We start from the raw sequence: 106559 nt of genomic DNA, 5'->3' as shown, positions 1-106559 counted from the left end.
TAGGGAAAAGAAGCATTCACCATAGTGTCAGGTGGCACCCACCCCCCAAAAAAGTAGGGCAAAGGGCAGGGGGTATAGAAGGAAGGTGTTTGGGGCAAGAAAAACTCTCCAAGTGATCAGGTTGGATCAAAGACTAAAGGAGGTAAAGGAGTGAGTCATATTTGGGGGAGGGACAGTGATCGCAGACATCAAGGTGGGAACAAGCTTGGCTTGTGCTGAGAATGGTCAAGGAACCGTGGCCGGTGTGAAGTGGGTGTGAGGCAGGGTGGAAGAAGGCCAGGTCAGGGAGGCTCATGGAGCCAGGGCATATGTGCCTTATGGGCCACTGTGGGACTTGGAAATTTACTCAGCGACATGAAGCAATTGAAGAATTTTAGCAGAGGCATGATGTGATCTGATTTCATTTTATAAAAACAGGTCCGGTTGATTTTGTGGAGAGTGGATGTGAGAGTTGAAATGCATGGAAGCAGAGGGACCAGTGCTCCTTTCTGTTTCCAAGTTATGCTAAGGGCCAGCGCAAGGCATGATGGTAGTTTGCTCATCTGTGAGGGTCGTGGGAGCAAAAACTGCAAAGTGCTGTCCTGAGAATTAAATGCTATGTTATGTGTCAGTGACTTGATACAGTGCCTGGTACAGAATAAGGGCTCCATGTGAGCACTGTTACTGCTCATGGTTTTGAGGGGATTCTTCTACCCAACTGTAGCTGCTTTTCTAAGCTTTTGGCACTTCTACTGCTTGGGGGAATTCCAATACTCTTTCCTCCCCACTATAGGTTTCCTCAAGAGTCCCAGAGCAGCCTTGCATGCAGAAAGGTTGTGTTTTGTTAAAAATGTTCAAAATGCTGTTTTAGTCATTGTGGTTGAAAATCAGCCATTTATGACCCAGAGGCATCATGGTGGAGAATACTGATAGCAGCACTGCCTCCAGGGGCAGCTGACCATGGGGGCCATTTCTGGATGTCACATAATAGGAGTACTTCTGGTACTTAGTGGGTGAGATCTGGGGATGCTGAATGAGATGGTCCTGCACTACAAATAATTTTGACACCCAAACTTCCCATGCTGCCCCTTAGGGAAACTTATGTGGCAGGAAAGTCTCCATGCAGGTTATACCTGGCCCAATCCAGGGGGTTGTGCAGCCTGGGGGAACCTGACGGAAGAGCATTGAGTTGAGGATTAGGTCCCAGCCTCAAACCTAACAAGCACAAATCTTGAGAACTGAGATAATTTTGTTTATTGTACCAAATCTTAGCTTCCTCATGCATAAAATGGGGCCATTTCCCCTTACTATCTTCCTGGAAGGTTAAGGAAATTCAATAAGATAAGATGTGCATATACACTTATGCAAGTATAAATCATCATAAGAATTAACATACAAGTCTGCACATATAAGCTGCTAATGAGACAGAAAATACAGTATCTTCCCTAGAGAATTTATAATTCAATCATCAGTAATAAAGAGCTATAAGTCCTTGTTAGAGAAGAAAGTAGGAAATTTACTTTCAAGATGATAGGCCTGGTTTTCACAAACCAAACATCTTATATTTAATTAAACTTTGCAAATACCAAATCTTTTTCTGCTCAAGAAGGATATTTTCCCAAGAATATTCATATTCTACTGAAATATATTAAGTCAAAATTACTCAAAATATCATTTAGACTTTCAAAAACAAAATTACAAGTGACATTGTTTATAACATTTATCTTCTTTTAAAAATGATAAAGGAAACAGCCCAATGGCACAAATTAAGGCTTTTTCTTTTGTTGTTGTTGTTTTAATTATGGTTGTCTCCTTTATGGCAAAATAATCTCACTAACAAAAATCTGATCTGCTAGAATAAGTTTGAGCTGATTCTTTACAAAATTTCATTTTTGTAGTCACAAAATGGCTATTTTATATATTCACTTATTATTTAATCACTAATAGATATTAACTATTACTACTATGCCCTAGTTTTACACCAACTCACAGTTATTCTAAAGGACACCCCTAGCCTAAATAAGCAACAAAATGGAAATAAGAAGCATAGGAGCAACACACAGTAAAGGACTTTGTGTAATTCTTTTAAGGGGAGAAATGTTCCTTAGTCAATGAAATAAATTATTAAAATGAATTAACAAAAATAAAGAATGATGTTAAAATGTGCTGAGGTTAAAAAATGTGGCTGACTAAATGCTTTAGATAAGATTAATTACTGTGGGCTGGGAGTAGTAGCATACACCTGTAATCCCAGCAACTAAGGAGGCTGAGGCAGAGGATCCAAGGCCAGGCTCAGCAGTTTAGTGAGGTCCTATCTCAAAACAAAAAAACAAAAAATGCTGGGTATGTTGCTCAGTGGTAGAGCACCACAGGCTTCAATCCCTAGTACCAAAAGGAAGGAGAAATGACTTAACTTCCGTAGACAATGATTGATATTTATCCAGTTTTCAGTCTCCTTTTTTTTTGCATGCAAATACCAATTAGTTCAATAACAGAAAGAGATCCTTCTATTTCAATGCAGTTGGATTCCCCCTCCAATTCCAGTATAGGGTAATGAAGAGATCCAGTGTAGCCAATGATATATAAATAGACATCTACTGCACAGGTCTCTAAGACAGCTTTTGATGCATTGTACCAAAAAGGCAGCTTTGCTTAGGGGTATATATTGTAAAATCTAGAATAACCACTAAAATAATAAGAAAAAGAGGTATAACTAAAAGTTCAGCAGATACATTAAAATGAAATATTAAGAAAATTGTTTAAAAAGCAGTAAGGTGCAGGCCTGGTGCAGTGCCACATACCTGTAATCCCAGCAACTTGGGAAGTAGAGGAAGAAGGATCTCAATTTTGAGGTTAGCCTCAGCAACTCAGTGAAGCCCCTTCTCAAAATAAAATTTTCATTTAAAAGATATCTGGGATGTAGTTCAGTGGTAAAGTGTCCTTGGCTTCAACCCCCAGTACCCCCCCAAACACACACACACACACACACACACACACAAAAAGCGCAATAAGGTCAAAAAAAGGAAACAGAAGAACAAAAACCTGGAGGAGATAGATGATAAAATGATGAAATGATAGTTCTAAACCCAAGTATATCAATAATTACATTAAATGTTAGTGATCAAAATATATCATTAAAAAGGTAAAGACTATCAGAGTGGATGAGAAGCAAGACCTAACTATATATTCTCTATAAAAGATGTACTTTAAATAAGAAGACCCAAATAGGTTTGAAAGTATATGGAATAAAAAAGATATACAGTGAATTTTTAAAAATGAGTAAGCAACCCTGAAGAAGACAGAAAAATAAAAGAAAAAAAACCAGAAAATAAACGAAACAGGGCACTAGAAGAAAACAAAAATACAATAAAAGACTTAAGTCTCAATTTTTCCATAATTGCATTAAATGTAAATGCTGTAAACCCACTAATTAGAAGACAAATTCTAAAAACATGACCTAACTATATGTTGTCTACAGAAATTCATTTCAAATATGAATCACAGGAGCATTGCTATAGACTGAATGTTTGTGTTACCAAAACTCCCAAAACTCATGTTGAATACCTAACCACCAAAGAGGCATTTTGAAAAATCAGTAAGCCCAAGAAGGTTGGAAAGGCTATATTAGCAGATTAATAAAGACAAAAAAAAAATACTACTAGAGATAGAAGGGAACAAGTCCTAAGGACAAAGGGGGCTATTCATCTGAAAGATATAGCAATTACAAATGTGTATGAACATAATAACAGAATCTTCAAAATACATAAAGAATAAAATTACAAAAAGAATAAAATTATGACATTTGCAGGTAATGGATGGAGTTGGAGGATATCATGCTAAGTAAGCAAAGAAAGCCAATCCAAAAACCAGACTGAATGTTTTCTTTGGTAAGTGGATGCTGATCCATAATGGGGGTGAGGGGGGCATGGGATGAATGAAGAAACTTTTGATTGGGCAAAGGGGGGGAGGGGAGGAGACTTCAAGGTAGGAAAGATGGTGGAATGAGACAGACATTATTACCCTAGGTACATGCATAATTGCCCAAATGGTGTGACTTTACTTTGTGTACAACCAGAGAAGTGAAAAATTGTGCTCCATTTGTGTACAGTGAATTGGGGGGGGGCATTCTGCTATCATGATTAGAACAAAAGAAAAAAAGAAAGAAATACAGGGAAAAAAGATTTTGACAGAATGAAAGACCTCATTTCACTATTGTAGTAAGAGATTTTAATATACTTTTTAAAAAAGCAATCGACAGAGTAACTAGACAAAAAAATCAGGAATGAGTAATTCTATAAACTATCTTGATATAATCAAAATTTATATAATATTACCCTCCATCAACTGCAGGATAGATATCCTCTTCAAGTACACATTCACCAAATAGACCACATGCTGAACTATAATACAAATCTCAATGAATTGATAGCATACAGAATACATTATCTGACCCAAGTAGAATTAAATTAAAAATAAATAAAAATAAGATATTTACAAAAGCGCAAATATTTGAAAATAAGTAACACATTTCTAAACAAGTCACATGCAAAGAAGCAATTGGGAGGGAATTTAGAAATTATTTTGAAATGAATGGCAAAAATCTGAGACATAAAAATATATGGGAAGCAGGTCAAGTGGGGCTTAGAGAAAAATGTATAGCTTTAATTGCTTGTACTGGAAAAGAATTTTTGAAGTTCTAAAGCAATGGTCAAACATTCTACTTTAAGTTGAAAAAAAACCAGTAAAGTAAGCAGGATGTAGGAAATAAAATCAATTAGAACAGAAGTCAGAAAAAAAAGGCAATGAGACACATAATACAGAAAAATCAATAAAACCCAAAGTTAGTTCTTTGAAAATATCAAGAACAAAAAAATGACTGAAGTAAAAAATTTAAAGACTGCTGAGGTTGAGAATCGTGAGCTTCAGTTTAGTATTGGCAACAACAACAAAAATAGATATATAGATCAATAGAACGGAATAGATAATCCAGAAAGAGACCATTTATATGGTCAATTAATTTCTTTAATTGCTAAGGAAACTGAATGGGAGGAAGAAATTTTTTTTAATAAATGGTGATTGAATAATTTGGATATCTCTGTGAGGGAAAATGAATACTGACCCTTTTTTTCAAATCATGCACAAAAATGAAATCAACTATATACAAGATAACTGTAAAACCTGTAACTCTAAAACTTCTTGAAGAAACCATGGAAGAAAATCTTTGTGACCTTGGGATAAACAAAGTATCTTAAAGAAGAATGAACCATAAGTGAAAAAAAAAATAATAAACTGGATTTCAATAGTCAAAGAAAATATACAAATGGCCAATAAGCAAATTCAAAGATATTAAATATCATTGGTCAGTAGGGAAATGCAAACCAAAGTACAGTAAGATACTGTAGGCACAGTAGGATAGTTAGCGTGAAAGACAGTGTCGACAAGTGCTAAGAAGCAGATAAGAATTGTAGCCCCTTACCCTGTTGGAGGAAATGCAAAATGGCACCATCACTGTGGAAAACAGTTCAGTGAGTCCTGAAAGGGTGAGCACAGTGTTACCATATCACTTAGGAAGTTCACTCCTAGGGATATACTGAAGACAAATGAAAATATATGTCCACATAAAAGCTGGCATACAAATGTCACAGCAGCTTTATTTTCATTGCTCCAAACTGGAAACAACTCAAAATTGACAAATTCCTGGTAGAGTGATCAAGGAAAAGTTGAGAGAACCCAAATAAACTATATGGAGAATAAAAGAGAGATATGAATTATTACTATAGATACAACATAAATTAAAATGGCCATAGGAGAATATATGAAAAACTTCATGACAACAAATTTGACAATCTAAGTGACATGAACAAAGTCCTAGAAAAACATAGCTTACCAAAATTGACCCAAGAAGCAACAGAAAATCTGAGTAGCCATAGTTTTTCTGTTAACGGAGAAATTGAATTTGTTATCAGTGACTTTCCCACAAAGTACACTCCAAGCTACTTGTTTTCACTGGTAAATTTTATCAAACAACTCAAGAAGGAATAACTTTGATCTCATGTGAAATAAAGCAGTAGGAAACACAAACCACTCATAAGACTACTTACTATCAAACTCTTATTAAAAAAATTACAAAAAGACATATCAAAACAGACATATCAATATCCCTTAAACAGTAGTTTCTAATTTTGCCCTCCTAGAGAATATCTTATAAAATAAGCTTTTGCCATATTTTTTATTAGTACTTTATAATTGTACATAATGATGGGCTTCCTTGTACGGTATTCATACATACACATAATACAATTGTATAATTTGGCCAATATCATGCCCTAGTGTTTTACCTGAGAGACAATTTTTAATAGCATGACTTTGATGAGAGAAAGCCAAAGGATAAAGGAAGAACTACTACAAGTTCACATTTCCATAATGTTTGAAAATTTTTATTACAAAAAGTTAAGGGATTATAATTTTCTTATATCCTAAAGCTTTTTTTTTCTACCTAGGAGTAGGCATTTATACAAGTGCTTAAATACAATATTAAAGCTGCTAAAACAAAAGAAAATAAATAATATGGTAAGATTAATAAAATATAAAATGTAATAGTTATCAAATCCTACAAAAAACTTAGTATTTAAGACTATACTGCATGACCAATATAATTCTGTAACTTGTACACTCAGAAAAATGAGAAATTATATCCCATCTGATTCAAATGTATGATATGTCAAGGTCATTGTACTTTCATGTGTAACTAATTAAAACAAATTAAAAACAAAACAAAACAAAAAAGACTGTATTTTTTGGCCTTTGAGGTCCCTAGTCCTAATTCTGGAAAGGAAGGTAAAAAAGAGCACAAAGCATTGTGTTTTCAAGAGGAAAAGGGTATAAGTCACATGTTAAAAAAAAATTTTCTAAAAATCACCAAAATACTTTCTTTCTTCTCTTAAGAATTTGATAATATAATTAAAGAAACTGTCCCAGAAAGGAGAAAAGTACTATAATCTCATAGATCTTTATTTGAATATAATTCTTTTCTATTTTTCCTCAGATGCAGATGCATTTTTATGTGGCATTGTACATTCTGTTTTTTAAAATATTTTATGCCTGTATAAATGGTTTAATAAAATTAATTTTAGAGGATTTCTTTAACATGATTGATAATTTCACAATATTTTTTTTTCTTTTGTATCAAGGATTGAATCCAGGGACACTCAACTATTGGGCCACATCCCCAACCTTTTTTATTTTTTATTTTGAAAAACTGTCTTGCTAAGTTGCTCAGGGCCTCACTAAGTTCCTGAGGCTGGCTTTGAACTTATGATCCTCTTGCCTTAACCCCCTCAGCCACTGGGATTATAGGCATGGGCCACTTTCCCAGGCTAATTTCACAATTTAATAGAAGATATTTATTTACAGGAAAATGCAAAATTCTAATAGAAGAATAAAATAAATTCACGAAGACATATGCGTTGTTCTTGTGGAAGAAACTTAAGGAAAATATTAACATGTTCACTATTAGAGCATATTAAATACGAGTTGCAGTCTCCAGCCCACCTCTTGACAAATTTATAGTGTAGTTAAATCAGTAAGCAAGACTACCACACAATAATGATGATGACGGTTAGAGTAATAATAGTAGCATCTTAATGCTGGCACCACCCCCCCCCATCCCATGGACTTGGTTGGTACTCCCTGGCCCCACATCAATAAATGTTTCAGCCTCACCAACTCCTTATCCAAGAAGAGGAAAATTCACATCCAGATGTAAACAAAGAAGTAGTGGGAGGCAGGAATAATTCAAGAGGAAGGATGAGAGATATTTTAATAATTAAAATCTGGTGGATTAGATTTGCTAGTAATTCCAAAAAGTTAACTTTAAAAACTATTCTAAAAACTAGGAAAAAATGGACTGGCATATATTTACCTCAGTCATGGAGGAATGATGCATGATAAACTGTAGTCCATGTTTAAATATTTTTTTTGAGAGAGAGAGAGAGAGAGAGAGAGAGAATTTTTTAACATTTATTTTTTAGTTTTCGGCAGACACAACATCTTGTTTGAATGTGGTGCTGAGGATTGAACCCAGGCCGCACGCATGCCAGGCGAGCGCGCTACCGCTTGAGCCACATCCCCAGCCCTTAAATATTTTGACTTGTTTAAAATATTAAAGGAAAAGCAATTAAAGGGACAGAAACATGTAATGAGCTATTGATAAATAAGAATTTCAAGTGCATAAGGTTAGTGTCTGGTTCTACTTGCTTTATAGTCTATGTGGACAAACACTTTACACGTGTAGACTTACAGAAATCAAATTATCAAAACGAAAAATTAATAAACTTCTTCAGTTTCTAGCACGGTTCAGTGGCATACATCTGTAATCCTAATGACTCAGGAATCTGAGGCAGGAAGATTGCATGTTTGAAGCCAGTGGCAACAACTTAGCAAGACCCTGTCTCAAAATGAAAAATAAAAAGACTAGAGATATAGCTCGGTGGTAAATGCCCCAGTACCAGAAAAAAAGATAAAGAAAAGACAATCTAGGGCACAATTACACATTTATTAAATTTAAAATTGAAAACAAATTAAGCTTAAGATTAGAAGCACAACTTGGTAGGAGTTGGAGGGTGGGGGAGGTAACAGATGCAGGCTTACAGCCACAAATTCATTCTATCATTCAGAAAATTTATCTATCGATGAAACCTATATAAACAATGCCCTTTAACTTGATCATTCCTGTTAGGGATTTTAGTCAGTGTGTCAGAAGAATTAACACAACCCTGGACATGTTATTTAACTGCTCTTGGATTTGTTGCTCCAACTCTACGTAATGGGTTGGGCTAAAGATAAGTTTCTCACTTTTAGTGTGTAAGTCAAACAAATGGCCCAGGCCAGTCCAGACTCTCACCAAAGAATGGGGGTGTCCAGGAGAGGTATGGAAACTTTGCTTTTCTCCTTGCTTAGAGCAGCTAAGACATGTCAGTATTTTTAAAAGTAAACTTGGATTACAAAACAAAGGTAGAAATAAAGCAAAGAAGTATTGGCACCTGGTGACATCTAGCCAGAGGCTGTGTGAGGCTGACACTTTACTTAACTCTCCAGGTGACTTCAACACAGAATCCTTCAGCCCCTCCAGCTAGACCTTTGACTCTAGGTGCTCTATTAGGATAGCAAAATCAACAACTATACAAAAAAAAAAAAAAAAAAAAAAAAACCTACTGAGAGCTTTCTGGGTATCAGACACTTCAATAAACCTAGTGTTTTCCTGGGGTTTATCTAAAGAAACTATCCCAAGTGTGCAAAATATTTTGAAGGACTGATAGATAGATCAGGATGTGCCTATTAAAAGGCAGATTCCTACATTCCACTCTCTCCTTTCTCTTTTTTGGTGGGGGGATGGGGGCAGTGGGCATACTGAGGATGAAACCCTTAGACGGCCTAAGTTGCCCAGGCTAGCCTTGAACTTGTGAAGATCCTGCTTCAGCTTCCTGAGTAAGTGGGATTACAGGTATGTGCCACTGTGCCCAGCTCTGAAAGCTATCCTTAAACAAAAAGCAGACCTCCAGGAGCTCTAAGATCTCTCTTGACTCCCCAATTTTCTGAATCTATAATTTATTTTTGATAACCTAAAACTTAAAAAATAGCTTACATGATAAAAAAAAATTGAGAAATGCATAAGGAAGTCATTTTCATACTAAGGAGTGGTAGAAAGGTCTATTTGACAAACTTCTTTTGCAGAGACTTTAGTGCTCTTCCATTCATTAGATAATAAGAGTCCTGAAGTCCAGGGTTCCCATTTTGCTCTCACATCTATTATTCACTCAATTTAGGAAGCTCGCCTTTGACTTATGTCTTTTGTTAGTGAGATTCACCTCTCCTCCATCTGTCACATCAGTGATTCCCCACCTGGCCTGATCACCTTTCAAGTCCCTAACACTGCAGTCAGAATGGACTCCTTAAACCTTGTATGGTAAAGAATTTATCTTACCCAAAGAGAAGCCTGGTCTTGGCCCCCAGCTCATGGAAGGTGATCTCTGAGCCCTTGGAATATCTTGCCTGTTAATGTGATTTATGGTGGGGCCTTTGGACCATGAAGTATCAGTAACCACCATAGGGGCTGGAGAATGAAAGCCAGCCATATGGACAGTGAACCATATCTATGTGCCTGACCTCAATAAACACCCTGCGCGCTAAAGTTGGGGTGAGCTTTCCTGGTAAGACAATACTCCATGCATACTGTCTCACATCATTGCTGGAAGAAGTTAGCTCCGTCCATGACTCCACTGAGAGGGGACAATGGAAGATGTCACACACGGGCTCTTCCCAGATTTTGCCTCAAACATCTTTTTCACTAGCTGATTTTAATCTGTATCCTTGAACCATAACATGAGTGTAACACCTTCCCGTGAGCTCTGGGGATCTTCTAGCAAATTACTGAAACTAGAGGTTTTCTTGGGACCTACCTAACTGCATTCTTGTAATGTTCTGAACATCTCAACGTCTTTCATTCTTCTAGGGCTTTCCTCAGCTTGATATTCCTGTCCCCATGACCCTCCTCTCCCCGAGTGCCCTGGAAAACTCCTGTTCTTATATTTAAGATGGTTTAAGACCACCTCCTTTGTGATTTCTCACTACATCTCTCTTTTAGTCAAAATTAGTCATTCCCATACTACCCCCATGATGCTTCTAGAGTTCTGTCAGGTCACCCTGCAAAATCATGTTCTTCCCAGTACCTAACAGGGGCCTTCCTGTGGAGTAAGTCTTTAATACATGTAGGGATTGAATGAATTAGCTATGGAAATGAGTATTTAAAATAAAGAAAAAACCAGATTAGAAAATATGCACAAATGAAGAGCAACCCAATGACAAAAATGTAAGGCTATTAATAAGCATCCACAAGGAATGCCAAGAAATGTCTATTTAACATTTATTATTAACTATCACTTATAACTTAAAAAAGCCAGGTTTATTTTAATATGAAAAATGAGGGTAGACAGCTACAATAAAAATAATTCACCAAAGAAACAAGGTTAGGGAAGCTAAAATATAATGTGTAAAGTGTTACTGAAATAGGTAAATTTAACATTTTAACTCATAAGCAGATTTATTTTTAGCAATCCAATTACTTTTGGCAATAAAATATATCATTACATTTCCCCTCCTTTTTTCTGGCCAACTAAATTTAGTTGACTTCTTCTTTAATTGCTGTTAGAAAGTATTTTGAAAATATTCTCTTTTAAGTACATTCACTCAAAAAAAAAAGAATGTGCAGAAGTTCACAGAAATTATGTTGCTATTATTATTGCATGTTAATGTTTATGTTTTATTATGTTAAAGTAGCTGCTTGATTATGGCTTATCTTTTTGGACTTCCACATTTTGAGAACTTGGTTTAATCTAAATGAAGTATACAGCTGATAACATTTCAAGACAAGGCTAAAGTAATAACTATATAAAGTGTTTGTTTTGATTTCAGGAGCAGGAAGGATGGCTGTTATGACCTTTTGCTTCGGTATAAAAGCATTTGAAAATAATTACTGAAACTGGATATTAGTGATTACCATAAATTTGATGGCTGCTCAGAGGCCCTTAATCTTAGAATGGTTAGGAAAACAGGACTTTGTAAATGAGTGATATTGTGCAGGTTGGTTTTGTTTTGACTCATTTGTTTATTGTTAATGAGAAGCAATTGTCCTGGTACTAAATTATCATTTTGTTTTTCCATTTGATAATCAGTTTTTTAATGTTTATTTAATTTAATTAACTAATTTATTTATTTATTTATTTATTTATTTTTGAAACAGTGTCTTGCTAAGTTGCTCAGGCTGGCCTTGAATTTCCCATCCACCTGTCTCAGGCTCCCCAGTAACTGGGATTACAGGTGTGCACCTCCACACCCAGCTTAATCTTTATATTTTGGAAGTAAACGTTAGCAATGTCTTTGGCAGCAAGATAATTCACCCCTACAACTGTCTGAGATACCATAATTTATTCTCATATCTACACTCAAATCAAACTTCCTTGAAATGTTTTTAATCCCAGTACTATACTGGTGAAGTGCACTGGAACTAAATGTTTCTGGTTATGCAGCCTCAGCTTAGCAAAATAACATCGCCATCCTTTTTTCAAAAAAGAAGAATCAGTGAGGTAGAAGAAACAATTATATTTGAAGATTGGCTCGTGATATTTATCATAACAGTACATTCACTGGGTTCACAGGAGGCCCCTGGACATTTTCAAGGCCAATGTTGATGGCAGTTTATCTTTTAAATTTTAGTTACTACTTCTGGGATGACAGTCTGAGGAGCTCTGAGGACCCACTCCCCAGCTTATGAGCTTAGTTTAAATGTTTTTTTTTTTTTTTAATTTTAAAGTCTTTGAAAATTGTCCTAACCATACCAAAACTCAGAACAATAAGAGTATGTGGGAGTTGAGTCATGTCCCTCTTTTTTCTTTATACCCTGCAGCTCAGCTAATCTAGGTGGATATGGCCAAGAAGGTGGAGCTCCTTTCCCCCTACTATTTTTTTTAAAGAGAGAGAGAGAGAGAGAGAGAGAGAGAGAGAGAGAGAGAGAGAGAGAGAGAGAGAGAATTTTTTAATATTTATTTTTTAGTTTTCGGCGGACACAGCATCTTTTGTTTGTATGTGGTGCTGAGGATCAAACCCAGGCCACACGCATGCCAGGCTTGAGCCACATCCCCGGCCCTCCCCCTACTATTTCTCACACCTTTCAACTCCAAGTGCAAAAGGAAAAGTTCCTGAACAGTGCAACCAAAAGTCTGGGAACTCCACCCAGCACTCACTTGAAGGATGGAGGCTCTGCCTCAGGAGCAGCAGGCCAAGAACACTGGGACCCAAATTATTCTCACTTTAGTTTATTCAAAGAGTAGAGCTTCCATGGATAGAGAGGGCAGCCAAGAAGAGGAGAAGCTATTGCCCCACCCACAGTGCTTCAGAGATGTTTCCCAGGAGAAGAGGTAGTTCATAAGAAAAGAATGTTTCATAATTTCTCCAAAGTAACTGATTTTATTTGAACCAGAGCATGGGAAAGTTCAAGCTTAAAGATACTTTAGAAAATAACAGCTCCTTTTAATGAAGGGCAACCGCTAAACCATAGGTCAGGCAGCCCACCAAGGAGAACCAGCTACACTGACAACTAAAAGTACCCTCCTGGGGTCAGAACAAACCTCAAGACTGAACTCCAAAACTACTCCTGCCAGAATTTAATTGGGTCAGACTTCAGAGCAATTTATGCCCTAGGTTATTGTTGAAAACAATAGGGATAGGCTGGTAATTCACGAAGCCCAGCAGTTGGTTGTGCTACCAAATCAGGCAATTTAGACTAGGGGAAAAGATAGTCAAAGAAAACTCTGCTAAAATCCCAATGGGACTCTGTGTAAGCTCAAGGCAGTGCCTTCCACATATGAGAGAAAATAGTCTTTAGTAAAATGGTATAAAAAAATGCAAGCAAAGAACAACAAAAAGGCTCCTGAGAGAAAGAAAATGAATATCCATAGCCACAATAACATATTGTTAAATTTTTAACAAAAATTGTAAGATAAACAAAGAAACAGGGAAGTCTGAGTCATATGTGGGAACAAAAGAAATTACCAGATGCCAGATTTAACAAAAACTTCAAAGTAGCCATTACATATGTGTAAAAGGACCCAAGGAAATGATGCATAAAGGCATAATGGAAGGCCAGGTGTGGTGGCACATGCCTATATTCCCAGTGACCCAGGAGGCTGAGGCAGTAGGAACACCAATTCAAGGTCAATCTCATCAACTTAGTAAGCCCCTATCTCAAAAAACAAAAACAAAAACAAAAAACTAAAAGGGCTGGTATGTAGCAGCTCAGTGATAGAGCACCCCTGGGTTAAAACTCTGATACTACAAAAAATTAAATTAAATTAAACAAGGGAAGTTATGATGAAAATGTCCCATCAAATAGGGAATTATAATAATGAACCAAATGGAAATTCTGGAGCTGAAAAGTAGAATAACTGAAATGAAAATTTATTAGAGGGGCTTAACTAGATTTGAAGTGGCAGAAGAAAGAATCTGCAAACTTAAAGGTGAATTGACAGAGATTATGAGATCAAAACAGAGAGAAAAACAGAATAAAAAAATAAGAAGTCTCAGAGAAATATGGAACACCTTCAGGTGTGCTAATATATACATAATGGGGGGATGAAGAAATAATTGATCACATTTCTTAAATATATTGAGAAAATGTTAATTTACACATTCAAGAAATTTGATGAAACCCAAGGAGGACAGATGAAAAGAGATATAATTCGATAGTAAAAATGCTAACACACAGGATGAAAAAGAAAATCTTAAAAGCAGCAAGAGAAAAACATCATATAAAAGGAAACCCCAATAAGATTGATAGGTTAGGGCTGGGGTTGTAGCTCAGTGGTAGAGCGCTTGCCTTGTACGTGTGAGGCCCTGGGTTCAATCCTCAGCACCACATAAAAATAAATAAAAATAAAGATATTGTGTCCATCTACAACTTAAAAAATATTAAAAAAAGATTGTTAGGTCACTTTTCAGCAGAAAAAGTGACAGCCAGAGGCAATGGGATGACATATTAAAAATGCAACCAAGGATTTTATATCAAGTACAATTATCTTTCAAAACTGGAAATGGAAATAAAAATATTCCTCAAATAAACAAAACTTGTAAGAATTCATAGCTTTGCAGGCATACATTACAAGAAATACTAAAGGAATTCAGGTGCAGTGGAGCATACCTAGAGTTCCAGCTACACTCGGAGGCTGAGGCAAGAGGATTTCTTGAGCTCATGAGTTCAAGATCAGCCTGGGCAACATAGTGAGACCCTGTCTCTTAAAACAAAAAAAAACAAAATGAAATATCACAGGAAGTTCTTCAAGCTAAAAGAAAGTAAACCTAAAGGGAAGTTTGAATCCACATAGTGACACAAAAATTATGGGTAAAGAGGTAGAAATAGACTGAAGTATAAGCACTTATTTCTTCTTTCATTTTTGTTCATTTAGCTGATTTACGAAGTAAACATATGAAGCTACCCATGTGTATATGGCCACGTGTGTACATTATTGTGTCTATACCAAATAGAAATACAGTATGCTGGGCAATGATAGCAAGAGAAGATGGCCCGGAGTAAAGTATAGGATTAAGGAAATGACACCAACTAGTGACCCAAACCCACAAGAACAAATGAAAAGTAACAAAATGGTAATAAGAAACAAGATCCAACTATATGATGTTTACAGAATACACATTTTAGATTCAAAGACCAAAAAAATAAATATAGGTTGAAAAAGGAAGTACTGGTAAAGATATGTTATGCAAACAGAGAACATGAGAAAGCTGCAACGGCTATGTTCAAGCAGACAAAACAGACTTTACAACAAAAAAATTATTAAAATAAAGAGTGACATTTTATAATGATAAAGGATCAACCCATTGGAAGACATAACCATTGTAAACAAACAAATAAAGTCTTATTTAAGAAACCCACATAAAGACTGTATCAGGTTGAATAATAAATCCCCCCGCCACCCCACTGGCCCTGAAAAAATTTAATGTCCACCTGGAACCTCAGAATGTCCTTTTATTTGGAAGTAGGGTCTTTGCAGATGTAGTTGATCAAGCTGGAGCCATCCTGGGTTAGAGTGGATGCTAAATCCTTGGCTGGGGTTCGTGTAAGGGCATGTAAGGACATTAGGGAGGAAAGCCATTGATGACAGAAGCAGAAATTGCAGTGATGTGGCGACAAGCCAAAACCTGCAGACAACACTAGAGGTTAGGAAGAAGCATGGAAGGATTTAAGAGCCTTCAGAAGTTGCATGGTCCTGCTGCCACCATAATTTCAGACAGCCTCAAAAAATGTGAGAAAATTAGTTCTGTTGTTTTGTGTTCATTTGTTAACAACAGCTCTAGGAAACTAATACCCCAACCCTGAGTTACTGGAATACATTTTTGTTTATCTCCCACCTACTTAATATTGTAAGTAGGGCGAAGAACTCTATTATCATTGAGTTGTTTATTTGTTCTGTCAATTTTTCTTTAAGTATTTTGAGGCTAGTAACAATTTTTTTATTTGGAAGTATAACGATCTGATATTAGTATAGCCACACTGAGTCCCTTTGGGTTGCTGTTTGCATTTTTTTTTTTTTTTGTGTGTGTGTGTGTGTGTGTATAGTATGGTGCTGGGATTTGAACCTAGGTCTTCACCTGTGCTAGGCATGCATTCCACTACTGAGCTATACACCTAGGCCTTCTTTTTGGATATATATTTTTTTATTTTCAACCTGTGTCTGTGTCTTTAAATCTGAAGCATATCTCCTGCAGTCATCATATAGTTTGTTTTTTTTTTAACCCGGTTTAACAATCTCTCTTACTTGTATTTTATTCCTTTTCCAAACTACTTAAATGATTATTGAGTTCTTAATTTTAGGTCTTGCATTTTTCAATTCTAGAATTTCTAGTTGATTTTTTAAAAACTAGATTCAGGCTCTTATGAAATTCTCCATCTTGACTTATTAATCATTTTTAAGTCTATCTCTGATAGTTCTAGTAACTGTATCATCCATGGATCTGGAAGTTTTATTTATTTGTTAGTTTATCTCTTTTTCTTTTAGCATTCTTGGGAAATTTTTTTTTATGCTAGAAATTGTATATGACACTTTGTAGAGTCTTTGAATGATATCTTCCTTCAGAGAGGGATCACCCTATTTCCTAGTAGCAGGTAGATCACATTAGTTCAATCAATAATTCAGCTGACTTGAACCAGGTTGCTATTTTAATAAGGTTTAATTTACTCTGATTCTCCTGTGTTTCTAGGTTATAGCTCTCCAGAGTTCTGGGTTATATTTTTGTTTTTGATTTGTGGTGCTGGGAATTGAAACCAGGACCTTGTATATGTTAAGCAAGCATTCTACCACTGAGCTACACTCCAGCCCCTCTCCAGATTTCATAATTGAGATTCCTGAATGTGTCCAAGGGCCTTTCTCTCGAGGGGTCCCCAGAGACAATTTTTGCCTGATTAATACCATGATGCAATTAATACAAGCTTCCAAAACCTATGCTATGGCTTTCATAAGGTTTTTGTCTTCCTTTTCTTTCTTTTTGATTGTTGCTGGTTTTGTTTTGTTTTGTTGTTTTAATCTTTCTGATTTGAGCAATCCAAGGATTCAGCAAATACTCAAGCAGGGAATAGGCAGAGTGTTACAGAATCACTTCTCTGGGCCTCTGGCCTAATTGGGATCCTTGCTCTCCCAGTGCTAGTATCCTTAGTGGCTCTTAACTTTCACCTCTCCAATCCAGTGCGTCATTGCCATAATTTATTTCCTTCTCTGATTCTTAGCAGTAACTAAAATATTTTTTGTGCCCAAATTTGTGCTCCAAACTGGCCAATTCTGTAAAGGAAAAAGTAGCCATTGGCTATCTGCTCATTTCTCCTGTTATCTTCTGTATTGAGAGTCCTTAAGACCTCACTTCCACCCCAGGCTCAACAGACAATTGTATTCATGGCTATCATTTATTACAGAAAAACAATACACAGTAAAACCAGCAAAGGTGCATGGGGTGAAATCCAGAGGAAACTAGGCACAAGCTTCCAATCGTCCTTTTCCCATGCAATCATGCAGCATGAGACTAATTCCTCCAATACTATATTGTGGTATGGTTAACATTTTGTCTGCTAGGGATGTTCATTAGAGACTTATTGCCCAAACTGAATATTGAGATCTGGGCATACACACCCCCCGCCCCCGCACCTGCCCCCTGCCTCTTGCCACCTAGCACATATCATGATTCCAGACTCCCAGAAGGAAACTAAGTATTCAGCACAGACCATGTTGTTTGTATGAACAGTTTATACAGCAAAAACCACCTTATTACTTGGGGAATGGTGTGACCATTCCTGTAATTCAACTTCCCAGACATAAACCAAAGCCCAACCTTCTAAGAAGAGCTAAGGATAGTGTCTCAGCTACCACATTAACTCTTTTGGCATGTTTTCTGAGATTTTGGCTCCTAGAGTTCTGTTTGGCTGAAAGTTCTTCAATGGTTTTAAACAGATATTAAGTAATTTTACCTAACGTTGCTAGTTGATACTGAGTGTCACTCTGCTAAGGAAGCATCTGGCTATATTTTATTCTCTGCTGAACATTATATTTGAGAAATTGTAGAACTTGGGGCTTAAGATGATGGGACTTTTCCCCCTCCATAGAATATTTATTAACAGGCACCTAGAGGATTACTTTCACACAGCTTCAGGAATTGGGATGATTTAAGGCTGTGCTGAATTCCTTGTCCACGTATCTGTGAGAGAGTTGTACTTTCAGTTCACTTTTATTCCCATGGTGGCACATCGTAAGGCCAAAGCATAACAGTTTTCCAGTCCTCTCCCTGACTGGCTGGCATGGACATCCAGCTTTGTCCTCTTCCAAAGCATTCTTTATCTCCTTAAGTACTGCTTCTCCAGGAAATAAGTTGTGCCAGTGCTGGTCTTGTCTCTTTAGATTTTCATGTTTAGAAAAAGAATTGTTCAGATTTTCCAATTGCCAATGGAAAAATAACATTTCTGGAAGTGGATTTCTGCCTCTACTTGACTTCTTATGCTTGAAGGTTTTCAGATGGTGATAGGGCTCTTAGTATAACCCTTAGAAGCCTGTCACCCTGGGATTTACGGGGATCAATTCCAAGAAGACAAACAGCTGCTTCTCCAAGAAGAGGAGATTTGATCAAATCAATCTTTCATTAAGCAGCTGTCTGGTCACCTTGGGGCTCATCTTACGATTGGTCAGTACTCCTGGAAAATTGGGCTCATGGCCATGGTGGTAATCAAAGTAGCCTTGGTGAATGGAGGTTGATCTTGTTGAAATCTGTGTAGAGCCAAGATCCTTGCAATATAGACACTTGAATATAGACTAGTTGAACAAGGATAGGATACCAAAGAGCTCTACTGACATCCTCAGAGTCACCCTAGCCACCTGGTTATCTAGTGCCTCCTTCACAATAGGACCTTTGCTTAGTGTTTATGTGGAAAACAATCATTGTTATGATCAAAATCCATTTTAAGAAGTCTATCCATATTTTTTTTAATTTTTCCTTCCTTCTTTTTTAATGGTACTGGGGGTTGAATCTAGGGGTGCTCTACACTAAGTTACACCCTCGCCCTTTTTATTTTTTATTTTCGAGAGGGGGTCTCACTAATTTGTCCAGTCTGGCATTGACCTTACAATCCTATTTCCTCAGCCTCCTGAGTCTCTGGGATTATAGGCATATGTCACCACTTCTGGCTCCAACCATATATTTAGCACCCAAATTTTATCACTCACCCTCCAATCCTAATAATTCCATGTCCCCAGCCACCTGGGTGGGTGTAAATGGCATATTCTTGTGATATCTTCCCTTCCATGAAAAGCAGCAAGAAATACTGCTCAGATTTATTCCCACTGGAAATAATTATTTTCCTTGCTGTCCTCAAGAATTATTTGATGGGATTGTAATACCACAGTCTACTTCTAGCTAGTAACAGTGTACAGTGTAGTTCTGCTGTATGTATAAGCAGGCTTAATTTTTTTTCTCTTCAGTGAACTGGCAAGTTTACTATTCCTAATACACATATAATTCATAGCTTTTGTTGCTTGCATTTTTCCTCCTTTCAGGCATATCGCTGCTTCATCAAATTTAACTTGGTTAATGTAAATGAATTAAAAGACTTGAAAGAATAAACATTCAGCTGGGGAGCAGTGTCTGTAATACCAGCAGCTCAGGAGGCTGAGGCAGGAGGATGACAAGTTCAAATCTAGGCACAGCAACTGAGCAAGGCCCTAAGCAACTCAGTGAGGCCCTTGTCTCTAACAAAATATAAAAAGGGGCTGGGGATGTGGCTTAGTGATTAAGCACCCCTGGTTTCAATCCCTGGGACAAAAAAAAAAAAAAGGAATAAACCCTTGAACACGATTTTGAACTACTATGGAATTAGAAGAGAAAGTGGTACCATGTTATTTTGGTGAGGGCTTGTCTCAGAGAAGAAAATGTTAGCAGAAAATAATGGACAAGACTAAAGTGGAAACCCGTGGCTGACTGAGGAACTTTACAAATTCTAAGGTAAATGTACTGTAGGCCTTCATGAGTAGGTGTATGCCTACAATACAACCATCAAATAAACTTGTAGTTTCTACAAAAGGAAGCAAGTGAGATAAAAGGGAGAATTCATAGCATTGAAGTGAGGTCTTGCCTACTTTGTTGTTGGATGAGTCTAGACATCATTCATATGCACCACAGAGTACACAGGAGGGAATAATATGGCAGAAAAGTAAGAAAAAGTAAATGTCATAGACGAGCCCAGTGCCGCAGTCCGGCTGCAGCCCAGGAAAACTTCATCTATTTCTCTAAGTAAAAAGAAATATGATGTATTATAATGTATACTCTTCAAAAAATTTTTATGCAGGCACATTTAAAATAATCAAAGTAGTCAAATTTTACAACCTTCATCTCCAGGAAGATGTACATTGGAGTGTCAGAGGAGTTTTGCAAATTTCTCTCAAACAGTCTCTCATACACTACCACCACTTTCCTGGATTAGATTCACAGTCTGTTTAGTAAAACAAGTCTTTATTCATTAGCATGCACTAGGTATCACATTAAAGTCCCACAGAGTTATGGTCCAGTGAGGGAGACAGACATATAATAAGATAATCATAATACGATATGATCAATATTTGTATCGGAGCACAGAAGAAGTGTGACCCAGTGCTGTAGGGGCCAAGAAGCTTCAGAAGAAATCTACAAAATCTTCAGTACAACTCTGAAGAGTCACTACAGACATATCTATATGCTATACATTTGACTTACTGTCTTTGAATAGGGAGAGATGAAAAAGAGAACTGAACCCATCAGTGTCACCCTGGCTTAGACTGCAGCCCACCTATGTCCATGAAATTTAGTTGCTTATACCAGAAAATCTGTGCCCAGGACAGAGAATATTGTAAACAAACAAAAACAAGAATGAGCTCTAAATTTTTGTTTGTATAAGGGGATTCTGACAGGTTGGAAACAATAATTGGTTCTTAAACATGTTGATATATTAAGACTTTTGAAGAGCCTCGCTTACTGTGACCACTATTCCTAAACTTCCCTTTCTAGACAGAGATGCCTTAAACCATCTGTGCACAGATCCCAGAGTCCTACAAATATCTCACTTCCCAGATCCGAAACACAGCTAAGCATATCAAGGTGGCACATTGTATTTTTTCAGCAGAGTTTTATTCTTTGGTTTTTCTTTAATATCAAATTATCTAATAATATTTTGGGAAGTTAGACAATAACAGTTTTTTTTTTTAAAGAATTGCTCATGTTAATTTGTACATACTCTTGTACAGAAAAACCAGGTTTCTATGCCAGGTCAATTCATCTTTCACTAACTAGTCTATGTTGATGTTAATCAGTGTTAGTTGGCTTTATATTAGGGAAGCCCCATTTAAAAGACAAGACCCTTTCGATAAGTCCTTTCTAGCTAAAATCCATTATCAGATAACCAAATCATTGCTGTCAACTACTATACCAAGTCTGAGTTCATGAGTATCAAACTGAGAAACTTGTTGGGAATATAGGTTTACAAGTTTCATGCACAGTGATTCTGATTCAGGGGAATTAGCACAAGACCTAAGAATCTACATATTTTAAAAAAACTGTTTTTCACAAATGTAAACTGCATTTATACCTCCCTTTGAGAAATAAATGCTCTCCTCCCCATATACCTGTAAACACATGTATGTTACGCATATATACACACCCACCTTAACTATTCCACTCACTTACAATGAAAGTGGGGTCATACTACATACATATATATTTATATATATTTAAAATATATGCAACATTTTATAATACATTTTCCAGAACATATTATTTTGTCTAAATCATCACATATAGATTTGCATTTTTAAATGGCTATATCATATTCATATATATACACACACACACATTATGATTTATCCATTTCTCAATTAATGAGGCTTAGATTGCTGTGGGGGATGTATGTTGTAGATGGGCACAATACCTTTATTTATTTTTTTATGTGGTGCTGAAGATCAAACCCAGTGCCTCGCATGGGCTAGGCAAATGCTCTGCCACTGAGCTACAGCCCCAGCCTTGCTGTGGGTGGTTTTTTTGTTTTGTTATTCTTTTCTCTCTTTCTCTCTTTTTTCTATTACAAGCAATGCACAATGACTACCTTGCATGCTTATGTTTATATATTAAGCTACATTTTATACAGAATATGGAAAACGGAATAAACATAGGAGAGTAGGACTGCTAGGTCAGAGGGTATGTGATGCATTTTAAAGATTGATAGATCCTGCCTGTTGAATTGCCCAGTAATTCAGTTTGTACCAATTTGCAGTCCTAATTGTCTCAAAGTAATGACTTCTTCCATACTTATACTAGTATCAGCCTTTTTCATCTTTATCAATCTAACAGATTAAAAAAAGCATATTTAAATTTGATTTTACCATATCTTTAATATCAGAATAACCAGAATTCGGTTTACTATGGAAATAATTATCTCAAGTTTTACAAAACATCATAATTTCATTTTAGGAACTTTTACTTTATTTTATTTTAAAACTTAGCCCTATAAAAAAGACTAGATAAATGAATATCACTAGGTAGCACTTACTTAGCATTTTCTTTTACAAAGTGATATAAAAGAGTTCTAAGACCTGTGTTCGAAGTCTGGCTTTACCATTCATCAATGAGATGTTCTTGGGCAAGTCACCTATCCATTCTTTTTTTAATATTTACATCTTTTTAGTTGTAGATGGACAAAATGCCTTTATTTTATTTATTTTTTTGTGGTGCTAAGGATCAAATGCAGTGCCTCACACATGCTAAGCAAGCGCTCTACCCCTGAGCTATATAATCGCAGCCACCCCGCCTACCCTTTTGAGAGCTTCAGTTTCCTCTTTTGTGAAATGGGGCTTCCACTCATAAAATGATTGTTTTGAGTAAGAAATGAGGTAATCATCTTAGTTACAAATATTAGCTGTTACTACTGCCACATTAATAATGCAAGGGAAATTATCAAATAACTAAAATTACAATCTTTCTTTGTAATTATGTTGATGTTAACAAGTCAGATTCTATTAGGTGAGTCAGCTGTTTAGTCATATATCATAGGCTACCACACTGTCCATGAAATTGGATTCTGGCTCTGGTTCTCTACAAGTCCTCCCCTAAAAGCAGCTCAGGAAATCTTTCCTAAAGTACTTAGTTCCTTATATGAAATGGAATTATCCAAAAACACAGTTAATTATACACCAGAATTTTTTGCAAGTTTCTAAGAGGGTTTTTTTGTGAAGTACATACTTCATGTAATGCCTTTGAGATTTCCTAAAGCCAAAGAATGAAATTCTAAAATTTTACCCTAAAATAATACACTAAAGCTGGCATCAACCCAACTCAATCAGTGTCTAAAGTGTCTAGCATAATTCCCTACATAATCTCTGTATTCAAAAGGTAAACTCATATTCAAGTTACAAAAAAGAATAACCTAAACTTGCTTGTGCTTCTGGTATAACAAATAATCAACCATTGCCACGTGACCCATGAAGCACTTATTCTTTGGATAGATACTAATGGACTTCTGCACTCCTCATCCCTAGGCCATGTCAAGTACAAAAGCAGGAATGAGATATCATTGTCCTCTGGCTTACCCCTACAGCTCTCAATGGCTCAACTCACCTAAGTCTTCCTCTTTTACTTTTTCCATATCATGATGTTTGCAAATTTATATAATATTTTTTTAATGAATAAAATGATCTGGAAAAATATTTTTTCAGTTTTTATTTCAATAAAACAAGAGGCAACACTTGCTGTATAAAGTACTACATATGGAGAACATTTACACAAACATACAAAACTTAAAAAAAACTAAACTCCAGTTTATTTCCATAGCCTTAAAAAGGTATAGAGCACATAAAAATATCCAAAATCATGTTTGTTCTTTAGGAATGTAAACTCCAGGAATACAATTAGAAACAATTATGCTTGCTAGGAAGAGATTAGTATCACTACATGATTTGAAGTAAAGATGAAAAATATACTCTCAGGTCCTGATGACAAAAGCAACAAACTGTGAAATAGGATCTTGTGTTTTCCAGTAAAAGCTTCATATGCAGACACAGGTACTCTAGAATTCTACTATCAAAACACTAAAACATCAACAAAAGTGTTCACTGCCAGTCTCTTCAGACATTCACAAGTTATAAAGTACAGAAGACAACATATTTATACTCTCTGATGAAGAAGTTAACAATATTAAATATAAGTCTGAATGAATCAAAGTATCAAGTACAATTCCACTAGAAACAAATCTAAAAGTACACTTTCATGCTAATTAAAGGACTACAGAGTTTTAAGTTTTCATTCAAAGATTGGGAAAACATTATTATACATTATTTTTTATCTACAATGTTTAATTTAAGTATCCATCCAATCATTTGTCTTTCTAAATGGGTTTTTAAAAATATATCCTCTAATTACATTATTCACTGTATGTATTTCCTTGATGTGCTTTCCTTTAATATAGATTTGTTGTGCCTATAGACTCAAACATTAAACTGCCTTATTTTAAGCACTTGTTTAAAATTAGGTGAGTGCCTTTTTTCCCTCCATAACTTAACAGTTTAAACTTTTTTTGTTTTATTTTTCCAAAATAGGCAAAAATCCCTTTAAACTGGGATTATATTGATCTATTTTGGTTTAAAATATACATTTCCCCTTAAGTCAACTTTTTTTAAAAAAATGAGCAATATTTGCTAAACAGCTGCTTCACAATTGAAAAGAGCAATGAAATATATTGCTTTTTCAAAACAAACTTTAGTCATCATTGAAGGACTAAGAATTTCCACTTTTCAAGTCTGCAAAACTTGTCTTAAAAGAGTTCCACAGTGATATACAAAAGACTCCAGGGTGCTTTCCTGTGGCTTCAGGAAGAAAAAGAAAGACACCTGCCCTGGGTACTCTGGGATATTCCCTTGAAAAGTGTACTTTTTTTTCTCTCCTGCTTAGATTCCAAGAGGCTAGTGCTGGGTCCAGTGTAGCCAGACCACTGCACCAGCTGGGTTTCAAGAGTGAGAGACTGAGTGATGTCAAGAATCTCTGGAGTTTTAAAATGTGCAGTGAAGCTGCATATTTTGCTTAGATCCTCTGAACTGAGTGTGAGACCCCAGTTCTGTGTGGAATCCTTTTGGTTATTATTCTGGATACACAAGAGGTCTGTTAGCATCTTTATAGGAAAGTAACCTACCAAAGCTACCACCTTTCAAATTTGAAAGGTGAGTAGAAAAAGAGTAGTAAGCATAATAACAATTGTTGCCACAGTTAATATTATTCAATTTTCATAATTATTAGAAAAGCTTTCAGGGTATATCCTTATTTGGAAATAGTATCAAAGGTATTACCAAAAAAAATTTTATTAACATGATTCCACACTGCAGAAAATCAGCTGGTATAAATCACTTGGAGCAGAAATTCAGAATCACTCATTCAATGAGTAAGCTTTCAGAAAAAAAAAATTTTAAAAGTATATACACATGCAAATTTATTGTGCATTGTTTAAAAGGATACTCTTTTGTACTTGAACTTGGAAGCATCTATAGCTGATTTCATTTGTGGTTAACAATAAAAATACTAAAAGTTACATTTGTATCACAAAAATTAATGAGAATCATTAGGAATTTAGAATTAGAAGACTTAAGAAGTCATGCATCAATGTTATTAAAAAGTTAATTAGTTGTCAAAACAATGACAATTATAATGATCTACTATCTAGTATGTTTTATCTACGGTTGTGAGGCCAACATATTCGACAACTAATTTGTCTGAACTCTGATACTCTCTTTTCAAATACTAATGTGAATAAAAGTCACTTGGGGATCCTGTTAAAATGATGATTTGATTCACTAGGTCTGGACCTGAAATTCTGCATTTTTAACAAGATGCCAGGTGACACCAATCCTACTTACTAGTCTTTGAACCACTTGAGTAGCAAAAGCCAAGAATAAAACCAAATGAGGTTTCTTTACAGTACTACAACTTCAAGATTTGATCTTGCATTTGTGACAGATAATGTTTCTGCAAACTTATTCTGTTTTCTAAGCACCTCAAATTGCTTAAAAGGCCAGTCTTTAAAATTAGTTCTTAATGTTTTCAATACTGTTAGTAACTATGCCTAGGGGAAATTTTTTTGTTAAGGAGTTACAAAAAGACAATAGTAAGTTCACAGTGACATTTTACAAATATTTTACATTGTACACAGAATTACTATTAAATTTAATACAATGTCAACTTTCACTGTCTGGTTTCCCTACAGTTTTTGAATATACTTCATGACAATCAATATTATTCCATTTTATTGCTGGAAGTAAAAATATCAAATACAGTTATGTTAAACTACACTGTACTCAAGGATAATGGGTAAAAACTAATTCATGCCTTTTGAAGAATTAGGTTTAAACTGATAGGCAAAGAAGTTATAGTCAAGCTGTATTCGGAGTGTAAATGCTTTAGCACATTTCAACACACAAGTTTTTCATGTGTTTGAGTTGTACAGAAGCAGGAAGAAGAGGAAAGAATTAGCATGTTCTTTTTGTGAGAAGAGACCACAGTTAGGGACCATGAGGAAGGACACCACTGCATACAACAAGTAAAGCAGCTCAAGAGGTGGACAGCTTCCCAGGCCCTCTTCCCCAGTCACCTTCTTTAATCTGCAGCCCGTCTTCCTTTCTCTCACTTTAAATTAGTTCTTAGATATACACTTGCTTTACAGGGAACCTCAACCAGAGCTGAACTGACCACCACTAGAAAACAACAAAAATTTTTTATGTCCACCCAGAGGTCACCTAGTTCCCAATTGCTACCTAAAAATTTGTTCAGCTTCTACCTTTGTTGCCGTTCTTATTTATGTTTTTTGATTGGGAGCAACTGAATTGACTCTTGTTTCTATATCATAACAAGAACATTGAAAACAGGCCTGTTCACAAACAAGAAACACATTTCACTCTTCATATTTTAAATTTAAGAATACAACCATAAGCAAACCTAAATTAGTTTACATGTAAATGCCCTTTGTTCATATTTCACTATCTTTATTTTTTTCATGTCATTTTACAGATGAAAAAATGTATCTAATTTCCTTCATTTGCAATTCAATATCACAGCGTCGATGCTGGTTTCTTGAGAATTGTGTTGCAAAATTTACAGTGATTTCCAGGATGTCTTCAGTGATGTGTGCTCTAAGTTAAAGGGATCCACACTAACTAGGATGTCCAAAGTCCAGAAGCAGGGTCAATCAGCTTTATGGCCTATCACACCTTCAAATTGACAAGAGATTTTTTCACCTGCCAAGTTCAGATCAAACACTTCAAACAACATTTTCTACCAGCAGTCTGAGTTTTGACATAAAAATGTTCCAAACATACCAAGAGAAATGCCCCTACCCATCTCTGGAATCACATAATTATCTCAAAGTACTGAGTTGTCAGGCATTTTCCAGTGCTTTGAACAAACTGTTCTAATCTTCAAGATGATCTGGCGACAAATATTTTTTATCAGGCACTTTTCATACTCATCCCTTTTGTTTTCTCACATGCCTGCTTGTCAGCGTGGCTTGCTGAAAGACCAGCTGTGCAAATCGTGGACTTGCTCCTCTGCCCCATTCTTTATGACACAGTTCCCTTACATGAGACCCCCTTTGACTCTGAAGGGCAAACACAGTTATGAAAACAGGAGGCATTAAAAACCAACTCACAACCTCACATGAGATGTAACCAACTTGATCAGACAACCTGCCGAAATTTACTGTTACACTGACAATCTCAGGGCAACAGTAACAAATAAGATTAAAACAAAACAGAATCAAAGGAAAACAGGAATGGGCAGCGAGGTGGGGTGCGGGGAGAGACCAAATAGCAAGAAATAACAAAATCGTATTTCAACTTACTGCAACCTACACATTGTCTCCTTCATATAGTCAAGGGAGCCTTCAGAATTTAAGACATGGGGCTCCCATCAGGAATAGACCTGGGCATTTTCATAAAGAAGCAAAGTCGTATTTTAGGTGCACTGGTTGTAGGAGAAAAACGTTACAGATTAATCTGTGGACAGAGTAATGCTAATACTAGGAGGTCTCTGTGGACCTGCTTGATACTTCAGCGGAAGGTCAGTCCTTTCTGAAATGTAAGCGAGCCTTTCATCTTGGAGACTACAAGCAGAAAACCTATTGGCATCTGTCCCAGTCCCGAGACCTACGACAGAGGGTGGGTTATGCGGAACTGTGACCCCACTGACTTGTTCAAAGGATTTACTAAAAACAGTTGAAGCAGTCTTAGCCAAACTATGGCTACTAGGCTTAGGCAGGGACTGGCTGGTGGTTAAAGTTAGTCTCTTCAAAGAGAGAAGCTCAAGATTCTCACTTTGGGCTCTCTGAGTTTGTTTTCGAGCAAAGTGATCTTTGCAAGATTCCCCTGGAGTTTCTTTTTCTTTTCCTCCAGTTTTGCTTCCTCCTGACCGTCTCTGGTTCTTTCCTACACTTGTCTTGTTACTACAATTTTGACTACTGTTTGATAAACCCGACTGGCTGGTACTAGACGCAGCCCTGGAATAAAATCCCTCGTCAACTTCAGATATCTCCATCAGTTCTTCTTGACCTGTTAATTCTGTATTTCCTAAACAAAGAAATGACAAAGATTAATTAACATTAAGTATCTCAAGCAATTCTTTTAAAAAGATTAATACCAAATCAATTGATCATACTGAAATCAATTAAACTTTATCATAATTTCACAGAGCAACAGATTATAGAAAAAAATCAAAGGATAAATCAAAACAGCTATTCTATAAAAATGACAAAAATAGTTTATTGGAATTAAATGACAGCTATTTAGAATGTATTAAACAAAAAGCATGCCATAACCACAACCCACTATGTTTTTAGAGAGAGTTCTCCTATTATGCATGCAAAAGATCAGAAACAATTAGAAAATTTACCACACATTAAAAGTAGGGGTAAATTCTCCCCAGTAACAAAACAGTATAAAAGCAAAGCTCTTACACCAAGAAACATTAAAAAAATAGTATTAGAATGTTTTAAAGTGCTTTTTTTAGAAGGCTAAATTCTCCATTCCAGATTGTTTTACCAAATTAAAAAAATGACTATAAATATCACAAGCTCAAAACTTCTTAATATTCTATGTACATTGTCCTTCATATCAAATATGACAAAAATACAAAAATGGATAACTAATTTTAGATACCAAAACACAACCAGAAAATTACTTTGGAAGCAATTTTCTGTCTCAGCTTTCATAACAGTTTTCTCAAGAGACAACATAGGTATTACCATTCCAAAGAGCATTAAGAGTCATTGAGAGAGTGTGATGCATAGGTCATGCACTTTGATTATTAGATGACATGCAAAAATTTTGTGACTGTGCAGCTGTTGTTTAACATGCATCAGTGTCCCTTTGCCTTGAGATACCTTGGAGTGCAGCTATAAAGTGCTCTGCTAAAACTGCACTCTGCCAGGTGAGTTTATTCCATCCTCCATCATTTTTCTTACAGATTTTTGTCTCCTGATCTCTGGCAAGCCTTTGCTCTCAGTTCTAGGATCTGTGGCTGTTTCCTGCACACCCTGCATATGCTGAGCATCAATCTCTCCTAGTGTTCTGCCTTTTTCCCCATTTCCGGTTCTCTCTCCGGACACATTTGTGACACTAATCTCAGGAATGACAAGGATGCCCAATTCAGTAGTATCATTATTGTTGTCAGGTTGCTCTAGAATTGAAGATGATAAGACAAAATAATGGCTGAAAACAAAACAAAATAAAAATGCAAAACAAGAAAAACAAAAGACCCAAAACAAAAATTGGACAACTGAATGTTATGAATTAAGCCAAATATTTACACCATAGAAATTTTCATAGTTTACAATACTCTGACAGTACTGGAGACAACAGGATCATTTTCTTTAATTTTACGATGACAAAAAAATTCACAGAGCATCAGTTCATGTTCTGCATTTTTCACACAAATATTTTACATGGAATATGAAACAAATTGTTTGTAAATCAAAACAGAATTTCTATTATTTTTAAGATAATACTGTGACCACATGAACTTATGTCAAGCCTTAGGCAAATGCTCAAGAATGTACACCCTAGCTCTTAACATCAGGAATGAAGCCACTTCGAAATTCCATTCTGTACCCTTAAAATTCTATTTTTTTATTAGACTATACTGAGACTGATTTAATAAGCCATGATATTTTGGAAAGTGATTTTTCATTTATGATACCATGGTTAGCAATGCCACAGGTATAGTTTTTGTCTCACACACCCACCATAAACATGAATTTGGCTGTGAGAGAATTAAGTAGTCAATTTCATCAGACTCATACTGATTCCATAAATTTAGGCCAGCTTGTCACACTTCACTACTATCCTGGAGAAAAATAAAAATTGATTTGAACAAAACAATTGGCTGTCAGTTCTTTCTTCTGAAAATAGCCATTATAATAGAAACAAAGGAACAAAACCCCTAACTAGTTAATATCTGTAGATGTGATTTTATTCTGTGTCTTAAATCACAAAGTCACAATTCTATTAAAAGCTGTTAAGTAACTATCTGTAGCAAATGGAGGGGAAAATAACATAAAGAGATCTAGTTCAAAACAACACAAGACTACATGAAACAGTATATACTCATTAAAATTGTAGGCACAAATCTGCCTGAGGAGCATTACCTTCTATTTTCAACTATTTGAAAATATACTAATGGTGCAAAAGGCTGAGAAACAGTATCAGGAAGTAAAGAACTTAGACTAGAGCCACACAGTTTCATTGCCTAAGTTTGCTGCATAGTGGTATCACTGGGGCATCTGTAAAAACTATGGATGCCTGCCTCCTCCTACCCCTAAACATTCTGATTCACCATTAGTGTGAGGACCTGATATTAGGGGTCTTAAAAGCTACCAGGTGACTAATATGAAGAAGTTTGGGAAGCACTGCTCTGTTCTGATTCTTTCAAATTGGGAAAACTTAGAAGTTGATGTGGGGGTCCTGCACACTCTGCCCCGCAGCAGTACGCACTCCTGGAAGTGTGCACGACCCCCAGACTGGCCCTGAGCCTGTGAGCCAATGTGCTGCTTTGAGTAGTTCCCCTTAACTTAAGTGCCTCACACACTTTCAACCAAAGAATCCGTAAATGAAATTTCAAGTTCCTAGATAGGCTAAAGACTAGGTAAAGCAGTAGTGACCAGCTGCTCCTGGATGCCCTGTACTAAAGGTTTAATGAGACTAAAAAATCTAACCAAACCCATTTCCCATTGCTAACAGCTGACTTCAAAGTCTTACTGAGGTAAATACCAGAGGTCACTGGAGCTGAGAGGAAAGTCACCATGGTGCTGTTGGGCAACAGCCAAGACTTGTCCATTTACTTTGTAGAAGCCATTTCACAAAAGACTATTAAAGGGACCTTCAGTCCCAAAAGAAAATCATAAATGGTTGAAATTATACAGACAAAAAAAATAGCTTACAAATATTAAAATGTAACAAAATTAAAAGATACACACAGGCAGCCTAATACAATAGAGAACACTGAATGGCACTAAATAGGTTTTTATTTTTGAGTATTCATATAGATTATTCAATGATATTCTCAAAACAATATGTTGGTGAGCCTCTGAGGTAGGCCGCTTGATTCCCATTTACAGAAAAGGAAACTGAAGTTCACATAGAGCTACACAACTATTCAGTGGGGAAGCTAAATTGTGAAATATTTTGACTTCAAATGTCCATTTTAATATACTAGAAATTCTAACTCCTTAATTCATTAGAGTCAATTTGGGTTAAATATCCTCTGACATCTCCAAATTATGTTTAAGTTATTTGCTTAGATTCCTGGTCATTTCATAGACAGCAAATTATTTTACTTTGGCTGAACACAGGGCTAGACCAAATAAATTCTGAAAGAAAGTCACAACTCCCAAAGTTAGGTTTTTTGTTGTTTTGTTTTTTAGTTATATATGAAAGTTAATAATGTAAATATGCTTCAATGGTGAAAATTTGCAAGAAAAACTAGAAAATAAAAAAAAATATTATATAAAGCAGCACTGGGCAATTGAATTATTAATCACATTTATCAGGTTAGTGGTAAAGATCTTCAGTCTGGGGAGAAATTATACTTATATAGTTATAAATTATATACTTATAAATAATTATAATTTTTTAGAAACATGAAATTAAATGGCATAGAGAAAAACGAGATCATATGTTTTTCTATAAGAACAAATCTTTGACTAACTGATGTATGCTAACAGTAAAAAATGGTGATAATGGGAGATTTTCTAAAACTACTTATTAAAGTCATAAAAAGAAAAGCATGTAATTCTATACAGAACAAGAAATAACAGAAACATAATTCTCAGGAAAATTACACACTAAGAAAGGTAATTATGTAACACAAACAAACACTTGTTACTTGATCTTGCTCCTTAACTAATCTGGTGATTTCTTCCTGTATCCAACTCTGTGACCTGATCCCCCATCAGCCTCCACTTTCTTACTGGTCTCTTGGCTATCCTCCAGGCGGAGAGTGCTATCCCCTGAGTGGCTCCTGAATACCTCAGGTCTTTTCCCAGAACACTTTTCAGTGAAGCTTCCCTGGTCAACTCCACAAAAGTTTCAATATTATATTTGAAATGCCCTCTTTACCTATTTTGCTTCTTAGTATTTATCACTTTCTAATGTACAATTACTTATTGTTCTTGTTTACTAGATAGATTCTTTTCTTCTGGTCACCACTGCATACCTAATATTTGGAAAAGAAGCTTCTATATACTAGGCATTCAATGAATGTTTGATGAATTGAAAGAATCTCCTGTTATGAGTGAAATTACTTTTGGAGTAAATCAAGGTGGAAAAACATGCAGAAGACCCAAGAAGTGTAACCTAGGAATGTATTTTTTTTCCTTTTATCCAGTCAAGTAATATACAGATTATGCTAATGAGAATGTTTAGATGGCAAAAATCAGCAAAGGCTCTTTGTTTTGGAAAAGTGAAGCAGCTATTTCTAAATATAAATTCTAGTAAAATGCATAGTAACATCAAAAAGATCTTTTAAAAAGTGTACAGTTGCTTTTAATGCTTTCCAAAACATAACATACATAACTAATAAGAGTAATTAATCATTTAAAAAAATATATAAATGACGTTTTAGGAGAAGATAAATATTAAAAAATAGAATTTGGTTTTCCCAGAACTTAAAAAAAGAATTTGGTTTTCCCAGAACTTAAAAAAATCTATACAAAAGGAGTCAGGGTTAATTCATATCTATAACATGTTAATACTTAGATTTGATTTCCAATAATTTGAAAAGTTCAAAAAAGATCTAAAGAGAAATTTCTTAGAGAACTTTTATTTATGTAAATTCTATGAGTGTAAATTCTCTCTGAATTTGGAAAAGAATACTTTTAATAGACATTTCTAAATTGGTTCTCAAAAGCACTAAAAAATTTCTCCCTAAATGATTTCTTCTTCACTTTGAAAAAAAAAAAAAAAGTACAGCAGATGGGCAGAGTGGCACACACCTGTAATCCCAGTGATTTGGAGGCTGAGGCAGAAGATCTCAAGTTTGAGGTCAGCCTAAGCAACTTAGGGAGACTGTGTCTCAAAAATAAGGTAAAAATGACTGGAGATGTAGCGTTAGTGTTACAACACCCCTGGGCTCAATCTCCAGTACTGAAATAAATAAATAAATATCAAAATTAAAGTTTAAAAAGGGGATGTAACATAATGTAGAGTTTTTGCCTACCATGCACAAGACCTGGGACTTAATTACTGGCATTGCAAACAAACAGAAACAAAAATTGCAAATATCATTAAAATTGTTCATAAAATTTATGATTTCTCTTAAGTATTGAATTTTATAATCTCAAGTATCTATTCCATATGTCACTTGTGAAACAACCCCAATTTTTGCTATTATAATTTATTGTATGGCTACCCTGTTTTATTAAAGATGACAATATTAATAAAGAAACACTTTGCATATTTATAGAATTTACACATCTTTGTGAGTCTAAAGAGACTGACTACCATATGAGTCACTTACAAACTTACTTATGAAAATAATAAAATAAGCCAAAGCTTTTATTATACTTATAATGTTTGTGTAATACAACTTTTGACATAATTATGAAAAGTATTTCAGAATAAACTCCAAAAGAAAGTCATACGCATACCTTTACAACTTTTTACATAGACATTTTAAATGGCATAAGATGCCTGAACAAATTCATACTCTTCAACCCGGTCATTTTATAATTACAATTTATTCCATCCAATGGAAGAAAAATATCTACATTTAAATCTATAACACTGTTCCTTGCAGTGTTATTTGTAGATGTAAAAAATAGAAACAAATTATTTAATATATTAGGGACATGGATAAGTAATTGACAGAATATCAACTCAATGTGATATTATTTAGTCGTGAAAATAACTAAATTCACTAAGAAAACTTGAGGAAATGCTTGACAATATTAACTGAACAAAAGAAAAATACTAAAAATATTTAAATAGGGTGCAATTATGAAAAATTCATACACATATGGAAAAAAAACTCTAAGCACTGGAATAAATGAATAACTCCTTACCCAGTTTACTATCATTTTATTATACTATATTTCAATAAGAAGGAACAAGTTACTTTTACCCTGTCATAAAATTTTTTTATCATGCATTCACACAGCCATGCATTCAACTACAATTTATTGAACATCTAGATTGTGTCAGATATTGTTTTAGGTACTGTGGATACAATAGCCAATAAGACAGACAAAGACTTTGCCCTTGCTGCAATATAAGAACTAAGTAAACAAGAGAATTGAGACAGAAAGTACAATGAAGAAAGTAACCAGGATGGTGAGGAAGAAAGACTTTAGATGAGCTGTCTGGGAAAAACTCTCTGTCAAAGGGATATTGAAGCTGAGATTTGAATGATGTAATGCTGGCTACATAATGATCTGCAGGAAAGTGCAATTTGACACAATTTCATAATCCAAATTTTAGCTCAAATATCCCAAATAACTAGATCAAGCACTTAAGAGAGAAATGATTTAGTATGTTAAAGGGATAGAAGAAAAGAGTCTAGTGGACCAGGGTGAAGTAGTCTTAAACAAGGTCAGAGTAGTAGGTCATAAATGTCATAATATAAAGGCTGGATTTCATTCTGAGTGAAATGGGCAATCATTGACAGGCACAAATATAAACGATTTGCACTTTTTATGAATAGAAATAACACTGTGTAACACAAAATATTGAGCATAAAATATACCCAAAGTTAGAAGAGATACATTGTAGCAATGTTCAACCTCAGCCAGTAATTTGCAAAGCAGATTAGAGAAAATGTAAACTGCCACAGAAAGAATTAGTATCAAGAAGATAAAGGGCTGCCCTCTGAGCAAGGATGGAAACAAGGACTTGGATACAGAAATCCTGCTCTTTAGGTAAGAAAAGATCAGCCTAGGGCACACAGAGAAAGTCTGGACCAGAATAATTTATTTAGACTCATTGGAGCTATTCCAGTTTTCTCAAGTAAAAAACAGTCAAATATTTCACTTTTGTTGTGCACATAGAAAATGATAGAATTCTCCTTATTGAAGTGAATTCAAACACCCTCAATTACTTCTTTTGTCATCTTTATTAAGCCTCAAGTTAAAACACACACACACACACACACACACACACACTTTGAGATTTGCAGCATACAAACACTGCTGGCCCAGGTGAATGCTTTATGATTATTAAAGATCCTTGTGACTTGAGAGATCAACAACAGATAAGCAATACCTATTACAAAGCTATCTATAAAGTCTAATTTCTTCCTTGGTATGCAAATGCTCATAAAAAAGTGAAGGGGCACAATATTCATTAATAAACAATAATTTCCTTAACTATAGCAAGAATTATATAAGGCCTCCTTAGTAAAAACATAGAACACAGTAATTTACAAACCAGTGCTTTTGACTCATAAGACCAATAATTCTGAGCTGTCTTGCTGCTATGCAGATTTTTTTTAACTTTATTATATCTGGAAATAGAGTAAGATTTTTTGTTCTCTTAAAAAACCGGATAAGACAGAATTCTCTACAGTCTTTTCTCTCTTAAGCCTAATGTTCACATGTGTCAAATGTACCAACATAACATTTTAGCTCTTTAGCTACTATGTCCTTTTTTGTTGAATCATCTAACATTTCCTAATATTTTTCTTTGCTCTCCATGAATATAAAGTTTTCTATCAAAAATGCCGGTTCAGTCAGAAGGAAATTTTTGGCCCAAATGTTTTATCATCTATATTGGGAAAGGAAAATTTGTTCCTCAAATAGCATCTGAGAATGAAGAAAAAGAGCTTCTCAAAAAACTGTCTTTATAAAACTGCCATAAATTGTTTTATTTTTTAATTTTCCTTAAGTATAAATAATTTCTAAAATAAAGCATGTATATTATAAACTTCTAATTGAAGCTAAAGAAGTGATTCCAATAGCCACTTCCTAAAAGTTTGCACTTTGGAGCAAAAGTAGGTTTTGCTACTTTTAATTTTAAGACTAATTTAAAATAATTTAAAAAATTTTAAAATCATTACCATTTCTTTGTTTTCCAATGCTTTTGTTAACTCTAAGGAATTTTATTTCTCCTCAGTTTAAGACTTTTCTCATAAAGTCATGATTCACAAAATAAATATTCCATCTGAGGATTTATGACAGTCTGTTTTCTGCAGTATCTAGAAAGATGATCTTAATATTTTGAATATTTATAAACATTTATTTAAAAATATTTTAATGAAATATGTTTATAATTTTTCACACTTGTTTAATAGTTATAAATTAGTTTCATGCCTCAAAAATGTTATTATATTAAAAATTCATTAACATTTTCTATATCACTAACCAAATTTAAATAAATTATTTTCAAACATGAATTATACTTTTTATTATTGCTTATTTCCCCCTCATGTAACAAATTAGTACTAAACCACTGAGAAAATAATAACACAAATTTCTTTCTTTTATAATCACAAATCTCTAACTTAGTTACAATAATTTAACTTTATTTAAATGCTATGGCATTCATTAAATAGAAACAGTTAAACAAACCAAAAATGTAATAAAATTGTTGTAACAAGATGAAACTGCACTTTGTTTGGATTCAATATATGTAAACTGTATTTAGTTTGGGTTTTCATTTAAACATTTCATATGATTATATATTCTAAAATTCTCAGGATATTTATTTTATATCAATAATTAGAAGATTTAAAAGAGATAAGAGTTCTTGCCAGGTATGGTGGCACACACCTTAATCCCAGTGGCACAGGAGAATCACAAGTTCAAGGCTAGCCTCAGCAATTTAGGGAGAGCCTGAGCAAGTTAGAAGACCCTGTCTGAAAATAAAAACAGGGTAGAGATGTGGCTCAATGGGTAAGTGCCCCTGTTTTCAATCCCCAGTACCAAAGAAAGAGGGGTGAGGGATCGATCTTATTTTCAATTTATATTAAATACGTTTTCTAGTAGATGGACACAATGCCTTTATTTTATTTATATGTGGTTCCTAGGATCAAACCCAGTGCCTCACATGTGCTAGGCGAGCACTCTGCCAACTGAGCCACAACCCCAGCCCTCAATTCTTTTTCACTACTTAAAATTTTACACTCTTAGATTTTTCAAGTCAAAATAATTTAAATACAATGTTATTAAAATAAACTACTTAACATATCTGAGGACCAAATATAGGACAAAATTCAAAGTATCTAGTTTGTAAGTATTATTTTTATTATTGCAACCTACCTGTTTGCAAAAGTGTAACTATACATAAATGAGAAACACAAGTTCAATCTAATTCTATTTTGACATTAACTTGAGATTAGGTGAAGATAATAGGTATTAAAATAACATTTTTTAAATTCTGACTGCAATAGTGACTTAAGTGTTAAATAATATAATTCTATATTTCAGGACTACAAAATCATTAAGATGATTTTTACGATTTCATAACATATGTATACTTCTGTGCTTTATAGTACTCTTAAACTATACAAGTTTATCTCAAAGTATCCAATTTATTAAAGGGCTAATCTATCACAGAACTATTTGAACAGCAAAGTATTTAACAAAAATCACAGATACAATTACTGTGTAGGTAATAAAACTCATTATAGTTCTTAATTAACAATTGCCTTTATGTGGTGCTTTAAAGTATACTAAATACTTTCCACTTACTTGTCGAATCATCTCACAAATACACAAGTGGAAAGAATGGTAGATAGTAAAAAAGATGGGGATTTTACTGGTTAAGCCTTTTTAAAAATATTAGTTGGCAAAAATTATAAGCACTCACTATTTGCAACCATAAATAAACCAGGGGACTTTTATAGAATGAATGAGTGATATTTCAATAATTATTTTAAAAGAAAGAAAAAATGCTTATGTTGGAAGAACAACAAGTATAGATAATTTTTTAAAAAAGTAGAATAATGAGTCATATGGTGGGGGGACTCGGGAAGCAAACAAAAAATAGCAAGAAAATTTGCTCTGGAAGAGGGGCAGCAATGGAAATAAATAGAAATATATTGTACACTAGAATCAATGCTAGAGACCCACTCAGGTTCAAGAAAAGGGGCTCTTACAGTTACAGGGGTAGACGATGAAGATAGCTTTAGAAACAATATTTAAGAAAAACTATAAAAATAAAGCTTAGTTATAAAGAAATCCTTTGTTTCCATTTTAGCTATTGTGTTTATTTTTAAAGGAAATATTTAAGCAAAATTGCCCTTTTTGATTAACTTTTTAAAAAATTACAAAAAATTAACATATTACTTCACTAAATTTTAGCTTATTTTTCTTAATGGAATTTTCATTTTGATTCTTGTTATTGTGATCATCATCTATTCATTTTTCTCTTCCTTTATTTAATACTTTTTGAAGTTTACTCTATTTTTATCTTCCTGGAATTGTATTTTCCTTTCCAATAATGACTTCTAGATAGCCCACAATTTGTAGGTAGCTTGAAAAATCTAGGTTTGAAAAATAAACCTTTGCCTTGAATTATCTACCATCTAGACTGAATGAAAACTACCACTATGCAAATAAAGCTATTATTTATGAAGTTATATTCTTTAAAAGTCAAAAGCAATAACAGTTTCCAAACATATGCATTGACATGGATTCATAAAAATCAATATAATTTTTCAAAGAATTAAATACAAGGTTTAAAAATTTTGAAACACAAAATTTTAAGTTAAGCCATGTCAGTACAATGTTAAAATAATCAAAGTGAAAAGTGGTGATAATCAGGTAAACATGCTATTAAATGTCAAATAATTCTCCAAAATAATACCTCTATTGAAACCAATCTTTAAAAAATTCCATTAAAATAAGGATGTACTGTCTGATCAAAATTTGAATTATAGGACCTTATGAATGCACTCTAGTGTGGGATGTTGGTAGTGGAGAAGACTACATGTGTTGAGGGCCAGAGTAGAGATGAGGATGCTCTGTACTTCCTACTCAGTTTTGCTGTGAACCTACAACTGCTCTTAAAAAAAAAAAAAAATGAAGTCTATTAATGATAAAATAAAATACAGGGTCAAGCAAATAATAGAATGGGTCAGAATACAATTCTGAAACTTTGGGTTATTATTTAACAACAACAATAAAACTGCAGCAAGGGATGTATAGTCTGAAATGTGTGAAAATGTTAAGACTAAAGTAATTTTTTACCTTTCATTAGGATACTTTGCACTAAAACATAAACAGTGGATGGATGCGTGGAGCTTCAGAGAATCCTGAAATACATTCTAGAATAGTTTAAAAAATCTTTTAAGATATAGTAATTAAAAATAACTTTTAAAACACCAGAGTGTAATTTTTGGCTGTAAAGATAATTAAAATTTGTTTTCTGTTACTAAAAATAGAAAAGAATAAATGTGGCTTATTGTTACAATTAACGTATTTGTTGCTGAATAATAATTTCTGATGTCTCAGATATGCAAACACATTTGTTCACTAATTTAATTGTGTATAATGATAAAAGGAAATGGAAAGGAAACAAGTAAATAAAGTCCTGCTTAGCTGCTTCAGTGGCAGAGCCTCACTTTTTCCCTCTTCTACCCAGATACAAAGGAAAGAGGGGTAAGCAGAGAGATATGGGTGGAATGGGAAACATATTTATGGCTCCATAAATAAAAGAATCCTAAATATGTTTTCAAACGGTCACAAATTGAATTTACATTTTATAGTACTATATTCTTCAGAAATATTGTGGTATAAAAAGGCCCTTGTGGGTTATCCTGGAATCTGGAAGTCTTTTAACACTGTTTAAAGAAATGTACTAATTACATTTTGTTATTATATATATATAATTTACTTACAAATATAATTTTATGTATAAATAAAACTAAATTTAAAGATTTATAATCTGAGAACTATCTATATATTTAAGAGATATATAAAAGATATTTATCTTCTCCACAGGAATTCCATGCTGGCCAGAGAGCTCAGAATAATAATATACCCTAGAGGAAGAAAGACCATGAGGATTGAAAATTTTTTAAAAAGCCTTTAAATCAGCAAAACATGGTAACTTCATGAGAAATACTGCTTTAGGAAAGTGTCATGGCTTAAGTGTGTTTCCCAAAGGTCCATGTGCTGTAAGCTTAGTTCCAGTGTGATACTATGAGAAAGGCAGAACCATTCAGAGGTAAGACCTAGTGGCAGGTATCTGGGTTACTGAGGATGCTACCCTTGGAATTAATTGATATAGGACCCTGATAAAGTGGGTTGCTATAAAGTAAGACCACCCACAATGGTTAGCCTCTTCTGTGTGCAGCTACTTCTCTTTCATTGACCACGTTGTGAACCAGCCAAGGGGGGCCTTGCCAGATGAGGGTGCACCAAACAGATGATGCTGCCTGATTTTGTTTGGACTTTTAATCTCTAAATCTGTGAGCTGAAAAAAATTTCCTTTCTTTTTAAGTTCTCAGCTTCAGGTATTTTGTAATAGAAACACAGCAGGAAAGCTAAGACAACCTTATAAAAGGAGAATGCAACCTATCTGTAGAGACAGAAGGACCTTTGACTAGGAATACCATATAGTCCACCAGATGAAGAGAATTCACACTACAGAAGGTGGCAAACAAGGCTCAACTGTATTCTGTATCTGCTCATGCACATGACCTGCTTTTCATAGTTGACTCTCTTCTATGACCTTTTTTGCTATCATAAGCAGTAGTTGCTCAAGAAGTCTGAATAGTATAGGGGGGAAAGGCTACTTTAGTGAGGCTGCAGCCTTGAAACAGTGCACAACCCCTCAACTGGCAGCCAAAATTGAACCTAGAGGATATGTAAAAACTTAATAGACAATATATTTAAATAGTCTTTTCTCTTGTTTTGGTAATTTTTTCCTTACAAAATATTTCTGGAAAACAGCTTCCATTTTATCCAGTGTAATACCTCCTTCTGTTAAACACACACTTAGACATGCACACACTCTCACACATACATGCACAAGAGAGCTTCGATACTTTTCACATTTTTAACTATAGGACCTACATTTTCCCCCCTAATTCCCCAAATGACAACCTAAACAGCAAGAAGGGAAAGTAAAAGAGAAATTAAAATTCATTCTTGCATTTTCTGTAGCAGTATTTTGGGTCCAAGTATGGCCATAGTGTCCTATAGGGTCTAGTTGGTTGCTTCTGTGCCTATTTTCATACATTAATGCCATCACAGAAAATTTGACCATTGGAGGACTCCCATATCTAACTAAATTACTTTCTACCTATAATATAGTTTCATTCAACAGCATAATTTTTATTGAAAAAACTGAAGTATGTTTAGATTTTGTTGTTTTAAATAGTACCATAATTTGATAATTACAAACATCGCCACCTTTTTTATGCCTTCCTATTGGACTTTAAGAAATTGTCACACTGACTTAAAAACAGAAAATGAGCAAACATAATCACTAGTTAAATGAGATCATTTCATCCTCATTTTTTTTGCACACAATCCCCCAGAGTGTTTAAGGGAGAAAATGGCAAATATTCTCATCACTTTCTACTCCACCATATATAACCTCTTCCTTCTCACTTTCCCTTTTCTCTATAGAGACCATAGAGCAGCTGAACTCAATACAGTATACCAAAAGAGCTACAATTTTCACCTCAGTTTATAGTAGAAAAACAGAGACAGGAATTTGTTTTATCCCCAATACACATTTTGCTTGGGGCAAAAAAGTAGCTGCCTGCCTCTCATCCAAAGGTCACCTTCTGAGGAAGGTAATAATAATCCTCTTCATGCACTGATTCTTGCCACTACAATGAATTCTAGGTAGGAGGAAAGTTATAAAAAGAATAAGCAATTAAATAAGGAAAAAAATAAAAGACAAAGGAGGAAAATGGGAAAGTATTAAGACCATGAATAAAATTAACTTCCAGTAAAACTTTAAAATAATAAAATTAAGCAGACAAGAAGAAAGATTAACACAAACAATCTTGAAAGAAAATTAATATAAAAAATTGGAAATGCCTAGGGTTGCATCAATACATCTTTACCAGGAAGTCCAGACAAGATGTTTAAAGTCCTTGTTAGTTGTTCTGCTTTTATACGCAAATTTACCTGCTAAGGGTTCATTGAAAAACAAGAAGCATTTATTAAGAGAATATCTGAAAGTAAGAATAGAAAACCAAATTGCATGAATAATTGAAAATGCATTTTTCTAACTTTCCTAATCTATTGAAATTCAACTTAAAAACTAGTACAACTTTTAAATAAATTTTCATTCATATGTGTACCATAGGGACTCCATTTTCCTTGTCTATTGCCGCTGGATGATAAATTAGGAATTAAAGTGACTCAGTAGTCCCTTCTTCCAGGATACTATTTACTAAAGTTATAAGTTCCAGCACCATACGTGCAGAGCAGAATGTAAAGAGCCATGGATGCTCTAATTGGAAGAGTTATGTATTTCTTACCATGTCTTTTCCACCTATGACCTCTTATTGACATGCTGGTTACTGCATTTCTTGATATTCTAGAGGAAGTTGGTGTGATTTCAACTTGAATACACCGTGTACCTTCCTTACTAGATTTCATGGCACCATGAGGCAATGAAGCCTTTATTGCATTAGCAACCTAGGAAGGAATAATACAGTTTGAGATTGACATTAACAGACGTATTATTTTGCCCTGAGATAAAACAGGATAGGACTTTTTAAAAAAACTCTAAAATATTCCATAAGACAATACATAAATCCTCTAGAATAAGGAGTAAGAGGCTCAAAAGGAAATTTACAGTTAAAAACAATACGTATGTGGGGCTGGGGATGTGGCTCAAGCGGTAGCGCGCTCGCCTGGCATGCATGCGACCTGGGTTCGATCCTCAGCACCACATACCAACAAAGATGTTGTGTCCGCCGAGAACTAAAAAATAAATATTAAAAATTCTCTCTCCCTCTCTCTCTCTCCTCTCTCTCTCCTCTCTCACTCTCTTTTTAAAAAACAAAACAAAACAAAACAAAACAATACATACGAGATGATTTCAAAACATTAAATCAAGCTTCCTAATATCTACATTAATTAACAAATGTACCTTAAGGAAAACATTATGTTAAGTTCCTAAACATAAATGCTAAGGAAAAATTCTCATAAGTTAAAAAGACTCACATATCTAAGAAGTTCATGTAACGAAATTTTAAAATTGTAAACATACCCCTTTAAGTGTAAAACTTCCTATATATAACAAGAACAGAATCACTGAGTAGTAATGACATATCAATGCACTATGAATGACTTCTTCTTAATTTATAATTCTAAACTGAAAAAGCATAAATTTTAAAATATATATAAATAAGCGAGGCACCTACCAGCAATGGCTCTGGATATAATTCTAGCTGGGCTCTGTATGTAATATCATCCAATGCTTTTTGAGCTAGATCCCATTCTCCATTATATCTACAAAATTAAGCAAATTAAATAAAGTGTTATTATTTTTAGTTAATTTTATATTATTGAACAAAATGTAATGAAGAACTATTTACTGAGGAAAATAACAGATCACATTAGCACATTGCTTAACGTTCTATTCTCCTTAAAAATGAATTTTCAAATCTTTTGAGTTTCTTTCAATTGTATCTGAAATCTTATTAATAACAAAGAAAATTTTATAGATGTACATTTCATCTCTAAAGAACATGACTATTTATAGAACAAAATCAAAAAAGCTAAGGCAGTTTCAAAGCATTTTATATTTTTAAAGCAAACCAGAACATAATAAATTATATACCTTAGAATAATGTTCAGAACACTTTATGTATCTCCTGTGGCTTTTAATGAGAACCAACCACTACTCAGTGTTCTGGGTACTTATTTCTTAGTGCACATGATGTATGAAATATGAGGGGGAAAAGTGTGTGTATGTTGGGGTATGTAATACATAAGGATAATTTTCAAAGGTGTACCAAACCCTTCCTAACCATCAGCTAAATAATAGAGATAAACAGAGATATAATGACTTGGTCATCTGTCAACAAAACAGAGAGTCATGAATGATATCTAAACAACTGGAAAGAGAATTAGTTGCATCCTAAAAAACAAGATAGATCCAGGTAGTCTTTAAAATCATTACTTTTCATGAATCCATCAAAGAGCTAAGGTCCTAGACAACCAAACAGCCAGAACCCTAAGATGTGGGCCCTAATATAAGTGCATTTTGCATCGAATTCATTTAAACCTCTTAATAAATTCCTTAGAGCCAAAGTGCCAAATGGATGAGTCACTGGCTAGTGGGAGAGTAGAATGTCTGGGGAGCACATACAAGGTAATCCTTTATCCTCTCAGGCTCTTCTCCACACACTTCTCATAGGAGCTCATGTAGAAGCTCACAAGAAATACTGGAAACAGGGCAGGAGACCAGTGAAAGCTGCCCTGGAGTAGTACAGGGATGAAGGACCTGAGTGGCCACTCATATGGGAAAGGCTCGAAGATCTAGCCAGACCCTTTTCTCATGTGGAAAAAAATTTTTCAAAGCTTTAGGGGAAAGAGCAGCAAACCTTTTCATTCTAGGGCATAGGTAAAGACTGTGGTTCTGAGGAAATCAAAAGAAAGTTTAAAACCTCATTCTATGTGAGATCACTAGGGGTCATTTACCTAGAGAGGAGCAGAGTCACTGAGAATTCAGGGGCAATAAGCCTGCTTAGAGCTGAGGCTGGACCAGGACAATAGAAGACACTGTTTGCTACCACACCCCCATACCAAAACCTGCAGGCTGCTGCACACCTAAAAACAATCAGCAACACTCTACTGCTGGAGGAGGGGAAGAACACAGAGAGAGACCCTCTGTGAGGTACAGGTACTCAGGAAAGCTGACAGTGGAGCAGGAATATGGAAGAAAACCCTCCAGCAACCCAGCTCCCACCCTAATACCAGGTAGAACTAGAGGAAAGGGAAGTAAGTAGTACCCTGGTGGTAACCATAGCAACAGCAAAACCCAACTCCCTGCTACACACACACACACACACACTCCTGCCCATAATAACTCCACCAGCAGCCTAAAAGAAAAGAACCATGCCCATTTCAGGCATAAATATTTACCTCAGTCTCCACTGTCCTATCTCTGAACAACATCATAAACAATCAAAAATTACAAGGCATTCAAAAAGCAAGATTAAAAATAATCCGGTCAATAAATAAATCCATTAGTAGACCCAAATTCAGAGATGATCTAGATATTGAAGTTGTCAGGAAAATTAACAACATGCACAAACAGATGGAGATTTCAGCAGAGATGGGAACTATTAAGAGTTGAGTGAAAAAACTAGAAATAAAACAGAAACAGAGATGAAGAACACCTTCAGTGTCCTCACAGTAGGTTATGTCAAGTCTACAAATTGATAAAAGAATAAGCTAATGTGAAGATAGATCAACAGAAATTACTCAAAATGAATCAGAGCATCAGAGAACTCTGGGACAATATGAATGATGTAACACTGGGAACAAAAAACTTTTTAAAGGACCAAACAAATATTTCAGGCTTATGGGCCATATAGTCCTTCTCACAACTACTCATCAACTCTGCCAGTGCAGCAATAAAGCAGCCATGGTGATACGTAAACAAATGAGAAAGACTGTTTCAGTAAAACTTTGCAAAAACTAGTTGCAGGTCAGATTTGATCCAAAGATCAATAATTCTGCCTTCAGCCAAGAAGCATACAATCAATGGGGGAAAATTAAAGTGTCAAATGAATATAATCCAAAGTATAGTATGATATGTATGATAGGAGAATTACAAAGAAAAAATTATGGTTCAAAGAAATAACTAGTCCCTACCTAAGTCTTTAGGTAAGACTGTACCAATATAAGAAATTAATAGTAAATTAGTAGCAAACTATTTCCAAAGTGGTTCTAAAATGCTTTGGAAGAGTTAAAATTTCTGGAAACAGTAAGACATTCATTGGGGGAAAAACCAATTTGGAATTTATTGCAAAAAAAGAGTAATGAAGAAAGGAATGATGGATATATTATGGTATTCATTTTCATTCTGTCCTTTAATTAAAGAAAAATGATGTGTTCATAATCCCAGATACTCCAGAGGCTGAGATGGAAGAATCACTGGAGACCAGGAGTTAAAGTCCAGCCTGAGCAACATAATGAGAACTCCCCCACCCCCACACACAAAGTTAAGTCAGGCGTGGTGGGATATGCCTGTAATCCCAGAAACTCTAGAGGCTGAAGATAGAGGATCATAAATTCTAGGCCAGCTTGTGCAACATAGAAAGACCTCATCTCAAAAGGAAAGGAAATGAAAGGGAAGGGAAGGGAAGAGAAAGGAAGGGAAAAAAAGGCAAAGAAAGAAAGAAAAATGACAAAATATTTTAGGTGGTTTAAAATTCTTCAGAGCTTTAAAAGATATGCTTTAAATAATAAAACTATTATTAAGATATTGATTCTTATTCTTTCATAAAAATATGCTGATTGAGACTATAATATAGTAAGAAATAATAATAATATAGTATAATATGCTATATTATAATAATATAGTAAAAATATGCTATTGAGATTATAATATAGTAAAAATAAATTAACAATATAAAATTTTCCAAAGATCAAAGGTTTGCTTTGTATATGAGTTAAACTTACAAGGCAAAATAAATTCCTGTTAACATTTGCACCATGAATCCTGAAGAAACTGGTATCCTGCTACTTACACCCTTGTATTTTCTTACATGTTGTCGAGGATATCCACAAACACAGATTCTAGAAAGACAAAAACAAATACATTTGTAAAATTCATAAAAGTTTAAGTAATTTATTTTTAAACATTTTAAGACAACAATAAATTAGGTATATTCTTATAACAAATCTCGTGGTATCTATAAAGTCAGAAATCAGAACATTTGTTTGCAACTTTTTCCTGAATAAGTTAGATTGGAAAAAAATTTATAAAGTTAGAGGAATGCTGATATATAGTAAGTGAACCAGATTCAGTACTGGTTGGTCTAATAAATTTGGTCAATTCAATTATTAGTGATTTTTGACAACAACAAAACACATTACACAGAATTTGTCATCAATAGATCCACAGTATGACTGTCAATTCCTGACAAAGTTCTTGATACAAACTTCAGGATCAAAAAATTACTATAAATTTGATTCAAAACTCATGCAATATACCATAATAAATTTCAGATATATTATTCAGAATATGTTATGATACAGTTAAACTTGATAATTTGAAAGTCTAAATGACAGGAAAAAGCTGTATAAAATGACACATCTGAATGATCACCAAAGAAGTGTCTAGTATGTTTTAAAACTAACATATACACAGTCACAGTTATCTCTAATCTGTGGGATTATAGATCTATTTTCTAATTTGTCTATATGTATTTTCTGAATTTTCTACAATATACATGAGCTTCTTTTAGGATTATGCATTTCTATTTTTAATAAATTTACTAGAAAATAGCTGCTTTCTCATAATGTGTTATGTTTGATATAGCACTAATTAATATAGTACTAGCCAGTAGACTGTAATCAGTTACCCACTTTCTCCTCTGCTCACTGCCTAGAACTTAGTACTTAGCCCTCTATTCAATAAATCTATACCTTCATTTCAAAATGCCTAAATATCACAGATCATTTCAAAAATATCTCCCTGGGAATGTTTTTCAACCAAAGCAACTTTATAGAATAAATACATACACATTTGATATTAAGAGGATCTCAGAGTTATTTGGAACTAAGAATAAAAAGTAAGAGAGAGACTGACATGGTGCCAAATAAAATATTAAAAAAGTCTGGGGATATGGCTCAATGTTTAAGCGCCCCTGAGTTCAGTCCCCAGTACCCCCACTCCCCCACCAAAATAAATAAATAAATAAATAAATAAATAAATAAATAAATAAATAAATAAAAGTGGGAAAATAGAAACTTAGCTTCATGTGAAATAAATAAACAAACTAATTTTGTTTGAAGTTACAAAAAAAATTATACCCAAACTAGAGTAAAGAGTCATCTTACTCTTGTTATCTAAAGAAGCAAATTTAGTTTTACTTTCTTACTTTACCACAGAGTGGTAGCAAATAACAGAGAACTAATGTATGAAAGGATAGGATTTTTCAATTAATCCATTTATCTATTCAGTAAATGCTTATTAGAAATTGATATTGTGTGGGCTGGGGATGTGGCTCAAGCGGTAGCGCGCTCTCCTGGCATGCGTGCGGCCCGGGTTCGATCCTCAGCACCACATACCAACAAAGATGTTGTGTCCGCCGAGAACTAAAAAAAAATAAATATTAAAAAAAATTCTCTCTCTCTCTCTCCTCTCTCACTCTCTCTTAAAAAAAAATTGATATTGTGCCAGATACTAATAATTCAGATGAAAGATGTAGTTCCCACAGAGATCCACAATTGAATGATGGAGAATGTGCAGTAGGCAAATATCTGCAATGAACAAGTTCCAGAGTTGGCAAGAGAAAAGAATGGACCTCAGGTGAAAGAAGTAGATGATCAGAAAAGGCTTCTCAGAGAAGGGTACCCTTTGACCTGAGTCTTGAGAAAAAAAGTGATATTTTCCATTTGGAGAACAGGAAAGGGCAATGGCAGAGGAGAAATAAACAGCATGACATTGAGGAGCCCGGGTAAATTCTAGTCAGATGATTGCTGGGACACTAGCTCAGAAATAACAGAAACTAGTTAGCAAGGTCAGATCCTGAGGTGTTTTATAATGAGTAAGGTTTTATTACATAGAAAATGGAAAGCAAATAAAGGTGTTTGTTTTAAGCAAGGAAGTAACATGATCAGATATATTTTCTCTTTCTTCTCTTTTTTTCTTTTCTTTATGGTGCTGAGTATTGATTCCAGGTCCTCATGCATACTAAAGCAAGTGTTGTACCACTGAGCTACATCCCTAGTCCTTTATATTTTTTTATTTTGAGACACAGTCTCATTAAGTTGCTGAGGCTGGCCTCCCAAGTAGCTGAGATTATAGGCATGCTCCACTATGCCCAGAGAAGTTGGTTTTTTTGTTGTTGTTGTTAATATTACTGTAGAGTGGGAAAAGTAGTACTTTAGAAAAGATGGTCCTGGAAGGACTTTCCAAGGAAGCAACATTGAGCTGAGACCAGAAATCTAGCTGTATCTTAACTAATAGCAGGATCTCTTTTCTCCATTTCTTTTAGTACTTGAGAATTCTTTGAATCACTCTTGCATTATCTGATCTCTCTATCCAAAGATATTCATTTTCATATACCCTTCACTGTATTTAAATAAAATGCAAAAACAAAACTAAAACTGATACAGAAATACTGATGTTTCAGTTCACCAGGGCTTTTTCCTGAAGTCCTGATTTTCCTATAAAATCCAAAACACAAAAGTCCAACCTTGACAAAGGGTAACTAAGTGGTATCATCTCTATTCTGTGTTCAGTTTACTCTGTGGTTATAGATGTCTGTCAAATTCTTAAACTATGTTAAAATAAAATCTCTTTTGGTAAGTATTGTGCCAATATATTTGTGGGAGAAGATCTGAGAATCAATTTGTAAGTGAGGAAAACCTGGATGTGACTCTCATTCTCCATTGAGAGACACTTGTCTCATTCTTAGGGTAAAGTAAACTTTTGAGATTGCTGTTAATAAACTTCTGCATCATAAGTTCTAAGGCAATCAGAAGCCCCATTCCAGTGAGGTTATTTAGGGAGCTCATGTATTCATGAATATACCAGAACCTAAAGTGGAAAAGAAAGGCCAACTACTATGATCAGATCTCCAGATCACCAGACCAGTGGAGAAGTCTGCCTTAAGAAGGAAGCAATTGTTTTTCTAATTTTTAGTTTGAAAAATATTTAAAATTTGGTCCAGTTGCACTTCATAGCCATATGGAGAAAAGATATGGAAGTGATATTAACCAATATCAAAGCTGCTTTCCTTTCTGTTCTGCTTTTTAAGAAGTAGGGAGAAGAACAAAAGCCTAGGAAAGCAGAAGAAGGATAATTTAGGGAGAAAAGAGAAAATGAAGAAATTGCCTAATTAGTAATGAGTGCTTTTCCCCCCACCCCTTGGCCTTTTGTTCTCCTAAATTAGGAGATTAATAAAGACTGCATCTTCTGTTACTTCCCATAAGTGAAAGCCACACACTAAAACTATGATCAAATAGTTGGAGGAAAGGTTATTTTGATTGGACTAGGAAGGATGGACAAGATTTAGATAGGTTAGAAAAAGGTTTCCAAATAAAATAACAAGCAATGGAAAAATAAGCCTTAGATTCTTTCAACAAGGAATCTAAAACAACCATCACATGGCCAAAGGACTAGATTTTCCCCACAACCAAGGGATCACTTTAACCTCTGGGAAACCCTATACCATCCCCAGCAGCATCATGAAGCTCATAACTACTGTCATCATTCCTAACTTACTGAAGTTTTGTCAACAACTTTCTTTCCATAGATATGAATCAGGCTTAGTTTGACTAAATACAAGTGTTTCTAATTATTTCTGATTCATCTTCAAAACCTACAAAGTTTCTAAATTAGAATGTATTATAATTGATTCAGGGAGCCAGAAGTTAATGAATAACTAGATGTCACCATTGAGAATAGAACAATAGGGAACCGAAAATAGAAATTAAAAACCTAAACAACTAAAAAAAAAATAGGAATGACAGTTTGATGGAGTTCCTCTTAAATAATGGCTTAAGAGTTAGTGTAATTTAAATCTTTTGAAGTACTCAGATTTCTTCCCCCACCCACATTTCCTTTACAGCTGGTGAACATAGAAATAATTTCTCTTGGGGTATAAATTCATCTAATACATTCCTACTAAAATCTTCCTTGGCCAAAACCCTACAGCTAGAGAAACATAGGCCAATCTATGTTTCTCTGCTTTCAAAACAGACTTTTACTTGCATTCTTCATTGAAGTGTTACTCAGTTCCCTGATTAGGTAAAACTGTCAACTATCTACCCATAATTATCAATTGTCTACCTATAATGTAAAAGTAATTCTATTAGAAGGCAGTGCATTAGAGTTACAGAGGACAAAACAAGCCACACATATTCTTTCCTAACTTTTCCATCAGTGGTTTTGGGGAAACATCTACAATGGTTCTTATTAGGGCAGTATTCGAACATCTATGGAGCTTCAAATTTACATATTACACGTAAACAAACACATGTTCACACACACACACACACACACACACACATACACACACATATACAAACGTGTGTGCACATAACATATTCTTGGGTCCTATCATCTGACACATTGCTTCAAAGTTTCAGATCAAGACCTGGATGGTGTAGTGTGTTTCAAATTCTACAAGCAAAAACTGCTGTATCAAGTTTCTACTTAAACTAGTATTTCTGAAGTGTTGGTCCTTATACACATTTTAGTACATAACAAAGTATTTACTGGACCACAGTGAAATCAGAAACAAGGAAAGCTAAACTTAACCCACTTTTCATTTATGAATTGTTGTTCTTCCCTTCCAATTTTTTCCCTTTTTGATTTTAAAAATAGTCTCCCTTGGGGCTGGAGATATAGCTCAAGGCCCTAGGTTTCATCCTCAGTGTGTGTGCACACGCACACACACACACACACACACACACAAGTCTCCCTTTTGATAAATCATAAATAATGTTGATGTTAGATACTTACAAAAACTTAGCAAAATAAAAAGTTGGTAACACCACGTAGATAACCTACATGCTCCACCTCTTTGAAATGTTTGTAGATCTGTGGAACTCAAGCCAGGCACCTCTGTCTTTAGAAGGTTTAAAGCAAGGAATATATCAGAAAGGTTCCATAAGTGAAAGAGATGGCACTGGCATTATCTTTCAAGTTTGCTATAATTCAGAAATTATCTGAAAGACTCTTTTCACTTCTCTAACAAGCCCCTTGTCTTTTTAACTCCTTCCTCAGCTGATCTTGCATGACCAACCAAGTTCTGCTTTTTTTGTTTATTTTATTTTAATTGATTTTATTTGTAAGTATTGCTCAATAGACTCTCCTTCTGGCTAAGTTTTATGTTCTCAATAATTTCCCCAAATACAAATTGTTTTCTACAATTTCCTTAAGTTTATTTGGGCTATCAAAAGCAATAATTTCTCTTTTTTGTTTCATTTTTACTTTATTTTATTTAAAGGTAACATGTTCATCACAGAGAAGTAGAGAATCATGGAAAAATTACAGAGGAGATAATAGAGGGCAGCTATAGGTGAGCTATTATGTTATAGAACAGACTTATGTTATATAAGCTTATCAGTAACAATAAAAAGGAAAAGGAAAAAAGACTTTCCAAACCTTCAAATAAATCATAATTCCACAAATGAGAGACAACCATTGTTAATGTCCTTGTCATATTCCACAGGTACAAAAATAATAATATACCTTATAGTATATATGGTTGCCATCATATTATATATGCTATTAAATATTTGAATACTATTAAATACTTGTTGATAAGGGAAGGAGTTTTTAATGTTTGCATAATATACCCAAAAATATTTATTTAACCCACATTTTCACTCAATTTTTCTTTGAAAGAAAAAAACTTAAAAACATGTATCTCCTACTTATTTCTTGGTACCAAATTAAAGGATGGTAAACATAAATAAATAATAGCAAACAACACAACAAAAAGCCCAACCACGTTCCAAAAATGGTAAGGTCTCAGGCATTCTACCCTTTTCAGACATGCAGCATAATCCCTTTTTGATTAAATATTTCATTTAAATGTGATCTAGCTTGACAGTCTCCATTATGCTTTTTGTGGCTATCACTTAGAGGGAGCTTTCTATGTATTCCGTAGACTGAGCTCCATAGGACCTTACTTAACAATTTAAACAGTTACATAAAAACAAAAATAACTGAGGTATGTAACAAACTAATAATCCTAGATTAAGATATTCCAATATTAAAACATTTAAATTTCAATTTACCTTGAACAAATTTGACACAGTGATTGAAGAGAAACACTGGGCATATAGGTTAAGGCAGCGTTGTAACACAGCAAAAGGAATGTCAACACTTCAAACCTAAGGAGGAGACAAAGGAATGCTAACACATCTTTAGAATTCTAAAAAGTCAACCATAACAGGGAAGAGGGCACCTTAGGTGAGCTATTATGTTAGAGAACAGATTTATACAACATAAGCATATCAGTAACAATAAGAGCTAAAAGGAAAAAGGACTTTCCAAGGGATAACAGCCATACACAACATTTTAAAAACTCAATGTTCCAGATGACATTTGAAGCAGGGTGCAATGACAAATCTAGATGTTTTTCTATTCTACAAAATGACTCAATATTCAAATAAGTTACTACATATAACTTCATTAAACAGTATTCAAAAATTTACTGAAACCATTTTTTGAAAAATTATTGTGGTAGGATAAGAAGTTTTGGCTCCACAGCATACCTATTCTGTGCTGTCAGCATCTCCCTTTGAGGATGAGGTCCACTGTACACGACTTTTGATAAACCATGTTGGGAGAGCGCACTCTCGGTCAGAGCCATGGACCCAATACTGGAAGGCTAAAAAAAAGACATTTGAACAAAGGAGAAAACAGCTATTCTGTTGAAAATGTGATGTTTAGAATATATACCATACCAAGAATGGCTACTAGAAACATAAATCTTAACAATATTCATTCAAACTGCCTATCAAATTTTCTGCTCAAAGATTTAATAAAAATTAAAAACCAAATCACAAATGACAAGTAAAAAATAGCATAAATTCCAAATATTCTACCATGAAAATATACAATTACCATGTACAAAAAATTTTAGACTAGTCTTACCTATAAAAAATAGCAAGTATTTCAAAAATAATACTTTCAATAGATCTCTGAGTATCTGATTTTAGATCAATGCTTAATGATTTTGATTTTCCATTTCATCTTGGAAATAGTAACACTTTGGTGCTTTATAATTTTTTAGACATTAAAATTTATCAATATTTTTGCATATGAAATTATAATCTAGTTTCTGACCATATCAAAGCTTAGGACCCAATAAGCTTACTTTGATAAAATGTCACTTACTTCATGATATACAGATGGTTTGGATAAAGATGGAATCGTAAAACTCAATACTTTGCTATGTCCCTGTTTGTCAACTATTTCCTACAAAAGTGAAAGAAAAATGCCTTAAAATATTTGCTTTTATACACACGAATCTTAAAACTAAATTTATATTGTTAGGCTAAACTATTTTTTAAAAAACTGAGTAGAAAATTTTAAATTCTTCAAACTCTTAGACAATGACAATCCATTATCAATTATTCATAAATAACAGTCATTTAAAAGTACATTCTTCTACATTTAAAGTAAAAACTAGGGCTGGGATATAGCTCAGTGAATGTTTGCCTCTCATGTATAAAGCCTTGGGTTTAATTCCCAGCCCTGGAAAAAAAAATTCTAAAATAAAGGTAATACATACTTTCTAGGATAACTGAGATATAGATATACTATCTTAATAATCATTGATCTTTTTCATGCAACAAGCTACAGTTTCTAAATTAATTAATGATTTAAACATAAAATATGTCAAGAAAAGAATCTTAAAATTGCTTTCCATACAAAATGTACAAGCCATTAAGTTTATCATCATAATTAACACACAAACTACTAATAATGCAAAATACATGTAAAACAAAGATGTAAACTCTGGAGATAGCACAGATTTTATAGAACTATGACTGGTGAATATTAGACTAAATCTTTTCTAAATTTTTTGAGAAGCAGCCTATAAAAGTTTAAATTATTTTTATTTAAAATTTTATATAATATTAATATTTTGCAGATACCACTATAAAAATTTTGAAATCATATGCTTTTCAGCTTTCAAACAATTCATAAAGGTATATTTAAATAATTATATGTGTGACTGTAGAGTTCCCAATTTCCATAAAAAGTTATTTTGGGGAGAATACATAAAAATAGTACTAGCTTTATTAAAACAAAAAGTAGTTGCAAAATTATGTATTTGATTTTGCCAAAAAAGCATTTGTTAATACATTAAATACAAACCAAATTGTAAACCCCTAGAAGAAGAGCTTCAATACATCCACTGCTATGCACATTTCTGCTGGCTGAGACTGCAAGGTAGCACCAAATCAGTTCTGGGAGAAACTGTAGTGTAAATCGAAGCAACTGTTCCTCTCCACTTCGATAGAATTCAAAGAGCTGGTGGCAGACAGGTTCTAGCAACTGGAAGAAAGAAGAAATGTTAATTCAAGAACTGAACTCTGTTTGAATGACACTATCATATAAAATTGATAACTACAGAAATATACAAATGTTTTAACTTTTTAAGCAAAGTATTCACTGCTAAGCTATTAATAAACCTTTTGAATTCTGGTAGAAGGACAAAAATGCAATGCAAGTATTATGGACACATGTTATCTTTGACATATTCTGTAACTCTGAGGTAATATTGTTATTTAAAACATGTCTTTGAATGTCTTATAATAGCTAAGTTATAGGAAGTTTCTTCCTTAACGCCTTTCTTCTTAATAAATTACTTGTGTGTGTGTGGATAGATAGATAGATAGATAGATAGATAGATAGATAGATAGATAGATAGATAGATAGATAGATATAGGGTAGAAGAAATTGAAATGGAAATCCTGGGCAGTTACTGTCACACATCACCCCTGAGCTTATAATTAGGCAGCACGTGACAGCAATGACTGAAGTAGAGAGGCTAAATAGTTACAGAGTGCCTAAATCTAGATTCTTATTGCAACCATGGTTAATTGTCCCTGGATAATCTAAACATTGCTGTAATTTTGTTTTAGACATAGTTCATAGTCATTTATAACATTTTCCTTTCCCTCGTGCTACCAATTTTATCAAGTTAGTAGAATTGACTGCATCTTTATCATACTCTTTTTAAAAAAAACAGCCAAAAGGCAAGATAAAAGAACCACTTAGGTAAGTGTTGTCTTAAAGCCTAAACAATGATCACACACAAATCATAATCAAATATGCAAAGAGATTAACAAAGGTACTCATTTTTCAAGGAAACTATCAGTTTATTGTATTTTTCAATAAATTATATTTCACTGACAGTGAACAGATTTGAATCAATTTACTAAACAAATTTTCCATTACCAATAATTTTAGTGAGCAGAAACCAACTTACAGTAGACATTTTTATTTCATATAAGTCAAGTATATAAATAATATAAAATCAAATATTATTTGTACAAGTTTAATAAACACTGACTATATCAATAAAGTCTGTCCTAAAAAATTATCTAACTTCTAACAATTATTCTTCCATAAAGAATAGTTTTTCCAATCTCTAATGGCCTTTGGAGGACAACTGATATCCATTCTATCCATGGAAGATAACAGGAAATTTAAAGGCAGGAGGCAAAGTACTCCATCCATATATGGCAAGAAAAGGTTTCAGGGTAGGAAATTGGAAGAATGGGATTAGAGGTGCCAGGAAAAAAGACTTTTAGAGGAAGGTCTAGCTTTTGGAAGAGTTTTTAAAAATTTTCTTTGTAGACCAGCCAAAATAATCTTATAATATCCCTAATTTCTAAATCCCTGGGCAAACTTTGATTAAATCATTTCATAAAACTTGATAAGTCTAATAAGTGTTTGCAAATTGGAAAATTTATTCAAGACAATCTACTTGAACATAAAATCAATTTTAATCAAAACATACTCAAAGGCTTTATAAACAGTTCCAAATCCCAAATTAAATGGGTTTTTGCTTAATGAAAGCAGAACAAAATGAAGGTGGATTCAAAGGGAGGTAGAATTTATGTTGCAAAAAGATTAAAAGAAATTACCTATTTGAAACCATTATAGATAAATATCAACATCTGTTCAATATTTTACAGCTTGCAAACAACTTCCCACATATGCATCTGGTCAACTTCCACATCACTACAGGTAGAATAGCACTATCTACACTTTCCACATAATGAAATTGACACAAAGAGGCTATCCATCATGAACAATATCACACAGCTTATAAGGGCCAGAAAGGAGTTAGGTCTTTTGACTCCTTTACAACCACACCTTTAATATGTCATAAAAGAATAAAATAAAATACAATGTGGGAAATACAGGCAGTGTTTGACACACCTAACTTGAATATATTTGAGGCAAGCCATGGAGCATTAGAACATGCTGTGCTCTTAGTGTCTGGGTTGAATTCTTTAATGTATTTTCTCATGGAAAATTGCCATATATGGCAATTGGGGTTTTAAGTACTAGTAAGAAAGAACCGTACCTCAAGTATGTTTTCATGAGTTAGGTGGGCTTTTATGAGTCTAACAAGAACCCAATCACTATTATTCTCTCCATTTTAACATACTTCCTAAGTTCTAAACTAAGCTCAAATGAACTTCTACAACAATCCATTCATCAATTATAAGTCTGTATCCTAAGAGAAATTTCTAAAGGTAAAATTCGACACAAAAATGTCCCCTAATCACTAACCTAGGAAAAGGCTCTTAACTAAGCAAACAAAGAATAAAGTTTGAAGAAAATTTTAATTGAATAATTACTGATGAATATGAGTAGGAAAAAGATACAGAGAAGTTGTGAAGGCACTGTTCTGGTACCAGTAGTCAATAGAACCTGACCTCCTTCACGCTGGGTTTCCTACTCCTAGAACATAGGAGACTCTATGTCGCTCTTTAAAAAAAAAAGAAAAAGAAAAAACAAAAACAGTTGATTTCATACAACACTTAAGCTTTGTTATCCTCTAATTTCATATTTATCTTAAAATTACAGTTAATGAAAAAGCACCATCCAAACAAACTGCAGGTATGCCTATACAAACTGTCTCTTTGTACTTTTCTTGATTACAACACACATACCTTAGGGCCCCATGCCCACTGTTCCCCTCCTGGAAATCTCTTGCCCTCCCTTTTTTTCTCTAACTGATTCAAATGTTGACTTGACCATCACCTTCTCAGTCCTGATATACATGTCCCCTGCTCCATTTTATTTAGCTTCTTCACTTTGTCATAGCATTTATTACAATATACATTTAGGTGTTTGTTTAATGTCTATTCCACCTACTAGAACACAAGTTCTACATATAAGATGAAGAATATAGTCTATTTTATCCTCTGCTATATTCCTCTGCTATGGTTCCTGACATGTATTCAATAAATATTGATTAAATGAATAAAACTGAATAATAGAAAAATACTATTAGTAAAATACAAATACCAAATTTCCCAAACTTCAACTAACACCAAAATCAATGTTCCAAATTTCAAAAATGCCAAGAGACAGTCATATGAACTCTGCAGGAATATTTCCAAATTCAGACACAAAGTATTCTAAAGAACAAAAGGGAGGCAACAAAGTTAAAGTAGAGCACATTATTACATTTTAGAAGACTGGGGAAAAGCCTTGAAAGGCTGAGTTGTCTTTTAAGAATACACAGTACACACTGTCTCACCACATTAATCAGAATGAAAACATAAGACAAAACATTTATAAAACTTCCGAAACCAGTGCTTCTCCAAGTGTGGCCCTTAGACCATCCAAACTGTCACCAGTCCCCAACAACAAAAACACAGAAATTGAGAGGAAACATTTAAACACTCTTAAAGCAATTTTATACTGTTGTAGTAACCAAGTGGTGATCACCAGACTTACCAGAGTTTAGGTCAGTTAGGGATAACCAAATATGTGTGTTGCCTCACATCTGATGTGAGTTGTGCCTCACATTATGCATAATACTAGTCTGTGACAAATTGGAAACAATTTTTAAAAATTATTGTAGTGAAAGACTACAATAATTTAAGAAATATTGCTCTAAATCAGTAGAGCTGTAGTCACTAAATTTATCTTAATAAAAGAAATGCTCTAATTAACATACCCAATCAGAAATTTATCCTATGAACTCTTTCCAAAGTAGAAAAGAGGAATAAGCCTTCCAAAGTAGTAAATAGTACCTGACAAGCAAGTTTAATTTGTTCAAAAAAAAAAAAAAAAACCAAAACCAAAACATAGCTATACTTACTTTATTAGGTCAAGTAATTCTGAAACAAACATGGGAAACAAAAACAGTTTCAAAAAATGGTTTTGCTTTTAAAGCAAACCTTTCAAGAAAACAGGATAGCTGGGTACAGCAGCATGCACTCATAATCCCAGCTTCTTAGGAGGCTGAGGCATTTCTTTCTATGTCATGCTGAGGATGGAACCCAATGCCTCATAAGTGCAAGACAAGCACTTCACCACTGAGCTACAACCCCAGCCCCAGGAGGATCACTTGAGTCCAGGAGTTCATGACCAGCCTGGGCAACATAATGGTACCCCATCTTAACAAACCAAATAAATAAATAAATAAGAAGAAGCAGGCTATCCACACATTCTATACAAATTAAGAAGCTCTGCTTTGGAGAAGAGGAGGAAATAAATCCAATGTGATTGTTAGTTGTTAGTCCAGTTAAAGTTTGTTGGCTTGTCAATATAATCCCTGTAGCATTTAAAATGTATAATGATTGTATTTTATAGTACAATAAATAGAAGCTGGGCTATTCTACACTACCACCAAAAGAGATTAACTATTCAAATAACAAAAATCCTGGGTTGGGTAGTTTCACTCTAAGGATATATGGATCCACTTAAGACTAGACTTAAGCCTATGTCTCTTTACCACTGAATAATGAGATTAGTGGTATTAGAGACTATCACCTCATTTGCCAAACTTAAGAACAAAAGAAATTGTGCAGATCTCTCTCCTGTACCCCACTTCTCTCCACTACCACCCAGCCCTATCCAGGTTCAGGTTCTTAATAGCTCCCTGCTAGGCCATTGTTTGTTATAGACAGCCCCCTGTCTTCCTGCTTATACTTTTCCCATTCTCCAATCTACCCACCAGTGAGTGGGGGAAGTCTAAACTACTTAAGATAGAAGTCCAGGCTCATCCTGGTTAAGCCCTATGGCTATCCTTTCAGCTTCAGTTCTACCAGTTGGACCCTCTTCTTGTCAACTATTGCATTAACCTATTTGCCTTTTACCAAGTGCCATGCCTTTTTATTTTTCATGCCATTTTCAATCCTTTTCTATTTCTCCTGTGAGTAGCAGGATTTATAAACATCAGAATCTGTAGTATAGATTATCATCTTCAAATAAACTGGCTTCCTGACAAAAAGAAAAAGAGGAGAAAGGGAAAAGGCTCCAGTCTATCCAAACTACTTGTCCTTACAACACCTTGTACATTCTCAGGCCTCTCTTGGAATGTAATTTGCTTTGCCTCCTGGAAAACCTATCCTTATCCACACTCTTAGTCTATCTTGTGTTGCTGCTATAACAGAACATTACAGGCTGGATAATTTATAATAAATAGAAAGTAATTCCCTCATAGTTCTCTGGGCTAGGAAATCCAAGCTTAAGGGGCTTCTTGCTGCATCATCCAACAGCAGAAGGCAGAAGAGCAAGAGGGTGCCCAATTGGCCCTTTTATAACAGCACCAGTCCCACCCATAAGGATGGAGCCCTCATGGCCTAATCACCCCTTCAAGGTCCCAACACTTAAGACTTGTTACAGTGGCATTTAGATTTGGAGGGGACAAACAAGCAAACCATAGACCCACTTAAGCATTGCCTTAAAAACACATTTACTTATCTCCTCCTCATTTTCCCTGTTAGGATAAAGATCATGTGTTATTGATCTTGTGATTCTCTATTGAATAGCAGAGCAGACAGCTTATGATGGGCACAGATATTTTCTAAATGAATAAAATGTATGTAGCTACCTAGAGTTTTCAAAAGTACAGAGATACTTCACAGTAAAAAATCAGCAATCGATCAACAGAATGGTACTAGCATAATAAACCATAAGAGTACTTACCTCACTTTGTGGCTCCTGGATGACTTTATAGAGTGATGAAACTAAAGAACTCTTGTCTTTCAAATTTGTGGCATAATTTGGTAAAGATGTTTCTGGCAGTGTCTAAACAAATTTAAAAAAAAATTATTTTATTTTTATGAAATTCAAAAATAAGCAAAAAAAAAAAATAGATTAGCTGTTGCCAGAAACTGGAGCAGTTGGTGGGGGCGGTGACTGGAAGTCACTAATAGGCACTGAGTTTCTTTGGGGGATGGGAATGTCCTGAATTAGATGCTGGTGTTGGTTGCAACATTGTGGATGTACTAAAAACTATTGTATTCACCTTAAAATAGTGAATTTTATATGGTGTGGATTATATCTCAAAAAATAAAATAAAATGTATTTTATTCTCTTATCAACAGAAACATAAATTAATACCAAACCTTCATCTTTAATTATAGTTTGGGGTTAGAAATGAGAAAACAAACTGGGTTTAAAGCTATAGATATATTTTTGTAGCATTGTATAAATTATAGTTTCATTAACTATGTTGATCCTGCTTCATATTATACAAGGATTCGATAACATTTCCACCTAAAAGCCACAGATCACCTGATCCAAGTAACTACTGAGTTACATGTTGAGATTATTGAGCTGATCTATTTTCTGGATTTGGGCAGAAAATTTAAGACTTTTCAGAACTGGAGAAAAACATATCCATAACCCTAGCAAACTAAAATGTCATTAAAAGTGTGGACAACCAATCACAGCTTGCCAGACCTACCCACCCACTCAGGACACTAAGACCAGAGAGGAATGGAAAGAGACAAAATTCAGTAAGAAGTCATAAAACTTTGGGTAAAATAGCAATAAGGAAAAGGAAAGAAAGAGAGAAAGAAAGGGAGGGGAAACAACTCATTATAACAATAACAAAAACATATGCTTCTAGAGCATACCCCCTTCTGTAGCATTGTTATTTTTCCTCTACCAAATGACTTTTCTTCTTCAATCAATGCTAATTCAGTGGATACCATGTCTCAAGATATTCCTATCTGTCACTCCAAGATATACACTATTTCTTACATATCTCATAACCTTGCATTTCATGATTTAACATGGATTGTGGTATGTGATATAGGTATTTGTGTGCATAAACAGGGGTAGAAAATTAAACCACCGACATTCTCATAATTAGGATACTTGATTCATTTCTACTTTATTGTGAGCTCCTTGAGGGAAAGAACACTCTTATCATGTTTCCCATTCATGTCACTCAGCACAAAGCCCCATACTCAAATTTTTGCTGAGGGAACATATTACAAAGAAACAGAATAAGAAATAGAAGCTGTCACTGTTTACCCTTCAGAGGGTTCTTTCAAAAGAAGTCATATTTCACCTTAGGATACAAAAGTGGATAGTTTTGTTTTAATATAATGAGAGAATTTTGTTTACCAGAATGGTAAGTTAATGTGAACTATTTGGGAACCTTCCACCATTTTCCAGAGGAAGAAAATACTTTCAGTGTACTGCTTACATAAAGAAGAGATTAGGGCATTCTTCAATATTTCAAAAGCAAGTAACAAAAGATATCCAGGTAACATTTCATTTCCGTAATTTGATTAAGAGTAACCTCACACTGGGGAAATTTATATAAAAGGGAGCAATGGTCAAATACACAGCAGATTTCTAATCCCTGAATAGAAACCTACAAGCCTAAATTATAAGTATAAAATAGATATAGATAGATATAGTCTAAATGAAAACATTATATAAATGCCTAATATACATACCTAGTTACATATATTTCTAGTATAATTATATCTATAAAGTTTAAGAATAAATGAATTAAAAATACAAATATTTTTAAATTGCTATTGAATAGAAAATTATAATATTATCTATACTATCTAGGCTAAAATTGGAACAGTCACTAAAAACACAAATTATAATCCTCAGTGTATGTATCAATTTAGCTTCACAGAGTACAATCTTTTCTGTGAAACAGTCAAAGGAAGAAAAAAACAACTTTTTTTTTCTGAAAAGTCAAGGTCTGGGAAATACCTTGAATTGGGGCTACTACAGTTGAATGAGAGAAAGGCTATCTTAAAATTTAGTGCAAAATTATTATATATTATTCACAATTCTGTCATTATTTCATTTTATGAATGTCTGTAAAAGCAGTGGGATATAACTGCTATGTTTACAAGGGATGCTTTGAAAAACTTAAGATCTGAAAGAAACAGATGAATATAAGTACTGTTACAAAAAACATTTAAATTTTCTGGTAGCAAAAAAAAAAAAAAAAAAAAAATTCTGGTAGCATACTAGTTCAAATGTACTGGTTTTCTTAAGTACTAGTAAGGTTTCTCATGTTTCAAATGAAGATGAAAAGTAATAATGGGAAATTATGTTGAAATTATTCTTGGCAAAATTTGAAGAAGACAGATGCTTCATACTGAAGTATCATTTGGCAGATGGTTTTTCAAAAATGTAAGGAAATAATATGGGTTGGGTGGAAGAGAATTAATGAAGATGGACAGATGGGTAAAGAACCACTAAATAAAACAACCTTGATGAACAACATCACACTTAAAACTGGATTTTGAGTAATATACTGAGATTTAGTGACTATCAGGAAAAAAAATGGAGTCTGGAAATCTGTTAGCTATTCTGAGAAAAACATAATATAATTTGCAAGGTAATATTGTATAAATAAATCTTTGGAAAGATAGAAATTAAACCATTCATGAAATCTTAAAATGAAAAATCCAAGTTTCACTTGTTTATAATGAAAATACTAATAAGAGATTGGATAGCTTTTCCAAAGGAAAAAAAATGTTTCTTTCATTTTTAAGATATTAAACAAAAGATTTGCACAAAGCAAATTGCTGTCTCTGCATTTCAGAGTCTGTTGAGTCAGGTTTTGAGGTTAGGAGTTCAAATTGTCATCATGGAAGAGCACAGAACTAAAATCATCTTCACAGAGCAACTACTTCAAATTTTCTGAAGACACTGAGATGTGGAGAAGTTGTATGATTTTCCCAATGTCATAAAACCACCTAGTAGGAGAATTAAGATTAGATCAAAGGGTATATGACTCTAGGTCTACTTAATAAATCACAATGATTTTGGCCTTATTAATGCCATGGTTATTATTAAACACCAAACTGAGATTTCTCTAAAAATAAGTATGTACCCTCAAAACCTTCCTTCTTAAGTATTTTAACTAAAATATGCAATTTAATAACACAAACCATTTCAAAAGACAAGTTACTCTAATTTTAAAAGTACTTTGCAGATTTGTTCCCAAGCAATTTTCTACCTTCTATTACCTCTGGTATGCTGGTTTAGCCTGACAATCTTGTTCTTTTTATCAAAACACAGAGCTGAATTCAACACACATTAACATAATTCAGAATAACACTCAAAATCATTTTCAGGAATGCCTATCAAATTAGTCAAGGAATAGGAAATATCTTTCCTTAAACTGGCTGTCATAAAGACTTGAAGATAATTTAAACATTTGTGCTAACAAATTTATTGGAAACTAGGTAAATTTAATATGAAGGGTAGGGAGAAAATAAATTATATTATTTTTTATTCCAGGTGGCCTATGATTTCACTCTCTCCTCCCAATGGAAAATTTTCCTTAACTTTACATTAAATTAATTTTAAAATTTAAGAAAATATTGCTACCCAGTGTAAGGATGGCCTTAGGTTTTAGCCTAAGCAACTCCATTTTAAAACTCCAGTTTGAAACCTGCAGTCTCACCCGGCACCTATAGAGCCCTCCAGTATGGCCCTCAGGCACAAACAAGTCACTTCTCTCCACCCTGACACAAACTCAGAATGAAGTCTCTGGCAGACCTGCCTCCCCCCCCCCAAAAAAAAAAAAAGGGAAAAAAAAAATCATGATACTACACATCAAATCATATTCAACACTTTTAAAGTAGAAAAGAAAAAGCTTAAAAACATCTTGAATGCTTACTACTAAGACAAACTTAGCAGAAAAGAAGCACATACAAAATTTAATCAAATTATTAAAAATTATATAAAGCACTACATACTGCACACTTTTATAACATTCTGTAACACTTCATGATGACAAGGGATCCATATAGAAGGATGCTCAATTCATGACTATAAAAGCTGAGAAAGTAAAAATCTACCCAGACACTCAGCAGGATTAGATAACAGACAGATAAGGCCAGCTGCAAAATGAATAGGATACATTGCTTCTCCCAAGGTCACACTGCAATTGAAAAGTGTCATAACAATCTCCTTTTTTGAATGATTACTGAATTCTTACTCCCTGAAAATTCTTGTTGTCCAAAAGAGATTATCAAAAACTTTGTTATTTAAACATATGTCAGGAACAATGAAACATTCCACTCTTGTCTGAGGACATAAGTCACTTTGACACAGAGAATCAACCTTGATTTCTAATGCAGGCGCAGAGCTTCAGATAAAGGGTTTCTGAATACAACAGTCCAAATCCACATTAGTGTTATAGTTTTCCAGACTGCAAGATCCTGGATCCACTTTGAAGTCCACACCAATGTGCCCATTACAAACAGCTCTGCTTTGTTTTGAATTTATCAAAATACAGACAGCTTTATTTAAATATCACCTATATTCTACCCTTCCTTTTATACTGTTTATCTTTTCCTTTATTTGAGGAAATGTCCTTTCTTGTGCAATCTCCCTCACTGCAACAAGTCAATAAACCTGATAATGTCAGACTATAAGTTTCTCCCTGAGGTTTTGGAAGTGATAGGTTGAACAAAATCAAAGTGACAATTTCAGCCCAAACCTTTTGCTTCTGTGGTTTATGATCATGAAGCTCACACAATTTTGGTGTTGCATAAGGACAGAAAAAAGGAATTAGCTGGTTTAGGGATCACAATTTTAGTTGTGATTAAAAAGAATTCATGAGACAAGCAAACATGAGATTTATGTCCTTCACCAACTAATAAAGATTATATACTTCTTAAATAACCACTGGGTTAGCCAACTGAGAAAGATCCATTGGTAGAAACCTGGGCAAGTACTTTCCCATCTTCTCTCCATTGTTGATCATGCCCCGTGCCACTGCCCTCCCCCATGACTGGGAGAAACATTTTGACAATGAATCATTGATGGTCACTGGAGATTCACATCAACATTCATAACCATTCTTAGTGGAGCTGCCGTGAAGGGAGAAAATATGCAAGCAAATAAATGGATAAACTCTGAACCACCACTCAGGAGAAAACAGAAATTAATTTTCTAGAAAAAAGATTACCATGTGTAAATAGTTCTCTATTAAGATATTATTAACATGCTTGTCCCACAGCTATTTATCTTTTCAGTCATATACAATTTAAAAAGTCACTGAAAACTTCTCTGAAATATAATTTTTAGATTAACAGTAAATATTACCTTAAACTCTGACAACCATTCCTCCACAACCCCTTTCTCTGAAGTAAACATTTTTCCACATCTGTTCCAAACCTTCAACCTGAAAATCAACATAGAAAAAGGTTAAAATTTGAATATTTTTTATTCAGATTACTATACATAGAGGTAATCCTATAATGTTAAGGCCATTTGTGAAATTAAAATCATTCAAACATGAATTACCACATTCATTTCAAAACCAATGTGCATAAACAAGACTTAAAATGCAAGTATTTTGACAAAAGTATAAATACCATAACATGATGAAATTGGCTGTGCAATTGATTCAGCTTTCAGGAATGCCAGCTGCAAAACATATTGAAATTTTTTCTCTAGTTTCCATTAAATAATTTCAAAAAAGATCATTTGTCTTAAAATTGCGGAAAATATTTCAAAACTGTGAAAAATTAAGAATACACCCAAAACTGAATCTATAGAAAGAATTAAAGTAATTTAATTTGCTTATTTTTCAGTTTTTCACAGCAGCAACTACCTAGACAAGACATTCAGTTCCTTAATACCTTAATATTCATTTTAAAAAAAAAGTGACAATATCCAAAATACTAACCCTATTCAACAGTACTTATTCAGAAGATTGGGCTTTACATAAGTAAGAAGGGAAAACAACAACAAGCAAGCTAAAGGAAATGTGTAATTTTTTCTGGGAGTGGGGGTGGGGGTTACCAGGGATTGAACCCAAGGGTTCTTAACCACTGAGCCACAACATCCCCCAACCCTTTATATTTTTTTATTTTGAGAGATGGTTGTCAAGACTGGCTTTCAATTTGATGATCCTCCTGTCTCAGCCTCCTAAGACACTGGGGTTTTAAGCATGTGCTGCCATGCTCTGAATAATATTTTTGTTTCAAGCAAATTTTTTTGTTAAAAGTACAATCTATTTTCCTTCAACCATCCATCTGTATGCAAGTATATTTAGAAACTGTTTCCTAAGGGAAAACTTTAGCTCTGTCTAAACTTCCTAACCCCTTGACTCTACACAAATACTGGAGTAGCTTTCTTCACTTTCATCAATGTTACAATGTAGCAGAACCTGAGGCAGAACTGCCAAAAACTGAATCCTGATTGTTCTATTGCTTATTTGTAGGATAAACTTTGGGCAGGATATTTGACTCACTTTTCATCAGTGAAAAAGTAATAACCATAGAACCCATTTTCAAGGGATTACTGTGAGGATTAAATTTTAAAATAAAGATAAAAGCACTTATTACAGGGCCTGCCAATAGAGTATTATTACAGGCAGTATTATTATTAAAGAACATTACAAACTCACATAATCTTTGCTACGCTGTTCATCAAAGTATACTGAGCTATCTTAATGAAAAACAGAGATTCTTGTGGATGAATATATTCATTCATTCATGATGACTTGAGTTTTATGTATCTCATTTTTTAGAATAAAAAATAGTTCATTTTTCCCTCAATAGAGTCAGACTAACAGAAAAATCACATATTTCATTACATTATTGATTTGTCAGAACTGTACGGACAAAGTTGGCTTTGGAATGTTATCCTAAATGTTACCAAAAGCATGCTAGATCACATTATCTCTCTTATAAGCCAACAAAGGACAAAATTCACATCCTCAGTTTTCAGTACAGGAAAACTCTCCCTTAAAATAACTGGGGCTGTTTTTTATTATGAGTATTTTGAATCTCATAGCTGATTAGCTTTGCTCTAATTCTAACAAAATTGGGAGCCAAAGTTTCTGCCCTAACTTTGTTCACATAAAAAGCAAGCCTAGATCAACTTTTCTATTGCCTTAATTTATATCATTACACCTGTTTTCTTTTACCCTGTATCTACTTAGTTTTACTCCTTTATGCATATTTATGAAGCAAAGTAAACATAAATACACAAAACTTTTCCTTTATATACTCTATTGTTTAATTAGGATTAAAAAGTCATCACAAATAATACACCATATCAAGTTACAAAGAATGCGGCATATATTTTCCAAAAAAGTTCCAAATAACTTTATAGTTAAAATTAAGGCAAGGGCTGGGTTGTGGCTCAGGGCTGGGGCTGAGACTCAGCAATAAAGCACTCGCCTAGCATGTGTGAAGCCTTGGGTTCCATCCTCTGCACCACATAAAAATAAATAAATAAAATAAAGGTATTGTGTCCAATTACAACTAAAAAATAATTTTTTTAAAAAAAATTAAGGGTAATTTTTAAAAGAATCAGTAGGAATATGCAAAGTTGCTAAGTAAGGCATCTTTGAACAACAGTGATGGAGCTATACTTCTAGATAGCAAGGCTTACTATGAAACTTACCAAAACTACACTAAAATTATAAAATGATATTGTCATAAGGGTAGAAAAACTAACAAGGAATAGAACAGAAACAGACCTGCACATACATGGTCACCTGATTTATGGCAAAAGTGACACTGAATTCTTCAAGGAAGAGACTGTCTTCTATAATAAACAGGACCAAGCCAACTGGACTATTACATGAGGAGGGAAAAGAGAACTATGATCCCCTGGCTCATAACATATACAAAAAACAGTTCCAGTGGAATCATCTGATTATGAATGGTAAAACACAAAGTTTTCAAAAGAAAACATTAGGAGAGTAATTTCATAACCTTAATGTAGGGAAAGATTTCTTAAACAAGAGGCACAAAAACACTAATCATGGGGGTGAGAGAATAAATTGAATTTCATTAACAGTAAAAACCTCTAATCATCAAAAGGTACTGCTAAAGGAATGAAAAGGCAAAGTCACGGAATGGGAAGAATTACTTAAAAGTCATATATAGATGATAAAAGCCTTATATCCAGAACAAATGAAGAACTCTTATAAATTAAAGGCAGACAACCCAATAGGAAAAACAAGATCATCCCTTAACCAAGTGGAAATTTGACACAGGAATGGTGCTCAACTTTGTTAGTCATCAGGAAAGTGTCAACTGAAATGTAGAATGAAATATACTGCACGCACACTAGTGCACATACATACACACACACACATACACACTCCAAAGTATGGCTGAATGAAAGATAATACCAAGTATTGTAAAGTTGGGAGCAATCATAATATTCACATAGAACTAGTGTGAATATAAGCTGGTATGATATATTGGAAGACTCTTTAGCAATGTATATCCTCTAAATTTGAACATATGCACATTCTATGCACTCAACAATTTCATCCATAAAAATTATACCCAATAGAAACATGGACATATACATATGTTCAGGAATGTTCATAAGAGCAGCAATTTTTTAAATAGCCCAAACTAGGAACAAATGTCCATCAAAAGTAGAATGGATAAAGTTTGGTATAGCACACAGAGTATTTCACACAACAAAATATCTCTATGAATAAACAAATTAAAACTACAACCATGCCATGATGTTGGGCAAAAGAAGGCAGATAAAAGAGTACATACTCTATAATTCCATTATATAAACTTCAAGAAACAGGTAAAATTAATTAAGTTAGAAGTTGGGGGAGTGGTTGCTCTTGAGGTTATGGAAACATTCTGTTTCATCATCTGGGAGCTGGGTTACATAGGTGTGTGAATTTGATGAAAATTTACCAAGACTAACACTTATGATCTGTGCATTTTTCTACATGAATATTATACTTTAGTAACAATAGTCAGCCCCAGGCATCTTATTTTCCATCTGGGATCAAATGGGAGAGCTCCTTATATAACTGAACTCACATGAATATTCACTTGGTTAGTATTGATGAGCTGGTGGGGGGGGGGGGACCTGTCCTTCCCTGTATCTCTTTGTCTCTTTTTGCAGAACTCAAAAAGGAGTTAGGGAAATGACTTCCAAACAGAAACTTTTGGTCTTACCATTCCTCTCCTCCTTAGGTCCAATGGGACTAAAGTCATTATTCCCTTCATCCTTGTTGGTATCAGCACCACAAAAAGCTACAAACTCCCAGGCTATCCTCATCTCCTATACATAAATCTTCATAACTCTTTGCACATCCTCTACCTATCCTAATCCTATCTCCTATCCTACCTATCCTAATTCTGAAGAAGAAATCCCTCCCCTGTTCCCTCTGCAATTGACCAGCAGACACTGCTTTCCCTGCATGCAAATTTCTTCAAGTGACTCCTTTTCCTCACATTGCCCTGGAAGAAATCACTGGGCCTGAAGGTAAAGCAGGTATCTTCCTTCCTCCATGTAATCACTCCAGGTCATTTTCCTTCTCTCCCACTGAACCATCTAACCAACACTACTTTGAAATGGGTAGTTTTCAACCCACACCCATGCTCTGCAGTCTTCCATCCCTCCCTCCATTCCCAGATGAGCTGAGCTCCGGGCTCACTATCACCCTGTCAAACCACTCCTACTTAAATTCTTGGTGATTTTTTTCCTCACCTCCATGATTTTTAATTACTCCAGCAATATTGTTTTCCTCCTTGTCTGAGCTACTTAACTTTCCGATCATTGAGCTGTTCTCAAACATGGTCATGGGCACTTTATGCTCTTAAATGTCAATGTAACCTAAACAAACACCTAATGGTCAAAATAAAACAAAAGTGTAGTCCTGATATATAACACCTAATGGTCAAAATAAAACAAAAGTGTAGTCCTGATATATAACCCAAAGTATAAAATAAATATATACAAGACCCCACTAATTGTTATTGTTTGGATATGAGGGATCTCCCAAAAGCTCACGTGTGAAATAATGCAAGAAGTTTCAGAGGAGAAATAATTGGATTATAAGACTTTAACCCAATCAGTGAATTAATCACTAATGGGATTAACAGAGTGGTAACTAGATGCAGGTGGGGTGTGACTGGAGGAAGTGTGGCTATGGGGTATATATTTTGTTTCTGGAGCTGGAGTCTCTCTAGGCTTTTTTTTTTTTTTAGAGAGAGAGAGAGAGAGAGAATTTTAATAATATTTTTTAGTTTTTTCGGTGGACACAACATCTTTGTTTGTATGTGGCGCTGAGGATCGAACCCAGGCTGCACGCATGCTGGCGAGTGCACTACTGCTAGAGCCACATCCCCAGCCCCTCTAGGATTCTTAACCACCATAATGTGACCAGCTTCCCTCTGCCACACACTCTGCCATGATGTTCAGCTTCGCCTCAAGCCCTGAGGAATGGAGCTGGCCTTCTCTGGACTAAGACCTCTGAAATCATGAGCCTTCAAATAAACTTTTCCTCCCCTATGGTTGTGCTGATCAGATCCTTTAGTCAGAACAGTGAAAAAGCTGAATAAAACACTGATATAAATCAATTATTAAATAAATAAATAAGAAATAAACCCTTCTTTCAAAAAAAGTCCCAATAACAAATGTAGACCCTTTCCCCTCCAGGAGAAAGAGCTTAGTACCTGTCTCGCCTCTAAGGGTAGGCTGGAAACAGTGATTCACTTCTAAAGAAAAGAGTATGGAAAGGGTGAAATGATAACAGTATAGTGGAGAACACTGGGTTGACCATGGTTATCATCAGCTATGATGCCAAGTGAATATCATGTATGATTTGATGTGATGAGAAGGGCACCTTGCTCTGTGGTAGTCTTTCTAAAACTCCATAAACCCAATGTAACTATGTGACAGACACTAGAAGAAACTCATTATGAAGAATATTCTACAAAATAACTGACCAGAGCTCCTCAAAACTGAGGTCATGAAAAACAAGAAAGAATGAGAAAATAAAAACTAAAATGAGACCAAAAGAGACTAATGATGAAACTAAATGCAATATGGTATCTTAGATTAGATTCTGGACCAAAAAAAAAAAAAAAAGGATAATGATGAACACAATGGTGAGATACTAATAAAGCCTAGAATTTAGTTAAAAGCCATGTAATAGAAGGACAATGTACATTGGTAAGGTAAGATGACAACATTGTGGGACAAAAAGAGGTATAGGGTATATATTCTCTGTACTATCCTTGCAGTTTTTCTGTAATTCTAGTTATTTGAAATAAAATAAAATAAAAATTGTTGAAATCCCCAAAAGACTTTTTACATATGTAGGTTAATAGCTATTGATATTTACTGTGTCATAAATTATAAGACTTAAAAATTTCAAATGACAACATATAATTTTAAATTACCAAGTGAAGCCAGCTCCTGGAGGATGTTATGCTAAGTGAAAGGAGCCAGGCTCTGAAAGATAAATACTGCATGATCTCATTTATATATGGAGTCTAAAAAGGTCAACTCTGAGCAGTAGAAACTAAGAGTAGAATGGTTTCCAGGGGTTGAGGGTAGAGGAGATATGTTAGCCAAGGGGTACCAAGTTTAAGCTAGACAGGATAAATAGTTCTAGAAATCTAAATCTTTATGTGTGTGTGTGTGTGTGTGTGTGTGTGTGTGTGTGTGTGTATACACACATACATATATATGTATACATAATTTTTTTTTAGTTGTCAATGGACCTTTATTTTTATTTATTTGTATGTGGTACTGAGAATCGAACCCAGTGCCTCACACATGCTAGGCAAGTGCTCTACCACTGGGCCACAATCCCAGTCCAAAAGACTAAACCTTAAAAGCTCTCCCACCCCACCCCCCCCCAAAAAATAAGTATCTTAGGAGATGGATAATTAGATTTATTTAATCATTGAACAATGTATACTCATATTAAAATATTACATTGCATACCATAAATATGTGCCAATTTTATTTGTTAATTATACTTTAATAAAACTGAATGCCCCTCCCCCAAATCTGCATAGGGTAAAACTTTTTAAATTCTTTCAGGTGACAAGTTTCTTTTAACTTCATGAAAATGAAAATATCTTAAAAAGAAGATAAAGCATATAAATATTAAAAATGGTATTTAAAAATTATTCATTTTGTGAAAAAGAGGATTATGTGGATAGGTAAGTTTTAAAGAAATAGAAGATAAAAAAGTCAACACTGTTTGTTTACTGATACTTTTCTTTGTCCTCACCACACTGTATTTAAAAAAAAAAAAAAAAAAAAAACAACTTTCCATTTGCCCTGGGCTCCAAGATGAGTAACAGTTATAACTACAGGCATCACTAAAGACTAGGTAGGACAAAAAATAAAGTGACTACAAAACAGAAACAATGATTTAAAAACTGTTTCTCTCTACCAGCAGGCAGCAAGAGTCTTTCTACAGTTACTAACCCAGCCCTATATTTTATACCTAATATGTAACTTATTAACATTATGGCAAAGCCTTGATTATATAACTCTGTAGGTTGTATAAACCTAAATAGATACATCAAGTAATATTCAAAACATATTCTCACATCTTTAAAATATATATATATTCTTCTCTAAGGTAAAAGGAGTAAAATTTAAAAAGAATCTTCCTGCTATATAACAAAACTTCCTATTTTTCTCAAATATGTTCAAGAGAAGAATATTTAAAATTGTATTAGAAAGTTTACTGAGGTTGTATGCAGTACTTCACAAGCAGAATTAATCTATACAAAATTAATTTTTATATGTAATATATAATAAAACCATTTTAATCAAATATATTATTCTTCAATTTTTGTACTATATTCTTATCTTAATTCTAATAATGACTACCAGATTTCATCTTCCAGTGTTGTCACCAGAGACACAAAACATTAAATTGTTTTACTATTACCCAATTGAGGAAAAAATACAAAAACAAAAATCTGAACTGTAAAACTAGAAATTTCCTAATTTCTACTATTATTTTACATTATCTTCTTTATTATGTGGTATTAACTATAAACTACAACCACAAAAAATTGTATCCATTTGCCTTATGTATTATGAAAATCAACCTTCTATAAATTTAGAATAACCAAATTTCTATACACAGATTATGATATATCACTAGGTTTAAAATTTCTATCCTATGCAATAAAGCCATTGAAGTGTTTAAATTAAGTGCTGTCAGATTAATAAAATTCTCAGGTGAAGTTCAGGAAAACAGAAGAGAAAGAAATGTCCAAATTATGTTACAGAACAATATTGATACCATCTTAGGTATTTGTTGTTGTTGTTGTTTAGAAACGAACAGATCAACTGAAGAGTCCTATGAAGGAGCAAGAACTCATGAAGGAAAAAGGAATCTGTGCTATTTCTTGAAATGAGGGGTTGTTGAATGCCTCATGGCGGGCCTCTGCCCTTGAGCAAATAAAGCTTCTGCTCAAGGCACAGGGAGATGCAATATAATTTACAGGGCTAGTAAGAGAGGTGTAGGGAGTCTTTCCCAAAGCCCATTACATAGGTCTTTTCTCCTCTGAATAAAAAAAAAACAAAAAAAAAAAACAAGTATCTGGCTATCAAGAAGTGAACATAAATTTTTACTCAGGGAAACATTCTTTGACTAAATCATATTTTGCACAACCCATGGATAAGATGACATTGGGATTTCATTGTACTATGACAACCAGTGTTTTTCTGTTGGGAAAGCTAGAGTAATAGAAGGAAAGATAACAATCCCTCTTCTTATTTCCATCTTCCTGTTCCTTCTCAAATCTTCTAGAACTTCAGAAGAATATCTGATTTGAGCTCTAATAGGAGTTTAGAAAGAAATATTTTTCAATAACCATGTTGATATCTAGATGGATCCTCTTAACTAATTAACTAATTTCTCACAAGAACATAATGAACACAGTGCCAGAAAACCTTTGAGGCCGGCCTTAAGAAATCTGCAGCTTCCACCTTCATGCATGTGTCCCTATGGGAATCCAGTGGGCACACTCTATGAAGCCCAAACCACCACAGAAGCTTGCAGGAAAACAGCTGAGGTGCCTGCTGAACTGCCAGCTGAGAACAGCACTACATATCGACCATGGGACTGAAACATCTTAGACCTCCCAGCCGAGTCAAACCTCCAGATAGATGATTGCAGTTTCTGCTACCAACAAGCAGAATATCTGCCCAGCTAAATTTAGTCAGCCTCATATTTTTAAGAGATAATAAATAGTTGCTATTTGAAGCCACTAAGTTTCAGGATAGTTTATTAGGCAGCAACAGAAAACCCAAAACACTATCTTAGCCAAATATTTGGACAGATCGGCTTGGTGCAAAGCATTATGGTAACTCCTAATGGAGAGCATTAGGTTGATCAAAGAGATGGTCCCTCCCATTAAGGAGTTAGACTTTTCTCTGAAAACTTGTAATAAAACCCTTTGTAAACAGGACATAATTCCTGAATTGTCCAATAAAGGTGATTACATTCTTCTCAGGTGTACTTTTTTGCTTGATCCCTATTGTCAATAATGACAGACATTATGAAACAGTTGGCTAGAACTCAAAGTTTAGAGAACCATGGCCACAGAACAAAAGAAAACTCACTGGCTAATAATCATCTTGTCATAAGTGTTATACTTAATCAGTGGAGGAAGCAATCACAATTGCCACAATATTATATAAAAGCTTTTTATTAAGCATAAATAATCTAAATACATACATATCTTGATGCCAGTTCCCTAGAATACAATCTTCCTGAAATGTCAAATGATTTTATTTAAATTTTCAGTTAATAAAAATTGTTTCATCTGGATTTTTCTGCTTTCTGGTATTAGATCTTTAAATTTTCGATATAATTAATATTTTTTAAAAAACTTTTAAAATGTAGATACAATAAGGAATTCAGGTTTGATAGAATAATTAATAATCAATAATGCTTATCACTGAGAACTTCAGTGTAAGACTATTGAAAGAAAATAACATTTTCAAAATGATAGATTGTTTTTTCCTCTTTCTAGTTTTAAGAAAAACTCATAAAAATTAGGGGGAAAACTAGAAGATTTCTAAAGTCCCTGCTTATCCTACAACCATACATAAAAATAACTTATTCAAAAGCAAGTTGACTAAGATATGCAATGTAAAGTAATACTTGCTACAATTAGACATTTTTACAGACAATGTAATACTTTAATGTTATAGATAGGAACATATGTAGAAGACCATAAAAATTCATTTGTCCAATACTCATACTGATTCAAAGCATCAGATGAACATACAGGTTGCTTCCACAATGTTGATGTTTTCCCAAGTGATGATTTTTATTAATTTGATGGCAAAATCCAGAACATAATTCTACATAAAATAAATTCAAATTAATCCTAAATTTGGGGGTTTATAAAGCCATCCATTCCACAAAATGGAGGGATAAGATAGACACAAGAAAATTGGTACAATGAAACTAAGAAACACATTTCCACTCCATTAGGAAACCACAGGTCATAAAGCCCATCACAAACTATGGTATGGAACAGAATGCTTTAAAGAAATTACTGAACCACTCAGGCATGCATTATTCTAATATCAATAAAAAAAAGTGCTCATCTCACCATTCTGGAACCTCTTAGCTCAGAGAAATCTAATTCATCAATAAATTGCACATGATTTTAGTCAAGGCTATTTGAATGCTAGCTCCAAAAAGTGGGAGAGAATAATTATATATATATATATATATATATATATATATATATATATATTTTTTTTAAAAACTGCAGAAATCTAACCATAGGAATTGTAGCATAATGAGGACTTAAGGAAACTGGACCTAAAGCTAGAAACTAAAACCCGGATCTGTTTTCTAAAGGTAGCCAGTTTATTGTGACTTCTCTGATTTGTTCGGTGCACTCTCTATTGGCTAACTAGTTTCTTAATTACCCTGCTCTTTTGATTTAGATATATGTCTTCCTAAAGCTCATATGTGAGACAATGCAAGAAGGTTTAGAGGTGAAATGATTGGATTATGGCCCACATAACCCATCAGTGAATTAATTCCCTGATAGGGATTAACTGTAACTAATAGGTAGGCAAGTAGGGTGTGGCTGGAGGAGGTGGGTCATGGAAGGGTGTGTGTCTCTCTCCCTCTTTCTCTTTCTCTCTCCTGCCATGTCCAAAGCTGGTTTCCTCTAACACTTTTTGCCTGATAATCTGCCTCATCTTGGGCCTGAAGAAATGGAGTTGGCATAGAATAAGATAGACTAAGATCTCTGAAACTCTGAGCCTCAAAATAAACTTTTCCTTCTCTAAATGTTCTTGACAGATCTTTTAGTCACAGTGGTGAAAAAAGCTGACTATAAGACACTTTCCTATGGCCCATGGTGGTTATTCTAATCTTATCATGACCTTTTTTTCTGTTCCAGGCCTACATTCTCCTCTGCAGCAAACCTGTATTTCTCAATTTCTAACTCCAAATTCTTTATATAAATCTCTGATTTTGCCAGTTCTTTATTTTGAGTATGACTAAAACTGGCCAGTCCAGAGATGGCCTGTCCTTGAAGTAGATGTCTACCCTTGGGCCAACATTTAAGACCAAAAGTATAGGATCATGTAGATACAGTTTTATCTAGAAGAGTCTTTGTATGAGCAGAAAAGGTAAACATATCTAGCATCTAGTGCAAATGTAACAGCTTAGAAGAAATCTAACAAGCTATCAGGCTATAACATGTCTATCAAGAAAACCTAAAATTGTATAACCTTCCTTAGCAATCAAGTATCACAGAAAGTGTTCATACTAGGCTTGGAATAAGCAAAACAAGAAGACCATTTTTGTAAAAACTCCTTTCAAATAAGGCTACTCTTATCATGTATTTACCCAATCAATTTTTTAATACCTGTTATAATGAAACCTTGTTAAATTGATTTACATATAAACAGATACATAAACATTGTCCAGAGAATGAATAAGTGAACAAAATTATAGATCTTTACTAGTTTGAACCCAGGGCCTCATGCATACTAAGCAAGTGTTCTACTGAGATACATCTCCATCTCCAGGAAGACAATCATATTGTTTTTATTTTGAGACAGGGTCTCACTAAGTTGCCTGGACTGGTCTCAAACTTGCCATCCTCCTCACTAGCTGGGATTACAGGCATGCACCATGTCTAGCTTCTGAGTTTTAAACACCACATTTACCTCATTAGTTAACTCTTCAAAGTAGTTGTTAATAGTTTGGATTCCAAATGTTCCCCCAAAACCTCTTGTTTTAAAGTCTTGGTCCCCCATGCAGCGATGTTCAGGACTTTTTGGAAATGATTAGATCACAAGGGCTCTGACCTCATCAATGGATTAGCCCATTCAGTGATTTGTAATTTGATGGCATTATTGGAAGGCAGTAGAAACTTTAGGAGGTGAGACCTAGTTAAAGGGAATGTTCCTTGCAGGCATGCCCGTAGGGACTCTGGTCCCTCATCCCTTCTCTCTCCTTCTCCATGTGCTTCCTGGCTGCCATGAGCTGAGCAGCTTTCCTCTGCCCTGCCCTTCCATCACCACGATATACTCACTGACCCAGAAACAATGGAGCCAGCTGACCATGGACTGAAACCTCTGAAACCATGAGGCAAAACAAATCTTTTCCTCCTTTAAGTTATTTTACTCAGATATTTTCTCACAGCAAAAAAATGCCAACACAGTTGTTGATATTATAACATGCAGTAAAAGTTTTTCTAGAATCCGGGAAATTCATACTAGAGAAAAACTAAAGAAATTCCAGTGACATGTTGTAAAGTCATACCAATATAAGTAATAGTTAGTGCAATAACAATAAATAAAGATTCCCAAAGTAGACATAGTCTAGGCATAGGGGGGCCCACACTAAGTAACTATCTATGATAAAAATCCAAATCTTAATGTTTAGTATGGGAAAGAAATAGGGGTCTATGCAGAGAAAGGTTCCAGATTCAGCCTTAAGATAGAAATCTCTGAAATATATAATAGGAGATTTACCAATGAGGAAATAGTAAATATGTATAAAAATCAATTACCACAAAGAATGATTGTCCAGAATACAATGCAGAAAGCAAAATAATTTCAATGAAGTAGAATCATCAAAAGCCAGGTTTTCATTAGGATCTAATGGAGAGAATATAAAAACAATGATGTGGGCAATTTATTTGCAATTATAAAGGTAAGAAAAAAGTATTTCTGCGTTTTGTAACTGAAGACAATGCCATTAATGGTAAATTTTTCACATTTAACTTTCTCATCAACAAACCAATGCATCAATTACTTGTAAAATGATGAATAATTGAACATACTTCCGTTGCCTTACTCTGCCCTTTTGCCTATATTCCAACATGAAAACTATTATACATTAGCCAATATTACTTATAAAAATATTCTAATGTGGTTTTTACATATTTTGGATTCATATATATTTTGTATCATTGGCTTTAACCAAAGAAATGACCTTGAACTTAAAGTACTTTTCAGTTTCCTTTAAACTAACAACCTTCTCTAGCATGCTTGATGTAAAAATCACATTTACAAATATTTAAAACTATAATATAAAGTGATAATTTCATTGCAAGAGTGAAGAGAAATGGATTTTATTATGCACTTCTAGAACATTCATAATCATTCAAGAATATAAATATAAGCTGTCTTTAAAAATAAAGCCCTCTGGTCCATTTTCTTGCCAAAGGATTTCTTACATACGTGATTAAGTAGCTGCCTTTCAACTTGTTAATCAAATAAACCATAGAACAGTTAGGAAAATTAAGGGGGAAATGTTTGCTTTTCATTTAAGAAAGGTCCTCAACATTCATTATTTTTAACATCACAAATTCCCAGAAAACATTAAGAACTTCACCACCAGTGTATATAATTCATTTTTTGAAATCATAGTTTTTAAAATAAAATTATATAACAATTACAGGCCAAGTTAGTTCAAATATTATTAGCATAACCGCATATAGTATCTAATAAATAGTTGTTGAATAAGGGAATAAATTTCATCTTTCATAATGCCTGTCAAATTTACCATCTGCTCTCCATCTCCACAGCAACACCCTGAGTTTGGGCTCTTACTGCTTCTGCATAGGCTGCTCACACAGCACTCCTGTTTCTGGTCGCCTCCCTTCTGAAGTACACTAGGCATGTTACTACCATACTAATCTTCCTGAAACACCACTCTTATCCTGAATATATCATAAGATTAATGAGATCTTTCACTGCAAACTTGCCCTGTAACATGGCCACAATTTACCTATCCAAATTTCACTTATCATAATCTTCAAAATACACTAAGTCATTCCAACTTCCATGTAATTCCCATTCTGGCTTCCTTTTTCTCCTCTGCTTTTTACAGACTACCCAGGAAAAACTCAGCTCATATCAATGAGTTATATGGGTTGCCAAGGCAAACTGTCAGGAGAGAACTATGGCACTGCATCTGTGAGCCACAATAGCATCATCTGATGGTTTAAAGATTTATTGATGGATGTAGATAACCTTGACTTAGAAAATCTTCCATTACCATTTTTAGAAATTCTAGAATCCATTCATTTAGGCACTTCATTAAATATCACAAGTGAATTATTTTAAATGTAGTAGGTAGAAATCTGTAAGAGCAATTATGGCTGAAATAATATTTTCCAAAATGTTTTTATCATCTTTTACAAAACACAATGATAGCTATATTAAATGATTCAAGTATTGCCTCCATAAGTCAAAGTCCATTTAACCCTGACAACTAATACATACATTATAAAGTCTATGATGACAGATTTTAAGAGATTGCTATAAAAATTTGAACTTTAAAAATTATCTCAACAGCATTTATTGACATGTTTATTGTACAATTACATGGTAAATAGCATAGGGATATGCTTTTAACATATAGACCAAGATCTCAAGTTGACATATTTGTTTTCTATCCTTCAAGTTCATACTATTTATTAGACTATAGGTTCGATAGGTAGGAACAAAGGAGAATAGGACTAGGCAAAAACAGACATAGACTGGGAGGTCATGTTAAGAGATAATGCATTCAACATTTTTACGTACACAAAAGTCAATACTGCTATCTATTTAAACTGAAACATTAATAATTCAATAAGCCATTGAGTGCTTAAAGAGTATAATGCAAAGTGATTCTATTACTTCGCACAAATGGCAAAAGAACAGTAAAATATGGTCTATGTCCTTAAGGATCACATAACCCAGATGGCAAAAGAAGAGAATGGAATAAATGAGGAGAAAAATGAAACAAGGTAGCACCCTACATTTTCCAGATGAATAATTACAAGTGTTAGTATCATGATAAAATTATAAGAATTACACAAAATCATTAATGTAGAATTTAAATGCAGGTTCTGCTTAACTATGCAACTATAAAACAATCACAAAATTTCTGTTGAGGAAAAAAATAAAGCAAACAAAAAACTGAACACTTTGGTAGAATACATATCTTCTATATCCTCTAATACTTTTGGTCACCAGAGTTCTTTTTTAATTGCTATACTTACATATGGATTGCCAGTTTTCCCAGCACCATTTGTTGAAGATGCTATCCTTCCTCCATTGCATGCTTTTAGCCCCTTTATCAAATATAAGATAGTTGTAACTTTGTGGATTAGTCTCTGTGTCCTCTATTCTGTACCATTGGTCCACCCACCTGTTTTGGTACCAGTACCATGCTGTTTTTGTTACTATTGCTCTGTAGTATAGTTTGAAATCTGGTACCACTATGCCGCCTGATTCACACTTCCTGCTTAGAGTTGCTTTTGCTATTCTGGGTCTTTTATTTTTCCATATGAATTTCATGATTGCTTTATCTATTTCTACAAGAAATGCCATTGGGATTCTGATTGGCATTGCATTAAACCTATAGAAAACTTTTGGTAATATCGCCATTTTGATGATGTTAGTTCTGCCTATCCATGAACAGGATGTATTTTTCCATCTTCTAAGATCTTCTATTTCTCTCGTTAGGATTCTGTAATTTTCATTGTATAAATCTTTCACCTCTTTTGTTAGGTTGATTCCCAAGTATTTTATTTTTTTTGAGGATATTGTGAATGGGTGTTTTTCTTCATTTCCATTTCAGAAGTTTTGTCACTGATATACAGAAATGCCTTTGATTTATGCGTGTTGATTTTATATCCTGCCACTTTGCTGAATTCATTTGTTAGTTCTAGTAGTTTCTTTGTAGACCCTTTTGGGTCTTCTAGGTATAGAATCATGTCTTCCACAAATAGTGATATTTTAAGTTCTTCTTTTCCTATTTTTATGCCTTTAATTTCTTTCATCTGTCTAATTGCTCTGGCCAGTTTTTTGAGAACTATATTGAATAGAAGTGGTGATAGAGGGCATCCCTGTCTTGTTCCAGATAAGTACATGAAAAAATGCTCACCATCTCTAGCAGTCAGAGAAATGCAAATCAAAACCACCCTAAGATACCATCTCACTCCAGTAAGATTGGCAGCCATTATGAAGTCAAACAACATCAAGTGCTGGCGAGGATGTGGGAAAAAGGGTACACTGTACATTGCTGGTGGGACTGCAAATTGGTGTAGCCAATTTGAAAAGCAGTATGGAGAGTCCTGGGAAAGCTGGGAATGGAACCACCATTTGATCCAGCTATTGCCCTTCTCGGACTATTCCCTGAAGACCTTAAAAGAGCGTACTATAGGGATACTGCTACATCGATGTTCATAGCAGCACAATTCACAATAGCTAGACTATGGAACCAACCTAGATATCCTTCAATAGATGAATGGATTAAAAAAATGTGGCATTTATACACAGTGGAGTATTACTCTGCACTAAAAAATGACAAAATCATGGAATTTGCAGGGAAATGGATGGCACTAGAGCAGATTATGCTAAGTGAAGCTAGCCAATCCCTAAAAAACAAATGCCAAATGTCATCTTTGATATAAGGAGAGCAACTAAGAACAGAATAGAGAGGAAGAGCATGAGAAGAAGATCACCATTAAACAAGGTCGAGAGGGGGGAAGAAAAGAGAGAGAGAAGGGAAATTGCATGGTAAAGGAAGGAGACCCTCATTATTATACAAAATTACATGTAAGAGGAAGTGAGGGGAAAAGGGAAAAAAACAAGAGAAGAGAAATAAATTACAGTAGATGGAGTAGAGAGAGAAGATGGGAGGAGAGGGGAGGGGAGGGGAGGGGAGGGGGGATAGTACAGGATAGGAAGGGCAGCAGAATACAACAGACACTAGTATGGCAGTATGTAAAAAAGTGGATGTGGAACCGATGTGAATCTGCAATATGTATAAGGGGTAAAAATGGGAGTTCATAATCTGCTTGAATCAAATGTATGAAATATGATATGTCAAGAGCTTTGTAATGTTTTGAACAACTAATAATAAAAAAATAATTGCTATACTTAAATCTTTACCATGTAATTGAAAGAAATGTTCAATCTTCTCACTGTTGCTATCATGTGCTTTAGAAAAAAAAGTTGTGCATTATTTTGAATATTTTTCTATGCTACAAAAATAGCAATTCTCAAAACTTTACTCTTAAAAATTATTGAAAGCATCAGTTTATACTCAAAGGACCTACAATAAGCATACTACAATGACACAGCCATATCAGTTTTTATAGCAGCTCAACTCACAAATAGCTAAACTATGGAATCAATCTAGGTGCCCTTCAACAGATGAATGGATATCACAGGGTGACCAACATCTCTGCCAGGAAATTCTTGCCTGCTCAGAGGAATAAACCTCCTGAGAAATTAAAGTCTAGAATAATTAGTGAGGAACAAAAAACAAAGAGTCGGAAAGGATAGTTTTAAGAAACTGGACCCCCTGATAGGTCCAGTCCACATAGGAGCTGGAGCTAGACAATTAGAAAATGGCTCCCTTGGTTTATTTAAGGGACTACATCAAAGGTAGGGGTAAGGTTTCAGGAGATGGAGTCTTACTTCCTGACATCTTGCAGTCAGCAGGTTGATTGGCATCTTAGCAGGTCAACCCCATCTCCAGTGCTGTGTGGGATGTGGCAAAACTTGAATAGGGTTCACAGTGTGTCTGGGCAGTCTTCCACAGAGGAAATGTCCACTAGATGTTCCCTGACACCAGAATTCCCTATTCATTAGGCTACAATGCACAACAGTCCACACATAACTCCAACAAGTGGCTCCCAACAAATGGATAAAGAAAATGTGGTATATATACACAATGGAATATTACTCAGCCTTAAAGAAGAATGAAATTATGGCATTTGCCAGTAAATGGATGAAACTGGAGAATATCATGCTAAGTGAAATAAGCAAATCCCCCCCAAAAATCAAAGGCTGAATGTTTTCTCTGATAGGCAAATGCTAATTCACAATAAGGGGAGAGGATGGTTAGAGAAGAATGGAAGTACTTTGAATTAGGCAAAGGAAAATGAAGATGGGTAGGAAGAATAGTAGAATGAATTGGACATTAATACCTTATGTGCATATATGATTACACAACCAGTGTTATTATACATCATATACATCCAGAAAAATGAGAAATTATACTCCATTTATGTATTATGTGTACAAATGCTTTCTACTGTCATATATAACTAATAAGAACAAATTTAAAAAGTAAAAATAAAATTATTGAGAATTTGAAGAGCTTTTGGTTATGGTGGTTATACTTACTAAGTTTTATCATATTTGGAATTTTTAAAGGCAAAGTTTTAAATATAAATTCATTTAAAAATAACAATGATAAATGTATTATGTGTCAACACAAATAACATTATTATTTAAAAATAATGATTTCCTAAACAACAAAAATTATTGAGATGAGTAGCATTATTTCACATTTTTGCAAATTTCTTTAATATCTTGTCTTAATAGAAGACATCTAGATTCTCACAATTGCTTTGGAATTTAAACTGATATGATTATTTTGTTTTGATTGAATATATACATACACACAAACACACACATGAATGAAATATATATAGCAAAAATATGTATAGCAAAGCACAGTGGCACGTGAATATAATCCTAGCAGCTCAAGAGCCTGAGCAGGAGGATTACAAGTTCAAAATCAGCCTCAACAACTTAGTGAGGCCCTAAGCAACTTAGAGACACCCTGTCTCAAAATTTAAAAACTAACAAACAAAAAGGGCTAGAGATATGGTTCAGTGGTTTAGTGGACTTGGGTTCAATCCCTGGTACCAAAAGAAATACAAAAATGGCATACTGGGCATACTGATGGCAGTTAGACTGCAAACTACAGAGTCTATAGAAAGAACATAATAGGGTACTGAATTAAAATCTTCACAGTTAGATCCAGTACTGTCACTTGTTTGCATCTCATTTTGAGGAAATTCTTGGTTTTAGTATTTTCCTCAGTTGGAATGAAGGGAAAGAAATGGGATTTTTAAAAAATTATACTAGAATGGGAATGGGGTATTGCTCAGTGGTAGCATGTGCTCAGCATATATGAGGCCCTCAATCCCAAGAAAGAAAGTAGAGAGCAAGAGAAGAGAGAAAGAAAGAAAAGTATATCACTGTTATTTACCATAGTGCTCACATACATATACAAGGATGCTCCAAACATATACAAATTTGACTGAAGTTTAAATGCCAAAATTAGACAAAAATTCTCACATCTTTATAAATTGGAGGTCTCTTGTCTATTTTTCTTTGCTTTATGACAAACATATCCCCACCCACCCGGGACTAGACTTTTATCCCACTATCTAGTTAATTAAGTTTACCCTACTTTCAGAACTCCAAATAATGAAAGAACAACTGTTTTATTTTTTGCATATATTCAAAACTATCTCTTTCAGCAAAGTATCTCAAAACATTATAAAAGAATGACTAAACACAGCACTATTTGATATATGACTCAATTTTTAAATGTCAAGGAGAAATAAAGGGTAAAAATTGCATACATACTTAGCATGTAATGACAAAATTTTGAAAATGGCCATAGCAACACAGTATGACTGGCTGATGATTACAGGGTGTGGCAATTACCAAAGCAATGTGTATGAGCCCAAAGGTCCTGCTTTACCCCTGTTTCACTATACTGCAGACAGAACAATGTTACTAATATTATGCATAAGCAATAAGCATAAATTAACACCATATTTAAAATTATTTTACTCAATCTTCTTCCATTCTCTACTTTGAAAAAGCAACCAAGTCTATTAGCAGAGGTTCTTGAACACTTAAGAAAACAAATGACCCTGTCCATCTCCTCTCTAAAACAACCCATTCTCTCCCTTGAGAGCATTTTTCCCTGTCTTCTTTCTCTTCTAATAAATTTTGCTATACTTAAAAAAAAAACTTAAAGCCCCATAAATACTTTGTCCTTGCCAAACCAAATAAATCCAATAAAACTAAATATTAACCAGCTGCTTGCCACTGTATTGGGAGAAATTTGAAAGGAGGAAAGTAATTATTACTGTCTCCATTAAACTATCCAAATTTCTCTCTCTCCCAAGGGAAACAGTAAAAAGTCTTGAGGTTTTGGCATTAAGTTTAGCAATCTGTTATTTGGGAATAGGCAAATTAAGGGTATTTGAGGTTTTGCTACATCCAAGCATGCAAGCCATCTATATTAGTTTGCTAGAGCTGCAATAAGAAAGTACCACAGACAGAGTGGATGAAGCACAGAAATTGATGTTCTTGTAGTTCTGGAGGCCAAGAGATGTCAGCAGGGTAGATTCCTTCTAAGAGCTATGAGAAAAGGATCTGTTTCAGGCCTTTCTCCTTGGCTTATGCTTGGCTATCTTCCCCCCCCCCCATGACTTCACCCTGTCTTCCCTCTGTTTTTCCTAAATGTCCTGTTCTTTAAGGACACCAGTCATTCTGGATTAGGGACCACCCTAAAACCCTCATTTTAACTTCATTGCCTCTGTAAAGACCCTACTTCCAAACAGAGTTATAGTCTGAGGTACTAGAGGTTAGGACTCCCAACACATTTATTTTGAAGGGGACACAGTTAGCACATACAAGCACCTAGGACCCAGCCATGAATCTGGCTCTTTTTTTCTTGTACTAAACATGCTTAAATATCAACCACTTATTCATAAGCTACTAACATGTCTACTCTGCCCTTGATGCTAGGTTTACAAAATGAATATGACACAGTAGCTGACTTAAGGGATTATGGTCTATTAAAGGAGACAAGTAAACCTAAAACACAGGAGAAGGAAGCACCTCTGAATCTTTTTTGAAATAAATCAAGGTATAAGCAATAAAGTAAAATAATAAAAATAAATGTTCTGAGGAAAATGAGGAGGAACATAAAAGAAAACACAAAACAAATATTATGTTTCAATTATTTTGCTATCATTTTGCTTTTAAAGAGGGTAAATCCCCTCTTTCCTCTTTCTTCCTCAAACATAAAAGTATACAGAAATACACTTTCCAAAGCACAGCTCTACTTTAATTCCTTAAAGCTTTTTGCGTTCTAAGTAGCAGTTTTCCCTACTGCAATGTTGGGGACAAAGGAAGAGGGAAATGTCAAGAGAACCAAATTCCAATTAACTTGTGGGTTGATGTTTTAGCATGAGTCATTGCCCTTTAATAAGCTGGAATGAGACTCTCAACCATTAAAGAAGTCTGCCAGTTGAGACCCAGATGTTCAATAGAAAATGGGGGGCAAAGAGGGAGGTGCAAAGAGAAAATGCAAGAAAATGTGGCTGATGGTAGTAAAGTCTCCTGAGAGGGCATCAAAACAAAAGCAATAAATCTTGACTATGCAAAATTCTATTTGATTCTTCCCAATCAGAAACTTAGTGGATCTTATTCATGTAGTTGTTTTTCTTGGTTTAAAAAGATCACAGTAAGCAAAGCAGAAATAAATAGTTCAGTATAATCACCCTTGTTTGTATTAACTGGGATAGAAGCGATTTGTTTTAGCAAAGACTGAATTATAAAATTATTTTTCAATAATATTAAGTCTTATACTAATATAACAAATGTACACTATACATTGCTGTATAGCTGAATATGAAACTAAAATTGGTATGGCAAAAAAATTATATCTTGGTTCCTCCCAAAGTATGTGAAAGTGCTATAAGAATGTTTAGATCCCTAAAGTATTTTAAGCATTTCTTTTTCCATTATGCATTGCTTCTGAAGAAAGGGTTTATTCAAAAAAAAAAAAAAACATTTGCTTGGACCCTTCTTACTAGTAATTCATTCCAGATTGATGGAATCAAAATTCAATACTTCACCTTATATTACAATAAACTCTCTGGAGCTTTATAACCTGGTGATATGAAGAATATATCCTCTGATTACTATCTTGTGACCAACTCAATAAGACTGTAATGAAGAGGCTGACCTTTTTTATGAGAAATTCTACAATATATTTATGTCTCTCATGGTGAAAACAAGTTTCATTCTTATTTATATATTCTTTCTTGATCTATCCTTTCTTTCCTCTCAACCTTATTATCATTATTATAAGTTTAAAAAGTATTAAAGAACATTTTATCTACAAATAATAGCAATTATTAAAAATTAGATATTAGTATATATAAAAGGTTATTAATAGGATTCCTTTTATAAGACAATTTAAATTAAAGAATACAGTTAACACAAATTATGGCAAGCATACTTGAAATTTTGCCCATTCTTTCCTGTAAGAAGAGGCGTCATACCTTATATTTCTTTTACATCATTCAATAAACAGAAAGCACATGGCATAACAAAATTAATGCCAACTTCAGAGACAAAAAAAATTGACACCTCAGCAAGTTACTTAACTTTCTGAGTCTATTCTTCCTCAACTATGAAAGGTGGATGGTAACTTATACCAAATGAAAATGTTTTAGAGATTAAAAATAATACAAATAAAGCACCAGCATATAGTAGATATTTAACAAACAAATTATCACTAATTTATTTATCATTTGGACAACTGAGAATTTATTTCAGGAGCTTACAGTTCCAAAAAGAGGGGTCCAAGAGGGGGGTTTCATCAGATTCCAGTACCTTTATTCTTCACTGATCAACTCTAATATTGTAGCCTTTACCTCCAATGGCTCACCATCAACCTATTCCTTAATGTACTTTATAACATAAACTGGATTTTCATCATATATTCTCCATGACCTTATAAACAAATCTATCAGCTCTTTCTCAATGCTCATTCTTTCTCTTCAACTTTGTAACAAGTGTCTTCCCTGCTGAAACTCTGTTTCTTGACTTCACTTACTTCAAATCTTCTTGTTCCATCACCCATGTAACCATTTCCCAAATTTTGAACACTTATTTAACAGTCTGTTTGATTTGCACATTCTAGTTGATGATGCCTTACCTTATATTCCTTATACTTTATATCCTCTTACAACATCATACCTTATATTTCTCTTACAACATTCAATAAACAGAAAGCACATGGTCTCCCATTTCTAAACTACTATAGCCATTCTCTGTCCCCCATTTCTAAACTACTATTACCATCCTCTCCATTTCCTTATCAGGACCCACTTGAAGTTTCCTAATTTCACAAAATGGTCCCTTCCTCTTCTCAACTACTCAAGTGTGCACTGCTTTAGGCACTGTGTTGTGTCTCTGCCATAATAATATCCATTGACTAAATAAATCAGCAGAAACTTTGAAATTCAGATCAAACAGAAATAGATATGTCCAGAAAGTTCCAAGAGGCCAAAAGGACTTTTTATATCTCCAATGGAAGGAGATGGGAGTACTATTTATGTATTGATTAGACCCAGGACCCTAAATGAATTAATTAAACAATGTATATTTTAAAAGTGGAAAGACAAAAGAGTTCAATTTGATAAAAATGGAGTTTGTAAATGTTGCCCAATTTAAGCACTTTTAAGGCTTACATTATTCTCTTAAATTTCCAAGCCTACATGTCACTTTATACAAAAGTAAATGTATATCTTTCCATAGCTGAAAACTAAAATAATTTGCATAGTACAGTTTTAGAAATCATATATAATATTTTCATTAAGTCAAGTACAATGACTGATGAATCCTTATGCACATATAGGAGAAAGAAATTTATGTTCATCACCTAACCAAAAGGCTTTTTGTTCAAAAATGCACAACCAAACAAATATCACTTACCAGTTACTAAATGCTACCCTGTTGCAAGAAACAAAAACAATAAATGTTTGAACTACAATAAAAAAAAATACTATGTTTCCAAAACTCCTCTATCTCTTCTATATGATACATTTAACATAACATTCTTTACAACATACAAATAGATTCCGTAATGCAAATTAATCTTGAAGACCCACAAGTTGAAATGTGAAGTAAGTATATTATGCAAATATCAATTTTAAGTTTCTCCATCTCACCTACCCCACTCCAGGGTCATTTACTTTAACTTTATTAGGCTATATTTATTAAAATAGCAGATGCGAATTCATCACAGAACTGACTGGTAATAATTATAATGGGGTTACCAAAATTTGAAACAAATTGTACAAAATAAAAACTTTAAAATGCTCAAATAAATGATTAAATTTACTTATCAAGTATAAGAAGTGAGAGAAGTGTCATAGAAAAAAATTAAAGAAATTGATTTTCAAATAGAATGGCATCAGATAGAAATTGAGTTTAAATTGTCTGTACTCTACCACTAACAAGGTGTTGATTTGAACAAGACTTAATCTGCACAATAGGAATAATAATTCTTACTTCATAAAATTAAATAATTAAATGAAATTAATTATGCAAAATATTCTGTAGTACTTAACCATATATTAGGATTCAATAAAGTATATTAAAGACCTAGATATTTTTACAGGTAAACTACTTCAATCCTTCCAAGGAAGAGATTAATTGCCAGAGGATACAGAAAAGATGGACAGCTTTCTCTCCCTGCCAAACCTAGCATATTCAAAAACCAAAATGTTAAAAGCAAAATATAAAGGATATTTACTATATCACTCTCACACAGCAAATCAAATATAGCATTACTTTTAAAAGACAAGTTATTATCAAGTGACCTTTATCCTAATTTGGTGAAATATATTGAAAATTTTCTAATACAACTCATTAACCAATAGGTAAAAGAACAAAATCATATTAGCATCTCAATGTAGTATGTGAGAGTTTGATCAAATTTAACATCTATCTCAGTTCCAGAAATGGGAAGGGAAGGGGATAGAAGAGTATTTTCTCAACATGCCATAAATAAAAATTTTGAATTCACAACTGTGAAACCCTAAAATAATTCTCATTTAAATGAGAAATGAGCCAACAATTCTCACTATTTATTACTATAATTTAATGGTATTCTAGAAGTTCTGATCCATGCAACAAAAGAATTTATTGTTGACAAGAAGACCAAGTGATAATCATTTGTAAATGGAATAAATGAGTTATTACAAAACCCATTAAATGGGTAATGTTTAGCTAACTACTATCTCTTCATTCAGAATTATTAGAAAGAGCATAAATTTTCAAAAATTAATATGGTAATTAGACAAACTATGGTAAATCCATATGCTGGAATATTACGCGCACATTTTAAATTAATGTTATGTTGTAAAATATAATATTTTATTGACATGAGTAAGCATTCACAACCTGTTAAGGGAAAATAAGCTGGTGAAAAAGCAGCACATAAAAAACATTTTATTTATTTATTTATTTATTTTTATTAGCTACATATGACATTACAATGATCTTGGCAATTTATACATTTGAATCAATTGGGGTATAAATTCTCATTTTTCTGATTGTACAAATAGCAGATTGTGGTTTTTTTTTTAAAAAATGTAAATACCCATTCCAAAAGACCTATAAGGATATTAATAATAAGTATCTCTGGATGATGGCAGGTAAATGATAAACATTACTTATCATTTGGAAAATATTAAATAAATATTTACTTATCATTTAGAAAATTCATGAATGCATAATAATATTATCATTTATCATTGTCCTTGTCCTACAATGACATTAGTAATTAGGAAAATATAGAACATTTATGATATTCTTGTGACCATAGGGACAATTATATCTAAAATCATGCTAACATTGATTCTTCCATTGTTTTAAGCTGCATTTTAATCGATATGAAAGAAATTTTCAGAGTTCTAGAAGACAATTAGGCAAAATACTTCACTCCATCTTTACTTATAATCAAATACAATGCCAAATAATATTCAGATATTAACCATACTATTCTCATTCCCCTGCAAAAGATAAGATTCAAGAGTGAGGAACAAGTTCTGGACCTCGATATCCAAATCCTGAACTAGAAATTGTAAAAAGAAAATGAAAGTGGTGGGGAAACTTATGTATTATCTTCCTCAGGTGAAGAACATGGGTCTTTGACAACTAATCTCAACTCTTCTCTGTCTCATTTTGGAGACATCTCTCCAATTATTTATAAGGCAATATCCAAAGGGCAAGCACACAGGATTTCTTTTGAGTAAAAATGCTTTAAACAGGAAATTGTCAAGTGTGAAATGTTCCCTTTTCTCCAGGCAGATATGCAGCCTAAGAGAAGGCCAAAAAGACTCTGGCAGTACTTGATTCTCAGTAATAAGCAATTGACAAACTGTTGATTCCATCTGCTCTCCTCCAAAAAAAAAAAAAAAAAAAGACAAAGCATTCCACAGTGGTGCCAGGGGTCTCAGGCTTCATGCAAGGGGCTATTCTAAGTGTATCCATTTTGACAACATTAAGATGCTCTCAAATATTTGAGAGATACTACATAGACCCAATATTGACACTATACAACAACAATGCTAGTAATAAAGGAATATACTATCTTTAACACAATTTGTTGTTGTTGTTGTTGTTAGAGATGTTTTTTTCCAGAATTTCTTACTGGCCAAGGCTCTGAATTCCTTCCATTTCTATTTTCTCAAGGACTTAGTTCTAATAATCATCTCATCTGCCTGCATCTCTTACCTTCTTGTCTCTACTTTGACTTTTCTTATGTGTGTAAACAAATAAATATAACCTTCCTTAAACCTCTGTTCTTTGGCAGTAGTTTTCAACCATGTCTGCAAATTGAAATTATCTAGGGAACTTTTTTTAAAAAAATGCAAGTAATCTGACAGGAAGTGGATCGCTGGCTTCCTTGGATGAGAGGGAAAGATTATGAAGGCACATGAGCAAACTTAGGAAGGTGATGGATATGTTCATTATTGTGATAGTGATGATAGTTTCACAGTTGTAAATGTGTCAAGCATTAAATTCCATAGCTTAAATATGTGTAGTTTATTATATGCCAATTTACTTCAAAAAGCTCTTGTTTAAATAAATACCAATGTCTGGGTCCTATCTTGACCTCAGTGGAAGGTATAAGACTCCTTCTGGCAATCAAAATTCTCAAAATCCCAGGACATTGCCAGGCATGGCTATACATGCTTATAATCTCACAATTTGGGAGTCTGAGTCAGGAGGATTGCAAGTGTGAGGCCAGCCTGGACAACTCAACAAGACTTATCTCAAGATAACATAAAAGAGGGCAAGGGATATAGCTCAGTGGTATAGCACCCCTGAGTTCAATCCCCAGAACTGGGGGGTAGGAAGGAAGATGCCAAATGTGTAGTCAATTTCAAAAATGACTGCTCTACTGCTATTATTTTCTCCTTTGTTCACTTTATTCTTCCTGAAAAGCCTCAAACACATCCACTTTGTCACTATCCATTCTTTTTCAACCTTCTGAAGCTTGGTTTCTGAACCAACCACCTCTCAGCTAACATGTACTTGCAGAAGTTACTTCTGAACTCCTGACAAAGTCACTGGTCACTGGGTCCTCTTCTTATACACCACTTCACAGCATTTAAAATTACTGACCTGTTCCTACTCCATTTGAAAATATCTCTACCCTGAGCATCTCTCCTGCTGCTCCTCCTATATTTCTAACTACCACTCCTCTATTTCTTTCAGACTATTCTACTTGTTTCTGCTATCTATCAGAGTATGTGCTCTGGCTGCTATTTTTATCATGCTGAAGGCTTTCCCTGAGTCATTTCTACAAAACCAAATCAATACAGCTTCAATTCAACCCCAAATCTTCTCTCCAATCCCGATTCCCTTTATAAATTCCACATCCATAGACCTAAACATCTCTCTACATCTTTATCTGCCTGATCCACTCACTGCTTCCTCAAAGTAAAAAAAAAAAAAAAAAATAGAATTTATCATCTTTCTTCAATGTATGTGCTCCTCATTTCCTATCAATGAAACCAGTTCAAATCCTCATAGTCTTTATTTCTCCTCTTTTCTTCCTACCTCACTAAGCCAGAGTGAGGGTATAAAATACAAATCTAATAAAGAATTTCTCATTCATCACCTTCAAGCCAGTCTCTTTAGCTAAGAGTAGAATGCCCTGGCATGACCCTCTACCACCCTCACTACCTTATCTCCTGCCATTTGCTTACTACCCCTTCATCAAGCCATGTCAATACCAATGTTATTGACTTTGTCAACAATGTTAATTGACATTGACCTGTCACCATCAGTGACTTATCTAACTGCCACAGTTTTTCATACCTCCTTGCCTTCTCACTCATTATACTTCTTTGAAAACTCGTTACTCACCTCTCATGATCAAAACTGAGCTGCATGTTTCCAACCTCACCTACAACCGAAGTGAGTTGGCCATCTTCTACACAAGCTCCCTTACTACACCGGGCAATCTCTATTCATAGTTATTACATGATATTATAAATGTTGCTCTACTGTAAAATTACTAATATCTTATATATTAGACAGTAAATTCCTTGAGGACAAGAATATGACATTCATCTCTGTACTCCTAGTAACTATTCAGCTTGGGGTAATGCAAAGTAAATTTATTTTGACATAATTTTAATTATACAAAATGTCTTGAATACTAAAAAATTTTAAAGATTTTTTAGGATTCACTATAAAATAAATATTAGGAAATAGAATGTTGAAAAACAGAGTTGACTGAAATGTATTTCTACCTATTGTCAAAACTACACCACTCTAAAAACCACAACCAAGAGCAGATTTTATAAAACAGAAATACAACAACAACAAAACAAAAAAAGCACAGCAGGGACATCACACAGGCCTAGCCCATCTCTCATCACGTATCCACACCAAGGTACTGTTCAGGGATCTTCTAGTCCCTCTATGGTAATAATTTTAATAAATCAAATAAGGATAAAATGAGCCAAGTCTAAATGTGTTTTCTAACTAAGGTTTTCCCCCTTGTCCGTTTATGCTTTGAATATCTGACTGAAACCATTCTTGATCAAGCAGATCCTAAGGATGTATTTTTCATTCCTGCCTGAAATTCAGGAATATGTTGAGTACTAATATTCATCTTTAAACCTTAAAATGTATTAATCTATGGGGGGGGGAATGCTTACAAATGATGACTTTGGATGACTTTGGATGTTCTTATGGAAAACAAACCTCCCAGAACTACCACATTGACTCAAGGTTACACAAATCCTTATGCCTTAAAGTCGACAAAATTTTTAAAACCTCAAACTGTAAAGTATTCCATGAACCAAAGAGTTAGCATACCTGCTCTAAAAGCTACTGTGTAATCCAAAGGACAAATAATTTGCCAAAGGACCCCTTGGCCCTTCTGCCTGTAGTAGTGCAGTCTCTGAGATAAGTAGTAGCTGCCAGTGCAACACACTCCCCCTACCTGAAGAGTGGAGCCGCTGCTAGGCGTGTGATAGCGTATTTATCTGAGAACCGATTCTGTGCAGCACCAAATCAAGAGGGCAAATTAAAATCTTTCAGGAATATCTAAACTCTGAAGGTACAAAGCACACATGTGCACGCTGAAGGGTGGCTGTCTAGTTTTGCTGTAGCGTGCAAAACTTGGGGTCTTTTAATGCAACAATTTTCAGCTTAAAACCCCGACGATTCTCGAATATGATAAAGTCAGCCTCGTAAGAGAAATAACTCACGGAATGAAGAGGGTAAGGGCTGAAGAGATTTTCGTACATAAATAACCAAGGAAGGAAATGTGGTTGCTTTCTGAACCTTTCTGCCTTGCATGGGACCAAAGATCAAGAGGAGAACGCTGCTTTCAAACAGGAGCGGGGTCTACAGTGACCATTTTGGCAACCAGACTGGCCGAATAGCGGTGGCCTCCCCAGAGTGCAGAGACAGCGTGGGAGGGATAGGAAAGGCGGGAGCATCTCCTGCTGTGAAAAAGAGGCAAGGGGGCTCCCACTTTAGGCCGACTCTGCAGAGGGGGCCGGGGGTCTGCGGCACCCGAGTCACGCCCGGAGGCTGGACCGCTCCCTGCTAGGAAGGAAAGATACTCGTGTTCGCGCGCACAAAGCTGCAGTCTTCCAGGCTTCGGGCGGGCTGCACCCAACTTCGGGGCAAGCAGCGGCCGGCCACAGCCCACCCATCCGTCCCGGACGCCCCCAAGCGCCCAGCGTCGCCTCGCGCTCACCCACCGAGCCTCGCGCGAAGCCGTTACCCCCAACGAAACCGCGGCCCTGGGGACAAAGCCCTGTCCCCTCCCCGCCGCCGCCTCGCCCCGGCTCCTCCCTGACAAAAAAGTTATCGGTCGCCGGCCGCCCTGGGGCCCCGGCGTGGGTCGCTCGGCCAGACTCACCAGAGCAGCTTCCAGAGCTCCAGCTACAGAACCTCGACTCGTGCGGCTCGCAGCGACCACGGCGTTGGCTGCTCTGCTTTCTCCAGAGTAGCAGCACCACCTGCCCCCCTTCCTCCTAGCAGAACGGGTCCGGGAGAGCCATCTTCCCCCTCCTCTCACTGACTGACAACCCAGCCCCGAGAGCCGCCACTGCCGCCAGCCACTCTGACAGGCACTACTAGGGACCCGTCCCCAAGCAGCCAACCACCACCTCCCCACACCAGTTCAGCCTATCGCCGTCCTCCAGGGTGGGACCAGAACAACTTCTCCACCAATGAGAGTCTTCCGCTGCTGGGCTTGGGGCGGGGCCATCAGGTGGGAGGGAGGGCGGCTTGAGTGGGCGTGGTCTGAGCAATGGGCGTGACCGGGACACTTGGGGGAGATGATTGACTGTAGGGTTTGCGGTGGCCGCTAGGAGATAGCGATCAGTGAAGGTCTCTTAAACTCTGAGCCCTTGGGGGTTTATGGTCTTCTCACAGAAAATAAGCCTCACCAGTTGATGTGAACTGTAATCAGATAAGAAAAAACAAATTGATATTTTAATTTATTAGTCAAGAGGATTTACTTTCCAGTAATTCAACACACAAGAATTTATCAAAATCTTATCGGATCCCCTTAGGGGAAAAAAGGTTCGTTGTTTTTTTTTTTTTTTTTTTTGCAAAGGGTAATTTAAAATTCTCCTCCACTTCATTGTGTTTGGCCTTAGCCTGAAGAAAATTCCAATATATTTCCCTAAATTGTTTCCATGGACTGTTTTTATTTTCTCTGTCTTACCTCCCCTAGTTTCCCCCAAGACACTACACTAAATATGGTGTATAAGGACTGGAAACCTGACCATATCTGAACCAATTCCTGCATATAGTTCCACCATTTTTTACCTTGCTACATCCCTCTCTAGTCCAATCTAGATTAATTAGAAGGAAAAACAGACCTCCAACCTGGAAGACAGGAAGTCATTCTGGCTTTATACTAGAAATGGGAAGGATTTCTTCAAAAGCACTCAGTGATCTTTTCAAACATGCCAAACACATAAATAACAAGAGGGAGGGGAGGGAAGAGTGTATGGGGGCAGGAAAGATTCATTACCCTAGGTATATGTATGACTGCACATATGGTGCAAAGCTACATCGTATACAACCAGAGAAATGGAAAGTTGTGTGTAGTTGTGTACAATGAACCAAAATTCACTCTGCTGTCATATATATATATATATATATATATATATATATATATATATATATATATATATTTAAATTAATTAAAAATATGTCTGGGTATCAAAAGGGTATCAAGCAAGCATTTTCAGGTAATCATTAGAGCAGATTGCTAAAATAGTAAGAATCCCCTCTCCAAGGGCATAGCCAGATTTATAAGAAAAATAACACAAAATATAATCATAAAGGCACCAGAGCCAGGTTCATGAGCAAAAAGAATTCAGGGCAAGAAACGATTGGGTTTTAGAAAATTAGAAATCTTCAAAAGGAAGATGATGTTTGAATTGGAGCTTAAAAGATAAACAGGAGTTTGCCAGAGAAGGAACGTAGCAGTCATTTTAGAAAAAGGGAACACCATGTTCAAAGTCGCAGAACTGTGGAAAGGCACAAAGTAGTTGGGGAACGTTGAGGAAATAGATAAGGCTAAAAGGTGAGAAATAGTCAAAAATTGGGCTAAAGCAAAAGATTGAGATGAAACTGTGAAAAGCCTCATGGGCTGGTATAAGGTATTTAGAGCAGCTCTGTCCAAATGTGCTTTCTGCAATGTCAAAAATGTCCTCTATTTTTGTTGTCTAAAATGGTAGACACTAGACACATATGGCTATGGGGCACTTCAAATAATGCCAAGGAACTCAAGTTTTAATTTTACTTTTAGTAACTCCCTGTTGGACAGCTCAAGTTTAGATTTTATTCTAAAGGCAATAATGGACCAACAGAAGTTTTTAATCATGTAACCAACATAATCAGATTTCTTTTAAAGGGTGAGAATTCTAAATAACAGTGTATAGAGTATCTGTTCCCTTTGAAAGGAATCTTAATAGATCAGACCAGGGTACTGTTGGAGGATTGACATGAACATTTATATCTCCTGAGCCAGAACCTGGTAGGTGGGAGTATTTACCTAAAGCAATATGGACAGGAAATTCCAGAGAGTATATTATGCCCTAACTTCTTAGAAAATTCATCCAGTGAAATCCAAGAAGTCCTGGGGAATAAGGAGTAAGGGACCAGATAGAGAAGGAAAGCCAAAGGATCAACTAGATCATAAAATAAGGAGAAAAATAAGAGTAAGAAAGAAGTGCACAAAAATGTGCATGTCTCTCTCTCTCTCTCTCTCTCTCTCTCTCTCTCTCCTCTCCCTCTCCCTCTCCCTCTCCCTCTCCCTCTCCCTCTCCCTCTCCCTCTCCCTCTCCCTCTCCCTCTCCCTCTCCCTCTCCCTCTCCCTCTCCCTCTCCCTCTCCCTCTCATTTAATCAGTTTTTACTGGCCATTGGCCATGTGGACCACTGATGTGTTAGCTGGATTTCAAGAGTCAAGGAGTCTGGTGGCAGGAAAGCTGGTTAGGAACAGGGCAGAATTGCAGCAGCTGATGACCTGAACCACACCTGCAGAATTGGGAATAGAAGGTAGGAGAAAATATGGACTTCCTGTGCTCTGCAAGGCATTTGGTTTGTCAAGGATGCAAACGGATGCTAGATGCTTACAGTGTAGATGGCTGGATAAGAAATGGGTGAAAAGTTAAGCAAAGATTCATCATTTAATGCAACAGAAGAGATGACACAAGGCAGGGGTTCAAGTGATTTTCTAGGGGCAGATCAAGCCTTCCAGTCACACCCATCCCCATCCCATCAAGGATGGTCAGGGAAGACTTCATGAAGGAGGTATTGATAACCTGAGCTGGGTCTTCAAAAATGAGAGGAATTTGAATCAGAAAAAAAAATGTGAGAGGAGGAAATTTATAGAATGACTAAGAAAATAAAAGGAAGAGGGGAAGCAAAAGGTTCAGAGGGTGTCAGAGGAAATTGGGGCCAGACAGAGCCTGGCAAGCTTGACTGTAAGTAGATAATAGAGAACCTTGAAGACAGAATGAATGTTCAGAAGGAAAATATTCTCTTTGTGCCACGTGGCTGCTTGTCTGCTCATTAGAATCACTTAAGATACTTCTAAAAATATTAATGCCCAAACCACATCCCCATTCCAAGTAAATCAGAAAATTGGGGTTTGAATACAGAAACTTTTCTTAAAGCTTCTCAAATGGTTAGAAAATCACCCAGGGTTGAGATCAGGGGGGTGGCATTGTAATATTTTAATTATGCTGAATCAGAATTGTACATAGGATGGATTGAGTAGATAGAAACTGAAACCTGCAGGGCCTAGGTTGTGGCTCAGCTGTAGAGTGCATTCCTTGCATGTGTGAGGCACTGGGTTCGATCCTGAGCACCACATAAATAAAATAAAGGTATTGTGTTGTGTACAACTAAAATAAAAAATAAAAAAAGAAAAGAAACTGAAATCTGCCTATGCATATTTTTATATAATTTGTTTTCTTCCTGCCAAAAGACAGGAAGCAGTTATTGCCTAACTTCACTTCCCGTTTTACAGTGGTAAGGTAATATAAAAGTCAATCTAAGACTTCCTCTAAGTCAAAGTAAAACCAAAGTACAAGTTTCACTCTCCACCAGAGTTTGTGCATATAAAAATAATTTCCAACAATAACAGTCTGCAGTTAACTGTTACACATAACCATTTATATTTTAGTAGCAAAACACCAGGAAAATGCCTAAGAGAACATTCTGTTTTAAAAGGGAAATGCTTTTAACCTACTTTATAATAGGCAGCATATTCTAGACCCTTCCTATCCATCTTTGCTAGTCTCTGATATCTGGAAGCACAATTCTACATTAGCTATTAAAATAAATTTACCTTCTTTAAAATAAGTTTTTGAAAAGGCCTGTGAATATTATAAAGCCTAAACATTGTCCTTATAATATTAAATTTCAGGGACATTAAGGGAAAAAAATAGCTCAAATATATTTCTGATAAAGTCAACTAAAACAAGAGATTTTTGTCTTGAAAAAAGATGTAAAAAAGTGTTAATATTTTACTTTAATGTTTTTATGTTATGTTATAAGAAAATGAGAGAGAGAGGGAGGGAGAGAGCATGTGCATCTCAAGGGTCAGTGAAGGACTTGCTGTGTCAGAGGTCCTTTCTAAGGAAACTACCCTGACCAGAGCCCCCAATTGAGGTGACAAGCAGCATGAACCCTGATCTGTACCATACAACCCCCTTCATAGAACCATGTAACCTGGGGGCAGACAAGCTTTAAGTAACCTGATACAAAAACTCTAACCAAACAGTGATGGCAGTGACTACTTACACCCAGTGTCATTTAAGAATGTGAACTGGAAATGGGAAGAGAAAATCAATCACATGGTGAAGCTAAAAAGGCATTAGAAAGCAGATTTGAGAAGCCATAAGTGGGATGAGTAATAAGTAAACTGAAACCATTAGGTAGAGAAGAGATGCACATAGTGAAGAGCAAAGTGATTGGTAACAAAGGTCCAACATAAGTAGAGATAGCATAGAACAGGTGACAATCACAAAGTAAGGTAGGGAAGTCCTGTTGTTCAGGGAACAACAAGATAATCCATTTCCTGAAGCCACACTGGAGTGCCCCAGTTCCCATATCTGTGAGGTCTAGTTGCATCTGTTCCCAGAATCCCATAAGATTCCCATCTCCCTCACCTAAACGTATCCTAAGAGAATATGGTATTCTAAATGAATTGTCATAACTTTTACCCTGCATAAAACACTAAATGGATTTCCAGAATTGTGGACTGTGATGCTATGATACATATTTTGGTTTTCATCCAAATTTCCTGACTCATAACTCCCATAGCCTTTGTTATTTTCTAAGTGACTCGAACAAGTTAGGTTAAAGTATTTATTTGGTCATTAGTCTTTGGTTCCTGAGGCAGCCTTAGAACAGCTTCAGAGGGATAACGTTGAAAAATGATCTTTTGCTGTAATGTTGGACACTCTAGGCCCTTTGACCTTCTCCGGGCCTCCTTTCACCTGCTCCTCTTTCTCCCTGAGGGAGGCCAAAGAAATTAGAAACATATTCTAATCGTCCCCTGCCTTTTAGTCTTGGAGCTACCTATAAAGAAATTCTTTGACCTACCTCGTCTGATGGTAGATTATAAGACCACCATTTCAGAAGCGGTCCTTCCTTACACCGAGGCAGAAGGAATGCTGCACAGAGAAGCTGAAAAGAATCTGAACAGACAGGCTTTGCCGGGCTTCCCCAGGCTTCCCCACTCAGTCTGTTAGCATTGGATCATTTCCTTTTGTCTAATCACATATCTAATGATTGTCCATGCTTCAATCATACTTATGCAATGAAGTCCCCATAAAGACTCAAAGGGACAGGTTTCAGAGATCTGGAGAGCTGAACACATAGAGGCTCACAAGGTGATTAGGAATTCATCCAGGTGCCGGAAGGTGATGCTACCCCACTGAATGGGGACAGAGCTCCTGCACTGGAGACTCTTCTGGACTTCACCCTATGTATCTGTTCATCTGGCTGTTTATTTGTATCCTTTAAAATATTCTTGGCAAGCCGACAAACCTAAATAGCATTTCCCTGAGGAGTTGGTTGGACCATTTCAGGAAATAAACAAAGACAAAAGATAGGGGTCATGGAAGCCCCAATTGGTAGACAGACTTTCAGAAATTCTGGAGGCTCTGACTTGTGACTAGTGTCTGAGTGCTCAACCTGTGGGATCCACGCTATTTCCAGATAGTGACAGAACTATATTGAATTAGAAGAAACCCAGCTGGTGTCTGCTGCAGGATTTCTTGATTGCTTGCTGATGGGGAAAAATTCTCACACTTTTGGGGATCATAGAAGTGATTCCTATTGTGAGGATATGAGAGGAGAAACTGCTTTTTTTCCCCCTCCATTTCCTTAGTTGGATAAAGTGAAAGAAGCTGGACCAATTTCATTTTGCAAAGAGAACTTTACTCTTCAAGGTTGGTAATGGGTTCTTCTAGGAATAGCATTTCTGGAAAGAAGAAAATATTCTTCATATCTTAAAAAAGACTCATAAATTAAAACTTCATAGTAGGTATTTTAAGGAGGAAAAAAAGTTGTCTTCTTCTTGTCTTTTAATAGCTGAGCCAGCCTGGCTCATTTTTATAAGCAAGCTATACAGATAGGGGTGGAGAACCCAATGACTAACTGCTACCTCAAGTGATTGGAAATGAAAAATATCCACATATATCTTCTAAGACATCTTATTAGCCAATGCCTGCTAGAAGAATTTTTATTGAGAGAGAAATATCACACATCTTATAAATCATATTTTTGAAGAATATTTTATGATACAGGAAAAAGACATTTCTTTTATCACATTAGATGAAAAAGATGGATACAGAACTACGTGCATGCCATAGTCACAATTTCATAAATGTTTATGTCAGGAGGACATGTCAGCAATAGATAAGCATCGAGAAAATCACATAAGAATTTTACGTTCTTTTTCATGCATGTTTTTAATTTACCAAATGTACTACAATAAATGTTAGTTTTATAACCAAATAAAAAGCAATACACATTATTTTTAAGATGAAAAGACTGTACATTGCTTATTGTTAATTCTGCCTAAGTGAATCTCAATTAAACATTTTTCCTTTCACTTTAAACCAATGCATTATTTTATTTTAAAAAATTAAATGTACTCATAAATCCTAGAGAAAAGCTCTTCTTGTTGCTGACAAGCAGAAGACCTCGCCAGAGAGTATAGAAGTATGAACTTTATATAGATTTTCTCTGCCAAATGAGGACCCAGAGAACAAAAAATAACACAAAGGAAATATGTTGGTAAATATGATAAACAGTGACTCCCCCAGAGGAAATTGACTGTGGTTTGTCATCTTTGGGTCCTCTGCAATAGTAAAATGCTTAGGCCATAAAGGAACTTCAGAAACACAAATTAAATGAACACATAAAATGCTGGTAGCATTCTTCCTCTGTCTCAGTTTAGTTCATGAATTTTTTTCAGGTTTGCATGCCTATCCCCAAGTCCCGAGGCCAAGTGTTGGAAAACATGGCATTTCCCCTTTCTAACAACTTTCTGTATTCATTAGAGCAATGCATTTAAAGTTGTGTTCAGTTTAATATCTCATTGTGTGTCACTTTGAATGTTTCCAAAATCCTATCTCTTGTGTTGACCTCTGTGCCCAAGAGCAGAGGCAGCACCCGGCCACACACTTCCTTTGTTCCCTTGCCCTTGGCACTGGACTGCCAAGTCAATTCAACAAGCTCAAGCACTGAATGAAGGGATGGATGAGCCTGAGACCTCGAGGCATGAAGAGGGATGAAAGGAATGGCAAGAAGAGGCACACCCTCAAACAGTTCTGCAGCCCACTGTCTCTGATTTCTAAGGGCTAAGGAAGTCCAGCAAATGAATAATACTTGCATTTTTTTCCATTTTGGTCTCATCTACTTAGTCATCATCACCACACCCTGATATTTATGCCAATAAAAAAAAAGTGCTAGTGAGTGAGCACACCACCACTAAATGTTCAGTAAGAACAAGCCTGGCTTCCATCAATTCCACCACCACTGGGAAGTGGCCCAGCCCATCATCGAGACAGTCTCTCATAATGCTGACAAGCCAAATCACACATCCTTTCATCTCCTGTGTTTACCTTAGCACAGACATGTTCAGGGAAACTGCCCTGTGTCATTTAAAGAACACCATCCACAAAACCTCTATCTATGGGCTGGACACGGTACTAACCCTTAATGTCTCTCTTGAGGATTTTTTTCAAAGCTGAGGAGGAGAAGCCACACAACCATCAAAAACTAAGCAAAGATTAAGTGGTAAGTCCTTAAGAAGGAGTGGGGTTTCAGGAAAGTAAATGGGAAGAGTAGAGAAAGGAATGTAGATATCTCAGTACCTAGGACTCAAGTTCTGGAGACCATGGGCAGGATGACACTAACTGGGGCTGAGAAGAATCAAGATGATTGTTTAAGGAAATTAGACAACATAAAGATCAAGGAGAGGTGGGCTATATAGACCTGGGTCAGTCCTATCAGTTCTTCAATTGTAACCTTTTAAAATCCAAGTATAGTACTTCCCCCTTCATGGCAAAGGATTTGTTCCAAGACTTGCAGAGGTGCCTGAAACTGAGTATAGTGGCCAACTATAAAGTTTTTCCCTACACCCACATACTTGTGAGAAAGTTTAATTTATAAATTAGACATAGATTAACAATGATAACTAACAATAAAACTAAACATTTATAATATGCTGTAATAAAATTGCTAGCAACATTCTGCTTGTACCTTGGGGCCCTATTAAATAAAATAAGGATCGTTTGAGCACAAGCACTGCAATACTACAATGGTCTGACAACTGAGATGGCTGCGAAGTTACTCATAGTCAGGTAGTATATATGGTGTGGATACACTGGACAAAGGGATGAGTCATATCCTGGGCTGGAAGAAGCAAGACAGCATGAGGTTTTTATCATGCTACTCAGAAAAATTTTACACTTATGAGCTATTTATTTATGGAAACTTCCATTTAATATCTTCAAACAGCTGTTGACCATAGATAACTGAAATGGTAGAAAGCAAAACCTTGGCTAAGTAGGGGACTATTGTACAATAAAAATATAGAAAAATAAAGAACACAAAAAATATGATTAGCTCAATGTATTGTCACAAGGCACACACTATGACCAGATCAAGAAAAACAATAATGACTCAATCTAGAAGCCTACTCCCAACCACCACTCCTACTCTTCTCCCCAAAGATAACCTGTTCTGACTTCCAATGCTTTAGTATATTTATGCCTAATAACTTTTATTAAGTGTAATCAAATAGAATAGGTACTTTCCTGTCTGGCTTTTTTCTTCTAATATTATGTTTGCAGAGTCTGTTTCTTGTAAATTTGATTTGTTCATTTTCATTGTTGCATGGTATGAATACACCGTGATTTATTTGATGATTTCACAGCTGATGGACAGTTGGGTTGTTTCAGTCATGAAGGGGCTTTAACAAAGAATGCCTCTGGGAGAATTCTGGTACCTCTTTCTTTGGGCACATAAATATGTACTCCTGTTATGTTTGTCCAGGAGTAAAATTGCCCAGGTAGGATCAGCACATGTTCTCCTTTAGTGTCAAATCATTTTCCAAAGTAATTGTGTCTCTTATACACCCACATTCTAGTGGAATATAGAATTCCAGTTGCTCCAAATCCTTGCCAATATTTGAATTATCAATGTTTTAAATTCTAGCTATTCTGGTGGGTGTGTAGCTCTATCTCATTGTGGTTTTAATTTGCATTTCCCTGATGACTAATGCAAACCTTTTCGTGCTCTGCCATTTTAAAGCATCTCCACATGTCTGCTTCATTACAAATCACTGCTCAGCCACATTTAGATTTGGAATCAACAGTCATTTATTAAGTTCC

General features: G+C 34.9%; 1 protein-coding gene across 3 annotated transcripts; it reads right to left on the bottom strand.

Annotated features, from left to right (window-relative positions):
- Positions 1-23802: 23802 nt before the first annotated feature.
- Hycc1 (hyccin PI4KA lipid kinase complex subunit 1) lies at positions 23803-97267 on the bottom strand. Of its 3 annotated transcripts, none has more exons than XM_040291754.2 (12): positions 97042-97266; positions 79538-79625; positions 66825-66903; positions 61425-61526; positions 55617-55796; positions 54630-54710; positions 54005-54120; positions 53525-53620; positions 47225-47341; positions 43954-44041; positions 43063-43222; positions 23803-28700 (listed from the first exon to the last, which is right to left on the bottom strand). In XM_040291754.2, exons 3-12 carry the CDS (start codon positions 66873-66875, stop codon positions 28126-28128), a joined length of 1566 nt encoding a protein of 521 aa, XP_040147688.1. In that variant the 5' UTR covers positions 66876-66903; positions 79538-79625; positions 97042-97266; the 3' UTR covers positions 23803-28125. The 3 variants fall into 3 exon arrangements, with proteins under 3 accessions (XP_040147688.1, XP_013211443.1, XP_021577907.1); XM_021722232.3 differs by lacking the exon at positions 79538-79625 and adding an exon at positions 29513-29808 and having other exon boundaries at positions 28527-28700; positions 97042-97267; XM_013355989.4 differs by lacking the exon at positions 79538-79625.
- Between the last annotated feature and the right edge of the window lie 9292 nt (positions 97268-106559).

Source organism: Ictidomys tridecemlineatus, chromosome 2, assembly GCF_052094955.1.
Source record: "Ictidomys tridecemlineatus isolate mIctTri1 chromosome 2, mIctTri1.hap1, whole genome shotgun sequence".
Lineage (NCBI taxonomy): Eukaryota > Metazoa > Chordata > Mammalia > Rodentia > Sciuridae > Ictidomys > Ictidomys tridecemlineatus.
This window is presented reverse-complemented; position numbering and strand designations above follow the sequence as displayed.

Bases quoted from the DNA above. Each gene is read 5' to 3' on its own strand.
- Hycc1 (XM_040291754.2), bottom strand. From the start codon at position 66,875: ATGTTTACTTCAGAGAAAGGGGTTGTGGAGGAATGGTTGTCAGAGTTT. The intron at 53,621-54,004 runs GTATGCTGTGGA...TCTCCTCCTTAG, and splicing joins ATGCTGACAGCACAGAATAG to GTTTGAAGTGTTGACATTCC. The intron at 43,223-43,953 runs GTAGGTGCCTCG...ATTCCTTCCTAG, and splicing joins TATATCCAGAGCCATTGCTG to GTTGCTAATGCAATAAAGGC.